The sequence below is a fragment of the Procambarus clarkii genome, chromosome 51, assembly GCF_040958095.1.
Source record: "Procambarus clarkii isolate CNS0578487 chromosome 51, FALCON_Pclarkii_2.0, whole genome shotgun sequence".
NCBI lineage: Eukaryota > Metazoa > Arthropoda > Malacostraca > Decapoda > Cambaridae > Procambarus > Procambarus clarkii.
In genome coordinates, this window is record NC_091200.1 from 15,471,904 (window position 1) to 15,616,082 (window position 144,179).

The 144,179-nt window shown below is 45.0% G+C and overlaps 4 protein-coding genes across 4 annotated transcripts; 3 read left to right on the forward strand and 1 right to left on the reverse strand.

The window, feature by feature from the left end:
- Positions 1-25,088: 25,088 nt before the first annotated feature.
- On the reverse strand, positions 25,089-25,748 carry LOC138351789 (uncharacterized). Its single transcript, XM_069303794.1, has one exon. The coding sequence runs from the start codon at positions 25,746-25,748 to the stop codon at positions 25,089-25,091; it is 660 nt and encodes a 219-aa protein (XP_069159895.1).
- A 2,725-nt stretch (positions 25,749-28,473) lies between these two features.
- On the forward strand, positions 28,474-80,940 carry LOC123774547 (uncharacterized). The gene is made up of 9 exons (XM_045768892.2): positions 28,474-28,705; positions 48,866-49,070; positions 49,494-49,677; positions 62,033-62,237; positions 76,637-76,888; positions 77,060-77,807; positions 77,923-78,168; positions 78,497-78,730; positions 78,994-80,940. Exons 2-9 carry the CDS (start codon positions 48,876-48,878, stop codon positions 79,228-79,230), a joined length of 2,301 nt encoding a protein of 766 aa, XP_045624848.1. The 5' UTR covers positions 28,474-28,705; positions 48,866-48,875; the 3' UTR covers positions 79,231-80,940.
- Positions 80,941-84,450: 3,510 nt separating this feature from the next.
- LOC123774472 (uncharacterized) lies at positions 84,451-84,972 on the forward strand. The gene has a single exon (XM_045768806.2). It carries the CDS (start codon positions 84,451-84,453, stop codon positions 84,970-84,972), a length of 522 nt encoding a protein of 173 aa, XP_045624762.2.
- Positions 84,973-125,069: 40,097 nt separating this feature from the next.
- LOC123774484 (uncharacterized) lies at positions 125,070-141,854 on the forward strand. The gene is made up of 5 exons (XM_045768818.2): positions 125,070-125,144; positions 134,549-134,666; positions 136,846-137,007; positions 137,959-138,049; positions 139,688-141,854. Exons 2-5 carry the CDS (start codon positions 134,549-134,551, stop codon positions 139,716-139,718), a joined length of 402 nt encoding a protein of 133 aa, XP_045624774.1. The 5' UTR covers positions 125,070-125,144; the 3' UTR covers positions 139,719-141,854.
- Positions 141,855-144,179: the final 2,325 nt, after the last annotated feature.

Genomic DNA, 144,179 nt, shown 5'->3' on the forward strand with positions numbered 1-144,179 from the left:
AACTTTGTAAAATCTCTTTATGTATGTACCTTTACCTAAATAAATATTATTATTATTATTATTATTATTATTATTATTATTATTATTATTATTATTATTGTATAAATATCACCAACAAATTCACTTCAGATGCCAATACAATCATCGACAATTTTCTCTCTCGCGGTCTCAACAAAATTACCAACCAACAAATTTTCCCAAGACGTCTAAAATCGTCAATAAACTCGACCTGTTTAATAATCCTGTTTAGTAACATCACTGTAAATACACACCGTAACGGGACCCTATGATTTCCTTGTTACAACTTGTAATAAAGTTGTTACATCTTATTGAAACGTTTATATGACGTGTTAGAAATTCGTTACAACTTGTTATATTAGTTGTTACAATTGTTAGAAGGTGCATAAACCTTTTTCTAACGTTGAAGCAACGTCGTAGTTTCGACCTTTGTTTGAATAAAACTATATACGATGTTGTGCATTTTACTTTATGGGATTATAAAAACTAAATTTCCTGAATATAAAAAAACATGGATGATAGAAGGGTAGTGATGATTGACAGACTTGCAGAAAAAAAATAAAAAAAAGTAAAATAGAATGTTTAATTCATCTTTTACCTACTTAAGGTAACGTTTTGGTACATCTCTAATGGTAGCAGAAAACCAGCCATGAGCTGAGAAAATATACAGGTTGCTGGAACAACCACTTACAAAGAACGTCGTATTTCGCTCGTATGCGTTACCTAAGGCCAAAAACTGTCGTTCTTGAAAATGGAAGCGACTGGCGAAAGTGACTTACTGTCCCGTTTTCTGTTTTGGGTCCTCTGGTAGGTTAGGAGAGGACACTTTAAAGTGACCGTTTTCTTGACGTTGGGAAATCTTAGGAGGATGAGCCGGAACTTAATGTTTATTCTGAGAGCTCTAGGAAGAAGGGTCACCACATTCTCAACCTCTCAGTCTTAAGCGAACACACTACAAAGCACTATGCATGAGTAGCTTAGGAGGGTCGCTTGAGTTCTTTCAGTTAGCATTTCGTATCAGGTATATTGTGGCAAGATAAAGAGAGCGGGCTACTGACACACAGATTGCAGAAATGCACATGTGTGTCAACCACATTGTCTCTATCCTGTGACAAAGATGTGACTTCTTTTACATTTTGTGACCCCTTCTTTGACCCCTGTTAAAGGAGGTCACTGTCGTTATGTTCTAAAATACGTCTATGCCAAACCCCCAATTTAACCAGAATGATCTGTTCTCTCCTTATTAATCACTGGTACTTTGTATTCCTGTGATTATAGAGATCTGTAACCTTATTATATTGGTTTGTCGTCCTGCTTAGTACAAGGATTTTGTTTGTTCTTGCAAGTGATCTTTCAAGGGCTGTTCTGATGCCTAGTGAACTGGACTTCAGTACTTGTGTTTGTTGTCTGAAAGTTATGAAAAGAAGATGGCTGGTTTCAGCATCTTTTCTCCGTCAGCAGTTGGCTTGTGTGAATATTGTTGTCGTTAATGCTTAAAACCCCTGACACTAAGTATAGCATTATGATACGTCAACTTATTGGTTGAAGATTTAAGTCCTGTTGCGTGACTTCTATACGTGCAATGCGTGGATATATCCCTGTTGCGTGACGCGTATACGTGCAATGCGTGGATATATCCTTATTGCGTGACGCATATACGTGCAATGCGAGGATATCCTAAGATGATGCGTATGCATGGCTCTGTCTAGCATTTGTTTGACTTTACCAGAAAGTAGAGGAGAATAACGAGGCCACGACGTGCATAGTCGTCACGAGTGCTATCTTCTTGAGGTTATCTTGAGATGATTTCGGGGCTTTAGTGTCCCCGCGGCCCGGTCCTCGACCAGGCCTCTACCCCCAGGAAGCAGCCCGTGACAGCTGACTAACACCCAGGTACCTATTTTACTGCTAGGTAACAGGGGCATAGGGTGAAAGAAACTCTGCCCATTTACTTGGGTGCTGGCAAGGTCTCTGAGCCTGAGCCGCAGTAATTCACATTACAAACACATAAATCACATTAACGTGATATATATATATATATATATATATATATATATATATATATATATATATATATATATATATATATATATACATATATATATATATATATATATATATATATATATATATATATATATATATATGGCGATGCCTGGGTCGCAGGTTCGCGCCCACCTCACAGCCCTGGTGGAGTTTCTCATTATTATTATTATTATTAATGTGAAATAATATTCAGGAAAATACATTCGTGTGAAGCGTGCTCCTGAATCAGCCCGCAGGCCCCGACACGACTGCTAAACCATGAATTTTCGCCTCGCAATAATAGTTATTCGAAAATTATTTTTATTCCAACTAAAAAAAAATTATTCATGTGGTCTCTAGTTGGCAGGAGCGCCATGCGTCACCTTTTGTGTGGCCATCGTGTAACCTGGAATTTTCCTCATGAACCCTGTGTGTGTGTGTGAGTGTGTGTGTGTGTGTGTGTGTGTGTGTGTGTACTCACCTAGTTGTGTTTGCGGGGGTTGAGCTCTGGCTCTTTGGTCCCGCCTCTCAAATTTATATATATCTTGTTATCCACAGAACCTTTTCTGTGTGTGTGTGTGTGAGTGTGTGTGTGTGTGTGTGTGTGTGTGTGTGTGTGTGTGTGTGTGTGTGTGTGTGTGTGTGTGTGTGTGTATGTGTGGTGTGTGTGTGTGTGTGTGTGTGTGTGTGTGTGTGTGTGTGTGTGAGTGTGTGTGTGTGTGTGTGTGTGTGTGTGTGTGTGTGTGTGTGTGTGTGTGTGAGTGTGTGTGTGTGTGTGTGTGTGTGTGTGTGTGTGTGTATGTGTGGTGTGTGTGTGTGTGTGTGTGTGTGTGTGTGTGTGTGTGTGTGTGTGTGTGTGTGTGTGTGTGTGTGTGTGTGTGTGTTGCGGGGGTTGAGCTCTGGCTCTTTGGTCCCGCCTCTCAACCGTCAATCAACAGGTGTACAGGTTCCTGAGCCTATTGGGCTCTATCATATCTACACTTGAAACTGTGTATGGAGTCAGCCTCCACCACATTGCTTCCTAATGCATTCCATTTGTCAACCACTCTCACACTAAAAAAGTTCTTTCTAATATCTCTGTGGCTCATTTGGGCACTCAGTTTCCACCTGTGTCCCCTAGTGCGTGTGCCTCTTGTGTTAAATAGCCTGTCTTTATCAACCCTGTCGATTCCCTTGAGAATCTTGAATGTGGTGATCATGTCCCCCCTAACTCTTCTGTCTTCCAACGAAGTGAGGTTCAATTCCCGTAGTCTCTCCTCGTAGCTCATACCTCTCAGCTCGGGTACTAGTCTGGTGGGAAACCTTTGAACCTTTTCCAGTTTAGTCTTATGCTTGACTAGATATGGACTCCATGCTGGAGCCGCATACTCCAGGATTGGTCTGACATATGTGGTATATAATGTTCTGAAAGATTCCTTACACAAGTTTCTAAAGGCCGTTCTTATGTTAGCCAACCTGGCATATGCTGCTGATGTTATCCTCTTGATATGTGCTTCAGGGGACAGGTCTGGCGTGATATCAACCCCCAGGTCTTTCTCTCTCTCTGACTCTTGAAGTATTTCATCTCCCAAGTGATACCTTGTATCTGGTCTCCTGCTTCCTACTCCTATCTCCATTACATTACATTTGCTTGGCTTAAACTCTAACATCCATTTGTTCGACCATTCCTGCAGCTTGTCCAGGTCTTCTTGAAGCCTCAAGCTGTCCTCCTCTGTCTTAATCCTTCTCATAATTGTGTGTGTGTGTGTGTGTGTGTGTGTGTGTGTGTGTGTGTGTGTGTGTGTGTGTGTGTGTGTGTGTGTGTGTGTGTGTGTACTCACCTAGTTGTGCTTGGGGAGTGGGGGGGGGGGTTGAGGCCTGGTTCTTTGGTCCCGCCTCTCAACCGTCAATCAACAGGTGTACAGATTCCTGAGCCTACTGGGCTTTATCAAATCTACATTTGAAACTGTGTATGGAGTCAGCCTTCACCACATCATTGCCTAATGCATTCCATTTGTTAACTACTCTGACACTGAAAAATTCTTTCTAACGTCTCTGTGGCTCATCTGGGTACTCAGCTTCCACCTGTGTCCCCTTGTTCGTGTTCCACCCGTGCTGAAGAGTTTGTCTTTGTCCACCCCTGTCAATTCCCCTGAGAATTTTGTAGGTGGTTATCATGTCTCCCCTTACATTTCTGTTTTCCTGGGACGGAAGGTTCAGCTCCTTCAGACTTTCCTCGTAGCTCATACCTCTTAGTTCCGGGACGAGTTTGTTGGCATACCGCTGAATCTTCTCTAACTTTGTCTTGTGTTTAACTAGGTATGGACTCCAGGCTGGAGCTACATATTCCAGGATTGGTCTGACATAAGTGGTATACAGGTCCTGAACGATTCCTTACACAAGTTTCTGTATCTGCATCAGGAGCGTCAGGATGTGTGTCAGGACGCTCCTGATGTGTGCGTATGTGTGTGTGTGTGTGTGTGAGTGCGTGTGTGTGTGTGTGCGTGCAATGTTGGGGTCATGTTCTCACAATGATAATTTTCGACTCAAGCACATGTGCAAGTGGAAAAAAATAGGAATAAAAAAAGAAAGTATTGAGAGAATTTCAATTAGCATATTGACCCAGTATGCTAATGTCGCTCTGATGGGTTATCACCAGTGGCCAGTTATGCCATGTCATGTTCAGATGAATTCTCACTGCAGGGCTGACCTGGAAGGCTGATCTGGACCTGTGTCCTCCAGGGCTGACCTGGACCTGTGACCTGGAAGGCTGATCTGGACCTGTGTCCTCCAGGGCTGACCTGGACCTGTGACCTGGAAGGCTGATCTGGACCTGTGTCCTCCAGGGCTGACCTGGCAAGCAAGCCAGATTCCAAGCCCATAAGCATTTCTTTCTCTGAAAGTAACGTTGCATTGTGTATTCCTTGAATATACATCGCGTATATCTATAGAAAAATACACGAATGCCACACGGCGACTGCTACGGCCTTAGGAAATAGATGAAGTGCACACATACCTTAACCCAGTACAGTATTGGATTTAGCTTCCAGTGCCCTGGTTAGGGTACTGGGGATGCAGTGGCCGCTCAGGCAAGAACAGACGTTGTTCTCTACATAATTTCCAGCCCTCTCTTTCCCCTTGCAGCCCTCTCTATCCCCTTCCAGCCCTCTCTTTCCCCTTCCAGCCGTCTCATTCCTTCCAGCCTTCTTTCCCTGTACTCACCCTCTTCCCCATTCCAGGACTTCTTTTTCCATCCATATTTCTTTCCCCATTTTTCTTTCCCAACCTCTTACCTGTTCCAGCTAGTAAGAGGTTTGGGAAGGTTATTTGTTAATTCTCTTCTTCTTTTCAGTCCCTTTTCCCCGTTCCAGGCTTATCTCCCGTTCCAGACCTATTCTCCCTGGCAGCCCTCTTCTTCCCCCCTCCCTCCTCCCCCCCATGCCGGCCATCTTTCCTTTTCCAGACCTCTTCTTCCTCCTCCTTCACTTGTCTTTCCTTCATTGCCCTCCGGCCTGTCCCCACCGTCATCTGGAGTGAGGTCGATGTTTGACGGCTGAGGCTCCAGCGGCTGGCTAGCCTGCAGGCGATCTCCACCGGACAGGCAAAATGAGGAGGAGGAAGAGAAGGTCAGTTCTTGTTGGTAAGGTCATAACGGGAGTGTCCTACCACCTCCCACCCCTTCCTCCCTCTCTCTCTCTCCTGACCTCTAACAGCTGCACAGTTTAGCCAGCTTGCCACGGAACCTACGAGGCGTGTGTGAATGACGCGAGAGAAAACTGGCACTACTGCTTTTTTCTATTTTTGTTACCCCTCCCAGGTGGAGAATTTGGGACTGCGGCGTCCGAGCAAATTTTTGGGGCTTAATTTATGAGCGTGGGAATGTTTGTTGGGAGGAGGGGCTAGGATGGGGGGATGGTGGGGGATGTTGAGGGGGATGGAAGCTGCTGACGTGGGAGGGGACGATGGAGGGGGTGAGTGGGGGGTCTGGGAGGTGTTGGAGAAGACGGGGGAGGAAGTCGGTACGTAGCTTTGGTCTCTAAGGGAATGTTAATGCCAGAGACAACAGAAATTCGTCACTGTTTATACAGAGAGACAGTTAGAGCAACAGCAGTGATGTGACAGCCAGCCCGCAAAGTTGAAATGAATATGTGTTTACGGGCGAATAAATATGTATTTAAAGATGTGTACCATCACGAGAGTAATGCTATAACATACACGCTGGGATTCAATAACATCCAAGAAATGTGGAAGAGTGTTGCTGGAGACCAGGAGAACACTCTACAGGAGGAGGAGACATTCTTGAGGAATAAACTGGAGTAACATGAGCGGCCTGATGATAATACCTATGAGGAAGGAAGCAAAGAGAAGTAGAGAGAGTGGAGAGATGAGATTGAAGAGAGCAACAAGACAAGGACCACAGCGATCTGTACTGGTGGTATAACTTATGATGACCAGACCACACACTAGAAGTTGAAGGGACGACGACGTTTCGGTCCGTCCTGGACCATTCTCAATAGACTTGAGAATGGTCCAGGACGGACCGAAACGTCGTCGTCCCTTCAACTTCTAGTGTGTGGTCTGGTCAACATACTTCAGCCACGTTATTGTGACTCATCGCCTGTATAACTTATGAGTTACCGAACACTTATGTCAATGTTTGTCGACGATAAAAAAAACTTATAGAACAAATTAGAATAGAAAAATAACGATAAATGCTACAAGTAGTTTGGACAAACGTGAGAGATGATCTGATAAATGGCTGCTCGAGTTTAATTCAAGCAAATGCAAGGTAAGGACATTTGGAACGGAGATGAAGAAGACACGCAAAAATTACACAATAATGGCACTGCAAATACAAATCGTAAGTGAAAAAAGGCATGGTAAATATTATCACAAATCTATCCCAAGGGTCACGTATTAACATAACATTAGCGGAGGATGTAAAGTTGACGGACATTTTTGTTTAGCTTTCAGGAACCATGACAAAGAAGCTTTTAAAACATTTTGCTCTACCTTTGCTAGAGTTAGTTAGTTTAGTTCATTTATTATGCACCCCATACCCATCTTGTGGGCGGTAGTGGAAAGGGTTACAGAGGCACATAATGGGCTCAGGGACTCAACCCCACAATTCATTTAGCTAAGCAAGTTACAATCTTGATGAGCTAGTTACAAAATTCAATATAAGTCATCACATCAACAATGGGTTCGACAATGGGTCCTTTGCTAGACAAGTACTGGAATGTTTAGCCACAGTGTGGAATCCCCGCTTGAAAGAACACAATGTTTTTTAGAGACTGAATGTTGCCTAACCGTTTGGTTCCGGAACTATGAGGACTGAGCTTCAAGGAAAAGCTGAAAGAATTAGAACTCATCACTCAGAAAAAAATAACGGAGAATGAAATGACATGATCACTACATACACCATAATTAAAGCTACTGAAAAAGTGGAGGGACTCGAGATGTTTATCATACACTATAAACTATAAACTATAAAACTATAAAACTATAAACTCAGGTAATCCATAAGAATGTAACACCTCACTTCTTCAGTGTTAGTGAGTGACCAAGTTTAATGACCTTACCCCCCCATGGAGGGGAAGACATAGCCTAAGCTACTCAATCCTTTTTGAGATATATTTTAAGGTCTCAATAAACGTACTTAAACTTGAATTGAACCTTAACCCCAGGGCTGCTCAACTGTTAATAGATGACATTCTCTCACGGTGTTCAAGAAAAGCATTGTTCTGAAAAAAAAAATAATTGTTTATTCTGACATTGTTAATTAGCCTCCAGGAAGCACACAATTTCAAATCAAAAGTCCAAATCAACAGTTTGAGTAGCAGCCAGGAGTGTACAGAGGCGTACTGAACTGGGCAATTTAGTAAATAACAGACTGGAGGCGAAGAGATACATCAAGTGTGAGAGTTCAGACTGGCGGAAGGGAAACAAGCAGAGTCCCCAAAGGACCTGTCCCAGAACTCATACAATTTATCATGTGTCGGTGACCTAATAAAGTTGATGTCAACTAAATAATAACAGAAACTGGAATATTTCTGGAATATTTCTGGAAACTGGAATATTTCTTCGAGACAAACGAAGACTGCGGGATTCTTCAAGAAGACCTAGATAGGCTAAGAGTAGGATCCGAAAAATGCTTACAGGAATTTAGTAACAGTACCATTAAGAGACAGAAAATGGGAATAGGAGACAAGGGACTGGAACAGTTCGGTCCTCGCTGAATGGGAACCACATCCCTGAATGAACAAGAGAGAAAATCTAGGACATACAACACCAAGTCTTAACCCGGAGGCACATATAAATACATTCCAAACTAACAAACATCAGGACAGCCTTCCTCAGTATGGAGGAAGTATTTTCAACACTACACACCACCAACACGAGACCAGTCCTAGGGTATGCAGCCCCCCATTAAGTCGCTCTCTCTCCTCAAGATGCACAAAATGAAACTTGAAAAGGTGTAAAAGATTGCAGCTATGCACGCCTAAAATCACATGGGTGGGATGAGGCACGAAAAGGACTGAATGAGTATATAAGACTTAACGAAAAAGGTGAATATAAAGAGATGTGACAAGACACATAAAATACTTAGCCTTAATTTCCAATGTTAATTCCCCTATGTTAACAATGAATGCCAACAGAAGCACAGGGCTTTAACGGCAGCTGTACACTTAAGAGGACTCATCGACATGTGAGAAAATGTTCTAAAGGCATAAAAGTACTTGGAAAATGGAACAAACTAGACGAGGAGATAGTAGAAGGCCTTAATTTCAAATGTCAGTAGATCTTATAGGGTACACGAAGGCCAGGAGACGTTGCATTGACTGACGCATAGGTTGAAGCTGGGTCAGACACGCACGCACGCTCTCACGCACGCTCTCACGCACGCACGCACACACACACACACACACACACACACACACACACACACACACACACACACACACACACACACACACACACACAATTAGGTGAGTACACACACACACATACGGGACTACGGGAATTAAACCTCACGTAACTGGGAGACAGAAGAGTTAGAGGGGAACATGATCACCACATACAAGATTCTCAGAGGAATTGATAGGGTAGATAAAGACAGACTATTTACCACAAGGGGCACATGCATTAGGGGACACAGGAGAAAAATTGAGTACCCAAATGAGCCATAGAGACATTAGAAAGAATTTTGTCAGTGTCAGATTAGCAGACAAATGGAATGCATTAGGACGTGATGTGGTGGAGGCTGACTCCATACACAGCTTCAAGTGTACATATGATAGAGCCCAGTAGGCTCAGGAACCTGTACATTAGTTGATAGACAGTTGAGAGGCGGGACCAAAGACCCAGAGTTCAACCCCCGCAAGCACAACTAGACGAGTACACACACACACAGGGTAATAACGCTCACATCTCTTATCATATATGAATAATGTGGAGAAGAAACCTGCCCTAAGGTGGCTCGAACCCGTTTCTCCGTCCCAGTCGACCTGACCTACCGTAACGTCAGCAATGTACGTGACGGAGATCTTAGTGTAAATGCACAAGTGATATACACAGTGAATGCATCGACTTGTCTAAGCATGGGCAAGCTCCACTTGTCTTGCGACTAAAGAGATTCTGATTCTCTTCAGGGCAGACTCTCTCAATTCTTCTCCCTGATCGTATCTGGTCCCTGTATGGGACTACGCTGCTTCCTGCCAAACTCATGAGCTAATGTTATCAGACCGCTACACACACTTGTACGCTATCCAAAGGTGTCAGTCCCTCTGGGTTATCTACCTGCAGCCCGCCCTCGGAACACTGCGAAAGATGGCTTCAAGTTCATCACGCTGAATTCGTACTTGATAATCTCTAGATCACGATTTCCAACTATTATATAATGATGAAATCAGGCACCCCCCACATCTGCCTCTCTCTGTGTGATGCTGTGTGCGCTTTGTTGCCAGTCTTCCTATTTCTGTCTGTCTGTCTGTCTGTCTGTCTGTCTGTCTGTCTGTCTGTCTGTCTGTCTGTCTGTCTGTCTGTCTGACTGTCAATGTGTGTTTGTCACTCTGTGCGCTTGTCTCTGTCTGCCTATCTGTCTGCCTTTGTCAATCTACCAGTCTGTCTGCCTGTCTCTACCTGTCTGTTCTTTCTCTGTCTCTCTACCAGCTAGTCTATCTCGTTTTGTATGTTTCTCTCTCTTTTTTTTTTTTTTTTTTTTTTTTTATGTGTGTGTGTGTGTGTGTGTGTGTGTGTGTGTGTGTGTGTGTGTGTGTGTGTGTGTGTGTGTGTGTGTGTGTGTGTGTGTGGGTACTCATGCTGTCAAAGGTAACCACATACTATTAATAATCAGGGTTTATTAATGAATATTAATGTTAGTTTGCTCGAAACGAACAACTAATGCACTCAAGGTATAACTCTAAATTATACACATCTAAAATAATTTCCCTAAGCTGTAGCACTATGACGCAAATGTCTTTTCTTTTTGTTCCTGGGCTTGTAAGTGTTTTTTTCTAATTGTCTCCAATATACAGAAAACTGGTGGGGGGGGGGGGAGGAAGGAGTTAACCTGCTGGGCCCAGGTCTCTCCCTCACTACCCCTCTCTCCTTCCCTCTCTCTTTTCCCCTTTCTCATCTGTTTCTCTTTCCCCACCCTTCTCTTGTCATCTGCTCTCTCTGCTCCTGGTTTGGGTTAGGTTTTGCAAGGTGGCGGACGCCATCAAAATGTTTAATATGATACCAACCCAGATATTTGGCCCATCAATTAATTAATCCATAAAAAAGAACTTGTACCTATGAAGAGATTTCGTGAATGTACGATTGAGAGGTTAACCTGGTTATCTGGTTGATGGGGTTCTGGGAGTTCTTCTACTCCCTCCAAGCCCGGATCGAAGCCAGGCTTGACTTGTGAGAGTTTGGCAGTGTTTCTGGTTCATTATTAAGAGTCCCCAATAAAGAATCCTAACAGAGAGCGCTCGAGGTCAATGTGTGTTGGAACTGTATACCGTCAGTTTAGCTCTGCTCTACTGACTGCTCTACAGAAGAAGGCGCCTGGATATTCCGGAAGCGTATGTAATACATTTAAACGACCTTCTCCTTAGCTCATTACAGCAGTGAAGCGTGTCAGTGACTGGGGGTTAGAACAACTCAAAAACCGTGCATTTACGTTCCTTGCCACCGAAGTGCTACTCGACAAAGACAGTGAAATTACGTGTTGCGACTCACAAGGTACACCCTGGCCACTGGACGCTCATGCCTGTAATGCCTAGAAAATAATCAGCGAAATTCAAATTAATATTTTTCCCTGGAAAAAACACCGAATTTGACATAGTCTTCAGACACCGTCGTCTGAAGACTATCAGACGACGAGTCACAATAATGTGGGACTGAATCCTCTCTTTGTTATCTTGAGGTTATCTTGAGATGATTTCGGGGCTTTTAGTGTCCCCGCGGCCCGGTCCTCGACCAGGCCTCCACCCCCAGGAAGCAGCCCGTGACAGCTGACTAACACCCAGGTACCTATTTTACTGCTAGGTAACAGGAGCATAGGGTGAAAGAAACTCTGCCCATTGTTTCTCGCCAGCGCCTGGGATCGAACCCAGGACCACAGGATCACAAGACCAGCGTGCTGTCCGCTCGGCCGACCGGCTCCAGCTCCGACCGGCTCCGACCGACCAACCGGGTATTCCCTATCCCTGAACAACAATAGTATATTGTACTTCACTTTGTTCTTTGGATATAATCTATCCATAGCCTTCTTGAGTTCGTTGTCTACACGTGTTATCCGCTTTATTCCGATGCTTAACGAATAGCAGAGATGTAAGGATGCTGGTCGACAGGAACTGCATAAGAGATAAGAATGCAAGTTAGAATCCTTGTAGAATACTTTAGTTTACAGTCTCCTTTCTCCTGGCCAGGTATACACACGAGCGAACACTGGTATCCCCTGCTATGTGTAGCGACCAGTGGGGTGAACCCTGGTGGTAAACATTCCACGAAAAGGGAGAATTTCTGTCTCTTTTGCCGTCAAAACAACGCAGGATAAACAAACGCAGGGAAAGTCGGCCACGTCCCGATTCTAAATTATTTTCGTGATACTTAACTGACGTCCAATTATTTGGCATGTTACTTGTTTTCATGTATTACCAGATCTGGGATGTGATACCAGAATGTCTCTCAGTGCCTGGGATGTGCTACCAGGATGTCTCTCAGTGCCTGGGATGTGCTACCAGGATGTCTCTCAGTGCCTGGGATGTGCTACCAGGATGTCTCTCAGTGCCTGGGATGAGCTACCAGGATGTGTCTCAGTGCCTGGGATGAGCTATCAGGATGTCTCTCAGTGCCTGGGATGAGCTATCAGGATGTCTCTCAGTGCCTGGGATGAGCTACCAGGATGTCTCTCAGTGCCTGGGATGAGCTACCAGGATGTCTCTCAGTGCCTGGGATGAGCTACCAGGATGTCTCTCAGTGCCTGGGATGAACTATCAGGATGTCTCTCAGTGCCTGGGATGAGCTATCAGGATGTGTCTCAGTGCCTGGGATGAGCTACCAGGATGTCTCTCAGTGCCTGGGATGAGCTACCAGGATGTCTCTCAGTGCCTGGGATGAGCTACCAGGATGTCTCTCAGTGCCTGAGATGAACCGGGGAGTCCCAGGAAGGGGGAGGAGGGAGGTACATCACCTGTAACCTGACGTTAATCACCTGGCTCCCGGTGTACATTGACGCCACGTAAGTGGTCTGACTCCTGCGCTCAGCAGGGGTCATGACCTCTTCGTCTTCTGTTTCGTGAGTTGCATCTCTCTCTCTCTCTCTTTCTCTCTCTCTCTCTGTAGATAAACACAAAGTTGATTGAGTGATACAGATAAAAAAAAGTGTAGCCATGTGGAATATAGTAATGAATTATGATAGCAGGCGGGCTGTCCGCCTTGCTGACACGATGTGTATGTGTGTGTGTGTGTGGTAGCTAAAATAAGCTTGCTTCCTTTTACCCGGGGATTTGGTGAAGTTCGACACTTGTATTAAAACATATATGGATGTTTAAAGATGAATATTGAGTAGCATTCATATAAATCCATACACCGATGCTTGTGTATGTCCTTTGCTGTTCCTATTTGTACAGTCATTGTATTTTTCAAAGAGGATTCCCTGACTTACATTTAATGCTGAAATTATTTATTGTCTTGCATGGTGTCCTCAAGTAGATCTAAGTTCTTGGGCCACCAGCTGCGGGAGTAGAGTTTCTCATATTGGTGTAATCTTTCTAGCAGGTTGGGTCTTCTAACACTTAAATCGTGTCCCGACACTCTGGTGGCGTGCTGTTGTAGTTCTGGTGTTCAGTGGTTGTATGTTTGTTCATGACTTCGTGGCCTTCCTGGATTGTCTGGTCATAAGGTGGACGGTGTTTTGCTGCTCTTCTTAGCGCCCTGATTGGCACCGCTCGGAGCTTTTAAGTTAGTTTTCTTGATGGTATATAGTGAAACTGGAGGGTGTTCGACATATGACCAGTTTAGAGTCTTGTAAATGTGTAGCTAAATGTTCACGTCAAGGTTGCGGAATATTCTCAGTTGTTCAACGTTTAATTTTGTTTTTTTTTTGTGTGTTTTGTATTTTATGCGGCCTACAAAGTTAATTCAAGGAATTAGAAACTTTCCTTATGAAGACCGAGACTAAAAAATCTTACTTCACATTCTCTTTAACTTACAGACAAATAGTAAAGGGTGACATGACTGAAGTATGGAAATGGATGAAAAGAGATAACAAAGTGCGGTTTCAGAAAAGTATCTAAATATATCAACATCAAATACCACACGAAACAATTTATTTAAATTGGATACGTTTAAATTCAGGAAACACCCTGGGTAAATACTGGTTTGAATATAGGTTTGAAGGGTTATGGACCAATTTACCGGGTACTATAATAGGCGTGAGGTCGTTGGTTTGTTTCAAGTGTAGGTTAGACATCGATATGAATGAGTTTGCGTGGATAAAGGGAAGAGCTGCCTCGCCTGGGATACTGCGCCTTCTGCAGTCTCCTAAATACTTATATTAGTTTATGTTCTCTATCACCCTCCCTTATCACCCCTCTCCCTTTACCCCTCCCCTCCTTCCCTTTACCTACCCCTCCCTATCTACACGAACACTTCTCTGTTTAAATGAACAAATCCACAAGGGCCGTGACGAGGATTCGAACCTGCGTCCGGGAGCATCCTAGACACTGCCTTAATCGACTGAGCTACGACAGGGTTAAAAGGGTTGAAACCGAAGTTCTATTGAACTTACTGGATCTCGTAGCCTCTCCGAGGCACAAACCAGGCTTTTACACAACCCCTCCCCTCCTGCACCCAAGCTATGTCATCTCTGTTTTCTCCATATCTACTCCAACTCCATCCTTCCCTTCCTACCACCACTCCTCTCTCCCTACCACCATTCCTTCCTCCCTACCACCACTCGTCCCTCCTAACAACCATCCCTCCTTCTCACTCCCTTTCAAGTAGTGTTTAACCCGTTAACACGGCATGAAATGGTTTTCCACCTTGTCTTAAGACCGGACCGTTTACAGGAGCGAGACGCGTGTGGTCTGAGGCGTTTGTTGACTCTAAGGAGCATCGTGGGAGCGCGTCCGCCGGGGCCCCCCAAGGATCCACGGCCCCGGTGTTTTTTCTCTTGAAATGTTGATTACGCCCTTCCACGGGGTAGGAGGAAATGTAGATGTTTATCTCTCAGAATGTTTGGTAATATGTTTATTGTTTGTGATGTGTGTGTATGTATGTATTAACACGATGTACTGAACGGGGTGAGAATAGCTCGAGCTACCTCATCCCTTTGTGTGTATTTTACATCAATAAGCTTATTTCAATTTCAATTCCACGGGGTCCCGGACGACGGTGACGCGAAGAGCTCATTTTCGTGTTTCCACATTTAATAAAAGTGTGTCGAAAGATTTTTTAGGAAGGTTAAATAGGCGGAGTTCGTACAAGAAGCATTGTTTTATGTGTATTTTTTTTGGCTCCGGTTAATAAAGGGCGAAAGGAGGATGTAGAAGAAGAGAAACTAGTTGGATGTTATCCATCAAGCTAAAATATTTCTCTCCTCTTTCTTTCTCTTTCCTCAAGAGACGTCACTCTCCTTTATGGCCGAGGAGAAAACTTATTTCCCCAGTCATCAAGGATTAATTTACTTATTTAGGGTTTCTGAGTGGCCATTCTTTCCTGGAGCGTCATCCCCTCAGAACAGCTTTTCTTCAACATAAAACAATTTGGCTCAGAGTCACGAACCGGTTCTCTCACTCCCTCCATCCCTTCCCTCCCCCCCTCTCACTCCCTCCCTCTCTATTTATTCCCTTCTTCTACATTCCTAATTTCTTTCTTCTTTCTCTAGCTAATTATAATCTTCCTCCCCTCCCTTCCCTCATTACTCTCTCACTTTCTCCCTAACTACTGCCTCCCTCTCACTCCTCCCTCCCTCTCTATCTCTCTCTCTCTCTCTCTCCCTCCTCCCTCCCTCCCTGCTCCTACCTTTCCACTCTCGCCGATTGGACAACATTTAAAACAATCTCACATTGAGGAAGTCATTATCAGATGAGGACAAAAATCCGTCTGCCGAAAATAAATCTTGTCCAAAAAGGTGCATGGAACAAAATAGGGAATGCGGAGAGGGCTAAGGTACAAGGGTGTGTGTGTGGTGTAATTAGGTGTTGGCTGGGTTAATGGCTGCTGGTTGGAATAGGGTTTTGCGGGTGTAATTGGCTCATTAAGAGCTTGGGTATAGTCGAGGGCAATCAGGTCCCTCAATACATAATTCTAAGATAAATTGAAAATCATGAAAAACCCTCTTCAATAAACGCAACCCAAAAATGTTCTTCTGTTCAACACATAAGAACAACTGAACAAGGTGAAGAAGCATCGTAGTGTGCATACATACGACTTCTTTCAAACCATATCATCTATAGTGTCACGGTAGTACAGTCGGCTTCGTTCCCGACTCACAATCGAGATTTCCGGGTTCGAATCGTAGGCGGGACAGAAATGGTTGGGTGAGTTTCCTATCACCTAATGCACCTGTTCACCTAGCAGTGAATAGGTACCCAGGAATTAGTCAGCTTGTTGTGGAGTTGCGTCCTAGGGAGTGGTCAGTAGTTCCACCTTGGAAGAAACCGTGATACAAGCCTAACATGTATATATAAATATATATATATATATATATATATATATATATATATATATATATATATATGTGTGTGTGTGTATATCACGAAAATAAACACGTGATAAAGAATGTGACAATGTCAGACCACGGAGGAAAATGAAACAGGAATTTCCTTAAGTACTTTCGTATATTAAATACATCTTCAGAAGGAACATTCCTTCATTCCTTCTGAAGATGTATTTAATATACGAAAGTACTTAAGGAAATTCCTGTTTCATTTTCCTCCGTGGTCTGACATTGTCATATATATATATATATATATATATATATATATATATATATATATATATATATATATATATATATATATATATATATATATATATATATATATATATATATATATATATACACTGGCTGCCTGTCCCTCAATACACGAATCATATTATTTTTATATCCTAAAATACATGCGCTAAACAGTTACACACAGTCTCTCTCTCTTCTCTCTCTCTTCAGTCATCTTGCAAAGTCCCTCCTGCTATCATAACATCGTGTCAGCACGGCGGACAGCCTGCCCGCTATCATAACATCGTGTCAGCACGGCGGACAGCCTGCCCGCTATCATAACATGGTGTCAGGAAGGCGGACAGTCCCCCCCCCCACCCTGCTATCACAACGCACACAATATTCCACATGTCAAACACTTCCCTTCACCTATTCCTCCCCAGAATTAGCAAACTACAATATGGGCTGAGTAAAGAGGTAAGGCAGAGTTATGTTTGGTATAGAGGGTGGTTAGGATAAGGGGGGGATTGGATTCAATAAGGGAGAGTTACGTAAGGTAATTATAGGATTGGAAAGGGTATTTAGGGAATTAAGTTGGATTGAGTAGGATAACCTCTGGGGAAGATGGCGACGCCCTTTTTAACGGCAAAAAAAGTACAAACAAGAAAGGAACATATATAATAAATTAATTAAAAAAACAACAGTTTTTGATGTTGTTAACATTGCAGATGAGAATCCATCTGTTAGATGGCGCTTCAGGAGTCCAGTGATGCTTCTAAGTGTTTCACAGCTCTACTCGGGAACCCTGAGACTCCCACTCATGACCTAGAGCTCCTGCAACGTGACCTAGAGCTCCTGCAACATGACGTAGAGCTCACAGGCTGACCACGGTAGCAACAATTAGCGAACCACCGGGGTTGAGCACCTTGATAACGAGGTCATGGTCGAGCAGACGAGCTCCACGCTTCGCTAATTGTTGTTGGGTCTTATTGCTACACGCTTAATGGTCTCCTTGTGTTATGGTCTGATGGTGTGGTCTCTCTCTCTCTCTCTCTCTCTCTCTCCCTCCTTCCTCTCTCTCTCTCTCTCTCTCTCTCTCTCTCTCTCTCTCTCTCTCTCTCTCTCTCTCTCTCTCTCTCTCTCTCTCTCTCCTTCCTCTCTCTCTCTCTCTCTCTCTCCTTCCTCTCTCTCTCTCTCTCTCTCTCTCTCTCTCTCTCTCTCTCTCTCTCTCTCTCTCTCTCTCTCTCTCTCTCTCTTTCTCTCACCCCCCCTCTCTCTCTCTCTCTCTCTCTCTCTCTCTCTCTCTCTCTCTCTCTCTCTCTCTCTCTCTCTCTCTCCCCTTTCTTTCTCTTTCTTCTTTCTTTCTCTCTCTTCTTTCTTTCTCTCCTCTCCCCCCTCTCTCTTCTACTTCTCATTTCATCTCACCTTTTTCATTCTTCTCTCTCTCTCTTCTGCTTCTCATTTCATCTCTCTCTCTTCTGTTTCTCAGTTTATTTCTTCTGTGTTTCTCATTTTCTCTCTCTTTCCTTCGTCTTGAATTTTGCACATGACCCCAAGATTAACAGCGATAAAGGGTTACGATAACAGCCGGCAGGATAACGGCAGGATGAAGGATAAAGGCAGGATGACAGGCGCTACACGACTGGCTGTCCAACAGGTGTGCATACTAACTATTCTAATGGTAAAAAAAAAACACGGAAACACCTTCTAAGAGGCCCAACGAAGCCTTGAAGACGATGTCTTATCCCGTGGAAGGTACGCCATCTCATGCGCTTGGCGCTCAACGTGAAAATATCTTTTGCATGGCATTTGCAAGACTGTATGTATAGTGTGTGTGTGTGTGTGTGTGTGTATGTGTGTGTATACGTGTGTGTGTGTGTGTGTGTGTGTGTGTGTGTGTACTCACCTAGTTGTGTTTGTGGGGGTTGAGCTCTGGCTCTTTGGTCCCGCCTCTCAACCGTCAATCAACAGGTGTGCAGATTCATGAGCCTATCGGGCTCTGTCATATCTACACTTGAAACTGTGTATGGAGTCAGCCTCCACCACATCACTTCCTAATGCATTCCATTTGTCAACCACTCTGACACTAAAAAAGTTCTTTCTAATATCTCTGTGGCTCATTTGGGCACTCAGTTTCCACCTGTGTCCCCTTGTGCGTGTTCCCCTTGTATTAAATAGACTGTCTTTATCTACCCTATCAATCCCCTTCAGAATCTTGAATGTGGTGATCATGTCCCCCCTAACTCTTCTGTCTTCCAGCGAAGTGAGGTTTAATTCCCGTAGTCTCTCCTCGTAGCTCATACCTCTCAGCTCGGGTACTAGTCTGGTGGCAAACCTTTGAACCTTTTCCAGTTTAGTCTTATCCTTGACTAGATATGGACTCCATGCTGGGGCTGCATACTCCAGGATTGGCCTGACATATGTGGTATACAAAGTTCAAAGATTTACCCTCCCTGCATGTGTGTGTGTGTGTGTGTGTGTGTGTGTGTGTGTGTGTGTGTGTGTGTGTGTGTGTTTCTCTACCTTATACGGCGGCTCAATATTGAAGTTGGCAATTCACTGCCGGAGCCCAAGTGCCTGAGAGAAGGAGGTTTTACCCTTAGGGGGAGGTTGACAGGTTACGGAATATATAAGAGAGAGGTTTACCCTTAGGGGTTGATTACGGAGCATATAAGAGCCAGGTTTACCTCAGGAACCGACCATATATAGTGTCAGGTTTACCCCAGAGGCCGCGCGAGAACGGAACGTAAGATCCAGGTTGGTGTGAATGGTGGTAGAGGAATGTGGACGATGCTGTTTGTTGATTAACTGATGACCGTTACCGATGGTACACAAAGCTGGCCTACAGTCAGGTGTTTTAGTGGTGACTACGGGGGGGGGGGGGGGGGGTGTTGTAGTGACTAGGGGGGGGGGGGTGTTGTGGTGACTAGGGGGGTGTTATAGTGACTAAAGGGGGGGGGGGTTATAGTGACTAGGGGGGAGGGTGTTGTGGTGACTAGGGGGGTGTTATAGTGACTAGGGGGGGTGTTGTGGTGACTAGGGGGGTGTTATAGTGACTAGGGGGGTGTTATAGTGACTAGGGGGTGTTATAGTGACTACGGGGGGGTGTTGTGGTGACTAGGGGGGTGTTGTGGTGACTAGGGGGGTGTTATAGTGACTAGGGGGGTGTTATAGTGACTAGGGGGGGTGTTATAGTGACTATGGGGGTGTTATAGTGACTAGGGGGGTGTTATAGTGACTAGGGGGGTGTTATAGTGACTAGGGGGGGTGTTATAGTGACTAGGGGGGTGTTATAGTGACTAGGGGGGTGTTATAGTGACTAGGGGGGTGTTATAGTGACTAGGGGGTGTTATAGTGACTAGGGGGTGTGTTATAGTGACTAGGGGGTGTGTTATAGTGACTAGGGGGTGTTATAGTGACTAGGGGGGTGTTATAGTGACTAGGGGGGTGTTATAGTGACTAGGGGGGTGTTATAGTGACTAGGGGGTGTTATAGTGACTAGGGGGGTGTTATAGTGACTAGGGGGTGTTATAGTGACTAGGGGGTGTTATAGTGACTAGGGGGTGTTATAGTGACTAGGGGGGTGTTATAGTGACTAGGGGGGTGTTATAGTGACTAGGGGGTGTTATAGTGACTAGGGGGTGTTATAGTGACTAGGGGGGTGTTATAGTGACTAGGGGGTGTTATAGTGACTAGGGGGTGTTATAGTGACTAGGGGGGTGTTATAGTGACTAGGGGGTGTTATAGTGACTAGGGGGGTGTTATAGTGACTAGGGGGTGTTATAGTGACTAGGGGGTGTTATAGTGACTAGGGGGGTGTTATAGTGACTAGGGGGGTGTTATAGTGACTAGGGGGGTGTTATAGTGACTAGGGGGTGTTATAGTGACTAGGGGGGTGTTATAGTGACTAGGGGGTGTTATAGTGACTAGGGGGGTGTTATAGTGACTAGGGGGGTGTTATAGTGACTAGGGGGGTGTTATAGTGACTAGGGGGGTGTTATAGTGACTAGGGGGTGTTATAGTGACTAGGGGGGTGTTATAGTGACTAGGGGGGTGTTATAGTGACTAGGGGGTGTTATAGTGACTAGGGGGGTGTTATAGTGACTAGGGGGGTGTTATAGTGACTAGGGGGGTGTTATAGTGACTAGGGGGTGTTATAGTGACTAGGGGGTGTTATAGTGACTAGGGGGTGTTATAGTGACTAGGGGAGTGTTATAGTGACTAGGGGGTGTTATAGTGACTAGGGGGTGTTATAGTGACTAGGGGAGTGTTATAGTGACTAGGGGGTGTTATAGTGACTATGGGGGTGTTATAGTGACTATGGGGGTGTTATAGTGACTAGGGGGTGTGTTATAGTGACTAGGGGGTGTTATAGTGACTAGGGGGGTGTTATAGTGACTAGGGGGTGTTATAGTGACTAGGGGGTGTTATAGTGACTAGGGGGTGTTATAGTGACTAGGGGGTGTTATAGTGACTAGGGGGGGGTGTTATAGTGACTAGTGTTGTTGGTGGTGTTTTGGTGAGGGTGATAGAATACACGACCCCAAGTAATGATGAAAGGCATCCACAGAACTAAAGGGATATTATATTAAAACAGTAATTTACAAACTAAAGGAAATGACGAAAGCAAAAAAATTGAAAGTCAATGACTAACTTGAAGAAAATTAGAGTAAAAAAAAACAAATGAAGGATTCACACCAAGAAATATTAGAATGCTGAAGGAAGGGACGCCACAGACCTCAACTCTCAAGACACAATTGAGAAATCTAAGAAAACAGCTCATGGTTCAATAAGGAGCGTGGTAAGGACAAAAAATATAAGGAAAAAGACACTAAAAAGGGACACAGGTACAGGGAAAATAGGAAACAGCTACAAGACGCAACAGTCTCGGAAACTAAATGAAAATTACACATTCAAGCAAAATAAATAAATAAATAAATAAATAAATAAATAAATAAATAAATAAATAAATAAATAAATAAACAAATAAATAAACAAATAAATAAATAAATAAATAAATAAACAAATAAATAAATAAATAAATAAATAAACAAATAAATAAATAAATAAATAAATAAATAAATAAATAAATAAATAAATAAATAAATAAACAAATAAATAAATAAATAAATAAATAAATAAATAAACAAATAAATAAATAAATAAATAAATAAATAAATAAATAAATAATAACAATAAAAACTGTTGCACAATCCCATCAGCAGGAAGGCATTGACTAAACACTCCTCCCCCCACCTTACCCGAAAAAAAGTGAATGACACAGAGAATGACAACGAAGTGTGTGATTTAATCAAGGAAAGACTGGACGCAGGTTTTAACACTAAACGGTACTGACCACACACTACGTGGACAAAATTACTGTTAAATGCGAGGCAGAGTCTGGAACAATTACAGGAACTGCCTATGAGACAAAGCCACGAGAACCTGTGCAAATAACAGAGTTTCCCGTAGGCCCTAAAGGCGACCAATGAAGGAGGTCAACAGACCAGTGGCAATGATCTACAACATCTTTATAGCCAACGGGGATAATCCCAAGGGAACGGAAGACAGCGAAAGTAGTTAACTATAATGAAGAACAGACGTAGTTAAGAGTCCCAAAACTTCTGAACAGACGCAGTTAAGAGTCCCAAAACTTCAGAACAGACGCAGTTAAGAGTCCCAAAACTTCAGAACAGACGCAATTAAGAGTCCCAAAACTTCAGAACAGACGCAGTTAAAAGTCCCTAAACTTCAGAACAGAAGCAGTTAAGAGTCCCAAAACTTCAGAACAGACGCAGTTAAGAGTTCCAAAACTTCAGAACAGACGCAGTTAAAAGTCCCTAAACTTCAGAACAGAAGCAGTTAAGAGTCCCAAAACTTCTGAACAGACGCAGTTAAGACTCCCAAAACTTCAGAACAGACGCTGTTAATTAAGAGTTCATAAACTTCAGAACAGACGCAGTTAAGAGTCCCTAAACTTCAGAACAGACGCAGTTAAGAGTCCCAAAACTTCAGAAAAGACGCAGTTAAGAGTCCCTAAAAACTTAGGAACAGACGTAGTTAAGCTTAAAAAAAGTTTTCTAAGTAAAAATACGACAAGAAAAAGGGTTCGCTTTCAGGAGAAAGCGCCAAGCCACCACGAGTATATAACATTTGGAAGGAATCAGGATAAGCATTTGGGATGGGACGGGGGAAATGGTGCCCCCAACCACTTGGACGGTCGGGGATTGAACACCGACCTGCATGAAGCGAGACCGTCGCTTTGCCGTCCAGCCGAAGTGGTTGGGCAAACAGGAGTTGGCGCTCGATCCTGCAAAATATTACTAGATCCTGAGTACATTTAGGTGAATGAACACATACACGCACGCACACACACACACACACACACACACACACACACACACACACACACACACACACACACACACACACACACACACACACACACACACACACACACACACACACACACACACACACACACACACACACGGTGCGGGAAATGCACCTTACGACACTGGAAGACAGAAGAGTAAGGGGGACATGATCACAACCTACAAAATCCTCAGGGGAATCGACCGGGTAAACAAGGATGAACTATTCAACACTGGCGGGACGCGAAGAAGGGGACACAGGTGGAAACTGAGTACCCACATGAGCCATAGAGACGTTAGAAGGAACTTTTTCAGTGTCAGAGTAGTTAACGGATGGAATGCATTAGGCAGTGATGTGGTGGAGGCTGACTCCATACACAGTTTCAAGTGTAGATATGATAGAGCCCAGTAGGCTCAGGAATCTGTACACCAGTTGATTGACGGTTGAGAGGCAGGACCAAAGAGCCAACGCTCAACCCCCGCAAGCACAACTAGGCGAGTACACACACACATAAACACTCTCTATATATTACCTATATGATCAGGAGCACTACAGTTACTTCACAGTTAGTTGGTGACGGGCGGCACGCGCACCCCAGTTAGCTAACACACAGTCACACTCTCAGCGCCCCACATAACCGGCAAATTCGTCACTCATTACAGTCAGATCGTAAACTGTTGTCCATTTGTCATGTTGCTGATAGTGATTGAGTTGGTGATGACCCAGTGCTTGACTGTGTTTACCTAACAGTGCTTACGGGGACCGAGATCTAGCTCGAGGGTCCCGCCTCCAGGCTATTTATCCTGGAGTTGTTACGCCAGATTTTCTAATGTTTTGTCACGTTTGGTTTTATAGTTACATGTCGAGGCGGCTTTCACGACATCTGCTTCAGGGGACGTCTCACTCCTGTTCGTCCAAGACATCTTTCGCTACGCGCCCTATCTTCGTGTCGTCCTCAAACTTGCATAAATTACTGGCCTCCCCCAATAGCAATGTCATTGATGTAAACAATGAAAAACCGAGTGGGACGAATACAGAGCCCCTGCGGCACCACCACTATAGTGACACTCATCAACTCCGACTCCACTAAATTGATGACGGAGTGGCGCCCCATGTTTTGAGTCGGTCATGCCCTGATCCAGTTCAGTATGGTTCCTCTGGTGCCATGATCTTCAACCTACCATAGTAGCCTCTCATTCCAAACGGCGTCAAAAATATACAGTATCATATATATGCTCAAACTTGCTATTAAAAGATGACAAATTGTGATTATTGAAGGTCAGATCAAATTGGAAAACTTGAAATCAGAAAAAGTTGATCAGAGAAAAATTTTCAAAGTATAAGTGTAGATCTATTTACACTTAAACGTGAAGATGAGCTTAACAAAGCTTTAAGTAGTCTTATAGTCAATACATTTCTGAAAAACTTTAATAATTTACTTATTTCTAGTTATTTCTTATTTACTTGTTTATGTTATGATTAAATATTTTACGTTAGTAAATATGTAAATATCTACGTTATTTACATATTTCGACACAAAGACAGGAGAGTGAGGCAGGCAGACAGTACCTATGACTATCCCATCCTTGCCAGCAGGACAGTATATATGACTATCCCATCCTTGCCAGCAGGACAGTATATATGACTATCCCATCCTTGCCAGCAGGACAGTATCTGTGACTATCCCATCCTTGCCAGCAGGACAGTACCTATGACTATCCCATCCTTGCCAGCAGGACAGTACCTATGACTATCCCATCCTTGCCAGCAGGACAGTACCTATGACTATCCCATCCTTGCCAGTAGAACAGTACCTATGACTATCCCATCCTTGCCAGTAGAACAGTACCTATGACTATCCCATCCTTGCCAGCAGGACAGTACCTATGACTATCCCATCCTTGCCAGCAGGACAGTACCTATGACTATCCCATCCTTGCCAGCAGGACAGTACCTATGACTATCCCATCCTTGCCAGTAGAACAGTACCTATGACTATTCCATCCTAGCCAGCAGGACAGTACCTATGACTATCTGTGTCACAAGGACATGGACTATTATTGTTACTGTTGTAGCTAGGATAAGAGCTATTTTAATCCCACCATTAATCTTTACTGATTTTGCTAGTGTCATCCACTTGGTTCCAGTCATGTACTCAGCTATATTCTTCCACTCAGCCAGTCGTCCACTCACCTACAGTCATGGACTCAGCCACGGTCATCCACTCACATACAGTCATGCACTCAGCCACGGTCATCTACTCACATACAGTCATGCACTCAGCCACGGTCATCCACTCACCTACAGTCATGGACTCAGCCACGGTCATCCACTCACCTACAGTCATGGACTCAGCCACGGTCATCCACTCACATACAGTCATGGACTCAGCCACGGTCATCCACTCACATACAGTCATGGACTCAGCCACGGTCATCCACTCACATACAGTCATGGACTCAGCCACGGTCATCCACTCACATACAGTCATGGACTCAGCCACGGTCATCCACTCACATACAGTCATGGACTCAGCCACGGTCATCCACTCACATACAGTCATGCACTCAGCCACGGTCATCCACTCACATACAGTCATGCACTCAGCCACGGTCATCCACTCACATACAGTCATGGACTCAGCCACGGTCATCCACTCACATACAGTCATGGACTCAGCCACGGTCATCCACTCACATACAGTCATGCACTCAGCCACGGTCATCCACTCACATACAGTCATGGACTCAGCCACGGTCATCCACTCACATACAGTCATGGACTCAGCCACGGTCATCCACTCACATACAGTCATGGACTCAGCCACGGTCATCCACTCACATACAGTCATGCACTCAGCCACGGTCATCCACTCACATACAGTCATGCACTCAGCTAAAATTCTGCACTTGAGCATTCTAAACCGGTCCTGCCTAGCTGACCGACAACCGGAAGTAACCCAGCCCGCTAACTGTCCTTGGCCCTGTGTTACCTTCTGTGTCACCCTAGTGCTGTGTCACCCTGGTGATGTGTCACCCTGGTGTTGTGTCACCCGGTGATGTGTCACCCTGGTGCTGTGTCACCCTGGTGCTGTGTCACCCTGGCTCTGTATCCCCCTCGTACTCTGTCACCCTGGTGCTGTGTCACCCTGGTGCTGTGTCACCCTGGTGATGTGTCACCCTGGTGTTGTCACCCTGGTGCTGTGTCACCCTGGTGTTGTGTCACCCTGGCACTGTGTCACCCTGGTGTTGTCACCCTGGTGCTGTGTCACCCTGGTGTTGTCACCCTGGTGATGTGTCACCCTGGTGATATGTCAACCTGGTGATGTGTCACCCTGGTGCTGTGTCACCCTGGTGTTGTGTCACCCTGGTGCTGTGTCACCCTGGAGCTGTGTCGCCCTGGTGCTGTGTCACCCTGGTGTTGTGTCACCCTGGTGTTGTGTCACCCTGGTGTTGTGTCACCCTGGTACTGTGTCACCCTGGTGCTGTGTCACCCTGGTGCTGTGTCACCCTGGTGTTGTGTCACCCTGGTGCTGTGTCACCCTGGTGATGTGTCACCCTGGTGCTGTGTCACCCTGGTACTGTGTCACCCTGGTGTTGTCACCCTGGTGCTGTGTCACCCTGGTGCTGTGTCACCCTGGTGCTGTGTCACCCTGGTACTGTGTCACCCTGGTGTTGTGTCACCCTGGTGCTGTGTCACCCTGGCTCTGTATCCCCCTCGTACTCTGTCACCCTGGTGCTGTGTCACCCTGGTGCTGTGTCACCCTGGTGATGTGTCACCCTGGTGTTGTCACCCTGGTGCTGTGTCACCCTGGTGTTGTGTCACCCTGGTACTGTGTCACCCTGGTGTTGTCACCCTGGTGCTGTGTCACCCTGGTGTTGTCACCCTGGTGATGTGTCACCCTGGTGATATGTCAACCTGGTGATGTGTCACCCTGGTGCTGTGTCACCCTGGTGTTGTGTCACCCTGGTGCTGTGTCACCCTGGTGCTGTGTCGCCCTGGTGCTGTGTCACCCTGGTGTTGTGTCACCCTGGTGTTGTGTCACCCTGGTGTTGTGTCACCCTGGTACTGTGTCACCCTGGTGCTGTGTCACCCTGGTGCTGTGTCACCCTGGTGTTGTGTCACCTTGGTGCTGTGTCACCCTGGTGATGTGTCACCCTGGTAATGTGTCACCCTGGTGTTGTGTCACCCTGGTGCTGTGTCACCCTGGTGCTGTGTCACCCTGGTGCTGTGTCACCCTGGTGCTGTGTCACCCTGGTGCTGTGTCACCCTGGTGTTGTGTCACCCTGGTGCTGTGTCACCCTGGTGCTGTGTCACCCTGGTGCTGTGTTACCCTGGTGCTGTGTCACCCTGGTGCTGTGTCACCCTGGTGTTGTGTCACCCTGGTGCTGTGTCACCCTGGTGCTGTGTCACCCTGGTGTTGTGTCACCCTGGTGTTGTGTCTCCCTGGTGCTGTGTCACCCTGGTGTTGTGTCACCCTGGTGCTGTGTCACCCTGGTGTTGTGTCACCCTGGTGCTGTGTCACCCTGGTGTTGTGTCACCCTGGTGCTGTGTCACCCCAGTACTAACCAACCCTGGTACTCTGTCACCCTGATACTCTATCACCCTTGTACTGTCACCCTAATAATGTGTTACCCTAGTACTAACCAACGCTGGTACACTGTCACCCTGGTACTGTCACCCCGGTACTCTGTCACCCTGGTACTGTCACCCTGGTACTGTCACCCTGGTACTGTCACCCCGGTATTCTGTCACCCTGGTACTGTCACCCTGGTACTGTCACCCTGGTACTGTCACCCTGGTACTGTCACCCTTGTACTGTCACCCTGGTACTGTCACCCTGGTACTGTGGCTCCGTGATTGACTTGATAGTATTGTGGCTCCCTGACTTTGGGCAATGTTTAAATGTGTTGTAGTAATATTTCTGCATTTATATATGCTTTTTAGATTAACAATCAGAAGAAGAAAGAATGATGTGCAAAATGTGACACGTTCAGGAGCCAAGAGTGACAAGTGACGGTGCTGGCGACATGCTCCCCCCACCACAGCCAGACGTCGACTGCCGGGGCCCAGCGCCAAGCAGCGCCATTGGTCCTTCTGCGTGATATTCGTGTGCCAAGTTTGGATATCTTCTTCCATTATGAACCCATTTTCTTCTTTAAGTTTCACGTTGCATTAGTCAACCATGTTCAGTCTGTTCTAAGCGGCTGGTGGATTGATATACATTTAGTGGGAAAGTTGGGACGAAAAGGATGTATAATGTGTCGGTGGTGGGAGTATCCGGCAACCGTCTAGGCCAACCTACAACCGCTATCTTCCTCCTTGGGGTGAATGGCCCGTGCGTGACACCAAGTTACGATACCGTGGGAGCTGGTAAGGTCTAGATCACTGTCAGTGTCGAGGGCGGAGGCGCCCTTACGACTCGCTGCCATTCCTTCATGATCAAGTTCAAGTGACGCCGAGCCCAGTGGAAGAAGGGCGTGGAAGTTGCCGAGACGCTATGGGGTGGAGACGGTGTGTTGTGCCCTTGTGGTAGCTGGTCACGCGGGAGGAGGAGGGGTTTGTGGCCAAGGTGTGAGTTCGTTCGTCAGGGCCTGGAGGAGGCGGTGGGGGCGGCGCCGAAGACATTATGAGGCACAGGCGAGAGGCAGAAACCTTCAGTTGAGTGTGCAGTGCCGTGGTGGACGGATCAAGGAGGCAACAGCAGCCAGGCAGGCACACTCGCCACTCACTGTGCTTCCCTTGTGACGTATTGGGACTTGTTCTTCCACCACTCTCACACCGGCACCTCCCGCGTCAGTGCCGCGAACAGTATCTCGTGTGTGAGAGAGACAGTGACCAAGAGTGCCGGTGACCAGTGACTAGCTTGTAGAGGTAAGAAGCGAGTGCCATTCCTTTGGATTACAAATTTGTTAGAGCGACTTCCACCGAGTAACACAGCTCCAAAACGTCGGGTACCGCCTTCCTATCGCTGGGAGACTTCAATGCGATCGCCAGTAGTGACCTTGGCCGGCATGTCGGCGGGGTTCCTCGCTCCCAGTCGACGCAATACTTACACCTAAACAAATCTTTGTACCAACCACGCCAGTCTACACTACACTTTCCAGCCTCGTCCTTTTCCCCTAGTCAAATTATAGTTTAATTATGTGCTCTTGGGAAGAAAACCTAAAACAATTGCTAGAGGCAAAAGTACACATAAACCCTCTGAACCTATGACTCACATCTTGTGCCTTGGGCGAGAGATCGTAAGATGCCACTTACGCTTACCCTGCGCTCGTAAACAACAGTCTGGAGATGTTTGTATTGGGACAAACGGTTCTTGCCTAATAAGTCGCAATAGGATTGCAGGAGATAACCGGCCTGCAGAACAGGTTTGGGCGACGGGCAGTTAGGTGTCTGGGGCACTGGGCAACAGTGGTCAGGGAAGGGCAGACATGAGCACAGTCAGGTCGACGACGAGGGAGTCTTAGGAGAGTGGGCATGCGTGACGTATCGTGGAAGGCAGGGGCTAACACCTGGTTCCGTGTACTAAACGAGGTCATCCGCGTTACCCGAGGAGGGGCCACTGAAGCGACACGACGGAATAGCTTACTCTGGGAATATTAATCAGTCTCCCAAGTGCAAAAATCCGTTTTCCGTCTCGGGTTTACGTCAGTTTGTTAAGATATTTCCTTACTTTTGAGTTTGTCTATTGCTCGTTGCTCTTCTCCTCGTCCCCAATAGAGAAGAATAACGGCAGCAGGGGAATTGATGAAGAGTAATAAAGAAATTATGACATTAAGTATCGGTAGCTGAGGAAACTTGAGAGGTGAAAGGCTGTGTGGTGGAAAACTAAAAACCCTAAACTTGACTATATATATTCTCACTTAAGGCGCAAATCGGCCCATCTCTAAATATCCCCTGAATGAACGAACCAGTTACGAACCAGTGTCCCCCGCGACTACCCGTTACTGGCTACCGCCGTGCTCGGGCCCCACCACAGGTACGCCACCCTCCCATCCCCCAAAGAAGCGCTAATTCCCTTCCTCGAGGTAAAGTTCTCCACGCCAGATAACGGCGCGGGGAAGAAGCCTGTCCACCTGCTGGTGGTGAGGGTTCTAGGTCCCGTTTCTAGGGCCTCATAGGCGCAAAGTGTCCACCACCTGCAGGGGCCGAGCCCTCGTCCGCTCCCCGGGGTACTCGTATACCCAGGCCTCCATCCCTCGCCCAACTGAGAAACCAGTAAACTTGTTTGACATTTGCTTAATGTATTTTGCATTGTACTTTCAAACAAAAATGTTAATACGTTGAAAACAGCATTTTTTTGTTATTTCGAAATATTATATTAGATAATATATAATCTACAATGTTATAAAACGCTTCTCCACACACATATATTATTGTTCTGATTTAAAAAAAAACTACATTTATCCTGCCACAGTATTTCTAGTTTAAATAAATGAATAACGATATGTATGTCTGTATATGTAGCAACAGAGCCCTATGTACAATCCATGTACTGTCTCACGCATATTTTGCACTGTTAAAATAATAAAAGTAAATATAATCCTCTGAGAAAACAAGGACGGCCCCCAGATTTAACCTATTGTAGACCAAATATAAGTTTACTTAACTAATTTCAATAATAAAATATAGACTTGTATATATATACGTTCAACAGTCTTAATTATTGACATATAGCCCTGTGTAGTTACAAATATTATCAACTTGAAAGATGGCTTCCAATACTCAAGTAATTATTAATGCAATGAAATAAGACATTAACTTGTAACTCAACATCATTCTTATTAATTTATTTTATAAACACCCAACCATCGTTCAAACACGCTGGTTGTTAAGGGGGAGGCAACGTTGTCTTGCATTACCTAACAACGCAAGGTTTGATGCCTGTCAAGGCTTAATAACCCCCGAATATCAAGGTCTTTGTAGGCATATGGTATCAATTACCCCGAGTATCAGGGGGCACTGAGGGCTTATGGCATCAGTAACCCCTAAAATAAAGGGCTCTTGAGGGCTTATGATATCAGCGGTCGAGGCTCTCAAGGCACAGGGTAGCATGGGCTACTATGTCGGTCGCTGTGCCCATGGCGAGACCAATACTGCAATGATCCGGGGATTTGGACGCAGGGAAATTCGCGTAAAAGACTTACTCATCTGAAAGCCAACATTCTAATGTATTCCTATTTTTCATTTATACAATTTAGATTTTATTTCATACATTTATCGCCCGAGCAGAAGTAGAGAAAAGAGTATCAGCAGTAGCTACATGTTTTCATCCCCACATAATAACCGCCCGAGGCGTGAGGAGACCGGATGTTTCTTTATTATATGAAAGATCAACTCAAAGTGATCATAAAGAAGTCTTCAGCGCTGAGCTAAATGACATCGTGGGGCTCCATCCGGCCGTCGAGTGCTAGAGTGTAGCAATCATGTCTCCTGTCAGCGGCAGACAGCCGCTCGATGGAACATATATGAACCGACTCTTTTTTAAGTATCATCTGGAATGAAAAGTAGCATTTAAGGGACAATAAGTCCTATCTTTATCCCTTCCTGTATAGTACTTTTAGCAAGGAGGGATAATATTCCGAAGAAAATTGGTGTAAATTACCAGATATATGTAGTGTTAGCCATGGGGGTTGGAGACAGCAGGAGGGTTGCTCTCTGTCTCTCATTATGTCTGCCTGCCTGTCCTTCCCTCTGTCTGTTTCTCTTATCTGTCTATTTAAAGCTTAGAGAAATATCACTGATATTCCTAAATCAGTACAACAAGCAAGGAACTGTTATTCTGTATCAATTCCTTTTAAGCCTGGCCCTAGAAACTGACCTATTTAATTGGCTTATTAGTATTCTTTGGTATTGGATAAAGCTGGAGTCAACTGGGAGCTCACAGACCTTCACATATTCGGCTGACATTATAAAAGAATCTATATTCAGCGTATATATGTTGTAAAATCCAAAACTAGAGAGGAATCCTCTTTCATAACTCTCTTCCTCATCCTGTAGTCAGAGAAATAATTCGAGGTGGGTAGAATAAAACGCTGTATACCCAAGCCCGGAGCAAACATGGCCTATGAACAAGGTTTTGCAACCACTGCTGTCGGTGAGGTGAGATGTGCCTCACTTCTGTAAGTTTCTTAAGGGGGGGACCTTAACGGCTAAGATGAGAGAGTATTGCTCTTTATTATTAACCAAGAAACAAACTTCATCGCCACGATGAATAAATATAATCTTTATTTTATGAATAGACAGATTTTTCACCACCACTGAGTACTAAGATCTTTCAACTCATATGTATGATTTTACCGGCTGTATCGTTTTGTTTATACATACTAGGGGGGGGGGGGGTAGTGGAGCTGTTAGACTCTATCCGCCTATCTCCCATCTAACCATCTATCTATCCATCCCTCTATTTATATATTCTTCAATTTATTTCTCCCCCTACCCATTAATTTATCTAAACAAATGTATCCATTCATCCTTCCATCTTTCTATGTATTCACCTATGTATCCACCTATTTATTCATTTATTTATCCATCTATCAATTAATCCGCCTATCTGTAAATCTATCTACCCATATGTCTATCCACCAATCTTTTCATTTATTTATCCATCTATCTATTAATCCATCTACTTATCCATCTATCTATTTATCCATTTATTTATTTATACATCTATTTATTTATCCATTTATCCATCTATCTATTTATAATCTATCTATTTATCCATCTATCTATTAATCCATCTATCTATTTATCCATCTATCTATTTATCCATCTATCTATTTATTCATCTATCTATTTATCCATCTATCTATTTATCCATCTATTTATTTAACCATAGTTATGGTTTTCATCATGGAATTGATGAAGGCAATCACGTCCCCCTAGAGCAAGGCTTGCCATTCAGTTGCTCCTGGCTCTGAGTGGAGGGTTGATCAATTCTTTTTGTCCCATATAAAAGTTGCGCTAGTTGATTCTTCTTCTTCCCGCTCCGTCGGGATTACCAGCGAGTTGAAGACCATCTGCTGGTTTGATGAGTTAAGATATTCCAGGAGACTGCAATCAAGTATGATTGTAGGTACGTCAGTAATCATTGAATCAAGTGAGGGGCCTGTGATATGAGTAGGGAAAGAACAAACGATTTATTAAACAGAGTTCTGAGAGTTAATGAAAATAACTTTGTACGAGATACTGGTTGAGGTTTGCATAACAAAAGGGGGGGGGGATACCTGGCTGTGCCTGGGATCACACTTGTGTACCAAACTGTGTGTGAGTGTGTGAGGTCGCCAACACGGACAAGAAAGCTTCCCTTTGATGTTAGCAAACATTATGTTAATGGATTGGTTTCTCATGACCCCAACACGCTGTTTGACAAGGCAGCTGTGTATTGTAATTTCTCCTGCCTCTTTCATTTCCCACGATGATAACTTATCTGGGTATTTCCGGCCTTTTTATCGTAGTATTTTCTGATATTTCATCAGGATTGTTTCATTGGTGGTCATCTTGTATATTTAGTTTCACAATTGCTAACGTATTAGAGTTTGTCCCTAGTGTATTTTTTGTCATGAGTGTGCAATAACACACACACACACACACACACACACACACACACACACACACACACACACACACACACACACACACACACACACAAAACATCTCGGGGCCTCGCGGCTGAGTGGACAGCGCTCTTGGGTCGCAGTCCTAAGGACCCGGTGGGTTTGATCCCCCGACAGAGGCAAAAACAAATGGGCAGAGTTTCTTTCGCGCTGCTGCTCTTGTTCACGTAGCAAGTAAATAGGTACCTGGGAGTTAGACAGCTGCTACGGGATGCTTCCTGGGGGGTGTGTGCGTGTATTAGAGAGAAATAGACATAGAAGACATAATAGAGGAAAAATAAATTAGTTAGAAAGGCGGGGATCCAAGAGCCAATAGCTCGATTCTGAAGATACAAATAGTAAATACACACTCACCACACACATAATGATGGAAGTCATTAGGGTTGAAGTCACTGCAGGGCGGCAGACGCCAAACATTGTATAAGAGTAGATACGAGAGAACCAAAGGTTTTTAGGGAACACCACAACACCTAGTTAAATACTGAGAGATTGATTGATTGGTGAAGATTAAGCCACCTAAAAGGTAGCACGGGCATGAATATCCCGTAAGTGGTGGCCCTTTTGAGCCATTACCAGTATCAAGAGCTGATACTGGAGATCTGTGGAGGCGCGACTGCACCCTGCGTGACGGGAGATGTCTCCCGTGCTATACTGAGAGGTGGAACTACAGTTAGGCAAATACACTCCCACACAGATGTCAGGCCAACACCTCCCACGTGCCCCGCCTTCCTCCCACACACTCCTTTCATCCCTCCACTCCTAACTCCCACCTTCTGACCACCATGTCTCCCCCCCCCCACGCCACCACCACCATTCCACTCCCACCCACCACCATCCCGTTAACCACAAACTTGCGGTTTCGAAGCAAATGTGCATTGTCCTCCCCAAAGCGCACACACGCGCCCTCATTGCTTCCGTGTCCCCACCACCACCTCCACCACTATCACCTCCACCACCATCTATGCCACAACCACTATTACCACCACCATCACCACCACTACCTTCTCCACTGCTACCACTATCACTAAAACCATCATCTCCACCAACAACAGGAATCGGAAAGAGAAAAAAGTTGGGAATGGATATATTTCCAACATTAACACCAGTAGCACACATCAACGGCGTAACATCAGCAGCATAAGAGAAGCTAATTAGCATTACAAAGTCATTTAAACCCTTAAATGTGGACTCTTTCAAGCTAATCTGTACTGCCCATGGCAGACCAACACCAGACCTGAAATCCGAACAAACCAAAACACTGAAAAATTATAGAGGTTTGCAACAAGATAGAACACTGAGGGCTGAGGAAACTAAATCTCTCAAACCAAGAGAAGAGAAGAAACAGATGGGATATGATCCCAGCATACAAAATTGAGAGGCAGAGTAAGACAAAAGAGCATACATACGCGAAAGTTGGAAATACAAATGAGTTGAAGAAATCTAGAGAAATACTTGTACCCTGTACGGGCGGTCAACAAGTGGAATATGCACTGAGAGAAGTTTTGGAAGCCACCTCCATCCATAACTTTAAGGCCAGATTCGACAAACAAATTCAAACGCCGGGAAAGATAAATTATAGCCTAAAAAAAGTACAAGGCCTTGTCCTCTCAATCTACTTCGAATAGAAACGGAACACAAATATGTCCGTTTTTTATACATCAGAGTGATAGGTTAGGAGGGCTGCCTGGGTTTGACCGTTTCTGGTTGGAGAGAGGGAATTACCATGGAAAAGCTCCAAGCCATCACTTGGGATATGGGTCAGGATAAGGATTTGGGATGGGACGGGGAGGAAGGAATGGTGCCCAACCACTTGGACGGTCGAGGATTGAACGCCGACCTGCATGAAGCGAGATCGTCGCTCTACCGCCCAGCCCTAATCAAGAGAACGGGTTAAATAAACGTCACTCTTTCGTAGTCACTGATAAGTGTAGCCACCGCCACCACCACTACCACCACCAGCACCACCCCCAACACCACCACCCCCAACACCACCCCCAACACCACCCCCACCAACACCAGCACCACCCCCAACACCACCACCACCACCACCAGCACCACCACCCCCAACACCACCCCCAACACCACCCCCACCAACACCAGCACCACCCCCCACACCACCGCCACTACCACCCCCAACACCACCACCCCGAACACCACCACCACCAACACCAGCACCACCTCCAACACCACCGCCACCACCACCACCCCCAACACCACCACCCCGAACACCACCACCACCACCACCAGCACCACCCCCCACACCACCGCCACTACCACCCCGAACACCACCACCACCAATAATGACCCGCCAACCCTCACCGCTAGACACTTACCACCAGTGGTGGTGTTGCTGCTTTACTGCTTCCGGGAGTCCCCACGACGACTCCACGACGACTCCACGACGACTCCACGACGACTCCACGACGACTCCACGACGACTGCAAGCACTTCTTCCCGGCGATCCTTCCCCAGCTCCCAGATGACCCGTCCAGAGCTCCCAGAGGCTCCTTCCTGAGCTCCCAGAGGATCTTACTTGAGCTGTCAAAGGAGGATCCTTTCTGGGCTACACCTAGACTTCTCTCATGTTTTCATCTTTTCCTTTTCACACCAGAGAGAGATATCCTTCAGGGTGCTGTTTTTGTAATCGAGAGGTTTTGTGATTTGAGGACGATATCTTGGTTTATTTCTGTAGGAGATGGTTTTAAGTACGATATCTTGGTTTATTTGTCACTGAGAGATGTTTTCTTATTCAACTTAGTCATAGGGAACTTGCCTATTATCTATAATTTGCATATGTGTTGATTATATCCACAGAAAAGGCTAACAATTTTGATATGGAACTAACACGTTTCAATGAGTAATACTAACTACGTATGCAAATATTGCGGCCTTCCCGAGCCGGTCGGCCGAGCGAACAGCACACTGGACTTGTGATCCTGTGGTCCTGGGTTCGATCCCAGGCGCCGGCGAGAAACAATGGGCAGAGTTTCTTTCACCCTATGCCCCTGTTACCTAGCAGTAAAATAGGTACCTGGGTGTTAGTCAGCTGTCACGGGCTGCTTCCTGGGGGTGGAGGCCTGGTCGAGGACCGGGCCGCGGGGACACTAAAAAGCCCCGAAATCATCTCAAGATAACCTCAAGATCCCCGCCTTGCAGAAGTGGATGGCAAAGGCGTCTTGAGAAATCATGCTACCTGCTACACAGCCTTCTCTCTCTCTCCATGCCTATCTACTACCATTAAGCTACCACCACATTCAGCACCACTATTGCTACAACTATCAACTTAACTTAAAATGTTAACTATACCCACTACCAGCTCTACTACCACTGAACAACTATCTCCATCACGATGACTAGACCACACACTAGAATGTGAAGGGACGACGACGTTTCGGTCCGTCCTGGACCATTCTCAAGTCGATTGTGATGAGGAAGAGAGAGAGAGAGAGAGAGAAGATTAAGCCACCCAAAAGGTAGCTTGGGCATGAATAGCCCATAAGTGGTGGCCCTTTTGAGCCATTTCCAGTATCAATAGATGATACTGGAGATCTGTGGAGGTGCGACTACACCCTGCGTGACGGGAGATGTCTCCTGTGGTGATGAGAAAGTAGAGACAGGCAATAAATAAGCACGAGAGATGAGGAGCAAAGTAAGGTGTAGTAGAGGGGCTAGTAGTAGGAACTGCTATCTCCATCACCACCACTACCATTACCACCACCCTCACCGAGACACCAACCATCCCCACCACCATCACCATGCCGACTTTCGTCATGCAAGCCCCTTGACAATCACTGTCAGCAGACTTTAAGATTATGGTTCTTGAAGAAAAAAAAGGAATCAGACTAATCCCCATCTGCTACAGATGAATATACTATACAAGCAAACGTGATATTAGACAACTTTACATATTTCACAGACGGATCAGTAGACCAGCAGAGACAAGAAACTGGAGCTGCAGATAAAATAGGAAATTATGTTGTTAGTTGAAGACTCTCAAACGGATGTTTAACTTTACAGAGATTCTAGCCATATTGAATTGAATTGAAAACCTTGCAAAAAGAACACTTATGTGATCCATTTGACCGCACATGTTATAGTATTAATGCAAACTCTCAAAATCGAGGTCGTCTGATACTTATCAACTGGGTGCCAAATCATGTAAGGAATATTAGAGAATGACATTGCAGATGAAGTTGCAAAACTTGCAACTTAGATAAGAAATGTAAACATTTACATACCACAGTCTGGCATAGATTATGCAAATAATCAGAGATAGAGCAATGCAGAAGATGTACAGTGACCTCAACACAGCAATTGCAACATCAGAATCTGTGGGCTAGTACAAGAATTAAACCAACTACGAAACGATTTTGATGAAAGTGAGCAGTAGAAAAACAGGTCTGCACATACATCGCATCAGGCTAGGATACCCATACGCATGGGAGATAGGCTTACAGGTTCAAGAAAATGTGAGGAAAAGTCAGCACTGTGGAGAAATAGCCGACAGACCACTGGAACATTATCTAACACAGGTGCAGAGTTACAAACCAAATAAGATTTAAACTGAGATTTAAGAGAGCAGATGTTAAACACACTGGACATAACTTTACTGAAGCGAATATACGAGTCATAAATACTCATACACCGCCCAGGTAATACAGAAATGAGAAACGAGGAACACTTAATTGGGCAGCCAGAGGCTTGAAACCTGCACAGTACAATACAATACAATCCCTACAATAACAAAATAATAAAAACTACCACCACCCCCGTACGGTACCTGTTCTCCTATCACTGACATGAAGGATGCTAGAGGCGGGGCGGGCCGGATATATGGCAGCCACAAGGATAAGAACGGGTAGCTAGAGGCGGAAACCCAATCACCTCCATTACATTTTCGTAATGAATCACCATCGGGGTTCACTGCTCCGGGTTATTGCTTCAGGCGCGCTCGTGCGCGGACTTGCAGCTTCGAGTCTGCTGACGCGAATTCGCACAACTTATGCTCGTTCAAGCTGCAGTGTTCAGGAAAAGCTTAAGCATAATCAGTCGGCAGCCTATGTGCAAAACCATAACATATGCTAATATTTAGTTGTATGCGAGATAGTACGAATTTGTTAATATACTATTAATAATATTAACACATGCACAGTTGGGAGCGGCCGCAGTATGCCTGGAGGAAGTGAGACACTCTGAAGTGAGAAGTATGAGGAAGATGTAGAGAGAAAGAGACAATCTATAGCATTAGAAAGGGTTAGGAAGAAGTTGAGAACGAGAGACTACAAAACTAGGGAAGTTGAGAAAGAAGTAGAGAATAAGACCCTCTACAACATAAGTGAAGAATTAGAAAGACGTAGAGAGAGAGAGAGAGAGAGAGAGAGAGAGAGAGAGAGAGAGAGAGAGAGAGAGAGAGAGAGAGAGAGAGAGAGAGAGAGAGAGAGAGAATAAGAGATTCTCTAAGGCGAGAGAGATCATCAGGAAAGTCAATGCTGCTTGAGAAAGCCTTTTAGATTCCTTCCTGTTCTCCAAGATGACAAGAGCTATTAAAAAAATAGTCTGTTTCCACAACACTTATTAGCTCTTCATACTTCCTGTCTCCCTCCCCCCCATGGCTCCCCCATCTCCCCCCCCCCTCCTCAATATCCTCCCCAAACGTATCTTGACCGACCAAACCGCTAAATACCGTTCTACCAAATTACCTCGTTCAGTTAGTGCACAGATGGTCAACAGTCATTTGCCCAACCAACACATCATTTGAGACATCCTTCTTACTTTAGTCAAGTCAAGCGTATACGACAAATACCTAAATATTGTTCTACCAAATTACCTAACTACGGACAACCAAATGATCTAAAATTGCGCACAATCATTCGCCGTCAGAAGCCAAAACATATATATATATATATATATATATATATATATATATATATATATATATATATATATATATATATATATATACATTAACACTGACTTCCTGTATGCCCGTCTAGCTTGGTACCGTACTGTCAAATGACCTTCCCCATTACTGTACTGCATTTGGGGGTTAATTGGTACATAATAGCAAATTACCGTACTATCACACCACCTGGTTCCCTCCACGTTCGTTTGATGTTTAACTTATTCCTCCATCTCCCAGTACACGCGACCGACATAGTCCCGTCTGTACACGACTGACTACTCTCTATCAAACAGTCCCGTTCCATCAGTGCAGGATTTCCGGTTCTAAAGAGCTAAATACCGAATTACCAGATGACCTTGTTCCACGAAGGACGGTCCGAGTACATCCTTGGGCCGCCGCTGGTTCGCACTAACTGTTCTCTGTCCTTTTGCTCTAGTCTCAAGGTCGGCATTCCGGCGTCGTCCGCCTGTCAGTGACCCTTCCGTCCTCTTCCTGGCAGTTGTGGTGGGGTGGGGGAGGGGGGGGGGGGAGAAGGCAGGAAATGGTAGGTTTGAGGCAGAGAGGGAGGGGGTACGGGGGTGGGGGAGGGGGGAGAGGGGGTAGGTGAGGAAAAGAAGGAAGGGGGGGGGGGGTGACGGAGAGAGGGAGGGATAATAAAGTTCCCAAACGTTACAAAATACAAAGTACTATCAAAAGTAACAGCTCGTACAAATATCCACATTTTCTTTGCTATGGATAGGTTAGGTTTGGTAGGTGGCTTGGGTGCGTGCGTGTGTGTGCTTGGTTAGGTTAGCACACTGTATTGTGTACGTTGTGGCACATGAGGATCCTCCTTCATCATATTTTCTGACCATCTGGCAGTTTGTCTGTCTATCTATCTGTCTATCTGTCTATCTGTCTATCTGTCTATCTGTCTATCTGTCTATCTCTCCTCCAGAACGGAAGCAAACACCCGTTTTACTGTCTTGTTGGAGTGGTTATAGCACGTAGGATACCCCCCGATTTATAGGGTAAAGAAATGGACGTACAGTAATAATAGTCGACTTGAACAGGTAAATCCGCTTCTTATGAGTCATGACACCATGAACTCAAGACGGGCGGTGAACTGAGAAGATATGTGGGATGGGCAGGGGATGGTAGGATAGGAATGGACAAGGATGGTGAAAAAGTGATGGAGGAGCATTGTGGAAGAGGGATTTCTTACGACTATGTAGCATTGGAAGGGGTCAGGTATAAGGATTTGGGGATAAGACGGGGGGGGGGGGGGGGAGGAATGGTGCCCAACCACTTGCACGGTCGGGGATTGAACGCCGACCTGAATGAAGCGAGACCGTCCCTCTACCGTCCAGCCCAAGTGGTTTGGGCGTTCAGTGGCGGGAGTTGAAACTATTCTATCAAGCAAAATTCTTGACAGATTCTCTTTACCTGCCTGTCTGTCTATGTCCGTATCTACATCTTTGTCTGTCTCTGTCTCATCTTTTACATCTTTATTTCCTTGAATCATTCCGAAAGAAACACATATATCCGTGGAACAATGCAAAAGTCCAAAGTCCATGTCATATATATATATATATATATATATATATATATATATATATATATATATATATATATATATATATATATATATATATATATATATATATATATATATATATATATTTTAACTGTGACGCCTCGACTAATTGTTTTGAGTTGTAAATACGACCAAGACCAGCCTGAGTGAGTTGTAAATACGACCAAGACCAGCCTGAGTGAGTTGTAAATACGACCAAGACCAGCCTGAGTGAGTTGTAAATACGACCAAGACCAGCCTGAGTGAGTTGTAAATACGACCAAGACCAGCCTGAGTGAGTTGTAAATACGACCAAGACCAGCCTGAGTGAGTTGTAAATACGACCAAGACCAGCCTGAGTGAGTTGTAAATACGACCAAGACCAGCCTGAGTGAGTTGTAAATACGACCAAGACCAGCCTGAGTGAGTTGTAAATACGACCAAGACCAGCCTGAGTGAGTTGTAAATACGACCAAGACCAGCCTGAGTGAGTTGTAAATACGACCAAGACCAGCCTGAGTGAGTTGTAAATACGACCAAGACCAGCCTGAGTGAGTTGTAAATACGACCAAGACCAGCCTGAGTGAGTTGTAAATACGACCAAGACCAGCCTTAGTGAGTTGTAAATACGACCAAGACCAGCCTGAGTGAGTTGTAAATACGACCAAGACCAGCCTGAGTGACGCCACTCGCCCTCTCTATTGTATAACAAATCACAAGTCTTGTTCCTCTACGTTATCTTAAATTACTTGTTGGTGCTGATTCATTATCATGTAAGATCTTGCTGCGTAAATGGAGCAGAATTGCAGTTATTAATTTTGTTTTTGCTGTTGCTCAAATCTCTTAGAGTTACTACTACTAATACAACTACTAATCCGTAGGTTATTTAATTTCATTAAAAATATGTTCGCTGCGATTTCATTGTTCATGTTGCCTATTATGCTCCGTAAAATTGAATGTGTTGTCCGTGCGTAATTCTCTTCTGAGTGTCATTCAAGGAAGAAGACGGAGGTGAAATTGTATTAAGAGTCGCCTGTTGAATGAAGACAGGCGAATAGACAGAAAGAATGAATGAATAGACAGACGAATGAAGATAGAATTAACCAGATATATGTACACCCGTCATGACATAGGTGGATCACTAGAGAGAGAGATATGAGGAAAAAGTTCTGCCATACAGCGCATGGAATGAATAGAAAGGCGCTGGGGTATGTGGGGAAAGAGAACAGGCAAATGATCCAACGGTCCAGTCCACTGGACCGTTGGGATCGAACGCCGACCTTCATGAAATGAGGTAGTTACGGTGGCTAACGGCAGTTTGGTATTTGTTTCTCACTCTCGTCGGCAAGTACTGACACGCCCGCCAGTACTGTCCTCCTGCCCTCTCTGGCCGCCATCTTGGAGGTTACCTTGAGGTTACCTTAAGGTAATTTCGGGGCTTAGCGTCCCCGTCGCCTGGTCGTCGACCAGGCCTCCTCGTTGCTGGACTGGTCAACCAGGCTGTTGGACGTGGCTGCTCGCAGCAGCCTGACGTATGAGTCACAGCCTGGTTGATCAGGCATCCTTTGGAGGTGCTTGCCATGATCTCTCTTCCTACCAGGGAGGGAGCCGGTCGGCCGAGCGGACAGCACGCTGGACTTGTGATCCTGTGGTCCCGGGTTCGATCCCGGGCGCCGGCGAGAAACAATGGGCAGAGTTTCTTTCACCCTATGCCTCTGTTACCTAGCAGTAAAATAGGTACCAGGGAGTTAGTCAGCTGTCACGGGCTGCTTCCTGTGAGTGGAGGCCTGGTCGAGGACCGGGCCGCGGGGACACTAAAGCCCCGAAATCATCTCAAGATAACCTCAAGATACCAGTTCTATTACTCTGTAGCACCGTAACTCTGTCTGCATTCCGGTAGACTTGCACCATACTCGGACTGCTGTAGTGTGGTCTGTATGCTTGTAGCGAGCACCTTGCATGTGATTATTGCATATTTTAGGGTGACTACTTTTGGATTTTAGATTGTTCATGGAGTAGGATCTCGAGCAGAGACGATACATCAACGTTCCGAGGGTTAAACATATACAGTATTTACTACAGGCCAGACATGTGTGTGTTTGTAATGATCAATTAACTAATCTTCACTCATTGTTTTTACTGCCTCTCCCCACCCCCCTTCCCCCTACCTTTATTGTCACTAATCTTCCACCACCACAACCATCACCACCACCACCCTCAGACCCACTGCTACAACAACCACCACCCCCACACCCACCACCACAACCACCCCCACACCCACCACCACAACCACCCCCATCTTCCCAGCACAACCACAGCCGACACCACCACCACCCCCACACCCACCACCACAACCCCTACACCCACTGCTACAACAACCACCACCCCCACACACCCACCACCACAACCACCCCCATCTTCCCAGCACAACCACAGCCAACACCACCACCACCCCCACACCCACCACCACAACCACCCCCATCTTCCCAGCACCACCACAGCCAACACCACCACCACCCCCACACCCACCACCACAACCACCCCCATCTTCCCAGCACCACCAGAGCCAACACCACCACCACCCCCACACCCACCACCACAACCACCCCCATCTTCCCAGCACCACCACAGCCAACACCACCACCACCCCCACACCCACCACCACAACCACCCCCATCTTCCCAGCACCACCACAGCCAACACCACCACCACCCCCACACCCACCACCACAACCACCCCCATCTTCCCAGCACAACCACAGCCGACACCACCACCACCCCCACACCCACCACCACAACCACCCCCATCTTCCCAGCTCAACCACAGCCGACACCACCACCACCCACGCCAATCATTGTCCCCACCACTAAGGAAATATAAACGTAACGCTATTACAGATTTCACACTGATTACAGAAATTGCGTACTTGCGTCGACATTGCACGGGTCGCAATGGAAGCTGTAAAGTATTGCCTACTGTCAGCCCGGGGACTGCCAAACGGGCTATTAGACTCGAGTTAGATTGCCAAAGTGTGTCTGCAGGCGCCTGAGTAGAAGAGTAAAAGCAGGAGTTGTGTTTCGAGTTGTATTGCATCGTGTTTCTTTTGGGGAGGAGATGCAGGACTTGCGTAGCTCAAGGACGGGGCGATGTGCTCGTACGCTTGTCATTGGGGTCGATTTCCAGTCACGGAGAGATAGGGGGGATGGAATTCAGTTCCCCCTTAACTGTCTGTTTCTCGCTCTGTTGCCAAAACATTGACACGTGATCACCAATCATCATTGCAAAATACACACACACACACACATACACACATATACACACACACACACACACACACACACACACACACACACACACACACACACACACACACACACACACACACACACACACATACGCATACACAGGGATGTTAGAAATAACTTTTTCAGTGTCAAAGTAGTTTACAATTAGAATGCATTAGGCAGTGATGTGGTGGAGGCTGACTCCATACACAGTTTCAAGTGTAGATATGATAGAGCCCAGAAGGCTCAGGAACCTGTACACCAGTTGATTGGCAGTTGAAAGGTATTAACAAAGAGCCAAAGCTCAACCCCCTGCAAGCACTGATATGTGTCTGGAGTAGACGAAATCACGTTGCATTTGCTGCTGAGAAAACAATGCCGGTGTCAGGAAGGTTTTAGTGATGATCAACAATGAAGTGAACATCTGGGAGTGAAGTGTGGTGCTTCATTGACCACGATGAAACACGCCATAAAAACTAAAACCAAAGCACCCACAAAATTTTCAGACGTAAGACACACCTCATAAATACTCAACAGCAGCGGTTGCAAAACTTTACATGAAATTCGCGTTCACTCACACTTAAAACTATGAAATGCTTTCTTAGATAGCTTTACCTGCACCCTTTCTCCAGCTCCTAGATAAAGCCAAGATCAATACAATACAATTCATCTGTCTCGGCCTGGTTGTACCTTCAGCAGATTTCAACCCGTGAGAGATGTCGACAACCTCGGTGTTATGTCTAACTTTCGCAAGGTTTTCCACATGATTCAGTTTCGTGGTCACCCAGACGATGGTTATTACACCAGAGGACGATCAGTGGGCAACAGCCCACATGTGACGTCACATCTTCCCTGCAGGCTTACGGATGTTATCCAACACCAAATAAAATAAGCACCAAGAAATGAATTCAATATGAGCTGATGTTGGATAATAAGTACTATTCAAGAGTGTACATTACACGATTTATCCTGCAGATCCCTGTTATACTTGAAGGAGAGAGAGAGAGAGAGAGAGAGAGAGAGAGAGAGAGAGAGAGAGAGAGAGAGAGAGAGAGAGAGAGAGAGAGAGAGAGAGACGGGTTGAATAAATAATGAAAGAAGGGAGAAAGAGTGTTGATAAGAAATGTGGAAAAGGGGGGAAGGAGATAGAGGAAAAGAGGAAGTAAGGAAGAGAAGTGTCCGGGTGTGGGAGGAATGTCTGAGGTGTAATTCCGGAAGCACTATTTCCTCTACCGGAAGCTCCGTGTCTCCCCTGAACCCCCCCCCCTCCCTCCCTCCCTCTACACCATCTGTCCCTCGTCCTCATCCTTATTCTGCCCCACCTTGTCCTCCTCATCGTCATGCTCATCACCTCATAATAGTGGCGGTGAGGAGGAGGCGGACAAACAGGAAGGGACACCCTCTGGTGCTCAATACCAGTCACCAGTTCCCTTCTCTCTCTCTCTCTACGGACTCTTGATGCTATCATCCCACCTCAGACGCCAATTGTCTTGACATCTGTAATTGATGTTAATTGATGACTTTGATGTGGAGTTTCCTCAATTGTTGGTAAGAATGTTATTTCCTGGATCCTCCGCCTGTCTCAGCTTCTCCCAGTCCTTTGAACTTGGGGTTCTGTTGATGATTGTAGTTCTCAGGTTCATCGATCTTAGGGCTCAGCTGGTGTGTGTGTGTGTGTGTGTGTGTGTGTGTGTGTGTGTGTGTGTGTGTACTCACCTAATTGTGCTTGCGGGGGTTGAGCTCTGGCTCTTTGGTCCCGCCTCTCAACCGTCAATCAACTGGTGTACAGATTCCTGAGCCTATTGGGAATCTGTGTGTGTGTGTGTGTGTGTGTGTGTGTGTTTTAAAGGTTATTTGCGCACACTTTCCGTATTCCCTTGAGGGTTCTAGCTTAGGTTTCCACGTCAATTACTTTTTTAGCCAATTTAATTCGTTTGGTATGTCTGTAAGGTATATTTCTACGGATAATTAAATGATGTAATTACACCGCACATTAATGTGATCAGTAAACACCTGTTTGTATTAACATTATTACAAGCTTCTCAAACGCACGCTACACGCACGCACGCACACACACAAACACACACACACACACATACACACACACACTCACACACACACGCACATGTGTAAGTGCTTGCACTGCTCCGATCCCCTACCTCACGCCCTCTGCAAATTATACTGTTTATTGTAGTAACCGTTTTTGCCGCTCCTGTCACTCCTGTCACTCTTGCCGCTCCTGTCACTCCTGCCACTCCGGCCATTTCTGCCGCTACTCCACCTTCTGCCGCCCACACCAACAGCTGATAGTGTCCAGATACACCAACAGCTGATAGTGTCCAGATACACCAACAGCTGAGAGTGTCCTGATACACCAACAGCTGATAGTGTCCTGATACACCAACAGCTGATAGTGTCCAGATACACCAACAGCTGATAGTGTCCTGATACACCAACAGCTGATAGTGTCCAGATACACCAACAGCTGATAGTGTCCAGATACACCAACAGCTGGATAATGCTCAATGACTGGCTTGTGTTTACAACGTCCACGATCACTCTCAGTCCGCGGTGACTCCTCGCTAACGTCCCAGACAACTATTCAGACACAATCTACATGTAGACAGATATTTAAACATGCATTCACAAACACACAACAAGAAATGACACACACCCAGAAATACACACAGAACGCAAACATTCACGTATGTACACGGAACGCAACCTCTTAAATACACATACAGAACGAGTAATCAAACGCTCTGATATAGACACAAGACGCAAACATACACTCTGGTAGAGACACAAGACGCAAACATACACTCTGGTAGAGACACAAGACGCAAACATACACTCTGGTAGAGACACAAGACGCAAACATACACTCTGGTAGAGACACAAGACGCAAACATACACTCTGGTAGAGACACAAGACGCAAACATACACTCTGGTAGAGACACAAGACGCAAACATACACTCTGGTAGAGACACAAGACGCAAACATACACTCTGGTAGAGACACAAGACGCAAACATACACTCTGGTAGAGACACAAGACGCAAACATACACTCTGGTAGAGACACAAGACGCAAACATACACTCTGGTAGAGACACAAGACGCAAACATACACTCTGGTAGAGACACAACACGCAAACATACACTCTGGTAGAGACACAAGACGCAAACATACACTCTGGTAGAGACACAACACGCAAACATACACTCTGATATAGGCCCAACACGCAAACATACACTCAGGACACAAACGTGCAGTCACGCGAGCGCTCACAGGCGACCGCACTCATTACTCACAAACCCAGCAGTAAGCCACAGGTATGAGCCAGCTGTGCAACTCTGCCACTCACTCTTCCTAGCTTCCTCTCACCCTCCCTGGCCCCCCTCACACCCTTCCTAGCTCCCTTCCACTCTCCCTGGCTCCCCCTCACACTCTTCCTAGCTCCCTTCTACTCTCCCAGGCTCCCCCTCACACTCTTCATAGTTCTCCCAATCTCTCTATAGCACTGAAAACTTTACCCTTCTCTTCTTTCAAATGTTAACTCCACTTAGTTCTAAAAGTTGAACTCAAAACGATTCAGTGAACCTCAGGACTCTCATTAAGAAATATCTGCCTTCCCAATTTAACCCTATTTGTTGTTGTGGTGCGAGCCATGGCTGCCCTGCCTATTCCCTTGAGTAATGTGTGTGGAAATCTTTCCTGTTTCTTTCCTCTTTCAGTGAGGTGAAGTTTAACACCTGTAGCCTTTCCACGTAGCTCATACCTCTCAGCTCTAGGTCTATAGACTGGTGGTATACCTCTGAACTTTTTCCAGCTTCGTTTTGTGTTTTAGGATCCTCGTGCTGGAGCCACATTTCCCAGAATTGAACTGACATGAACGGTAGACAAGATTCTGAACGACTCCTTGTTCAAATATCTAAAGGCGTTCTTATATTAGCCAACCTTTCGTATGTATCTGTTGATATTATTTTGATGTGGGCTTCTAGCGACAGGTTTGGGGTAATATTAAACTAAAATCTTTTTCTCTGTACGAATCTAATATAATTTCCTCTCATATATATTACCTTGTGTTCGGTCTCCAATTCCCTGAACCGAAAATCATTACATTGCACTTGCTATAGTTAAACTCTAGTAGCTACTTGAGGGATCATTTTTTATTTTGTCCAGGTCCTCTTATAATTTTCATGCAGTCTTCCATTGTGTGTGTGTGTGTGTGTGTGTGTGTGTGTGTGTGTGTGTGTGTGTGTGTGTGTGTGTGTGTGTGTGTGTGTGTGTGTGTGTGATTGGGTGTCGCTTCGAATAACATTTGGAAGCCGGTGATGATAACAGTCAAAATGACGAAGGAGTGATAATTTGGCGATAATAACAGCGATGATAGTGGTGACGGTGATAGTGACGGTGATAAGCAGCAGTGAAGGTGACGGTACGTCACGCTTTAGTCTCTCTCTAACCAAGCTAACATTAGCCAACGTCATCCCCCCCCCATATGACACACCCATCCTTCCTCCTGTTGTCAATGCCGGCTCTTCAAACCTTTTGACCACACTGTATCATCCAGGAAGCACACGCCTTATTATTATCTCATTTATCTACGTATATAAACAGCTTTAGCATCGACTGCCCGAGATATTTATTGCTACGTTCTTCCTTTCCAGGTCTTTGTGTATGTTTGTGGTGGTCAAGATGCTGCCCTTCCGCGTGCTGCCGTACCTGTTGCTTCTTGCAGCGCTGTTCGACTCGGCCCTCACCCAGGAGGAGACTACTTTGACACCTTCCCCCGATAATTCCCCTCGGCCACCTTCCTTCGACATCGACTTCGAGTCCACGAACCCCGCCTTGACGGGCTGCCCCCCAAGCCAGGTGAGTTCCTGGACTCTGGACGCGTCCTGTCAACCTCTCTGTCGATCTCTGGTCATGTTTCTTCCTCCTCTTATTCTTTTGTTTTGATTGTAAAATTCTTGTCTATTGCTATGTCTATTGCTACTGCGACTACTGCTATTGCTGTTATTATTGCTACTACTGCCTCTGATATTGATAAATGTTTTATACAACTACAATAAACTTCTACTGCTGCTACTTCTACCAGAAATTGTAATAATACAGTTCAACCACCACCATATCTTAAGCCCTCCAACATCAATCCCTTAAAATCACAACGCATACCGTCTGTCTATCTTCTATCTATCTGTCTACAGCTACGTTGATCTAGCTCCACTTCCCTCCATCCCCGCCTTCTGCAGTCTCTGCGTATCGCCGCTCTAATTCCACTTCCATCTCCTGCAGGTGTCGTTCGAGCTGGTGACGGGTTACGTGTATTCTGCGCCCGCCGACATGCTCGACTCGCAGCCCGGCACGCTCATGCTAACGGACTGCATTGACATGTGCAAGAGGAACAGCTCCTGCATGGCTGTCAACTACGAGACCGGCCTGTGCGTCCTCTTCTCCTCCAACGCCGACATGTATCCCGGTAAGTTGTCATGTCGGCCTCTCCTTACCTCTCCCAACTGGGGTCCCTCGATTGTTTCAAACGTGGGTTGGACATGCATATGAGTGGGATTGAGTGGTTATAAATAGGAGCTGCCTCGTATGGGCCAATAGGCCTTCTGCAGTTACCTTGTTCTTATGTTCTTAACTGCTCCCATTCTCTTTTTGATCAGGAAATCAAACAATCTCCCATTTTTCTCTATTCCACTTTTCCTACCGCAAGATGTAAATCTTCCAGTTTACTTCTAGTTTACGTATTATACTTTACGTGGATTTATCAAGGGTTTTCATTCAGCAGTAAACTATTTTTTTCCAATGGGGAGCTTATCATAGTAGAATATAAGCACAGAGTTGAAGAGAGGCACATTTATAATCTATTGTTAACGTATACACTGTTACACTGAATAATGTGAACAGCTAAGTTGTCCCAAATCTTTTCTACCGGGTTAAAGACAAAGTATATACGTTCGTATGGAGTTATATAAGTTTGCTCGTGAATTCAAGACACCGTTGAACGGTAAGTTCGTGTGGTGTTAAAGTGTTCTTCTCGGCCGAGATTGTTGTGTTTTTGGTAATCTTCAGTAGCTCTCTGGTGAGATAAGATAACGAGGAAGCGGTAGGCCTATATAACTATATAGCACAAGGACGGAAAATTAGGACAGACGAGGAGCTGGGACAGGGGCGAGGGGGATAGGAACAGGACAGGAAGAGGGCAGAGACGGTGCCCAACTCCTTTGGACTGTTGGGGATCGAAACCCAAACCCGACATGAAGCAAGGTCGAAATATCATTTGGACTGATCAGCCAACACTGTACTGACCAGTCCAAATGGTGTTTCGTAGGATGTATTCTCAGTTTTGATCCTTGCTGGTTGGCGTAGAATATATTCCTCTTGGTCAATATTCTTTTCCATTCAAATATTCCATGAAATGTTCCAATGAATTACGAAGGAGGAATATAACTTCGTTCTTTTTAATATACTGGATACGTCGATGTTAACCAATCGAAGACACGATTGGCCATCTTTGAACAATCCAAAGACAGAATTGGGTATCCTTGACTAATCAAAGACACAAAAGTTATGATACAGAGGTTCGGCACAGCTAAGCTTACAAGGGGTCGGTCAAGGAATTAGTTCGATACGTTTTCCCTTATGTAATATTTTCATATTATATATTTGCCTTTCTTTTACTTCCAGTAGTCTTATTCTATTTGTCCATTAGCATATTCCTTTTCTTGCTATTCGATAATGCACGAACTTGCCTTCTTGTGTGATGCCGCGTGTGTGGTAATATTTACACGTACCCTCTCCGCCCTATAAATAATTATATACAAAAAAATTAAATATAGCTGTTCCCAACTTTTTTTGGGGAAAACGGGGTTTATTTTCTAATACCCAGAAAGTCCCCAAGGGCGTCGCAACACGCTGGCTGAGATCCACTGGCGCTAAATGTTTCTAGAATGTATTTCCTCGCGTCTAATCATTTGTGTTTACTTCCGGGAGGCCATTAAATGCATTGAGCAGCTGTTTATTTGGAAGATATTAGTATCTATTCCTGCAGGTGTGTAAACTGAAATTAGCATGACTAGACCAAACGCCAGGAAGGCGAGGGAAGACAGAGGAGCCCTCGTCAACAACGGGTGTCATCGTACAACTGCATGTCATAGTTGAGACTTGCTGTTGTACCGGTTCAGATGTTGACGGGCCTGTAATTTCCCCATACTGTAAATATTAGTTAGCATCCAAAGGGGGAGGTATAGAGACTCGTAGTTTCCAAAAGAGGGGTCAGTAGATCATATACTAGAACCAATGGATCAAATTATGGGAACTGAACGAATCTTTGGATCCAAGAGCCAGAGCCATCAACTAAAGATATAAACACCAGCCCATCCTCCAGTCCAAGATATAAGCCAAAAACTGATACGCAAATTTTAATGTTAAAATTTGACTTATACGTTTTGAACCCAACCCATCTCATTTGATTATGAGCTGAAGCAAAAAAATAAACCCAGCAGACTTAGTAGTTGCAGTTTATGCGACTAAGACGGCCTGTGTAACCAGCCCAACCATAAACATTGGCTAAAGGCTCGTTAATGCAGCATCTAATCCAATGTTTACCAATGGAAAACACTTTTGAAATTATTTTTACTTACACCTGATTACGTTCGAACTTACTCGAACAATGTTTCGCTCTTTTTCTGTGTTCGAAGCATCATTCAAACACCGCAAAATCAAATACAAATGCCAACAGAACCAGGTCTCCTAACCTAACCTATTTTAGGCCAAAATATAAAAAATTATAATAATAATATATATTAATATTAATTTATATTCGAGAATATATCATTTTAGGCTACACAGTACGCTGAAATTGGCGAACCCGTCTTTCGGGTCGACCGCAAGACGAGACGAGTGACCTGAAAACCTTCAGGTGGTGAGGGCCATCGCTTGGACGAGCTGCCAATCTTGAGAATAGGTTGCTAGGGACGGCCGCAGCAGCTTGAACGAGCACAGCCTAAAGCTGTTTCGGTGTAAACGAACCCGTTAACCACAATTGAAAATCTCTCAATGGACCTCATCCCGCGCACGTAAGAGGTCTGGAAACAAAACAACGACAGAAAACAAGCAATTGTCTTAATAAAGATGACGGGACATTCCTCGCCTCCTCCTTAACTGTAAACAACTGTCAACACTACGGACGGGCTGTGAATGCAGCTAACATATTCGTCTTTCCTAAATGGGCTGCATGTTGGAGCCTCCTGCTAACAGATGGCTTCCGTTACACGTTGGGAGTAGCCCCTCTCGCTGTTCTCTTCTGTAAATACACGTTCATTGTTGTCGCTTGACGTGCTTTTTCGTAATTCCCGTTAGCAGGTAACTCTTCCTACAGTGTCTCTCTCTCTAGTGCTTTTGTCGCTTTTTCAGTCCTCCTCCTCCTGGATGGTTTTCGTCATCCTCTTGTTCTTGTTCATCATTCTTCTTCGCCTCTTCCTCCTGCTTATACGCAGTTATATGTATTTATATTCCCCCTCCTTTATCTTTTATTTATTTCCCCTTTCTCTTTAGCTTCTATTTATTTTCCTTCTTCTCTTTATCTTGTAACTATTTTCCTCTTACCCTGTATCTTCCTCTTTCTATTCCTTTATCTCCTTTCATCCTCGTTCTCATCTTTCTCCTTCCTATTCTTTTTATATTTTCTTCTACTCTTCTCTTCCTCCTTCTCAACCGCTTCTTCTTTCTTCTTCTCCTCCTTCTCTTGCTATTCTTAACTATCCTACTCTCCCTCTTCTTCCATCTCCTCCTATCCGGTTCCACACCCTGGAAGCCACCAGCCACAAACACACCCAAGAGCTGGGTGATGTACACACGGCAATGAGACTGGTCGGGTCGGCTTTAACAGGCTTTCCTTTTAAAACGTCATATTCGGCATGATCTCGGCTGCCTGGTACTGAGAGCTTTTGCTCCTTGAAATGTAGTGCCGAAGGCTGGATGTAGAATGGGTGGTGATAGGGAAGGGGAGGAGGTTGAGGTAGGCGTTTGTAGGCTTTTGTGGAGGTTGACTGGAGGTCGGGTGGAGCATGTGGAGCTGCGTGGCAGCCTTTGCAATTATGTGGAGGTGTGCAGAGGCGTGTTGAAGTACTGTTGTTGTTAGTGAAGCCAGACGTGGTCACACACGCACTCCTTTGACCGTCTCAACTCTTGCATCTCATCCCCTCCTCTTCAGCTTCCGTCTTCTCCCGGTCGTGTCTCCGCTTAATACCACCTCTCAGGGGGGCCTGGAAGGGAATATTAAGGGAGGCAGCAACCGGCCCCTGAACCCCTACCTCACCCTTGAGTAGCCACAGGAGACTCATTCTTGAGTGCTCTCAACTGAACACTGAACATCTTCCCCTCTTGAGCTGAACGTTAAAATTCTCTGATAACGAGCACGGGTTGACGCTGTAATAATGGAGCCTGAGCACTGGACCCGGGGGACCAATCAGGAGCATCTTCCGAGCGTGGACGACGCGGGCTGACTCTGCCAGTGATGCGGAGTTCAGTGTGCTCTTGAGTGCCACTCTGGGACAGGGTAGGAGGCTACAGCCGGAGTAGAGGAGTAATATGTGTTGGCGGAGCTCTGGGTGGAAGGGATCAGAGAAGCTGAAGGTATCAAGGTGTTGAGCTAATAGGGAATAGAGTATAATACTTAACAGAAACCTCCTTCCCCCATCTGTCTGTTTGTCTGTCTGTCTGTCTGTCTGTCTGTCTGTCTGTCTGTCTGTCTGTCTGTCTGTCTGTCTGTCTGTCTGTATGTCTGTCTCTCTCTCTCACTCTCTCACTCTCTCTCTCTCTCTCTCTCTCTCTCTCTCTCTCTCTCTCTCTCTCTCTCTCTCTCTCTCTCTCTCTCTCTCTTAACTCATATAAAATCGGATACTAAATCAATGGAATTTCTCAATAAATTTAAGTTACATTGATTTACCCAAGAGGAGGAGGAGGAGGAGAAAGAGGAAGAGGAGGAGGAGGAGGAGAAAGAGGAAGAGGAGGAGGAGGAGGAGGAGGAGGAGGAGGAGGAGGAGGAGGAATGCAAACGAGAAACAGGAATGCAAATAATAATAAGAACACAAAAAAACACTAACTTTGAGGGCCTCCGTAAAACCTCTTTTGGAATATGCTGACCATTTATAAACATTTGAAGACTGAGTCACTGTACTTAAACAGAGAAAGAAACTTCCACGCCCGAATACAAGACGACTAAATATATTTGACAAATACTTCGGGTCAAATTACGATCATCCTTTCGAAAAGCCCTGAAGGAAAACAATGAATAGCTCATTCCATTTAATTAACGATAGCCGTGATATAAAACCTGGAGAAGCAAAGAAAAAAGGCGGAACTTTTGTGATTAGTTATGCACGAAATACGAAAAACAAAATCAAAACCTAATTTGTAGAAAAAAAATAATTTGTCTACAAATTAGTGATTTACAAAAGTCAAAGAAAAAAAAAAGAAAATAGAAAATCAGTGTGAGGTTCAACTTCAAGGTTCACGACCTTGACTTTGGTGGAGAATTTCTCGACACTGAACTTGAAAAGACCATTAAGAATCCGAGTTGTTGCCATCCAGTGGCGCTCATCTTGGTGAGCTGCGTTGTCTGTCGCTACATGTGACAGCTTCTTAATGGCAGCTTCTTAAACAGGCAGCTTCTGCGTACTTTGTGTGGCATTCAAGATGTGACTGACTTAGATGGGGATTCTGGTCATTGAGAAAAGGTGTGTATATATATATATATATATATATATATATATATATATATATATATATATATATATATATATATATATATATATATATATATATATATATATATATATTGAGCATAGGGCTAGCAAAAGACACCATGTAAGAGACCAAGTAATGGAGATGAGTATAGGAAACTTTGTGTATATCACAGGAGGAAGCACTAATGACAGCTGCTGGATATGATGAACTCCTAATACAGAACTAAACAAAACCATGAACAATTAGGATAAACATTGGGTCCATTCGCCCGAAAATATCGAAAAAGTGTCAGTGTCAGTGTACAGTTGTCTAAGAGGTAGCCACGGTGGTCGCCGTCTGTATTAGTGGTTTCCCACGCTGGCTGCTCATGATACTCTACCATTATACTTCCAACAAGAAACCTTTAAAGCAGACTTGATTAATATCAACGTCTGGTTATATAGCTTAAGTAAAATAGCAGCAACCGAAACCATGTTAAAAGTAAAAACAAAAATCAATAAAGAAATAGTTGAGGTTGCCATACAATAGTGAAGAGTTGCCATACAAAACACTAACCCTCACGACATAAACAGCCGAGGATAAATCCGTGGCGCCGTATGTCTGTATTGATGGCACCTGATTCCAGGCGGGTAATGCCTATACTCATCTCAAAACTCAAATTACGTAGATATTAGAGCATCGCGAATCGGACGACAGATGGCAGGCAAGGCTAGGGTTGGTAAAGCAGGTAATGGCGGTGACAGTGTCATCAAGGACCATTTCGCATGTGCAATAACCGACAATTCGCGTAATCTTTTTTTTTTTTAATCCATGGCTCTTATTTCACGAGCGATGAACTAGGATTCCGACAGCGAGGATACGGCAATTACACTCTGTCATCTCTTTGTCTTGTGGCTCTTTATATATATATATATATATATATATATATATATATATATATATATATATATATATATATATATATATATATGTCGTACCTAGTAGCCAGAACGCACTTCTATGCCTACTATGCAAGGCCTGATTTGCCTAATAAGCCAAGTTTTCATGAATTAATTGTTTTTCGACTACCTAACCTACCTAACCTAACCTAACCTATAAAGATAGGTTAGGTTAGGTTAGGTAGGGTTGGTTAGGTTCGGTCATATCTCTACGTTAATTTTAACTCCAATAAAAAAAAATTGACCTCATACGTAATGAAATGGGTAGCTTTATCATTTCATAAGAAAAAAATTTGAGAAAATATATTAATTCAGGAAAATTTGGCTTATTAGGCAAATCGGGCCTTGAATAGTAGGCTGAGAAGTGCGTTCTGGCTACTAGGTACGACATATATATATATATATATATATATATATATATATATATATATATATATATATATATATATATATATATATATATATATATATATATATATATATATATATGGCTTATCAGACAGTGAGTCGGCGGACAGGTGGCTCCATCAGCGCTAATGTTGTTGTTTCAGATTTAGCAACTCAGGACGAAGTGTCCACGTAGCACGGGCTATGGTGAGCCCGTAAAAAGCGCTAAGGCTGGAGCCAAATATATCAGCGAACAATAACCCCCCCTTATTCCTGCCGTGAAGGCGGCTTGCCAACGGATAACTGTTCATCCTGGAAAAACGACTGGACGTTTACAATTACTGAATGAACACAATTATTAAAAAAAATATTTATAAAATATATCCCTTAATAAACGTCCAAAAAAATCAAATACAAAACCTGTTGGATATGGATAATGTACAATAAAAAAGTGAGAAATGAATGGTTGAATATTTTTTTTACGAGCGGGTGATTTCAACGCTACAGTAGAGACGAGTCCAAGAGATGCGTCAGTAGCCATCCGGAAGATGGGAACTCTCCACAGCGCGGCGAGAGGAACCCTCCACAGCCTGGTGAGAGGAACCCTCCACAGCCTGGCGAGTGGAACCCTCCACAGCCCGGTGAGAGGAACCCTCCACAGCCCGGGGAGAGGAACCCTCCACAGCCTGGCGAGAGGAACCCTCCACAGCCCGGGGAGAGGAACCCTTTACAGCCCGGGGAGAGGAACCCTCCACAGCCCGCGAGAGGAACCCTCCACAGCCCGGGGAGAGGAACCCTCCACAGCCCGGGGAGAGGAACCCTCCACAGCCCGGGGAGAGGAACCCTCCACAGCCCGGGGAGAGGAACCCTCCACAGCCCGCGAGAGGAACCCTCCACAGCCCGCGAGAGGAACCCTCCACAGCCCGCGAGAGGAACCCTCCACAGCCCGGGGAGAGGAACCCTCCACAGCCCGGGGAGAGGAACCCTCCGCAGCCCGGGGAGAGGAACCCTCCACAGCCCGGGGAGAGGAACCCTCCACAGCCGTAACAGTGAAACGTTCCAGAGCAGTGAGAGGGTAAGACTTCCATAGCAGAGACAGAAGGGTAAACCCTCCACAGCAGTGACAGTGAAACCCTCCACAGCAGTGACAGTGAAACCCTCCACAGCAGTGACAGTAAAACCCTGCACAGCAGTGACAGTGAAACCCTCCACAGCAGTGACAGTAAAACCCTCCGCAGCAGTGACAGTAAAACCCTCCACAGCAGTGACAGGAACGACAGGAAAACCTTCCACGGGAGGCCGGTCGCGTTTTTACAGTGACATCAACACAAGATTTCAAGTTGCCAAAGACTATAACAGACGCGATAGTAACCGTAACGAGGATGTGGCAGCCAATTACACAATCGTGTTTTCTGATTAAGTTTTCCGCCCTTGTGACAAGAAGCCCGGAAGTGTAAGAAAGAGTACATAATCTACTCCCAGTCAAGTCGCTCTCCGGGTGTTAACACCAGCCATCACAGGCAAACACGGGGCGGTGAGGCGGGTGAGTGACAGGTGGGACCTGAGCGACGGGTGAGTGACAGATGGGACCAAAGAGACGGGTATCACTCAGCAGCTGCGGGTGAGGTACTTTTCAAAACATATCTTCAGTTCCCAGAGTCGTGAGCCTCTGGGAACTCTTCCAACATAGTACCCGAACTTCGTATTCCCCCTGGAAATAAGTCCATCTCTGAGTCCATCTTGGTTCCAAAGGGTATCCCCCGCTTTTTCTCAGAGGCCGCCTTGGCATGCGATAGTCTCCGGCATCTTAGAATTCCCCCGCTTCCCACCCCCTTGCGTTCCTCAGACTCACCCTTCCCCCAAACTTTCTCTCAGACGTTTCCTAGGTCCCTCAGTCTCCCTCGGTCCCACAAAGTCCCCCACCCCGGTTCCTTCTGAGAATCCCCGCCACCCCTTCCCCCTCGGTCCCTCAGAGTCCGCCTACCTTGTGGTGATTCCGAAGATCAATGTCCCCGTAGCTCGGTCTCAGATAAGGCTTTCTGGTTGGTGGTCTGGTTAACCAGGCTGTTGGACGCGGCTGCTAGCAGCCTGAATATGCTGCTGCATCTTCAGCACCTTCAAAATTATCTTCAGTTCTTAAGCAGTTTAGTCACACCCACTTCTTTCTTTTAAGTTACCTGCGAGCTTCATTCATTTAAAAAAAAAAAATAATAATAATAATAATAATAATAATAATAATAATAATAATAATAATAATAATAATAATAATAATAATAATAATAATAATAATAATAAATAACCCTTATGAACATAAACAATTAATTTGTCGTGGGTGACTTCAACGCTACAGTAAGTACACATCCGTGTCTCAAGCCGCCTGGGAAGGCTGTTGTTAACAGTTAATAATACAGAGTCATATGTAACTAGGAAAATCAGTAGGAGCCATGAGGAGGATTCGAACCCCGCACACTTGGTACTCCCCAAGCACACGCCTTAGACCACTCCACCACCATGACATGGTCAAAAAGGCAATGCAACCTGGGATTCATTTGAATCCTCTAACCCCGGCTGAGCTATTCCTAGTCTCCGCTAGCCACCGCCATCCCTGTCCGAGCCCATGCCAATCCCGGCCTAGCCACCCCAAGCCCCAGTCGAGCTGTCCGAGCCATCATTAACCCTGGCCGAGCACTGCTCGACCTCTTGGTGGACGGTTTCCAGGCTTGATGACCGCGACTTCTTCCTCCGCGCTCAGCAGTAACTGTCAATGTTGTGGAGGCGGCGACGGCGTGTTAGGGGAAGGATGATGATATAGCTATTACTACTAAGTATTCTTGACAACTGTAATTGTTCTTGGTGTTAAGTGCGTTCTTCGGTATTGTGTTCTTGGTATTTTGGTCTCGTTATTAGGCTTTATTGACGCTAAGTAGTCTTTTGTACTTAACAGGACAAAAGTCTGATTCTTGTTAAACAATATTAGTTATGAGTAAATCTCTTGTTGTATGTCTATACCTTTTCTGTAATTAAGGCTAGGAAGGGAAGGTGATGGATGAGGGGGTCACGTATGAATGTGTTAGTTGGAGGGTACATTAGTGCGTGCGTGCGTGCGTGTTGGCGTGCGGCATTCTTCGCAAGGTTACCCAAGGCTTAGTTACACTGCGGATGGAAGTTCGTGGAGGGGGGGGGGGGAGGGGGGTGAATGGGAAGAAGGGGAGATTGAGAAGGCATGCGTGATGAAGCCTGCATGGGGCAATAACTTTGTGCTTACCTCTTCCTCCCCTCCTTCTACTCCTCCTTCTCTTTGTTCCTTCCCCCTCCTCTCCTTCTCTTTCCCTTCGTTCCTCTCCCCCTTCCCTTTCCTGTGCCACGACACCTCACCTGAATGTCTTCCTGTGTCCTCCATCACTTATGGTGCATGAAGAGTACAGAACTGCTTCCGAGGTGCAGGATAGTCATTACTGGCATCCCTTCACCCCCCTCTCTGTCTCTCTCCCTCTCTTCCCCTCTCCCTCTCCCTCCCTCCCTGCCTCTCACTCTCTCCCTCTCAGTACTAATGGTGTTCTGGTTGTGAATTTTATGCGTGAGGGAAGAATTCGTGTTGTATTCTGGCTCATTGACGTCGTCATGGTGAGAAGATTTTGTGACTGATCAAAGGGCTGAAGTTTATGCAAATCCGGTATTATCAGTTCAATCTTTTATTTTTTATTTTTCTGTCTCTATCGATCCAGCTGTTTTTCTTTCTGGTCAACTTACATGGAATTTTCACCCCAACTTAGTATTTTTTTACAACAATTTTCAAACGTCATTGTTAAGCCGAAGAGAATACAGAGTAGGAAGAGATTCTTAAGAATTTTAACCCTGATTTCCTGTATCCATCCATATGATGATTTTCCTCCCAAAGACAACTGTCTGTCAGGCTAAATATAAGACTGGAATAGAATACAAAAATTGCGCATCGTTTATATCGTACTCACAGCTATATTGTTAAGCCCCTTCTAAGTTACTGAAAAGAGTTGTGCCGCTGGTGTCTTGGCTCCACCTCCTGATGAGGGCAGACGGCCCAGTAATCCTGACTCAATCACGCTCATGAATTTGGAACGGGTGTAATCGACTGTGCTGAACGACATCTGTGCGTACAACAGTTGCTTGACGCACTACGCCACGCTCCAGCTCGGTCATGACCGGGCGTTACCGCAAATGCTCACCGCTACTAAGATTTTACGAGCCATGAAATTCTCGAGTCCATTTGCCGTAACTTACCTGCCTTTAGTTTAGTTACACATGAAGCGTCGTTGGTGATTGGCTTAGATTTTGATGCAATTCGTACAGGTCTTGCGTTGGGCTGACTGGCCCTCCAAGCACTGAAGTAGAATAGAAAAGCTCGTTGCTCTGCGCAAAGCACCTTAAGGCACTCTGAGGGTTGTGTTATTTGTTTTAATTAGGCCATATTTTAAGGCTTTTTTTTAATATTTTCATCACTTTTTGTGATTTGAAATGAAAATGATTGAGTTAGGAAACATTTTGACATTAACATTGGCTGAACATTTATAAAAACAACAAACATATGTCCTTAACAACTGCACCATGAAATTTTTGCCAAAACAGGTGCGCAGTGCAGGGGTTAACATCAATTGAATTGCAAACGTAAAAGGGAAGAAATTGGCGGTTGTGAATTCCGTTTAAGTGTGGAAATAAATAGTATTACCAGAACACATCAACGATATCTATCTGTCTGGTTCGTCTGACTCTCTCTGGACGGTCGTGGAACTTAGGTACTAACAATAGAAGATATACACGACATTAACAGGTGTAAGGTTCCTAGTAAACCTTATGCGAGTCTAAGATGCCTACAATTCCTTGGCACAGTTGTTGGTTTACAAAATACTGTTCCTGAACTATTTTAATCTACTTATTTTTTGTATATTTTTCACTAAACTGTTATATGTTTTACCTTTCTAGAAATCACATAATTGTGTTAGATGCCTCAAGCCAGTTTGCTTTCAAAAAATGCACTTAATTGTATGTTTATTTAACCAAAGTTTGTGAAATGGTAATATGCCCATTTTACTTTCTAAATAATTATATAAGAACTAATTTAAAAGCTGGATAGCTTAAACAGACACGCATATCTATACAACATTATAAATTATACATTAACTGCTAAAAGCAGATATATCTCAATATGTGTAAACCGATCATTCCGAAAATCCCCTTTTGAAGCACAATTATAAATACAAAAACAGTTTCTAACGTAAATTTAGAGACAAACACACTAACAAAAACATTTTCTCTCACCACAATAAACACCCAAATGTGCATTCCAACAAGGAATACATTTTCAATTGTGTCTAAGGTTACACACTCTCTCACACCCACTACTGTAACCCACCACCCACTACTGTAACCCACCACCCACTACTGTAACCCACTACTGTAACCCACCACCCACTACTGTAACCCACCACCCACTACTGTAACCCACTACTGTAACCCACCACCCACTAACATACCCCTCGCTCACACACACTACTGTGACTCACCATCTACTACTGTAACCCACCATCTACTACTGTAACCCACCACCCACTACTGTAACCCACCACCCACTACTGTAACCCACCACCCACTACTGTAACCCACCACCCACTACTGTAACCCACCACCCACTACTGTAACCCACCACCCACTACTGTAACCCACCACCCACTACTGTAACCCACCACCCACTAACATACCCTTCCCTCTCCATGCCCACAGGTTCCCTCACCTCCTCTCAGTTCCCGGTGTTCACGCTCTACGTCCAGAAGAACTGCCTGGCCAACTCCCCGTCCTGCGACCGCGCCTGGAGCTTCGAGAGAGTCATGGGATTCGAAATGGAAGGTTTCTCCAAGAAGAGCCAGCGCGTCACCAGCCGCCAGGAATGTCAGGTCCTCTGCCTGACAGAGCAAGAATTTTCCTGCAGGTGAGTGTACGGAAGGTTATGTAGCTGCCGAGTGACGGTAGATATCAGTGGGTGTCAAGGCTTTGTTGTCATAAACCACCTTTTATGGAGCTGTTTATGTTTCTGACGCTGTCAGGGTTTGTTGCCATCTCTGTTGTGTATTGGGGGTTCTTCCTTCTGCAAGCGTGAATATCGAATTTCTTCCTTTTAGTGTTTTTTAGTGTTTGTTGACTAAATTTCTTCCAGTGACGAAATTAAAAAAAATGAGTGCAAATTCTTCCACTCGACCTGAGTAGCAAACACCACCACTCGATCAGTGTAACAAAAACACACCACCAATCGACCAAGAACACCGACCTGTAATTTCCTTTTCTTGTTGCGCTCGATAAACTGCTCCAGGTGGCACTATCTTCCTTGTTGTTATTATTATTATTATTATTATCGAGTGGTAGAGTACGCGGCTTGGCAATGCCTTGGTCGTAAGTTCGAGCCCACCTCACAGCCCTAGTGGATTTTCTCATTGATATATATATCATGTTAGTGTGATTTCTCTGTAATTATTATTATTATTATTATTTGTTATATTCCTAATGTCAGTTACTTGGTTGCTGAACGGCACGTTCTCTTGATTTCTCACTCCGTTCAAGACCCCACCTTCTAACCTAACCAAAAACTTAACAACCCAAACAACCCACCCAACCTATCAAGTCCGAGGTAACGTAATCGTGAATATTTGTGATTCATTCTTTAGTAAGTTGCATGCCATTACGTACAAAACGCGACCTATTAGCTAAGACGAAGGGTTGTGTGGAAAGCAAGAGCGATACATGTTGTGAACGGTCAGCTGCCGGAGCAGTGCGGGTGTGTTTGACATTAAATAAATAGTTTTGGAGTTACTTGCCATTTATTTACAAGAGAGTTGGTCAGCCAGAGGCTTAGGGCCCGCGCAGGAATATCCATGCAATATTCCTTGCACCTTAGATCATATAGAGTTAGACACCTCTCTGTGTGTAGATGATGCGCGCTCGCAAATACAGTAGAGAATTTAATGTGGTTTCGTCAATATTAATCTTGATCATGGCAAGTTTGCCGTTGCACAAGATTTCATCACGTTCGGGTTCCATTTTTTACTATTTGGTGCCATCTGATGCGAGGCAAGAATGAGTTGTCAAAATATTCAATTCCGGATAATAGCAGTACTCTGGTGGTGGTGTCGGACACCTTGATGTAGTGACCTTAATGACACTGGTGGTGGTGTCGGACACCTTGATGTATTGACCTTACTGGCACTGGTGGTGGTGTCTGACACCTTGATGTAGTGACCTTATTGACACTGGTGGTGGTGTCTGACACCTTGATGTAGTGACCTTATTGACACTGGTGGTGGTGTCTGACACCTTGATGTATTGACCTTACTGGCACTGGTGGTGGTGTCGGACACATTGATGTATTGACCTTACTGGCACTGGTGGTGGTGTGTGACACCTTGATGTAGTGACCTTATTAACACTGGTGGTGGTGGTGTGTGACACCTTGATGTAGTGACCTTATTAACACTGGTGGTGGTGGTGTGTGACACCTTGATGTAGTGACCTTATTAACACTGGTGGTGGTGGTGTGTGACACCTTGATGTAGTGACCTTATTAACACTGGTGGTGGTGGTGTCTGACACCTTGATGTAGTGACCTTATTAACACTGGTGGTGGTGGTGTGTGACACCTTGATGTAGTGACCTTATTAACACTGGTGGTGGTGGTGTGTGACACCTTGATGTAGTGACATTATTAACACTGGTGGTGGTGGTGTGTGACACCTTGATGTAGTGACATTATTAACACTGGTGGTGGTGGTGTGTGACACCTTGATGTAGTGACCTTACTGACACTGGTGGTGGTGGTGTGTGACACCTTGATGTAGTGACCTTACTGACACTGGTGGTGGTGGTGTGTGACACCTTGATGTAGTGACCTTACTGACACTGGTGGTGGTGGTGTGTGACACCTTGATGTAGTGACATTATTAACACTGGTGGTGGTGGTGTGTGACACCTTGATGTAGTGACCTTACTGACACTGGTGGTGGTGGTGTGTGACACCTTGATGTAGTGACCTTACTGACACTGGTGGTGGTGGTGTGTGACACCTTGATGTAGTGACCTTACTGACACTGGTGGTGGTGGTGTGTGACACCTTGATGTAGTGACCTTACTGACACTGGTGGTGGTGGTGTGTGACACCTTGATGTAGTGACCTTACTGACACTGGTGGTGGTGGTGTGTGACACCTTGATGTAGTGACCTTACTGACACTGGTGGTGGTGGTGTGTGACACCTTGATGTAGTGACCTGCCACATATTGCTTCACCGTCAAGAGTAGAAACCACTCCCCTCAAATTTTTACTAAACTTCGTAAAACTAAGACAAATCATATAAATATCTGAAGATAATACCACTAATTACAACAGTAAATAATATATATGCATTAAGATCTCTCCGCTTGATGTCCTATTGAAAAAAATAGTGTAAGGTAGACACCCACAGAATCAGAAAAAGATCTTCCACAAACACACGTAGCCGGTATCGTGCGAGTTTACATAGCTGAAGGAGCAGCTGCTTTACTGAACAAATCCCACAAAGGCCGTGACGAGGGTTCGAACCTACGTCTTAGAGGATTGACCAAGAGAATCAACACAAAAGGTCACCAGAGTCATTTATTGTTTTGCTTTGGCGGTGATGTATGTTGGTCTCTCGTGGCTCTCTAGTCAGAGCCTCGGCTCATCTCCGTCACGAGAATGTGCTGAAAATACAGTTTTTCAAATCTTCGCGTCTCTTCCTGAGTAATATAGTGACAGATGTGGAGCAACAGACGTGGTCTTCTGAGGAACTCTCCGAGACGTTCATAGGAACTGGAGGCTCGTGGCATTTTAATTGCACATTTCAATATACAAATATTACAGGAGCGCGTGTATCCCCTTGGTGGGGATCTGAAGCGTCACACAATAGTGTGTTTCAATATCACAGTGAGGCATCATACATTAGGGGGTTCCCATTATTACTCTGGGGTATCATACATTAGGGGGCTCCCAATATCACACTGAGGTATCATACACTAGGGGCTCCCATTGTCACTATGGATCAGTTCACACTTAGGGGCTCTTATTATCACCCTCGGGCAACACACTAGGGGGGCTACCACTATCACTGTGTGAGGCAGCTCACACTACAAGCTCCCACCATCATTCTTGCACGACATACACACTAGGAGGAGGGGGGGAAGGGGCGGGCTTCCAACATTCTGTTGGTGATGGTGGAACCTTACCAACATAATAATCTCATTGCTAACTACGTCACAATCTAACTGGTCGCATCCTGGCCTCACTGAAGCCGGTGGTGAGCGAGAGCCCAGTCAATCCCTCGACAACGGAGGTTAAATTGCTAAGCAACTGTCTTCACAGGACGCGGTGTGGCATTAGACATCTTGAGCCACTTTGCTCCGCGAATTACATCTGATTTATGACGTATAACCTAAAATTGAATTATAAGTAAGGAGGGGAAGAGGGGGAGGGAACTACCTGATATAAGTCTTATATAATGCAATTGCTGTAATGAAAAGCTGGCCAGAGTGCCTTGTTATGATGAGTGGGGGGAGGGGGGATGGGGGGGGGGTCTCTGGCAGCTAGGACTGAGGCAGTTACCACAGCTGGGATTGAGACAGGACTGAGGCTAGGACTGAGGCTAGGACTGAGGCTGGCACAGCTGGTACTCAGCAATATGCCTTATAACTCGATGGACGACCAAAGCAGAAAATCCTATATATGGCCTGAAGATCCCAAAGTACAAGATGCCGCCAAGACTGGACTCACGACAAGATCCAAAAGAACAAACAAAAAGGTCTGAAACTTTACAACTTTCGACTGCACAAAAACACAAATTCTTGAGCTAGAAAAAAATAGGAGGAAAATGAAGTCCATCTTGAACGGCCTGGACCTTAAAACAAAACAAAAAAAAATAACAAAAAACAAGTCAATGGAGTATCATGATGGTGGAGGAGGTCCTTATAAGGCTGTGTTCTTAATTACTCCATTCCCCACTTGCACTATTCAAGATATAATGATGGGACTGGCGGGTGACTGACATGAGATGTGATCGCCCCGAGGAGGAGGTAATTATATGTTACTGCCCTCTTTAAATTGTGTCTTGGGGGGTACTTAAATTAGTGATCGTGTAATGGAGTCTTTGCCACATGCCACGTAATCGTCTTTTGCAAATTGAGGGAAACAGAAGGAAAAAAAAAGAGAGAGATGATGTCGATAACAACTCCTGGCTCGCAGTGTCATTAAGAACACCAGTTATACTCCTAGGTGACCACAGATTTAGTTGGAGAGAGAGAGAGAGAGAGAGAGAGAGAGAGAGAGAGAGAGAGAGAGAGAGAGAGAGAGAGAGAGAGAGAGAGAGAGAGAGAGAGAGAGAGAGAGAGAGAGAGAGAGAGAGAGAGAGAGACTGAGAATGACAGCGAGAACAATTACTCGATGAGAACTGCAGCATTTAACATTTCTTGGCTAATAATAATATGCCTGAACTGACTCTTAATTATAAAATAATTATTACGTGTTAAAAAAAACGATTAACGATCAAGCACTAATATGCAATTTACAATTAAATATACATTTGTATAATTATTTGTAAAATTATTTAATTATGCTCTTAGTTTGATGATGCTCGTAATTGTTTTAAATCCCTTTTTTTGGCAATACATTCCATAATTTTCAATTCTAAATTCCCTTCGAGAAAAAAAAGCCCCACGAAAGACTTACTTTGCTATAATCCTCTGAACAAAATCGGGCTCTGAAGATAATTGTTTTCTTTTAAGCGTCAGCACATGGAAAGATCACGTTCTGTAACCAGACTTGATCGTAAGCACACTCTGGCGAACGTGCGTCTGACAGAGCGAAGGCAGAGTTGTAGTGACTGGAGTTGAACTGCCAGGCGGAGCGTGGAATCCTAACCCCATGTATGGTATCCAAGTCTAGCGATGTATACTCGACCGAGCAGGCATTTGTTTTTCCTTCATTACGCACTATTTATTTCCACGTGGTTTTAATCCTGATTTCTTTCTCATAACTTTGCATTTGTCTCAGTTAAAGTCCAGTAGCCTATGTTCAGAACACCTCTGGAGATCTTAGTTATCTTGGCATCGTAGCACAGTCCCTTTCTGTTTTGATTAGTTTTTATTTATCTCGCGTCGTCGGCAAACAACGATTTGAAGGAGTCAACTTTCTGTTAGGTCAATGTTAGTAAAATTATGGAGCCTAGCACACACCCTTGCGGCACGCTGCTCGTTTTCTCTCTTCACTCTGATGTCTGTCCTCTAAATGTGACTCTTTATATCCATCCTCAGAGGTACTCTCTCTCACTTATCTCAAATTTTAACCAGAAACACCTGGTTTCTTTTTTGAGTAGGAGTCTCAAATGAGTGACAATGTCAAATGATCTCCGGCAGTCAGGGAAGAAGCAGTTTACCCAACCCAATCTCTCTTTCATTTCCCATCTTCTCTGGAATCTCTGATAACTTTGTAAATTAGAATGTCTTTGTAAATGAGTTCATGCTGATGTTCGGATTAATACTTCAGTTGTTCGAGGTGTTCCACAAGCCTCCTTTGGGTCAATGTTTCTAGTGATACTGGTATGTTGTTTACTGGCTCTTTATCTTTCCTGTCCTGGCCTCAATGACACCATATTAGCCTTTTTCCAACAGTCGTGAGGGAACATCGTGAGGGAAGCAGGGAGGGAGGGACAGAGGGAAGGAAGAAAGGAAGGAGGGATTGATGAACGTAGGAGTAGAGAGCCAACAACATGTCTGCTGGCAGCTGCCGTGACGACTAGGTGATTCACAAGGGATAAGAGCTAGGAGCAAGGGATAAGAGCTAGGAGCTAGATGGAAGGTGGAATCGCAATGAAGAATTAGAATGATGGAGACAACAATGGGATTGTAGTGAGATAAATAAAATTAGGAAACTGAAGGGCGGAAACTGAAGGGGGGGGGGGGGGAACTAATTTTGTAATGCTGTATTGTGAGGGGGTTGCAGAGCTTGGCAAATATGGTTGGGTTCAGGGCGGTGATAGGAGAAGCGTTCACCTCCGCTTCGGTGAAGGAAGAGGAGGGCAGCTGTCCAGGGGGGACGCGACGCTTTGTGCTGCTCTCTTGTACCATGACAACCACACAATACCTTCCACACACACACACACACACACACACACACACACACACACACACACACACACACACACACACATACACTACATTAAACACCCGAACCTACCGCCACTTGTAACTGCCATTACTACTGCCTGTTTCTGTTAACCTCCGCCACCACCATCTACCACAACACCTTGCACCACCACCTACCACAACACCCTGCACCACCACCAACTACCACAACACTATACATCACCACCATCACCACCTACCACAACACCCTGCACCACCACCACATTCCACAACACCATACACCACCATCATCTGCCATTCACCTTGCCCTGTAGCTCAGTAGTTATCTATTTGTGACTATGGTACAGTGTGGTCTATTCCTTTACGCCCCGCTGTCTAGCCCTGTTGTAACTCTAGTGTTATAAGGGAACTATTCTGACGTTCGAATTCTTCGTCGAATCTGGCCTTACAGCAGTGGATAGAGGTGGCTTCCACAGCTGCTTCTCTCAGTGGATTCCACTTGCTGACCCACCCGTACAGGATACGGGTATTTCCTTACATTTCTTTGACTCATTTGCTGTTACGTTCGCAAGAGTTATCGCGCTTCCTTTCACGTATGGCTGTAGGCAAATTGTTCCGTACCCAGCGTTGAGTGGTGGTTGACGGCGGTAGGAGTCTCGTACCCAGCGTTCTGACGGTAAGACCATCAACCTCGTCCCCCTCTATAATGCCCGAATCCTCAGGGTATCACATTCCGGCTGCAGGCGCGGACGCGACCACTTCGCAAATGACCGTCGTAGCCTTCAGGGTGCAGATGGTGACAGAAGCAGGCAGGGGTCCTGGCCCAAGTTCCCTACAGGAGCATATAAGTGCCCAACATAAGAGGCTTCCGGAACTACGTTAAGAGCAGGATGAGGATGATGATGGGGGAGGGGGTCATTAGCAACGTCTTACCATCGTTATGATGGTAAGACGCCCTCATCTTCCCCAGCAGTGACAACCGCCCTCCTCCAGTCACTGTCGGAGATGCGCAAGTCTCACGATCTTCAATCTTCCTTCCTGCACGTTTTCCCCTTTTTTTGCCTGCCTGGGGCGGGTGCAGCGTCTCCCGTCCGGGTGTTTTGTGTGGAGGAGAAGACGCTCCCGAGAGGACGAAGGGAAGAGGATTGTGATATTCCCTGGGCGAAAAAGAATGTAATTGCATCCATAAATTACTTGAAGCTTCTTCAGTTACCCGAAGGCAAAGAATGACGTGGCGGAATTATTCCACGCGTTCGACGCGCATATCCTTGGGGCATCATGTGCTTCTGGAATGGTAAAAGGTTTTGGTTTTTTTACCAAGCTTTTCTGCTTGGCAAAACAGAACTGAGACAAATATACGCTACAGCTCTAATTAGTTGATTATAGTCAAGAACAAATATGTAGGTCAAAGCGACGTAGTCCAGTGTAATCAGTGCGGACCACAACTAATTATACTGGACTACGTTCCGACTGGTACTGGAACGACCCGCGACAGCACCTCGCCTCTGTAATTATATGAACGACAATGAGACCGGGAAAAAAACCTTTGGCGTGCTGTCACCACCTGCTCGGCATCCCTCTTCCCCCCTCCCCCTCCTCCCCCCAGTGGGTTAAGGGGATTCTGGGGGTAGTAGAACATCTTGCTGTGGGCCAGAGCATCGGTATGTGGCATTTAGAGGATTCAGAGAGCCTTCCGACACGAATTCGATCATTTGATAAAGTGCTCGGCTATCAAGTTACATATGTTGAAACCATACTCTACATATGGTACTGATGTGTGCCCAGGTGTTCTCAGTCTGTCTAGGACTGGTGTTTTGAATATGTGGGACTCGTGTTCTTGGGCTGTGGAAAATTAGGGACTGGAGGTTGTAGTCTGTGGTCTTAGGCTGTTGGGTTTGTGTTCTTAAGGCTGTGAAACTGGATGTTGGGGGCATGTGTTCGAGGATCGTGTGACTTGTGCTCTCTGATGGAGTGATATCCTTGAGAATGGAACAGCTAGCATGAGGCTATTGATGGCTGAGCGTCTTGTGTTGCGATTGCCATCTTTTGGTTGCCCACGAAGATGGGTCAGGAAGGAAATACTGAGAACAGTGGCCTTATTTATACCTAGCGGTAAGGCCACTGACGTCTTGCTGATGATAAAGGCTCTGACGAACTGACCAGTCAAACCAGAACAAATCAAGACTAGAGGCACGTCCTATCGCACCTTATCCATCTTTATCTTATATTCAGATAAATGATTGTGGGGCAGCCATATCCCACAGAGTGGTGCACACTCCAGTGCTGGGAGAGGACTTGTGCTTCTCTCTAGATTCAACATGTGGCTCTTCATGCTTATTGAAAAGTCAAACTTTATTCCCAATATGTCAACTCATACACTCACTCTCTCTCTCTCTGACTTATAAAGAAAACTTACAAAAGCAGTTTTTTGATTCTCTGTTAATCCATGACACGGATTTTGAGCGCAGTGCTACAGAAGGGCATACCTTAACGTTCTCAATATTATTTTATTTTAATTATTATAATTATTATTATTATTATTATTATTATTATTATTATTATTATTATTATTATTATTATTATTACAGGAATATAATATCATGGAATTATTGTGGCTATGAGGTGACATCGTCCCAACAGTGAGGTGATGTTTTTGAAAACTTCCGGCATGACTGGCTCCAAGATGGGCGTGGGAGGTAGTGGGGGGGGGGGGGAGGCAGGGGGGCGTGTGAACGTGTGGGCTTCGTTGTGGGCGTGTGGATGCCTGGGTATGTGGATGAGAGGGTGTGGGCTTGTGAATGAGTTGGGTAGTTAATGCAAGGGTGTGGGGCGTGTGGATAAGGTGGTGTGGGGCGTGTGGATAAGGTGGTGTGGGGCGTGTGGATAAGGTGGTGTGGGGCGTGTGGATAAGGTGGTGTGGGGCGTGTGGATAAGGTGGTGTGGGGTGTGTGGATAAGGTGTGAGCGTGTGGATAAGGTGATGTAGGGCGTGTGGATGACTTTAAAGTTAACTTGTTCATTCCACATGGCCAGTACAAGACAGGTGTAACTTCATATATTTCCTCGATTCATTTATGTTTCAAGCTTCCTATTAAGTCCTCTTGCCGTACCTTTCTCGCCACTTAAAGCTGTCCTTATCCACCTTATATATGTCCTTGTGTATCTTGTATGTAGTGATCATTTCACCTCTGTTTCTTCTCTCCTTTTAGGTTATGTGATCGCGTTCCCCTTAACTAATCCTCAGAGTTTTAACCTCTTAGTTTCTGGCACTAATCTCGTGGTAAATTGATGTATATGTCAATTTTGGTTTTAATGCTGCACAAGGGGCGGGTTCCAGTCCGGTGCGGCATATTCCAATATTGGTCTTAAAACGTTGTGTAGCTTGCATTGTGAGTCCTGATTTTGGTTTCTAAAGGACGTTTGAGAGACGTTGTGGTGGTAGTTTGAGAGACGTGGTGGTGGTAGTGGCTGTGATGGTAGCTGTTGTAGTGGTGGTGGCTGTGGTGGTGTATGTCACAACGCCTGATGTGGTAGTAGTGGTGGTGGTGGTGGTGGTGGTGGTGGTGATATTGGTGGAGGTGGTGGTGGCGGAAAATTTATACCGCTAAGCTCCCACGGTTCCTTACGGGATATAACTCTTAAATACACGCACTCTCTCATGCACACACACACACACACACACACACACACACACACACACACACACACACACACACACACACACACACACACACACACACACACAGCGCGCTTGGTGGCTGAGTGGACAGCACTTAGGACTCATAATCCTGGGGACCAGGGTTCGATTCCCAGAGATAGCGGAAACAAATAGGCAGAGTTACTTTCACCCTGATGCGCTCCTTTTACCTAGCAGTAAATAGGTACCTGGGAGTTAAACAGCTGTTACGGCCTGCTTCTTGGGAATGTGGGTGTGTGGGAAAGAAAAAAATTGATCGTTGATTGACAGTTGAGAGGCGGGGCCGAAAGAGCAGAGCTCAACCCCCGCAAACACAACTAGTTGAATACAACTAGGTGAATACACACACACACATACACACACACACACACACACACACACACACACACACACACACACACACACACACACACACACACACACAAATCCAATAATTCCCCCCCTTCCTCTCCAGTTATGCAGCGGTACTGAGAGGTAGTATAGACGTGGGGGTGGAGGGAAGGTCGATCAGTCAAGTCAGCCAACAGTGACGAGCCCATTTTTTAGTTTCTCGGGAAAGGAAAATCGCGTTATTTGGCGGCGTAACTCATCATATGGATGAGCATACTGCCCTTGCAGCATTTACACTACGTCCCAATAGGGAGGAGGGTGAGGGGAATCCCTACTGGGTTGTTCATCCTGAGACCTGCACCTAGACGCAGCTGGGACTTGCTTAATTAACTGCCTCGTGTGAACAGGTCGTCAGAGCAGATGATTAAGGTGTACAAGCCGTAAGACTTGCGTTATCTTGCGGGTGCAGTGTGGGAAATCTTTTTAGAAAACAGCAGCTGTGTTTGACAACTTTTTCCTAGTTCTAATACACGGCGAGTCCCTGAGTGTGTCTCACACCGTGAGTCCCTCAGTGTGTCTCACACGACGAGTCCCTGAGTGTGTCTCACACCGTGAGTCCCTCAGTGTGTCTCACACGACGAGTCCCTCAGTGTGTCTCACACGACGAGTCCCTCAGTGTGTCTCACACGACGAGTCCCTCAGTGTGTCTCACACGACGAGTCCCTCAGTGTGTCTCACACGACGAGTCCCTCAGTGTGTCTCACACGACGAGTCCCTCAGTGTGTCTCACACGACGAGTCCCTCAGTGTGACTCACACGACGAGTCCCTCAGTGTGTCTCACACGGTGAGTCTCTCAGTGTGTCTCACACGACGAGTCCCTCAGTGTGACTCACACGTCAACAAGAGTAATAACCACGTTCAACAGAGCTCCGTGTCCGTCTCGCGTCATCGTCTTGCGGAAGTCGTCAACAGTTACTGACGATTGTTCCTGGTAACCTGGTTACCACCCGGGGTCACGCTCCCTCCTTCATGCCTCCCCCCTCTCTTTCCTCTATCCAACACCCCCTTCACTTCCCCCTCCCTTCCGCACCCCTCTTTTTCCCCTGCTTGTCAGATCTCCTGATCTTCCCCCAACCCCTTTCCCCCCACCACCACTGCACACTGTTCCACCCCGACCGTCCCATCCTCAACTCTCACATGATGTGGAAGGAATAACATTCCCCTCCCTATCTGCCTCGCTTCCCCTTCCTCTTCCCCCCTTCCCACCACCACCTCCCTCTTGCAGCAGTTGCGTGAGGTATGTAACGGAGCCGCTGGCTGCGATAGGATGGATCAGGTCGCCGGTGGGTGTCTTCACTCAAACCCACCGGCAGGCACACCCTCCAAATCTGCCCCCCCCCCCACAACTACCGCCACCATTGCCACCACAACTACCACCACCACTACCTACGTTTCCTCAAAGAATCAGCACAGCGCCCTGCGGGAATCATGCACAGCTCGATACTTCACCCCCCCCCCCTCCTTCCACCTCTCACATCAACCATCAGCTCCAACAACTCCTTCGGTAGCTCCATCATCAACATCCTTCAGCCTCATCCTCCACACTGTGACAGCCGTCATCCTCCACCGAGTCCCCCCAGAGTCTCCATCCAGCACCTCGAGGGAGAACTCGGTGGTGTCGTCGGCGTCTGAACGCCCATCAGTAACCGGCACTTTGGGCTGGGAACCGGAGTTTAGGGCCGGAAACCGAAGATTTGTTTGAGTGCCCCGAGCGACACCGTAAGTGATGATGGTAGGAGACTCCTGTCGAGGCGAGACAGTGCTTTGCTGGCGTCAGATGCTTGAGAAATTATTCAAAACAAACAAACAAGGAACTTATATATATATATATATATATATATATATATATATATATATATATATATATATATATATATATATATATATATATATATATATATATATATATAAGTTCCTTGTTTATATATAAATATATATATATATATATATATATATATATATATATATATATATATATATATATATATATATATATATATATATATATCTTAGGTTTCTCTCAATAAAATATATACAGTGGTGTGGTGGAGGCTGACTCCATACACAATTTCAAATGTAGATATGATAGAGCCCAGTAGGCTCAGAAATCTATACACCAGTTGATTGATAGCTAAGAGACGGGACCGCTATACACTAACACACAGTTCCTTACAGAAACCATTGGGTACATGGTATAGTTCCAGTGACTGGCTCCAGTGACTTACAGTACGCCTCCTGGCTGGTGGATGACAGTACACCTGACTGATGGATGTCAGTACACCTGACTGGTGGGTGACACACACACATATGACTGGGTGATCGGCAGCCACTGAAGCCATTTCACACAAGCGAGACGTTCATAAACTTGACATGTTGATCATGTATAACTGGGTGTCCAATTCTGCTGCTATTAGTTTTACTGGTGGCTGAGCAGACAGCTGTGGGATTAAGAAGCGGGATCCGGGTTAGGGGCCACGAAAGGTCAAAGCAATGAGTGACAGCAATGCTTTTCGAGGCGTGATCAAGATTGACGAGAGAGAGAGAGAGAGAGAGAGAGAGAGAGAGAGAGAGAGAGAGAGAGAGAGAGAGAGAGAGAGAGAGAGAGAGAGAGAGAGAGAGAGAGAGAGAGAGAGAGAGAGAGAGAGAGAGAGAGAGAGAGAGAGAGAGAGAGTGCTTGTTTCAAAAGCAGTTTTTCGCCAGCTTGGAATTTGCTCTTTTCTTTATGAATACACTCTAACCGCAATGGCCCTCATTTCAGGACTCATGGAAGCAGCTATTCAGTGATTTTTAAAGCTATTTAGGAGAAATCTTGAATCTTCTTTTTTTCTGGGATTTTTTCGTTTTAATAAATGTCTCTTCAGTCACTGGTTGTGTTGGCGAATCTGGATTATAAGCGGATTTAGATTTCATCGTTCGGTTAATGCCAGCTTTGTGTGAGGATACGTGACTATGTTAAAGGATCCTATGTCCGTCAGTTTACGATGAAGTTGTGAATTAAAAAGAGTTATTTTTAGGTTGATATATTTTTTTTAAATGCAGAAAGTTTTTGTTGGAGCTGTTTCCTTTGTGAGCAAAAGATCCTCACGTGATTCACTAGTAACTCTCAAGTCATCACGTGCAGACCTAAACAGTGCGGCATACCAACGCTACCGATGAAAACAACACACTGGTTCACTCGCCCATTGTAAATAAAGCTTAAAGAACGAGTCTCTACGACTAGTCATGCTTCACCTACCACCAACTGGCTCAACAACAACAGCTGTTCTTGTTAAACCCATTTAATTGGGTTCATTGGAAATACTATATAAACATGATTAATGGGCAAAGTCCATATTTTACATTTGTTATTCATACTGAAGGACTGACAGTCGTGATCAATCAGACAGTCCGTATCTCGGAGCTTAAGAAGCAAATAAGACTGTTCCAACTTTATACTCATAGCATCTAAGAATCTGCCAACGTTACACATCACGATGGAACAAATGTGTTGACTAAAACGCGGTGACAAAGTAAGTGAAATATTTCCAATAGACCAAAGGAGTCTAACTAAAGATTCCAGGAAGTTCCCCGATGGTCCTATTCATCGGTGTCTGAAAATTGTGATTCTCATGCCAGTCAAGTAATAGACTACAATTTAACGGACTTTCTTCTCGATAAATATTCTGATGTCTAATGATGCTGGAGCACTGATACTTCTTTTTTCTTGTCTTCGTTAAATAATTCTAGCGAGATACAAAGGAGCGAGATACAAAACAAAACTGAACCTATCATGGAGATAAAGGGATGCTGAATAGGCGTGCAAAGAGAACGCGATGAGGGCGGAGGCTGGAGTTGCACAAGGGAAGAATTTTGTTTCACTGATATTTTTTTAATTAGTTCAACCACTTCCGTCACACCTCATATATGGAAGAGTATCAATATGGTGAGGCGTTATACTCCTGTTTCATGAGAGTCTCGAGATAGTTCGAGACAGCGTGAGGCTTACATGAGGTCATTTATAATCCATTTTTTTGTTTTGCTGATTTGAAAAATAATGTCAAGCGGAAGGCAGTGGATGGGTTACCGAGCCAGGGTCTCACCATCACACTTCGTCCCTATCCCACAGGTCTGCTAGCTATAACAACGCTACAGGCGACTGTTCCATCTCGGACATGGACAGGCACACGGCTGTCGGAACCGGCTCTTTCCGAGCAGCGGAGAACAGCGACTTCCTGGAGAACAACTGCGTCGATGACCCCGTCAGACTGTGCGAGTTCCAGAAGATGGAGGGCCGCATCCTGAAGACGGTCGACTCTGTGTACCAAGAGGTTGCCGGACTGGAAGACTGCAAGCGACTATGCCTCACCGCCTCCTTCAGGTAGGTGTCTCAGGGTGGCAGATCATGACTTCATGAATCATGTTGTTCAGGATACTGAAATCTATATAAGCAAATTATTTTGTATTAATGTTGTCTTATATCACCTATTAAACCCATGCTGCATGAACTTCGGGATCTTGCAACACAATTTTAATCTTGCACGACCCGTAGGTGCCACTCCTTCGACTACGGTGACACCGGAGACAGCGTGTGCCGTCTCTCTCACCACGCCGCCGCCACCCTCACCCACATCGAGGAACCCTACCTCGAGATCCCCGGCTCCTCCACATACGAACTCTCCTCCTGCTACAACGTAACGATTGACTGCCGCTCCGGAGACATGATCGTTAAGATCAAAACCTCGAAGATCTTCAATGGCAAAATCTACGCCAAGGGCTCCCCCAACACCTGCGTCAATGACGTCAAGGGTACCCTGGAGTTCGACCTCCTGATGCCCTACAACAATATTGACTGCAGTGTGGAACGTGACGCTGCCGCCAAGTACAGCAACGACGTCATCCTTCAGCACCACGACCTGATTGTGACCTCGGCTGACCTGGGCCTCAGCGTCCACTGTCAATACGATCTGAGCAACAAAAGTGTGAGCAACCGCGTCGACCTGACCGTCGAAGGAGACATCAAGCCCGCTCTGGAACAAGGCAGCACCGTCGACTCTCCCAACGTCATCATGCGAGTTGCCAACCGCAACGGCGATGACATCTCCGATGCATCCGTGGGAGACCTGCTCCAGCTCATCTTCGAGATCCCCGACAAGAACTCTCCTTACGAGATCTTTGTGCATAACTTGTATGCAATGGACGGCAGCAACACGAACAACATCACTCTCCTTGACAGCCGCGGCTGCCCCACCGAGATCTCCATCATGAGGCAACTTGTCAAGATCGACTACACAGGCAAGGTAATCACTCGATTTTTTTTACTCTATCAAAATCTGATATCTATAATGTTCCCTTATATACGAGTATATAAATTTCTGTAACAGCTTAGCAAGTCTAACTGTTCCTTCCATGCAGATTTTGGGTGCTTCCTTCGACGCCTTCAAGTTCCCTACGAGCGATGTGGTTCAGTTCCGTGCTCTGGTGACGCCCTGTCTACCTACCTGTGAGCCCGTCGTCTGTGACATCCTCGACTTTGGTGGACAGATGAAGAAGGTTGACAGCTATGGCAGGAAGAAGAGGGAGGTGTCGGAGTCTATCTTCTTTGACTTTGGTGCTTCAATGTTTAACCCACAGGCCATTTCTGAGACATCTGTTCAAAGGGTAAGACTTTGTGAGCTAATGTATTCAAAAGCTTTATATCCATCCATACACATTCATATATATATATATATATATATATATATATATATATATATATATATATATATATATATATATATATATATATATATATATGCGAACATTCAGGCTTGTTCGCATATATATATATATATATATATATATATATATATATATATATATATATATATATATATATATATATATATATATATATATATATATGTATAACATACACTTGAAATAACCCCACGTTTATTACGTTCCCTCCGTAAGCTTGATCTTATTTTACCTGATTCCTGGTCCACAGATCGTAAAGCGCAGCCCATATATGCTGGACGTTCAAGCCCTCAGCTTTGTCGACAACTTCCCCGATGCCTCTGTCAGCCACCGCATCAGGAGAGAAGCGCCCGAGCAGCAAATCCCCGAGGAGATGCTTGTTGTCCAGTCTATCAAGATCTCCGACAAGTTCGGTTTCCGTGGCCCTCAGGCCCAGAGCCGTGACAAGTCCGTCAACAACCTCTTTAAGGAGACCAAAACCGGGGTGCGTTGGCTCTATGCATGGCATAAGTTATTATTTGCATTATAAAATAATTTTGTTCAGGTCTTATCACTATTTTATAGCTTTTGTCATTAATCAATGATCCTTATAATTTAGATTTTTGTATATATAATTGTATTTATACTCATAGCTTAAATTGCTATTACTGGTTATTTAAATCAGCATGAACATGGATAGAAGTGATGTGTCTAGTCTTTGTGAGTGGGTGAGTAGCGTCCTGACGTGTTCTCTTGCCCCCATCCCAGGTGGAGGGAGACGCCGAGATCGTGCTCCAGGAGGACGTATCTGGAGTATGCATCAACATGGTGGGTCTAGTGCTGGCCTGCTCGGTGTTCCTGGTGGCGCAGCTGGTGATCATCGTGGCGTGGACGGCCGTGTGGCACCGCCGCCGCAGGAGCAAGCTTGAGGAGCCTCTCAGCCCGGCCACCACCACAGAGTCACTCCGTCAGCTCTACGACTCTGGCTACCCACGCAGGATCTAGCTCCTCCCCGCTCGAGCCGCCGGCGTGCTCACAGGAGCCTTTCGCCCCGTCCTCAACGCCTCGCTGAGAAGAAAAGTTGGTGAGACGGGCGCAAGAGACACTCGCAAATTGGAAACTCGACCTCCGCGTGTCCTCCAATCCCGTCACCATCCTGCTCATGTCCGCCAAGATTCGCTTTATCCTATTGAGATCCTGTAGGCATGTAGCTGGATGGAGTCAGCACGGGAGAGGAGGGCGAAACCTTCTGGCCCTAGGAACTGTGTGCAACATTACCGCCAGCGTGTAACACGAGGCAACCAATGGGAATATTACGATGGAACCTGGCAGATCCCTGACAAGGTTTTGGGGCTCGTTGGTCTTGATATCATCGAGACGAGACACAGTGGGCAACGTTGCCGCAAAGATACACGCTGGGCCGCCAAGAACCTCCCTGCCCAAACCAGGTGGCCGAGCGGCTTCCATTACTAATACAAGACACTAGTGAAGACGCTGGCTTGACTTGACAAGTCACGAAATGCTTCACCTGCTATTTCTGGAACCTACCTCCACAAGAGGGGCATTTACGATAAATCACAAGATTATCTAACATTGGGCATTTGGAATTTGATCTCTAAATTAGAGGCATCCCACTGAAAAACTCAAAACTCAAAGGCTATTACCAAGGGCATTATACCTGGTGTATCATAGGACACACTTGTAATAACTTAGTGATAAGGTTGTTTTTATATAACATTTAATTGTGTGACGGCAGTGTCTTTGTGACGTGACATATTGTGATAAGTGACGCAATTTTACCAGAAAAGAAAAACCCGGACTGAACCAGAACTTTTAGTGACTCGATCTTTGGGATATATTTACTAGAACTTTCGGCTGCTCTTTACCCAAAGCTGGAACCATCAAACAATTTCAAACAATCGAAGTCTGGTGAAGGATGGCCATGCTAGCGACGGGCAACAGTCCCACCTGACGTCAGCATCATTCAGCCAACGTCAGGCCACGCTAGCGACGGGCAACAGTCCCACCTGACGTCAGCATCATTCAGCGAACGTCAGGGCCCCAATTCATATTTTCATTATTATCCTCGGGCTCCCCTTGGCCAGGCTTCCTTTGCCGTTAATATTGTTGTTGTTGATGTGATGGGAAGGGTGAGTCTTGCTGGAGACGCTGCTTGCAGGCGACTGGTGGTGGTGGCGGTGCTTTGGGGACTCCCGGGGTAGGTCGGGAGAGGTGCGGTCACCCGTTCAAAGCCTGGCGTTGTGGTTAAATCAAAGAGTATTCGTGATAAGATTCCCGCTCGTAATTTACAATACTTTGAATTTTTGTTCCAGCTTTTAATATTCTCTGTAAATTATATAGAGATGTGTCTCTTTCACGCCCATGTGAACGCTCAACTCGCCATACTGAATCGAAATCTCTCGCGTGCAAAATATATATGTGATCAAATATGAACTTTGATTTGACTAACTGGCGCCCGAGCGAATGGGCCGGACCCCTCTCGCCTCATCCCGTGCTTATTGGTGCAGGTACCAGGGATATTCACCCGTTCAACTAGAACGAGAAAAACAGGCACAAGACAAGCAACATCTTTCCCCCCTATTCAAATATACGCAGTTAGGATTTCTAGTTGGGACCTTTAAGCTGAAGTTGCTAACTATATATGTGTGTGTGAACCAATGCTGTGTATATATATGTAGCAGTAGAGACTTGGATAGAGGGGTGGGGGAGGGGGAGGGGGAGGGGGAGGGGGAGGGGGAGGGGGAGGGGAGGGGGAGGGGAGGGCCTAGTGTAGATATCACTGTTTTAATGCCACAGCGACGACACTTTGGGGACAAACCACTTGTTCATCGCCTGGCACTCTGTGGACCGAGGTACAATGGCTACGACAAGTTACCGTTATGTAACAGAGGTTCGAAGCTCTCTGGTGTGTGCGTTTGTGTAACAATCCCTTTGCAAGTTGTCTAGTATTTGCTCAAGTTAGGTGCAAGGCAGCAGCTGCTGCTGCTGCTGTAAGAACCCCGTTTGGGTTCGTATCCTTGAAGGTGTGTGGTACTAGCTGGCCGGATTTCTCGTATGTTTGGAGAGCAAAATGACCTGTAGACCCGTGTCTGTTGCCTTACATGTATGGAGAGAGCTGACCTGTACCGCCAATACTTTCTCAGTGCATAGAGATTACAGGCTTGCAGCCCCCCCCCCCTGCATGTCCTCCCTGCCTGTACAAATGTTGTAGAATAATATTACTAACGTTTATAACTCCCTACTAACCTGCAGTGACTGGGGTGCCGCTCTCGACATTTCCCTCTTCTTCGAAAATGATCTGAAAAAAGATAAAAATAATGACATGAGCAGTAGTTACGTTATTACAAATACATAGTGAGAAAAGTTTTTAATTTCCAATTATCAGCCATGATTTTATACATTATAATGAATTTATTTATGCTTGAATAACAAAGTTTATAGAGAGGATGATGTCAAGAGCCTTAACCAAAGTCATTAGCCTTTTTAACCTTTGCTTAATGGTAAACTGACCTCGCTTATTAACCGTTATTGCTTGAGTGCTTATAATGCCTGTACGCTTAATTGCATCCCTCCATTAACAACTGGTGCTTGAGTGCTATTTGGAAGGGATTGAGTGCTAAATACTGGTACTTGACCTCTTACTTGAGTGCTAGTAACTGGTGCTTCAAGGCCAATGGTTGATACTTGAGTGGTAACAATATTTCCTTGAGCGCTAACAGCGGGTGCTGGACTACTAACATGAGCCTGAAGTCCTAACAATTGATGCTTAGAAGCTAAAAAATATAGAGTTTAAGTGTTAATTAATAAGGCTTTCTTGCTAACAATCAGAATTTCCTTACTAACAATTAGTATTTGCTTGCTAACAATCAACATTTCCTTACTAACAATTAGTATTTGCTTGCTAACAATCAACATTTCCTTACTAACAATTAGTATTTGCTTGCTAACAATCAACATTTCCTTACTAACAATTAGTATTTGCTTGCTAACAATCAACATTTCCTTACTAACAATTAGTATTTGCTTGCTAACAATCAACATTTCCTTACTAACAATTAGTATTTGCTTGCTAACAATCAACATTTCCTTACTAACAATTAGTATTTGCTTACTAACATAAAGCATTTTATTCTTACCAATTAGTATTTGTTTGTTGACAATTAGTATTTGTTTGCTAACAGTTTATTTCTAAAAATCAGTATTTGCGGATTAATCATTAGAGAATTAATAAAAAATGTGTATTATATATATATGATTAATATTCAATAATCAGTTCCTGCTTACTTAATAACTACTTAGGTTTCCTTACTAACAAATACTCTGATCTTGAAAACAAATTTGTTTGCAAATAAACGCATGCTTATTAATGGATACAAAAACAATTGTTTGCATTGTAAAAAGCGCTTGCTTATATACCATGCATATACATAGTCTTTTTATGCTTGATCGCTTGCTTGCTTGCTTGCCAATAAGCAGACAACGCTTACTCGCTAACGGCTAAGAGTTGTTTGATTGCTTGCTTTGTTTTTGCCATCCTTCGCTATGCTTGCATTCCTCACACTGTTCAATCGTGTCCGTTCTGCCTTGCACCCTAAATCCGGATTCACAAAACGCTTCCAACAAAAATAAATCCGCCCGTGTCTGAGTATCTCTGAGTCTGAATTATCCACAGGATAACCTGTGGTTCGAATTCAGTTCGAACCACCACACGAAACCACTATGAAAAGTCCACAAAAGCAGCTTCAAGAGAGGATTTTGTGAATTCGGAATCGCAAATGTAAACAAAAGGATTTGTAGAGAAACTCCCTAATATACGAACCCTTGGCTCATCCAGCTACCTTGAGGCTACCTTGAGGTGCTTCCGGGGCTTAGTGTCCCCGCGGCCCGGTCGTCGACCAGGCCTCCTGGTTGCTGGACTGATCAACCAGGCTGTTAGACGCGGCTGCTCGCAGCCTGACGTATGAGTCACAGCCTGGTTGATCAGGTATCCTTTGGAGGTGCTTATCCAGCGCCTATAGATTAATTTTGGTTCGTTTATGGGTGATTTCCGAGGACTTATAATATGGATTCCTTGAGTTAGGGTAAGTTAGGGTAAGTTTGGATTCAAAGTATGTTTTTTTTTCCTTTTTTCTCCTTTTTTTGTTGATACTATAGTGCATTGGATTTATAGGTCCCAACAAGCGACTCTACTGTAGTGTTATGATCATAACTATTGGTAATGTGGAGAGAAATGTTGTTATTAGCAGAACTTTACTGTTAAATAATTTATACAACTATTTATCTATTTATTTTATTTATTTATTTATACATTAATTTATTACTACCTTTTATATTTGCTTAGGTTAATATATTTTCCACCGTAGTACCAAGTTTGGAATTCATAAACAATTTTTTTTTTAAATTATGATTACTCCCTGTGCTGTTTTTTTCACATATATATCTATCCCAGCAAACACCAAACGTACCCACAACGTCATTTTTCCGTTGTATCGACGTCATAACGTTATAGTTACATTGTGTGTTTGCTGGGTGCTAGATATATATATACATATATATATATAAATATATGTGTTAGTATGTATAACAAGTTGCCAAGCATTTCAGACTAGTATTACACTTTGTTATCTCCGTTATTTACGAGAGACTGCCCCGGGGATTAGGGGAGGGGGGGGAGGGGAGGGGAAAGGAGGGATTTGGGATTAGGAGAAACTAAAATTGGGGCTAATCTTCTTGCGCATGTGTGTGTGCTTGGAGCTGTGCATGCGCATGTGTGTGCGGTCGTGCGTGCGTGTGCCTGTATGAGTAGAGTGCTTTCATTAGTGCATTCCTACTTCCTTAGCTTGTATGGCTGGTGTATAGGACTGAAAGAAGGTGTCTGCGTTCACACGCACGTGTGTGTGTGTGTGTGTGTATCTGGCGACCCGTAGACGATACGTTAGTTCCCCCTGTATGTTACATGCTCCTGTAATACCATTGTTATTAGCATTGTCAAGTTGCGCCATCCTTACTATGCCCCAGTCCTTCAGCTACGCAGGCTAGGATGGACGCAGGTTAGGATGGACGCAGGCTAGGACAGACGTTCGTCTACTGTTGTTTGTACCAAAGTTGTGAAAATAAAAAATAAAAAATATATTTCGTGTTTATGCATTCATTCCTGGCCTCCATGAGTGTGTGGTGACAGTGCCTGGCCTCCATGAGAGTGTGATGACAGTGCCTGGCCTCCATGAGAGTGTGGTGACAGTGCCTGGCCTCCATGAGAGTGTGGTGACAGTGCCTGGCCTCCATGAGAGTGTGATGACAGTGCTTGGCCTCAATGAGAGTGTGGTGACAGTGCTTGGCCTCCATGAGAGTGTGGTGACAGTGCTTGGCCTCCATGAGAGTGTGGTGACAGTGCTTGGCCTCCATGAGAGTGTGGTGACAGTGCCTGGCCTCCACGAGAGTGTGGTGACAGTGCTTGGCCTCCATGAGAGTGTGGTGACAGTGCCTGGCCTCCACGAGAGTGTGGTGACAGTGCCTGGCCTCCACGAGAGTGTGGTGACAGTGCCTGGCCTCCATGAGAGTGTGGTGACAGTGCCTGGCCTCCACGAGAGTGTGGTGACAGTGCCTGGCCTCCACGAGAGTGTGGTGACAGTGCCTGGCCTCCATGAGAGTGTGGGGACAGTGCCTGGCCTCCATGACAGTGCCTGGTCTCACACCCGTCACGGTACGTGGGGCAGTGACCACTAACACGCCGAAAAGTAGCCAAATCCTGTCCTGTAACTGTCAGAAAACGAAGCTTTTCCCACAGAACAGTCGCTTAGTAGACGGTAGCGAACGGTCATAAATCTACCATTCTTTAAAAATTCTTATTATTCTTTCCCTATTACGACTACTCATAGCCCAGTCGACAGAGCTTCGGCCTCACAGGCGTGGGGTCAACGGTTCGAGACTCCTACAGCCCAGGTGAGGGAGGGAGGGAATTATCAGGGGAAAGCGTCAAGCCCAGGTGAATGGAATATCTTTGAAGCTACAATTGGATAAAATTCTTCAGAGTTCTTCTCCTCTCCTCATCCTACTCGTAAACTGAATTAACTCTACTCTCTTCTTCAGTTTAATATTATTACTTTGTTGAACATGCCCAAACCATCTCGTCACAATCTTGCGGTTACTGTTTTTTGCACTTCATGTCTCCAGATGACATTTTCATTCCATAATCTATCTTTTCTCTTCACACCACGAGAGAGAGAGAGAGAGAGAGAGAGAGAGAGAGAGAGAGAGAGAGAGAGAGAGAGAGAGAGAGAGAGAGAGAGAGAGAGAGAGAGAGAGAGAGAGCTTAGCACTTCAGAACGGTGCTACAGTCGGCCCGGCTTAGCACTTCAGAGAAAGAGAAAGACTTAAGAGAACACATAACTACACAATCTAACACCAGAGGTTAACATCAATAAAATTACGTCGACAGCACATGCCAAAGTGGCCAAAGTGCCTCCGGAGGGGTTTCAGGAACGTGGGTGAAGGAGTATTCCGTATTTGCCCCCACTGTGTGGCTCTTGAGGGTGCTGCACTGGTCTGGAACCCTATCTCTTCTTGAGGTTATCTTGAGATGATTTCGGGGCATTTTAGTGTCCCCGCGGCCCGGTCCTCGACCAGGCCTCCACCCCCAGGAAGCAGCCCGTGACAGCTGACTAACACCCAATTACCTATTTTACTGCTAGGTAACAGGGGCATAGGGTGAAAGAAACTCTGCCTATTGTTTCTCGCCGGCGCCTGGGATCGAACCCAGGACCACAGGATCACAAGTCCAGCGTGCTGTCCGCTCGGTCGACCAGCTGCCTATAACAAACACAACGACAAAAGGAAATATCCAAAGATATGTAATAATTCTTGTCCCTGAGCTATAGAGATCTAGTCCGAGGGAACTGGATCTCCCCACTCAGCTGGACAGAAGGAACAGAGTAGACATGATAACGACGTACAAGATTCCGAAGGGAATTTATAGAGAGGGAAGAAAAAAATTCCCGATTATTTGTGCACACTTCCATCTTTTGTATACATTTTAGTTACGCTGAAAAATGAATGAGGAATGTTGAAATGTGTATAGAATATTCACGTAAAATCATATATAACATTTTTTTGTGTGTATTTCTATTGTGAGGTTATTTTCAAAGAGATTTTCTTGTTATAATCCACAACAGTAACTCTGAAAACATCAAATGATTGTAACTGTTCTGGGCGCCGCTGAGCAGGCCCCTGAAGGGCCGGAACAGGTGCGAGCTGGCGACCTTTCCACCATATCTCAACACTGACGACACGAGGCCAACAGGTCACCGGTGGCCCACTTGAAGCTCTTGACCACTCAGTGTCCCGTGTGTGTGTGTGTGTGTGTGTGTGTGTGTGTGTGTGTGTGTGTGTGTGTGTGTGTGTGTGTGTGTGTGTGTGAACACTCAGATATATTACATTATATTACAAGCAAATGTAATGTAATGAAGATAGGGGTAGGAAGCAGGAGACCAGATACAAGGTATCATTTGGGAGATGAAATTCTTTAAGAGTCAGAGAGAGAGAAAGACCTGGGGGTTGATATCACGCCAGACCTGTCCCCTGAAGCTCATATCAAGAGGATAACATCAGCGGCATATGCCAGGTTGGCTAACATAAGAACGGCCTTTAGAAACTTGTATAAGGAATCTTTCAGAACATTATATACCACATATGTCAGACCAATCCTGGAGTATGCGGCTCCAGCATGGAGTCCATATCTAGTCAAGCAAAAGACTAAACTGGAAAAGGTTCAAAGGTTTGCCACCAGACTAGTACCCGAGCTGAGAGATATGAGCTACGAGGAGAGACTACGGGAATTAAACCTCACTTCGTTGGAATTAAACCTCACATCCCCCCTAACAGAAGAGTTAGGGGGGGATATGATCACCACATTCAAGATTCTCAAGGGAATCGACAGGGTAGATAAAGACAGGCTATTTAACACAAGGGGCACACGCACTAGGGGACACAGGTGGAAACCGAGTGCCCAAATGAGCCACAGAGATATTAGAAAGAACTTTTTTAGTGTCAGAGTGGTTGACAAATGGAATGCATTAGGAAGTGATGTGGTGGAGGCTGACTCCATACACAGTTTCAAGTGTAGGTATGATAGAGCCCAATAGGCTCAGGAACCTGTACACCTGTTGATTGACGGTTGAGAGGCGGGACCAAAGAGCCAGAGCTCAACCCCCGCAAGCCCAATTAGGTGAGTACCTAAATGCACTTGCATGGTCAAGGAATCAGCTCCTAAGCCCCACCTTTCAAACTATTGGAAGTTTAATACAATGACTCGGTTTCCTCATGAGTTATATCATATTTGCACATAACATTGAGTATGGAGTTAGCTTCAACAACCTCAAATAATCCACTGTTTTACAGTGCCTACGCTAACTGTATCTACCATTATTACAAAACTAATCTTCACCTCCCATACCATCACCAAACACTGCAAATATCATATCATAAACTACTAATACTATCACCACCACCACCACTACCACCACCACCACCACCAAAACCACTACCACCACCGTAACGTCCACCATCACCACCACCACTACCCCCCCCCCTCACCACTACCACCACCACCAGGTGGACAAAAATAACTTCATAAGATTGAGAGAAAGCAGGACAAGATGACACAAGAGCAAGATGGAAAACCAAATAACCCGAAAGGACTTAAGAATGTACTCGTACTCTATGCTGTAAGTTGAGCGACCAATTCTAAAAGAAGAAGAAGAAGTAGTGGAAGCCACCTCCCTCCACAACTTTAAGGCCAGCTTCGACAAAGAATTTGAAGCTCAGAATAGTTAAATTGAAACTCAGCATCAGGTATAAAAGGCTCGTAGACTCACTAGCCTCAAAGAGCTGTAGAGGCCAATAAAGAGCCACTCCCTCGGAAAACACTGCTAGGTAAGCACTCCCAACCCCCCGTTTCCTACCCTAACAGAGAACCGGACTGACCTTCGACCTGGCACGCCAGCGCAAGGTAAAACAGCTACATAAATGGCGCGCCCCGTGACCTCTGAAGGGGGTTCAACGAGTCCAGATATGCGCATAGTGATCACTGGGGTCGAGCCTGGCAATTGGGGGAATATAAAGATAGTCATTGTCTTTAGCGCGTACCGTAAAACAGCGCCCTTCTTGCTGCCGGCGTTCGTTCGTTCGTTCGCTTCTGGCGGACCTTTTGTGTGGTAACTGTGACAGGAGACGGCAGACCGGCGCCATCTTGCCCTCACTGGTAAGTTTGTTCCATGGCTCGTGTCAAGGTCTTTTGCCGCCGGTAGAAATAATTAATTATTACCCAGTGTATTGTTGACTAATTCACACACTAGAAAATGAAGGGTCGACGACGACGTTTCAATCCGTCCTGGACCATTCTCAAGTCGATTGTGAGAATCAATCGACTTGAGAATGGTCCAGGACGGACCGAAACGTCGTCGTCCCTTCATTTTCTAGTGTGTGGATTGGTCAACATACTTCAGCCACGTTACTGTGACTCATCGCCTGCATACCAAAAGTAATAAAAATATGATGAGTTTTTATTATTATATATTTCTCAGACTCTAGTTTGTCTAGACACTGATTAATTACTATCATCTTTATTACTGTTATTATTATTATTATTATTATTATTATTATATTGTGTATGATAATCTTCCTCTCTCACCTCCTTCCAACTTTCTTAAGATTTTCTTTCCTCTAGTTACCCGTCTCTTCCCCTCCATTGCTAATTTCCACAGCCAGGTACAGGTAGGGGGGAGAAAGGTCGCCGATACAGCCAGGTACAGGTAAGGGGGGGGGGGGGGAAGGTCGCCGTTACAGGGGTGAGTTTTTAACCTTCCTTGCCCAACAGGTTCGTTCCTTCTTAAGTTTTTGTCATCTCTTTTGCGTGAGTTAGTATTGTTGACTCACGTCCTGATGGTAGAGTGCCTAGTCCGTCTCTCTCTCTCTCTCTCTCTCTCTCTCTCTCTCTCTCTCTCTCTCTCTCTCTCTCTCTCTCTCTCTCTCTCTCTCTCTCTCTCTCTCTCTTTCTCTCTCTCAAATTAGCGCCTATAATAATGTTAAAGATGAACATAAATTATTTTTTCAAACCACAATACAAGGCGAGTGAGATGCGCCTGCGAGCGGGGCCACCAGCAGCCACCTCCCTAAGATGGGCAAGTCTGGGTAATTGTTTACCCAATTGTTTCATTGCCCATCAGCCGGAAACTTGCCTTTCCTGGGTAGATTCGTGGAAACGGTTTCCCTGTTCTTAATGTGTTTTAAATTTGAGTCTATTTGTCATGCTGAATCTCACAGGAGAGGAGACATCTGAAGGGCTGTTCAATAATCACTGTAGTTCAATAATAGTGATAATAAATCAATAAAGAAGGCTATGTAAATATTAGATGTTGGTTCACTTATGATGACATTATATAAGGCAGGAGACATCAATTCAATTAAAGTCACCAACATTGCACTGAGTGATGCATTGTTGATTCTGAAGCTTTTCTGACCGAAGAGTTAAGTGTGGTTCAGGGCGGGTAGAACAGTGCCGATGTTAACAGTCTTAAAGGCTGCAGTAAAATATATCAGAAGTTATATTATGAACATTTTAGGCATTGCTTCTGTTTGGTTTCTTCCCAATCTTGCTTACTCTTCAGTCAACTTGTCCTCTTACAAAGAACGTCTCATTTCGATCGTATGCGTTACCGAAGGCCAAAAATTGTCGTACTAGAAAATGAAAGCGGCTGGCGAAAGTGACGTACTGTCCCGTTTTCTGTTTTGGGTCCTCTGGTAGGTTAGGAGAGGACACTTTAAATTAACCGTTTTCTTGACGGTGGGAAACCTTAGGAGGATCTGGCTACTCCAGTACAGTTTGAGGGACCATTTATTTTTCCTGCTGTAAATATAAGGATTGGAGAGTGTGGAACTTATCTTCTATCCTGAACTCATCTGTCCAGATAAGATCAATAGTGGCTGTAATTAACCTTGTTGACCAGACCACACATTAGAAGGTGAAGGGACGACGACGTTTCGGTCCATCCTGGACCATTCTCAAGTCAATTGTGATGAGGAAAGATTAATTGATTGATGAAGATTATGCCACCCAAAAGGTGCCACGGGCATGAATAGCTCGTAAGTGGAGGCCCTTTGGAGCCATTTCCAGTATCAATAGATGATACTGGAGATCTGTGGCGGTGCGACTGCACCCTGCGTGACGGAAGATGTCTCCCGTGGTGATGAGGAAGATTGATTGATTGATGAAGATTAAGCCACCCGAAAGGTGGCACGGGCATGAATAGCCCGTAAGGGGTGGCCCTTTTGAGCCATTACCAGTATCAAGAGCTGATACTGGAGATCTGTGGAGGTGCGACTGCACCCTGCGTGACGGGAGATGTCTCCCGTGTGATGAGGAAGTTGATGCAGGGAATAAATAGGCAAGAGAGAGACGTGAGGAGTAAGGCAAAAGGTACGAGCGGTAAGGTGTAGTAGAGGGGATAGTAGTAGGAATAATTAACCTTTCCTGTACACAGTAACGATATAGTTCATCAGGTCTACAGTCAATAGGTTTGGCCACATACTCTCATATACTCATTCTCTGTATCTATCCTCGCTCTCCGCTTTACCTCTCTCTCTCACCACAGTTAAATGATCATCTATCAAACCTATGCATCACTCCCCACCATCACCGCCGTCCGCCTGCCAGCGCTGCCCCTCTTCGCAGGTGTGACTGTAATGGATGGGTCCTTTCCGCTCTGGTTCTTGGTCTTACGGATAGACGATCAATGCTAACAGTCCACCTGACTGCTGTGAAGTTCAGCGGACGGCGGGGTAGGGGGTGAGTGTGGCTCCAGGACGGTCTGTCCACCAGTGGCTGACGCAACGGGCTGACGTGAGCCTGGCCAAGAAAGCTGTGGGATCCTCCGGTTCTCCAGTGGGAGAGATGTGGGTTGGGTTCCAGTTCTACAGAGCAGAGGGTGATACCGTCATACCAGGATTCCCCCGTAGCATAGTCCTGAAACCCGTCTCCTTTTCCCCGGACTAAGCTGATAACTTAAAGCCGTCACACAGCTGTGACTTAGTCCTTGTAATCACCATCGTTGCACTCGTCACGCGGCTGTTACAATCGATAGACAGCTGCTAAAATCGCCATACAGTCGTCACAGGTGTACTGTCGTCAAACACCCGTTACTCAGCTGTCGCAGCCGTCACTCTGCCCACACAATCGTCAGACGGTCATTACATAGCCGTTACTGGCATTGATATAGTCCACACAGTTACCATACTGCCCTTCCAGTCATCACAGTCGATACAACGGGAAAGAATCATCCCTATTGGATAGTCAAGGACCAAGTACAAGGACCAAGGACTTCAAGGTACAAGATCACAGTCAGTTAATCGCACCGTTTATGTCGCTTTTGGAGAGTCCTTCCGTGTCATTTAATCAGGAAATGAACAGTGAAGAGGATCATCAGGGTGAAAGAAACTCTGCTCATTTGTTTCCACCATCGCATGGAATCGACAATAATCTAAATTTCGAGTCTCGAAGTCGAATCCTGCGGGATTTTTTTTCTTTCATTCAAACTGTATTGCTAATTCTGAATAAGCAATCTAAGACACAGTCATTGGTAATTAGGTTGGTGGTGCACTACGTGAGTGTGGGGAGGTGAGGGGCGTCAGCTGTGCTCATCACACAACACCCTCGAGACTCATCAAGCACGAACACGGATCATTCAAGTGTGTAAACAATGATGACCTTGCAACGCTGCTGATAAATCTTTATTGGTTGCATTGCTTGTGTATGTCGTGGGAAGTGTGTGTGTGTGTGTGTGTGTGTGTGTGTGTGTGTGTGTGTGTGTGTGTGTGTGTGAGTGTGTGTGTGTGTGTGTGTGTGTGTGTGTGAGTGTGTGTGTGTGTGTGTGTGTGTGTGTGTGTGTGTGTGTGTGTGTGTGTGTACTCACTTAGTTGTGCTTGCGGGGGTTGAGCTTTGGCTCTTTGGTCCCGCCTCTCAACCGTCAATCAACAGGTGTACAGATTCCTGAAGCTACAGGGCTCTATCATATCTATATTTGAAACTGTGTATGGAGTCAGCCTCCACCACATCACTGCCTAATGCATTCCACCTGTTAACTACTCTGGCACTGAAAAAGTTCTTTCTAACGTCCCTGTGGCTCATTTGGGTACCCAGTTTTCACCTGTGTCCCCTTGTTCGCGTACCACCCGTGTTAAACAGTTTATCTTTATCTACCCTGTCAATTCCTCTGAGAATTTTGTAGGTAGTGATCATGTCTCCCCTTACTTTTCTGTCTTCTAGTATCGTGAGGTGCATTTCTTGCAGCCTTTCTTCGTAACACATGCCTCTTAGTTCTGAGACTAGTTTAGTGGCATACCTCTGAACTTTTTCAGCTTCGTCTTGTGCTTGACAAGGTACGGGCTCCATGCTGGGGCCGCATACTCCAGGATTGGTCTTACGTATGTGGTATACAAAATTCTGAATGATTCCTTACACAGGTTCCTGAAGGCTGTTCTGATGTTAGCCAGCCTCGCATATGCCGCAGACGTAATTCTTTTTATGTGGGCTTCAGGGGACAAGTTTGGTGTGATATAAATTCCTAGATCTTTCTCTCTGTCCGTTTCATTAAGTACTTCATCTCCTATTCTGTATCCTGTGTCTGGCCTCCTGTTTCCACCACCTATTTTCATTACCTTTCATTTACTCGGGTTGAACTTTGGTAACCATTTGATGGGCCATTCATTCAGTCTGTCTAGGTCATCTTGTAGCCTCATACTATCTTCCTCTGTTTTAATCCTCCTCATAATTTTTGCATCATCAGCAAACAATGAGAGAAACGATTCTATACCCTCTGGGAGATCATTTACATATATCAGAAACAGTATAGGTCCAAGGACTGAACCCTGCGGGACTCCACTGGTGACGTCTCGACAATCTGAGACCTCATCCCTCACAGTGACTCGCTGTCTTCTGTTGCTTAGGTACTCCCTTATCCAATGGAGTACCTTCCCTTTCACTCCTGCCTGCATCTCCAGCTTTTGCACTAGCCTTTTGTGTGGTACTGTGTCAAAGGCTTTCTGGCAATCCAAAATATGCAGTCTGCCCACCCCTCTCTTTCTTGCCTGATTTTTGTTGCCAGGTCGTATAATTCAATTAATCCTGTGAGGCAGGACTTGCTATCCCTGAACCCACGTTGATGCTGTGTTACAATGTTCTTTCGTTCCAGATATTCCACTAGCTCTTTTCGCACAATATTCTCCACCAGCTTGCATGGTATGCAAGTTAGGGACACTGGCCTGTAGTTCAGTACCAAGTATACCACTTATGGTATACCACAATCCTGGAGTATGCAGTTCCAGCCTGGTGTCCATACCTATTTAAACACAAGACAAAGTTAGAAAAGTTTCAGAGGTATGCAACCAGACTAGACTCAGAACTGAGAGGTATGTGTTACGAGGAAAGGCTAAGGAAGCTAAACCTCACGTCCTTGAAAGACAGAAGAGTAAGGGAAGACATGATAACCACCTACAAAAATCTCAGGGGAATTGACAGGGTGGACAAAGACAAACTCTTTAGCACGGGTGGAACACAAACAAGGGGACACAGGTGGAAACTTAGTACCCAGATGAACCACAGAGAATTGGAAAGAATTTTTTCAGTGTCAGAGTAGTTAACAGATGGAATGCATTAGGAAGTGAAGTGGTGGCGGCTGACTCCATACACAGTTTCAAATGTAGATATGATAGAGCCCAGTAGGCTCAGGAATCTGTACACCAGTTGAGTGACGGTTGAGAGGCGGGACCAAAGAGCCAAAGCTCAACCCCCGCAAGCAAAACTAGGTGAGTACACACACACGCACCACCACACTACCACACACACATGCCCCACCACACTACCACACACACACACACACGCACCACCACACTACCACACACACACACACATGCCCCACCACACTACCACACACACACACGCACCACCACACTACCACACACACACACACATGCCCCACCACACTACCACACACACACACACGCACCACCACACTACCACACACACACACGCCCCACCACACACACGCACCACCGCCTCGCGGACCAAGTTCCGGACACAGGTTGTCGGCGACCCGTCTCACGCCAGGAGTAGCGTGAGCCCCCGGGACGCGTCCACCAGCAGGCCTGGTTAGTGGTGCTTGTAGCGTGCTTGTAAGCACTGCTCTTGTTTGGCTCTCCGCTCCTACGGTGGCGGCTCTCACGCTACCCGGATCACTCACGCTATGAAGCGTACACCCACATAATTATTATACGCCATCCGGATCGCACACACTATCCGGCTCACACAGCTACCCAGCCCACATACTTCAACACTCACTACCCAGCCTACATACTAAAGCAAGAAGCATAGTATCCGGCCCACACACTTGTGCCTACAAGCGTTAACTAGTGCACACTTTCCCACACCCTTCCGTGTTTTGCAAGACCCCCCTTGTAACTAGTCCACACACTCTTTCCCCACATTCCTGCCTGTCTCGCAGCAGCCCTTAACTCGTCTACCCACGTATTCCCACTCCCCTCCGTCCCCACCCAATCCTCCCTACGCCCCCACACCCTTTCCATCACGTCCCACACCCTTCTCCCCCACCCCCTCCCCCACAACCTACACCAATCTCCAAGCAACAGCCTGGTGGACCAAACTCTCACAAGTCAAGTCTGGCCTCGGGCCGGGTTTGGGGAGTAGAAGAACTCCCAGAACCCCATCAACCAGGTATCAACCAGGTAACACTCCCCTCTCTCACTACGACTTAGATCCCCACTCCTCTACCTCCACCATACCAGTAGACCTAATTGAATTACCCAGGATTAGGCAAAATTTTAATTAGTTTGTCTCAGTAATGATGTTAATAATAAGCCTTCTGCTTTACTGCAGAACACCCAAAAGAAATACAAAAGAGTCAGCGAAGATAGAGACATAAGGGAGTACTCTCGGTACTCTCAAGGGTTTAATCTTGAGAGTACTGCTTACAAGTCGTGCTGGGCTCCGTCACAGTCCGTGTTTACATGGGAAAGACTGGCCAGGACTGAATCAGTTCCTTCATCTTTGCATACGAGTGCAACTCACGAGGAACGTCTTAAGGAAACTGTGGACGATTACTAGGTGCAACAACTGGCTGTTGTGATTCAGTCAACGCAAATTGAAGATGATAGTTCAGATAAGGAAGCTAGATATAATGCATCATTTAGAGGGGTGAAAATTACCTTTTGGAGTCAGACAAATAATAGAACATGGGATCAGATCAGTGACGGATGCGAGGCTAGCAAATGTAAGGATGACGTTCACGAAACTGAATATTATAATAAGCAAAATTCTGAATATTACGTACGTTAGAACTAGTCCTTGAGTGTGCAGCGACAGCAGCGAACTGTCGCAAAAAATGTTTGTTTGTTTGTTAACTGATTACGAAGTATATTCTCTAAAATATTTACTTTGAAAAGTAAGAAATAAATTGTCTTTTCTATGATAAACCTCTTCGATATATATATATATATATATATATATATATATATATATATATATATATATATATATATATATATATATATATATATATATATCGTTAACTCTCAAGTTAATATAATGAATAAAACTAAAAAAAATAAAGCAATTTTCAACAATAGCGGAAACAGCAACAGGAAATAGTCTGTATAACTCTTACGATGGCGATCTTTTTTTCCTGAGGAAGTGGTCGGTGAGGCTCGTGTGAGTGTGAGTGTGAGTGTGAGTGTATTTACCCTAACTGTACTCACCCAAACTGTGTGTGTGAGTGTGTGCGGTAAGGAGTTCCCAACCCAATGGGTCCTATCATGCTTGCAAGTATTGGATTTGTGTCCGCTAATTCATCCCTGTGTGTGTTCTGTTCCAGCACAACCCCCTCACATTGTACAGGGTCTTGCGTGTGTGTGTGTGTGTGTGTGTGTGTGTGTGTGTGTGTGTGTGTGTGTGTGTGTGTGTGTGTGTGTGTGTGTGTGTGTATTCACCTAGTTGTTCTTGCAGGGGTTGAGCTCTGCTCTTTCGGCCTGCCTCTCATTTGTTTCAGCCTGGTCCGGGAATCGAACCCGGGCCTCAGAATTACGAGTTCTGTGCGCTGTCCGCTCAGCTACTAGACCCCTACACACACTGTGTGTGTGTGTGTGTGTGTGTGTGTGTGTGTGTGTGTGTGTGTGTGTGTGTGTGTGTGTGTATTCACCTAGTTGTTCTTGCAGGGGTTGAGCTCTGCTCTTTCGGCCTGCCTCTCATTTGTTTCAGCCTGGTCCGGGAATCGAACCCGGGCCACAGAATTACGAGTTCTGTGCGCTGTCCGCTCAGCTACTAGACCCCTACACACACTGTGTGTGTGTGTGTGTGTGTGTGTGTGTGTGTGTGTGTGTGTGTGTGTGTGTGTGTGTGTGTGTGTGTGTGTGTGTGTGTGTGTGTGTAGACAGAAATGAGATGCTCTCGTGTTTGGCGAGTGATTATCAATATATGTAGTCACCTAGTACTCAGAAGTCACTTCGTCGCCCCACGAGACAGCCCGTCCTCGCAAACAAAGGCCCAAAGTCCATTCCATGCACCCGCCAAACCCCCCTGCTTATGAATGAAAAACGGTTTACACACGACTCACAACTGCTGACGTTCGAACACTTCCGGCACAACTGCTTCGAAAGCTGACGACTTCTGTTCGAACAGAACGAGCTGTAAATGCTTCACCCACGTACTACAAATACAAATAATCGCCAACGGAACCTAACCTAACCTAACCGAACCTAACCTAACCTAACCTAACCTAACCTAACCTAACCTAACCAATACCTAAATATGCACAGTAGTGCATAATATATAATAATATTAATTTATATTTAAGAACATTCCTGTTTTGAATGAACCGAATGTTAAAAATGTTGAATGCATCTTTGGGGTCGACCGCTGGATGGAATGGACTTGATCTGAGAACGGGTAGTTGTGTGAGGACGGGTTGTACGGCACGTACCTTGGAGTGTCACGAGCGTCGTAACACAATACCTGTTACCTACTTCTCCTACTGTGGATGTTTGAGGTCCGGCTCGTCAAAGCGAGAAATGGTGTTTTCATTGACTTAACGAAGTGTGTCCACTCCGTGAGAAAATTATTGCCAGTGCAGTTAATAGCGTGCAGGCGATGAGTCACAATAACGTGGCTGAAGTAAGTTGACCAATCCACACACTAGAAAGTGAAGGGACGACGACGTTTCGGTCCGACCTGAACCATTTTCAAATCCTTGACTTGAGGACCTTTCTCAAGTCGACACAATCGACTTGAGAATGATCCAGGACGGACCGAAACGTCGTCGTCCCTTCACTTTTTATGTGTGATCTGGTCAACAGTTAATATCGTGTTCTCTACCTCAGTCACCCAGACCCGTGACTACACTGTACCTTGCTTCAGATCTATTTAGACCCCGTGAGTACTCTCAGCCTTCAAGGCTACCATAGATGATGATCGTGTTCTGAATACCATTTAAGAACTGGACGGTAGAGGGGGATCTTCCTGTGAGCCAACTCTAGACACAAACCGTGTTCTGGTAACCTTATTTAGACCTGATAACTGTCTCTAGACCTGGCACAAGTCTGTAATCTGGTAGCCGTCTCGAGACTTGGAGAGTGGGGCGGGGAGGGAAGGAGGAGAAGGTGGCTCTGGCAGCCACAGTAGCAGCTAGAGAACTATAGAGACCCAGATCAGCTCTGTCACATGTGGGAGAGGGAATGTGTTGCTCGCTAAATCACGCCCTCTGGTATATAAATCCATTGGTTCCTTTCGTAGAAAACAGCAAGCGATTAATAAGATGAATATTTGATATATTTGTCATACCAGACCAAACTCTGGGTCGGTGTGTGTGTGTGTGTGTGTGTGTGTGTGTGTGTGTGTGTGTGTGTGTGTGTGTGTGTGTGTGTGTGTGTGTGTGTGTGTGTGTGTGTGTTGCTGGTCACATAGGTCCCGCTCGGCCCATAAGAATAGGTAATCACAAGAATTAAGCGAACTGCAGAATGCCTATTGGTCCTTGCAATACACATTCAGTTTATTATCAGTCAAAACCTATCTCTTTCTCACATAGCACACACACACACACACACACACACACACACACACACACACACACACACACACACACACACACACACACACACACACACAGCACACACACAGCTACGATGACAGACTACGGGAATTAACCCTCACGTCGCTGAAAGACAGAAGAGTTAGAGGGAGACATGATCTCCACATACAAGATTCTCGAAGGAATTGATTCCTTAGCACATTCAGTTACTTGACCTGTCTCATTTTTAGTGGACCTGTCTTCTCCCTAATCTCTGATATATCAGATAAATCTTTTTGTTTTTTATTTCCCTTTGATTTATAAATTGTTGTATTAAATACATTTCCCTGATCACTTATATTTACCTGCTTTTATTCTTGACATCCTTGAGTTCCGTGGTTATCCATTTATGATTCAATAATATGCTATCTAATAAATTTTACATGTTACATTTCGCATCTGGGCTTCAAATAGCAGCTTCACAAATGAGTTATAATTCTCATCAGTCTCATTATCCGGTGCGTCAGTTCATCACTGCGGCCGTGATCTCATGCGCAATCTTGTTGCTCGCGCCGCTATCATAAACACGGCATTTATAAGTTCCAGGTGGAGTTCGATGAGAAATATTTGTCCAGAATCATAGATGCTTCCCAAATGCCGCTCCGGAGAGTCATCGCTGTCTCCCACTGGGGGCCGTCATCATCGCTAACAACTCCATCTTGTTGTCTAGATAAAGTAGGGCTGCGACAAACGTCACCGTTGCGTGTCGAATGGTCGATTGGTAACAGCTTCTGCGTTACTGAGGTGGGGTAACGGGGGAGTCCGGGTAGCAGGTGTAGCATGATGGGTCTGGAGGCTGTACACACGGACTCGTCACACCTTGGTGACGTGTAATAGCCAGGGAGATGACCAGGTAGCATCTCCACCCACCTCCCACACACACACACCTGTTGCAAGAGATGATCAGGTGGCATCACTCACCCCCACACACACCTGTTCCAAGTCCACCTGATCAGGTAGCTTCTGGTCATTTAACTAAGGTTAATATCTTTCTCCTTGGGTAATTGTTTCCTGTTGTCATGTTTGGTGGGTGTTGATATGTTCATCCGTGCGTTCATTGCTGCCGTGGGAACGTTCAGTTGAAATGAGAACGCGTTCATTCCACAAGTCATCATCAAGTGAGAGGCATTACAACGTTCTTTATCAGCAACAAGAACGGATACCACAACACAACATCAAGACTAACAGTTGAATCAGAGGCAGCAGTAGCAGCAGCAGTAGCAGCAGCAGCAGTATCAGCAGCAGCAGTAGCAGCAGCAGTAGTAGCAGCAGCAGTAGCAGCAGCAGTAGTAGCAGCAGCAGTAGCAGCAGCAGTAGCAGCAGCAGCAGTAGCAGCAGCAGCAGTAGTAGCAGCAGCAGTAGCAGCAGCAGCAGTAGTAGCAGCAGTAGCAGCAGTAGTAGCAGCAGTAGCAGCAGTGCAGCAGCAGTAGCAGCAGCAGTAGCAGCAGCAGTAGCAGCAGCAGTAGCAGCAGCAGCAGCAACAGTAGCAGTAGCAGCAACAGCAATAACATCACCAGTAGAAGCAACAATATGGCATTGTTGCTTTTCAAAAACGTTGAAAACTCAGCCAGGCGCTCGGAGACCACCTCAGGTTATTAAACGCAGAGAACGCAGCAAGGGTTCGGAGACCACCTCAGGTCATAAAACGCATAGAACGCAGTAAGACACCGTAAGGAAACAAGGAGGAGAAAGCACACAGTCACAGGAAAGACTCACCTTCCTGGCTCTATACAGAGTCCCACGGCACTCTACGGTAACCTCGTTATGGTGTCTTTACAAGTCCAAATTACAATGAAAAATGGTCTCAAGTTGCCACGCTCCCACACTTAATGCAAACCACTACCATTATTCCAACTTAAGGTGTCGGCAGGCTCCATTTGAGCCCCTTGTATGTAAAATATGCGAGGGGGGAGCCTCCCCCTGTATATTTGATGGGTACCGTTCCTATGATGGGGGTTAATTTGGTCTCCTTAGGCGAGGTTAATTAAGGTCTCCTGCTGATTTGGGCGAGCACATGTGCACTCCTGAGCCGGCAAATGCAAGCAACTGCGCTCAACTTCGAGCACTAGCGATCAACTGTGAGCCCCAGCTCTCATCTGCGCATACCTGCTCTCAACTAGGTATACGCATCAGTGTGTCAGGGGTACAACTACAGAGATAAATGCAATTACTAGTGGAACGAGTGTGGCGATGGTTCTCATTGTAGAACAACAATGGAGGCGATGGTTCTCACTGCAAAGTAATTGTGGTAATGAACGTGCGCTGTATATGAGTCCGACGTGCGCGAGGTCTTCGGAGGACGTGCGCGAAGTCTTTCTTTAGGGCCGTCAAAGGAAAGAGGAACAGTCCCGCCTGACCAAGAGGACTCTCGCTGGAGGTGTTAGTTCCCGCGTGAAGCCTCGAACTCTCAGACTTAATGAACCACAATGAGGAGAGGCAATGAGGGAGGGTTACTACACTCTTGTGCGTAACATGAGGGGAAGAGAAGAGGGGGAATGTATGTAGGGGGCTGATGAGGGTGTGTGTGTGTGGATGGATGGTTGGGAGGGGGGAGGGGGTGCTGGGTTGGGGTGGTGATGCCTCATTTCTCGCAAATGAGTAAAGTAATGACTCTTGTAATGGGAACAGCTTAGCGTTGTTAGAGCGTTCAGTCATGACCAACCGTGATGACCATACACACACGCACACGCACACACACACACACACACACACACACACACACACACACACACACACAGGCCGATAAAAACTAATACAGCGATGATCCGATAAGTGGTTGCTGCCCTTCAACCCCGGATAAATGGGAAGTAATAATACAAACTTAATGGGAACAGACCCCCCTCCCCCCCCCCCCTCGAGGACAGTACACTCAACGCTTCAAAACAATACTAAGCTCTAAACAATCAGTTTAACCTTCCAAACGCAAGTGAAAACTTAGAACAAGCACTTAAAGCTTCCTAATCACCAATTTTACTTCCAACTTCAATAATTAAGCTTTTACCAATCATTTTCACGATCGTAAACACACGTCATCGTCTGCGAAGATAATGTAACTGGTCCAGGACCTCTTAATGTACCTCTCAAGTAGAAGGGGGAGGGAGGGAGGGAATTATCAGGGGAAAAGCGCCAAGCCATTACGACTATATAGCACTGGGAAGGGATCAGGATAAGGATTTGGGATGAGACGGTGGATTACAGTTAACCTTTGCAGCAGCAATGGCAAAAGCAACAACAACTACAGCCACATCAACAACTACAACAACTTCTACAGCTATATCAACAACAACAACAACTACATCAACAACAACAATTGTATTCAAATTCTAAGGAAGGCCAGGGACCTCTGAGGTCGACTTGCCACCCCCGGATTTACGGAAGGTCGATTCTGAGCGGGGAAAAAGAGAAGGGTAAAAAAAAAAACGAATGGCGTGGCTGGTGTGAGAGAGAGGAGTAAGGGACAGGAGGAGAGGGCACAACGGATAGTGAGGAAAGGGGGAGGATAGAACCTATCCGATATTATTAAAACTAGAGCCAAAATTTTAGAGAATTAAACTACGAGAACAGGTTAAGGGAACTGATTCTCACAACCAAAGTGGATAGAGGGAACAGAGAGAGAGAGAGGGAGGGGGAAGATATGATTACTAAATTAAAAAATAAATATGGGGGAATAGGCAAGGTGGACAAAGTCAAACTCTTTAAATTGAGTAGGAGTATGTTAAGAGGATTGAAAGTAGGAGGTTAAGAGAATGAGGCTAAGTCGGAGAATGGAAAGCCGGAATGAAATTGACTTCAGGTAAGCATCCCTTGGACAGCCTATCCCTTTCCTCTTATTTCTTGTTCTCCTTCTCCTCTTCCCCTCTTCTCCTTCTGTCTCCTCGTTCTCTTCCTTCTACCTCTCCTCCTCGTACTTTACTCCCTCCCCCCGCCCCTTATGCCCCCCCCCCAACAGTCATTACCGAACCAAGTGGCTTGTTCACCGGCATGAATTGCTCAACCTTCCTGCCCTCTTGGTGACCTCAAGGGCAGAAAAACTCCCGTCGGACGAGGGGGCTTCTGCTCTCTATGTGGGACGCCCGGCTGGTCACCCGAAACGAGGCCAGTTCACACGGGTGTGTAGTTAAGGGTTGTGCCTACATAACTGTAGCGTGTTGTCTACACTTCCACCTACAGACGGAAGCGGAAAGTCTTGGGTTCTGGTTTAAGGCAGAAACGTTCAGGCTAGGGTTCTAACTTAAGGCAGAAACGTTCAGGCTAGGGTTCTAGATTAAGGCAGAAACGTTCAGTCTTGAGTTCTAGCATAAGGCAGAAACGTTCAGTCTTGGGTTCTAGCATAAGGCAGAAACGTTCAGGCTAGGGTTCTAGATTAAGGCAGAAACGTTCAGTCTAGGGTTCAAACTTAAGGCAGAAACGTTCAGTCTTGAGTTCTAGCGTAAGGCAGAAACGTTCAGTCTTGGGTTCTAGCATAAGGCAGAAACGTTCAGTCTAGGGTTCAAACTTAAGGCAGAAACGTTCAGTCTTGAGTTCTAGCGTAAGGCAGAAACGTTCAGTCTTGGGTTCTAACTTAAGGCAGAAACGTTCAGTCTTTGATTCTAACCTAACTTTTAAGGCAGAAATGTTTAGTCTAGTCTTTTAGCCATGGAAGGTATATATATTACTTTACCAGCTTCCACCTTTATCCTTTTCTACTTTATCTCAATTTAAAGAGTATGCCTTTGTCCACCTTGCCTATTCTCTATATCTATTTTACATTATGTAATCATATCCCCCACTCTCTGTTCCCTCTCTCCTCTTTGGTTGTGAGAATCAGTTCCCTTAACCTGTTCTCGTAGCTTTGTTCTCTAAAATGCTGGCATTATATTCTTGATACTAACCTCTTCACTCTGTAAAGTTAGTTGTGCATTAGATAACTTATTATCCTGCATATTCCAATCTTGGTCTCATACTGGCTGTCTAGATTCTCACGAAAGAACACATATTTAGATGTTTAAATGCTATTCTAATGTATGCTAGACTCCCATATGTACTGCCGATGTTAGTCTGTTTATATGTGCCTGTGTTAATGTTAGTATTGCATGCACTCTCAAAATGTTTCCTCTTTGTGATTCCTGCAAATGACTTTCAATTGCTGAGTAAATCCACTGAGGTATACAATATCATTTCTTTTCGTTACCTTACACTCTTCGCAGTTGAACTCTGACAGCCATTTGTCAGCCCACTTCTGGGGATTGTCAAGGTCTTCTTTTGTATTAATTAACTTCATCGGTGTGTGTGTGTGTGTGTGTGTGTGTGTGTGTGTGTGTGTGTGTGTGTGTGTGTGTGTGTGTGTGTGTGTGTGTGTGTGTGTGTGTGTGGAATGAGTCTCCGATAGCCGAAGCTGTTGCGCTGGTGCGAATGTTCGCATGTCTGTCTCAAGCACCAGTGACTCCACGTGTCTGTAGCTCCGTGCATATGTGACTCCACGTGTCTGTGACTCCCTGCATGTATAACGTTATGTGTCTGTGGATACCAGTTCACATGTTCTGACCCAGAGTTCCCGTTACCTGACCCAACAACCTCCTTGGTCAACACGGCCTCACTCAAAGAGTTAACATTGCTGCACCCTGAGCTCACCATTTCTTTACTGGCAGTAACCAGCACAATTACTATCCGCAAATACACCTCTTGGTATAACATGGCTGTATTTACATGACTACAAGGTGATTGTATCAATTTAGCAGACTATATTTCGGAGTATTACACGTCAGTCTGCTTAGATCGGTTGTTCTTAGATCAGCAGCTCGTCCTCCTAAGATTTCCTAACGTTAAGAAAATGGCTAATTTATAGTGTCCTCTCCTAACCTACCAGAGGACCCAAAACAGAAAACGGGACAGTACGTCACTTTCGCCAGCCGCTTCCATTTTCTAGTACGACAACTTTTTGGCCTTAGGTAACGCATACGAGCGAAATGCGACGTTCTTTGTAGGAGGACAAGATGGATCGGGGCCCGTACTCTAGACAGCTGCTAGCCCACAATTTCTACAACCACCAGCACTGTCATTCAACCGCCCACCGCCACCACTATTTTCACTGTTATCATCACCACCACAAACTCGCCACCACCGCCGGTATCAACACTAGGTACCCACGGACCACCCCGACTACCACTGGTGTCACGGGTTAAGGGTCAGCCCGCAACACTTACCAGAAGCGGTGGCACCGCTACAGAGCCCTGAGGGCAGGTCTACTGATCGTGCCTGAAGTAGCACCCTGATGCCAGTCTTACTGGTCATTCTTGACGTAGCCTCTGGTGCCAGCCCTACAGCCCCTGGTGCCAGCCCTATAGCCCCTGGTGCCAGCCCTACAGCCCCTGGTGCCAGCCCTACAGCCCCTGGTGCCAGCCCTACAGCCCCTGGTGCCAGCCCTACAGCCCCTGGTGCCAGCCCTACAGCCCCTGGTGCCAGCCCTACAGCCCCTGGTGCCAGCCCTACAGCCCCTGGTGCCAGCCCTACAGCCCTACTGGCTCCACCACTGGATGTGATCGACAGTGGATTTCATTTTCTTTCGATCTCGGTTTATGGGACTTTAATCTCAGCTTCTGCGTTGTCGATCTTATCTCTTCGGCTTTCGATGACAGCTGTTGGATCTTCGATCTCGGTATTTGGGTATGGAGCGTCGACTCGACTCGTGGTTCTGCGATCTCGAGTTATGGGTCCACGATCTCCCTTCGCAAGTCTTTGATCTTTGATCTGGTCTTACCCTCATAATTTCGCCCCTGTAGGATTAGTTCTGCAGGATAGTGAAGGAATTCTCGATTACTACATCTTTCCCTTCAGCTTAATCTTTTCCTAATCCTGTTCCAAACTCTTATCCTCGTATCCTTTCCAATTGTTGTATAGTGGTTTTAATGGCATGGCTCTCTCTCTCTCTCTCTCTCTCTCTCCTTTCTCTCTCCTCTCTCTCTCTCTCTCCTCTCACCTTACTTTGACGAAGGTTCACTTCTCTCTCCTCTTCATGTATACGAGACTCTCGAGTCTTCTCCTTGAGACTCAACAAATGGTTTTTGCTAACTCCAGTTCAGTCTCTACCTCAACACAGTTCCTCACCGTTCACTGAGGGAGACAGTGTCACTATTAAGCTAACCGGAAGGTCCTTATTTACTTGTTAATTGCTAATTTCTTCCTTTGCTTCTTTTTATCTTCATTTTATTTTTCCTCTTCCTGTTTTGCATTAATTTTCTCAGTTGTATATTTTACATTTGTACAATGGCTTTACCAGCTGTGTGTGTGTGTGTTTGTGTGTGTGTGAGCGTGCGTGCATGCGTGCGTGTGTGTGCGTATCCAAATATGCTATCTTGACGTTGGTCAACTTGGCGCACGCCGCTGACGTTGTTCAGCTAATATACGCCCCCGGCGTCAGGTTTGTGGGTTATGTGTACTCTCGGGTCATTCTCCTCCTCGGACCTGGTGAGACGGCACTCAGTCTCCCTACTCCGGACGTTCACACATCCCACACCCCTTCACATTCATCCAATACCATTTATCCCCCCTTACACACACCGCTGCCCGCCAACTACGTCCCCCTTACACCACCCTCTGTGTTGTCAACATTCACCGCTGATTCCCTCGAATACAGTGACTTCATTCTGTCTCCCAACCCTCATAGCCTTGCATTTTTCTCGTTAAATGTCTAGTAGCCATTTATTTTTTAATTACCATTGGGGGTATATAGGTCTTCTTGTGTCATATTACAGTATTCTTTTTTTCTAACTATAACCATTAAATCGGCAATATTGTTTTTACTAATTAATGAATCTATATCTTTTGTCAATTCGTTAATATATATATATATATATATATATATATATATATATATATATATATATATATATTTATATATATATATATATATATATATATATATATATATATATATATATATATATATATATAAATATATATATATATATAGGACCTAGTTCAGGTTTTTGGGGCACCCTGGATCATTACGTACCTTCAGTATGAAGCCTCATCCCTAACTGTGCCCCTTTGCCTCTTTTCACATAGTTATTATTTTTTTCAGCCTAGTACTATATCAACACCTTGCTCGAGTATGTAAAGGTCTGAACCTATGTACAGAAGGTGTTGAATACCTTCTCACAGTCCCGAAAACGACAAGCAAGTTTGGTAGCTGTGGTGTATGTGTATGTGTGTGTGTATGTGTGTGTGTGTGTGTGTGTGTATGTGTGTGTGTGTGTGTGTGTGTGTGTGTGTGTGTGTGTGTGTGTGTGTGTGTATGTGTGTGTGTTTATGTGTGTGTGTGTGTATGTGTGTGTGTGTGTGTGTGTGTGTATGTGTGTGTGTGTGTGTGTGTGTATGTGTGTGTGTGTGTGTGTGTATGTGTGTGTGTGTGTATGTGTGTGTGTGTGTGTGTGTGTGTGTGTGTGTGTGTGTGTGTGTGTGTGTGTGTGTGTGTGTGTGTGTGTGTGTTTATGTGTGTGTGTGTGTGTGTGTGTGTGTGTGTGTGTGTGTGTGTGTGTGTGTGTGTGTGTGGGTGGGTGAGGGACGAGGTTTCCGGCAGCTAACGGTGTGGGCGGCGGGGGGTAGGGAAAGGGGGGGGTGGGTGTTGTGGCCGACCTGTCGTTAATGTGGTGGTGTTGGGGGGTATGGATGTGCTGTGGTGGGTGTAGTGGTGGTGTTGGGGGGTGTGGATGTGCTGTGGTGGGTGTAGTGGTGGTGTTGGGGGGTGTGGATGTGCTGTGGTGGGTGTAGTGGTGGTGTTGGGGGGTGTGGATGTGCTGTGGTGGGTGTAGTGGTGGTGTTGGGGGGTGTGGATGTGCTGTGGTGGGTGTAGTGGTGGTGTTGGGGGGTGTGGATGTGCTGTGGTGGGTGTAGTGGTGGTGTTGGGGGGTGTGGATGTGCTGTGGTGGGTGTAGTGGTGGTGTTGGGGGGTGTGGATGTGCTGTGGTGGGTGTAGTGGTGGTGTTGGGGGGTGTGGATGTGCTGTGGTGGGTGTAGTGGTGGTGTTGGGGGGTGTGGCTGCAGTGTGGTTAATTGTCATATTTTTTTTTGTCTAAAAGTTATGGTATCAATTAGGTCCAAGGAACTGTGTAGTTAAGGTGTGGACTTGGGATGATATACAGTGTACGTGTGTAAAGTTGTGTGTTTTTGTGTTCATGTAATTGTGCTTACGCAGATTGAACTTCAGTTCTTTGGCCGCACGTTTCACACCAAGTTGGTATAAAAGGTTTTAGATGACTCAAACCGTGGCTGATCTACGTATAAGAAAAATGGCTCTCAAAGTAGATATTTTAAACAGGAATGGAATGGGACAGAAAGAGAAATGGATATGGAAAAGTGGGAAGGAAGGGATACAAATATTGATAAAACAGATTTATGTAAGAATGATTGGGAGAAGGGGGGGAAAATGCACTCAGAAATTAAACAATTAAATCAATATACTAAAAATCAATGGCCTGACTCAATGAATATCAAGGTAAGGTAATTATGAGCAGAAAGCACTAAGCTATTACGATTATATAGCATTTGGAAGGAATGGCGATAATGTTGTTGTGTTAAATTCAGCAACTCGGAACAAAAACTTCTAAGTAGCACGGGCTATGGTGAGCCCGTAGTGGGCTAACCTGGCACAGGAGCGGGGCTGTAACTGAATATGGAGATAAGGAGCTGGGATGGGACGTAGGAAAAGAATGGTACCCAACCACTTGGATGATCGGGGATTGAACGCTGACCTGCCTGAAGCGAGACCGTCGCTCTACCGTCCTGCCCAAGTGGTTGGGCAAACGGGGAAGTGTAAGGAATGAGGAAGAGTGAGAGGTGAGGTGAGTGTGAGGCCAAGAAAGTGGCGGCTGCCTGACCTAATGAGGTGGTTCACGCCCATGATAACAGCAAAGGATTTCCCTGAGAACATTCTTACCCCGGGACATGAGAATAGAAATATTAAAGGACGGATGAACTAACTGAGGGAGTATGGACATGGTATAGTGAAGTTGTAAGATTAAGAGAGGTATTTTTATACTTGGTCCATTTTTACAGGTTGTCATGATCATCCTGTAGTCTCTTGCAGTCTTTTATTGAATTAATTACATTCATAATTTATCGATCTTTGAGAGAAAGAAATCTGTCTCCTTTGGAATATAGTTTACATATATCAGCAACAAGATAGGCCCTATATCTGGCAATTATATATTGCCTGGCCCTATATAATTGCCAGTACTAGTACTGGCAATTACGTTCAACAGAAAATACTGACCCTATTTATAAGAAAGGAGTTAGGCAGGATGAACTAGATTACAGACTTGAGTCACGACAAAAAAAGAATCCGCTTTTTTCTATCGTATTTAGCCAAGAGGGTGAAAGTAAATACTAATGTTTACCCTTAGCTCTATCACATTTTCTTCGGTGTAACATGACCTTACTGCGCAAACTAAAGAAAACGAAACATTTCTCGGGTAAACATTAACTAACTCAAAAATTACTTGGTAATAGATGTTTACGGTTAAAGCGATTTTCTTGTTCTCTTTCTTTCGGTAACGGTGCTACATATGTCCCTTCTAGGCATGGCGCTTACGTTAGATAACTACTTACATGTTAGATGCATATTCTCTGTAGTAACGGGAACATGGGTGAAGGTTGAGTCTTAAATGAATGAGTTTAAATTCTGTTAATAATGTGTTAAAAATATCAACACATAATAACACACGAAACAATGGATATAAATTGGATAAGTTTAGTTTTAAGAAAGACATGGGTAAATACTGGTTTTGAAATAGTGTGTTTAAAACAAGTTACTGGGCAGCATAATAGAAGTGGTATCACTTGATTGTTTTAAACGTAGGTTAGACATGTATATGAATGAGTTAGTGTGGATATAAATAAAAGCTGCTTCGAATGGGCCAATAGGCCTTTTGCAGTGTCCTGTAATTCTTATACTTTTAGATAAAATAGTCAGGCATAAGGGAGGAGTGGCAGTTTCTGCGAGAGAAAATTTAAGTTGCAGTATCATACATGTGTTTAAAACTGGGATATTGCTGAATCAATTGGAAGAGAACTAGAAGGAAATGACAGGCTTGTAATTGGGGTAGTTTATAGGGCGTGTGACCAAGGCAGAATAAAGGATTTTTTTATTATTATTATTTTCTACCACAGACGTGGCCACACATTTACAATGCTAACCAGCATATATACATTTTCTTCTGTCCTCCATGGACAGGGTTAGAGATGTGTTAAACATATAGTTCAAGGGTTTATTGAACAATCAACCACAGAAGGTGATTCGGTGCTTTTTAAATGCTAAGCTAACCTACAAACGTAAATACATAGATACACAGATTTACGTATGCCCTACATAAAGTGTTCGATGTGTCTTTTACATAGTGTCATTAATGTGCATTTACAAAGGTGAAATGTAATTCTGATCAGCTTCCATATGGATTGAATATTAATTAAGCCTGAAATATCAAGGGGATTTAGGTGTAGTAACGTGTGTATTATTGGCGACTTAAATTTTGACCAAATTAACTTCACAGAGATGAAATTCATAGGAAATGCAGAGGCTGAGGATTTTATGGTATTAATCGAAGATTGCCTTCTTAAGCAGTGTATCACAGAGCCAACAAGGGAAGATAATAAACTGGATTTAGTTTCAGAAAACAGGGACGTACTGGTGGATAACATTATGAGATATGTCATAATATGCACATTGTAGATACTGGAAAGACAGGTTTCACACATACTGGAGTGAGAGAGAGATGGTTGCAAGTGGAAAATAAATCTAGTGAAAAGTCAGGGTACCATAAGAATAATTAGAGAACACAGTATTAACATCAGAAGTCCACGACTCTTCTATCTCCTCTCAATTAATATAAGAAATATTGACTGAACAAGATTGGACGTTTCCAAGAGGCATCTAGACAAGTTTCTGCTGAAATTCCTGGATCAATCTGAAATCCAGTAATTTCTAAAACTAAGCCGATTTTTAAGAAGGGAAAAAAGATCAGTTGTATCGAACTATTGGCCAGTTAATTTGATTTTGATGATGGGGAAAATTGCTTTAATCTATAATTAACAATTATATTTGCTTCCTTTTTGCGAAACCTAGTATGATGAAGGTTTTGTAGCATGGGTCCACTAGGGGCCGATCTTCCTTGACTAATATTTTTTTTTTCAGGAACATGTCCACCACACCCTCTGTGTCTCACCCCCTCACCACCACTCTCCACCACACCCTCTGTGTCCCCCCCCCCTCACCACCACTCTCCACCACACCCTCTGTGTCTCCCTCCCTCACCACCACTCTCCACCACACCCTCTGTGTCTCCCTCCCTCACCACCACTCTCCACCACACCCTCTGTGTCTCCCTCCCTCACCACCACTCTCCACCACACCCTCTGTGCCTCCCTCCCTCACCACCACTCTCCACCATACCCTCTGTGTCTCCCTCCCTCACCACCACTCTCCACCACACCCTCTGTGCCTCCCTCCCTCACCACCACTCTCCACCATACCCTCTGTGTCCCCCCTCCCTCACCACCACTCTCCACCACACCCTCTGTGTCCCCCCTCCCTCACCACCACTCTCCACCACACCCTCTGTGTCTCCCTCCCTCACCACCACTCTCCACCATACCCTCCGGCACCACCAGCGAGAGGCGATACGCCATTACCAACACGTCGCCACCACCAACATCATATTTTTCACTACAAAATGACAAATATATCCGGCCGTGACACATTCTACTTTAACAGGCAACAAGAGACAGACATCCGGCTCTTGCGCTGCCCCAAGGCCGAGCCTCGTGAGCTCCTAGGAATGTATTCAAGTAATTCTAATTATTTTTGTTGCGGTCGGAATAGAAACTAGTCTTAATGACTGGCCACAGTGTAGTGATTATAATAAAAATAATATTTATAATAATAATATATTGTCGTCCACACTTCCGTGGAAATAGACATTTCATTTACCTGGGCTCGAACCCTGGACCTCAGGTGTGTGACACACACACACCCGTGATTCGAGTCTCCTGGAGCTCAGGTAAATGGAATAATAATACCAATAATACCTGCAGGATGACGGGGGTATACCTGAAGGATGACTGTAGCATACCTGGAGGATGAGTGAAGTATACCTGGAGTATACCTGTATACAGACTGGGGTATGCCTGTCCATTTAGTTAACCTGACAGCATTCACCTGAGAAGGGACTCTTACAGCAGCGTGACGTCACTGGGAGGCTGTCTCATCACCTGAGTGCCAGATCGTCAAGTCGTCTCCATGTGCCACTTCGTAAAAAAATACATACAACTGTTGAGCCAAAGCTGAGACGTACGACCCCAAGCAACCCACCTATCATATCATCGAAGCCGACGCTCAGAAAAATATCAGTATTACTGTACTTTAAAAACAAAAATGGGTTGACAAATAAGTCGCATTAACGGATTGGCCGGGTTCGTTGAAAATACGATGTATTAGGTAAGAGGACAGGTTGGTTTAGTGGACCCGAGAGGGGTGATGAGGGAGTATTGTCTCTCCATCTATCTCCTTCTCCCTCCCTCCCTCCCTCACTCCCAGGTTAGGTATCGCAGATGTCTCTTAATTGCCACAGAGTGAGAATATTGAAAGTGGTTTTGTGGGAGGAGGAGGAAGATATGGAGGACAATCAAGAGGAGAGAGCAGGGAGAAGAGGAGAAGAGGAGGTGATGAAAAAAAAAGGTAGAGGAGAGGAACATGTAGATTAGAGGCTGTGAGGGGGGGGTGGGGGTAGAGAGAGAGAGAGAGAGAGAGAGAGAGAGAGAGAGAGAGAGAGAGAAAATTATAAGGAAAGGAAAGGAAGGAGAGGGAGTGTGGAAAGTCTGTAAGGAAGAAGGGAAGGAGGGTGGGAAAGGGGAGCGAGAGAAGGAAGGGCGTGGGGGAAGAATACGGGGAGAGGGAGAGGTGGAAGGAGTGAGAGGGAGGGAATGAGGCCAAGAAACAAAGAGAGGAGATGGTGGTGGTGAGGGACAGAAAATAGAGTTGGGAGGTGAATGGAAAAGAGGGGAGAGAAAAGAGATAATATAATTTTGAAGGAGAAGATAACCAGGAAGGTATGAGATAAAGGATGCAAGGAAAAGTGGAATGGATGTCGCGAGTACAGGTGAGAGGCCTTGTTCAGAGGCAGTTGGCACGGGTGGTGGTTGGTGGTGGTTGTGGTGCTGAGTGGTGGTTGTGCTGGTGGTGGTGGTGGTGGTGGTGATGTTTATGGTAATTGTGGTGCTGGTTGGCGTGCTGTAGGGTGGTGGCACGAGGAAGCATCTCTCAAAGCCATCCAGGAGCACTTCCCCGAGCATTCTTGCCCTTACACTACACTCCACAAGGCATTAAGGCAGCGTCTGGGATGCTCTCGGACGTAGGTTCGAATCCTCGTCACGGCCCCTTGTGGTTTTGTGCATTCTTGCCCTTGTTTCAGGATGCAACACGTTCCGTACACGACTGTGTGCCGGTCACGAAGACCGGCACACATCAAGGGGGACACTCAAGTCACACAGGTCACACATCAAGGGGGACACTCAAGTCACACAGGTCACACATCAAGGGGGACACTCAAGTCACACAGGTCACACATCAAGGGGTCACTCAAGTCACACAGGTCACACATCAAGGGGTCACTCAAGTCACACAGGTCACTCAGCCAGGTGAAGTGACCCACGAGGAAACAGGTCCACTGAAGCCTCCTTACTGCCTATGTTCAGATGGTGGCCGGGGCAGTGTGCTGGCTGTGCTGTCTTGATCTTGCAGAATGTAGAATGCAACTCAGTGTTAATTGGCTGTTGGGCAATTCAATTTATTTATTATGCACCCCATACCCCATCCCGTGGGCGAGGGTGGAAAGGGTTACAGAGGCACATAATCGGTTCAGGAACTGTTCCCTATAGTTGGTTTAGCTAAGCAAGCGCCTGAATCTTGTGAAGCTAGTTACACAATTGTTACTGTTACACACACACACACACACACACACACACACACACACACACACACACACACACACACACACACACACACACATATATATATATATATATATATATATATATATATATATATATATATATATATATATATATATATATATCTATAAAGCCAACAAACTTTGTAAAATCTCTTTGTGTATGTACCTTACCTAAATAAAAATTATTATTATTATTATTATTATTATTATTATTATTATTATTATTATTATATATTTGGTGAAGACTGCAAGAGAGAGTGGGAGAGGGAAGTGGGAGAGCTGATTAAGACCACGCCCGTGATGACTCCGAAATATTGACGTGTTGAGTTTATTTCCAGTGTGTGTTTGTTTTCCTTTTCAGCAATGTGTTTGTTGAAGGCTGGGGGGGGGGGGAGGGTGAGGTCATGACACACATCACCACCAACACACTCATCACCATCACCAGTTGTGATCCTCACCACCACCACCACCAGTATCCATCACTATTTCAACAACAGCCACTACCACCACCACCAGTTACTACCACCACCACCAGTTACTACCAGAACTACTACCAAAGGCAGTCACCACACTTCCACCTCCACTTATAACTATCACCACCACAAGTCATCACCACCGACTCTTTCAACTATCAGTCATGCCCGAACAAAAATGACATTTGACGCCACATTCTTCTATACATGGATATGTATATATATATATATATATATATATATATATATATATATATATATATATATATATATATATATATATATATATATATATATATATATATATATATATGTACATGTGTATGTAACATTAACAATTGTGTAGCTTCACAAGATTGTCACTTGCTGAGCTAAACGAACTCTGGGCTTCAGTTCCTGAACCCACTATGTGCCTCTGTAACCCTGTCCACCACCGCCCACGGGATAAGTATGGGTTGCATAATAAAGAAATGCAAGTAAAAAAAATCCCTATTTGCTGCCTCCCGTTAAGACGTCCTTGTGTCCACCGAGTATCGCACTTCCCAAACACCATAACAAAACCCAACTCGAGGAAACTCAATCATCGCATCATGCGCGCGAGCCAATGGACGAGGCCTCGGTGACAGGATGGCTGGCTATGATTAGTTGAGAGCTGACAAATTTGACCAATAGGAATGGCGCTGAATGACGTAATGCTAGAGGCTGTTCACCGGATATGTGAACTACGAGATTACTTGTTCTTCTTCAAACGTCGTCAGAAAAACATGCTCAACTTAGCGGTCAGTCCGTAAGCTCGAGGTTGTTAGCCGATGATGGTTATCTTGAGGTTATCTTCAGATGATTTCGGGGCTTTTAGTGTCCCAGCGGCCCGGTCCTCGACCAGGCCTCCACCCCCAGGAAGCAGCCCGTGACAGCTGACTAACACCCAGGTACCTATTTTACTGCTAGGTAACAGGGGCATAGGATGCAAGAAACTCTGCCCATTGTTTCTCGCCGGAGCCCGGGATCGAACCCGGGACCACAGGATCACAAGTCCAACGTGTTGTCCGCTCGGCCGACCGGCTCCACGTCTGCTACTATGGTACGCAAATCTGCCTTAGAAAATTATAGAATAAAAATATTTGTGGGCAATTTGGCTGACACCAACCCAGAAAATGTATTTAGTTTGCATTATGGAAATCGAGCTTCTTCAACAGCTTATGTTATGCGGTAGTAAGAAAGCGACTTGTGAATACATCAGTGAGGGAGGTGCAGGCGATCAGTCACAATAACGTGGCTGAAGAATGTTGACCAGACCACACACTAGAAGGTGAAGGGACGACGACGTTTCGGTCCGTCCTGGATCATTCTCAAGTCGATTGTGAGACTTAAGAAGGTCTATGAGCAGGCGGACAAGCTTAGCGATCCCAGTGACTCATCAAAGGTTGAGTTGAGCCCTGAGTGACAGTTAGACTACCAGAAACTGGCAATATCTCAAGGCAGGAGAAACATCCTGATAACCCTTTATTAAGGCAAGAAAAACCCTCATAAGATCTTAGAATATTCCGTCTACAGTACAAGACCATCACAGAGCACTAGCGTATCTCTGTGGGAGTACATCTTCACCTTAACAGCCTTACAAAACTACGTCAACGTCGGAGGAGCGCCCAGGAAGACATCACCAGGGTGGAGAGGGCGTCACCCAGAGCGGATTGACGAACTCGGACTCAACCACATCAAAAATTCCCCCTACGCCTCCTACGGGCTGGATCAAGAGTGGAATACACACTACTAATTTTAAGATTCCTGTCCAGAGTCTTATGTAACGATGTTAGACAAAATTAAAACCATGACGAAGCATGCAGAGAGAATCCAACCTGAAGGTGTACAGCCAGACTCTCCAACAAGAAAGCCAGGGGCCAGATTCACGAAAGCACTTACGCAAGCATTTACGAACGTGTAGATCTTTCCTCAATCTTTGACGGCTTTAGTTACATTTATTAAACAGTTTACAAGCAAGAAAACTTCCCATTCAACTGTTGTTATAGTTATAAACAGCCTCCTAGTGCTTCGGAGCTCATTAACTGTTTAATAATTGGAAACAAAGTCCCCAAAGATTGAGAAAAGATGTACAGGTTCGTAAGTGTTTGCGTAAGTGCTTTCGTGAATCTGGCCCCAGGGAGATGGGTTACAACACCCGCTCTCTGCATGAACACGCCGATTTCGACGCTCTTGTCACGCAAAATACGCACCGTTTTTGCGTGACAAGATCGAACTCATCGTTCCAACCATGGAACGTATTTTTTGCAACAGGCTGGCCACCGAAGCGTACTGATTCTTCAACAATTGTTAACTCCTGTAAATGTATGTAGTGTTAAAACAATATAGATTCCCCGCATTAGTTTACATAACTGTACAGAAAACGTACAGTTCCGCTTGCAAACTTGAAAGTAACTCAAATGACGTGTAAATAATAATAATAATAATAATAATAATAATAATAATAATAATAATAATAATAATAATAATAATAATAATAATAATAATAATAATAATAAAACTTTTTTACCTCTGGTTTCGTTTTCTGTTCCATCGTCCGCGAAGAGAAAATATCAATTATTCAAATTATAAAAAATAGTAATGTTGTGAAATAAATATGTTTTTTGGGTGATAATATTTTATATCGACTTATACAGATATTTCCGGAGGGCGATAATTGGATATTGATACAAGAGTATAAAAGGGAGGAATTATTTTTCATTTCCACGATCTGGACTGAGCGCAAATGTATATTGTCTTTGGATATATTGGAGGCTTGTTAGCGCGCGGCAATAATAATTTTGTTAATAGACAATAATGTATCCGATAAAGGTATACAAAATATATATTTATAACTCTGAGTCTCTCTCTCTCTCTCTCTCTCTCTCTCTCTCTCTCTCTCTCTCTCTCTCTCTCTCTCATAAGACCATACCACATACATCAGAAAATAACTGAAAGGGATGAACACGCAAGCTGTAATTGACAGGACTTGTAAACATTTCAGTGAAAACACTTGTCTGTGTTATTATTTACTATAACAGCCTTCATACAGCTTCCCTTATCACGATAAACAACATTTCCGCCTCCTCAGACAAACTAAAGTGAATTAATGTATTATATGAATATAATTGGGATTCTGGAGACTGTGCACTCCGAAACATATGCTACATTGGACACATTACTAACACTCAGAGTAGGCTCTCAGACTTTATTTGCGGGAAGAAGGAATTAAACAGCACTTTGCGGTACACCACAATACCATCCTGAACCGTCAAGACTTCTTCACACGCACCTGTGTCAAAAGGAGGCTGTGTACACACATTTTAGGCCATCTATATCTGTGAGCTTATCCATCAAAATTCAAATATAATACCGAACATCTAGCTATTTGATGGTCTTTCTTTGACCCAGAAGAAACTTACCGTTAGACAACTATCATCTGACTCTACAGTTCGATTGATTGATTGATGAAGATTAAGCCACCCAAAAGGTGGCACTGGCATGAATAGCCCGTAAGTGGTGTAGCCCTTTTGAGCCATTACCAGTATCAAGAGCTGATACTGGAGATCTGTGGAGGTGCGACTGCACCCTGCGTGACGGGAGATGTCTCCCCCGTCCTCTACAGTTGATGATGATGATGAAGATTAAGCCACCCAAAAGGTGGCACGGGCATGAATAGCCCGTAAGTGGTGGCCCTTTTAAGCCATTTCCAGTATCAAGAGCTAATACTGGAGATCTGTGGAGGTGCGAATGCACCCTGCGTGACGCCTCTACAGTTCATCGCTGTCTGTTCTTCAGCACGACTCAGTATGATGGGTGAGGTGAACTGATGCCTGTGTATGTATGCTCTAGCATGTAATTTTAGTCTACTCGTGTTGACCAGACCACACACTAGAAATTGAAGGGACGACGACGTTTCGGTCCGTCCTGGACCATTCTCAAGTCGATTGTCACAATCGACTTGAGAATGGTCCAGGACGGACCGAAACGTCGTCGTCCCTTCAATTTCTAGTGTGTGGTCTAGTCAACATACTTCAGCCACGTTATTGTGACTCATCGCCTGCGTCTACTCGTGTTGTCTTTGCCATGGTTATATTCTTAAAGATATTACGTTGTTGACGAAGGCGGTTGTAATAAAATGGAAGGTTGTGTAATTTGGTGTTTCTTCACCTCTAGATGGTAGAAGGAATTTATGTAAAATGAAAAATATAAATAAGAAAATTAGCAATTTTTTGTGTGTGTTTATTCACATAGTTGTATTCACCTAGTTGTGCTTGCGGGGGTTGAGCTCTCCTCTTTCGGCCCACCTCTCAACTGTCAATCAATCAACTGTTACTAACTACTAACTTAATTTTTTTCCACACCTACACACACACCCAGGAAGCAGCCCGTAACAGCTGTCTAACTCCCAGGTACCTATTTACTGCTAGGTAACAGGGGCATCAGAGGGTGAAAGAAACTCTGCCCATTTGTCTCTGCCTAATCTGGTTATCAAACCCAGGCCACAGGATTACGAGTCGCGCGCGATGTCCACTCAGCTACCAGACCCCAGAGTGTGTTTGTGTGTGTGTGTGTGTGTGTGTGTGTGTGTGTGTATGCATGTACTGTTTAAATTTGCTGTTATTGATTTAATATTCCGTGTAAGATTTTGTCCCACCATCGTTATTTTCAGCTTGGCCAGAGGCGGCAACTGATTACTGTCGTCCTTGTAAGCTCACCCTCTCTCACACTTTTACGCCACACGCTTCGCCCGATGCTACCTTGTCACACATGCTGTTTCCCCTGTAAACTCTCCGGATCATATTTACTGCCTGGTTCTCATCCTACCAAATTTGTTTTCCCACACCAGCTCACTAGCTTGCTAGTTTGCACGCTATTACGCCGATTCCTACGCTAACACGCTAGTTCCAAGGCTAGCAAGCTGGTACCCTCCACTAGCAAAGCTGGTACCCTCCACTAGCAAGCTGGTACCCTCCACTAGCAAGCTGGTCTCCTCCACTAGCAAGCTGGTCCCCTCCACTAGCAAGCTGGTCCCCTCCACTAGCAAAGCTGGTACCCTCCACTAGCAAGCTGGTCCCCTCCACTAGCAAGCTGGTTCCCTCCACTAGCAAGCTGGTCCCCTACACTAGTAAGCTGGTCCCCTCCACTAGCAAGCTGGTCCCTACACTAGCAAGCTGGTCCCCTCCACTAGCAAGCTGGTCCCCTACACTAGCAAAGATGGTCCCCTCCACTAGCAAGCTGGTACCCTCCACTAGCAAGCTGGTCCCCTACACTAGCAAGCTGGTACCCTCCACTAGCAAGCTGGTTCCCTCCCAAGTACGCCGACGTGACAGCGATGTTCTGTGGACATCTCCGATGATGATCTTTACGTGTGAAGAAATTATATGTTCATTGACGAAGCCTTGTTGTGAGTGCACACTGCCAAGCGCCTTGGAAGAGATGTTGTTTTTCCTATATACCGAGTTCGCGGGGGCTGACGGTCCCAAAGTGAGCCTGAGGCGACATAGACGATATTCGTCTCTTTCAAGGCGCTTCTCTTGGTGTCGGGAGAGTTCTTCGTGAGCTAGTTGGCGGTCTTCTTGCTCTTGTAGTAGATTCTAAAACCTATCTTCTGGTGGGTATCGGTAAGAGTCACGTTCCTATCAATAAGGAAGGATAGGAACTTCAATCCGCGGAAAAGAAGTTCCCGTAGAATAATGGAATTAGCGAGGCAGGTACTGTAGTGTCATCTGTTTTATCATCAGATGTAGCATGGCGGTTCCCCCTTTAATTTTTTATTATACCGTTTTAACGATATACTCCGTTAAAGTATCTGTTATTGACTTGATGTGGGTTCCGCCTCACCCTGGTTCCAACTGGAGCTGTGTGTTTGAGAGCACGGCTGACGCAGACGTCGCCAACACTTCGCTTGTACCTGTGGCTGCTTTTGGCCAATGTTGATAGGATCAAAGACACGCATCTCTTAGCGTCAGGCCATATCAGACTGTAAAAATGAACCGCAGGGAGTTAAATTTTCACACACACACACGCCTTCAAGTAAAGCAGAACATCAAGAATATTGTTAAGATTCGTGCTAGAATAACTGATCTAAACCTTTTAGTTATATTCAGTTACAAATGTCTACGTGAAAAACTGCCCCCAAACATACATACATACATATATATATATATATATATATATATATATATATATATATATATATATATATATATATATATATATATATACACACACAAACACACACCCATATAGGCGGGTGGTGATTGGCAGCAGAGAAAAGAATGCCACATAACTGTGCCAAAAAGTCTTGTGTGTGGACCTACATGTCCATCTGAGTGATCTGTTTAGTCCTTTCGGTGACACTTGCGCCAAGTTAAAATTACCCCTAAAATCACTATGTACGAATTACGTAATTTGTAAATAAACGAGTAATTACTAACACCACAAACCTTTCGTGTCCTCCTTTCTCACTTGCATTGTGATCAGTCCTTTACTGCCGATCATATTAGTTTGTCATACTACTATGCCGACTCCCACTGCCAACTTAAACCCTTAACTAGGTTGTTTCCAATTGGCAGGCCTAAAAGTCTGTAATTAGAGGGTATAGCTCATTACATCTGGTGTTTGGCTCCCTCTGGGTTGAAACGGACACATGAAGGTATAAGGTTTCGTACCCTAGAATTGAGCCACTTGCTCTGATGAACTCCCTTTGCCTTGATAACTTCGAGTAGTGGACATGGATGTGCAATATCCAATATTTACTCGAATTGTGATATTTCCCACAAGGCAGGAAAGGAAAATCCATAAAGGGATACATATGCCGCTGCCGAGTTGAAAACGAAGGATAAACATATTGTTGAAACATAAAAAACAAACGTATTGTACGTAGGCAAAACAAAATACTACTCATGATTTCACCCGTCAAAAGCTACTGACGAATACAAGCCTGGGTGTGCCTGGGTGACTGTCAAGACTCACACACCTCGACACCAGCTTCCACCTATCATCACCCACGGATCAGCCCATCCTCATAAACAAAGACCCCTAAGTTCATTCCATTCACCCGCCAAACCCCCCCCCCCCCCTGTTTATGCAATCTGTCCTCGACTCAAGTCCATTACATTCAGCGGTCGACCCCACAGACGCAGTCATCAATTTTTACATGCTGTTCATTCAAAACGGGAATTTTCTCAAATATAAATTATATTATAATATATTAGCATATTGTGTATATATAGGCATAGGTTAGGTTAGGTTAGGTGTTTAGGTTCTGTTGGCGATTATTTGTATTTGCAGTACGTGGGTGAAGCATTTACAGCGTTGTGGTTCGAATAAAATTCGTCAGTGAAGCACTTGTTCCGGAAGTGTTCGAACGAAATCAGTTGTGAGTCGTGTGCAAACCGTTTTTTCATTCATAAACAGGGGGGTTGGCGGGTGCATGGAATCACTTTTAGGTCTTTGTTTTTAGAACGGGCTGGTAATACGTGGGTGAAGCATATCTAGAGGTGCGATTCGAACAGACGACGTGACCGAAGAATTGTTCGATAAAAGTTCGAACGCTATCGTTTATGGGTAAAGTGCTTTTTCATTCATAATCAGGATATTTGGTGTCTCGATTAACAGAGCTTGCTACAGCTTAAGGATGCATTCCAACAAAAATTTCCGCACTTGGTATCACTAACAAGATGGAGGGTGAAAGACAGTTGGTTACCCATCTTAGATTTAACGGTCTCGGAAGCTAACGGTTCTTTCGTATTTCAGTCTATACTCAGGTAATTAATATAGGAAGAGAGAATTAGTAATGCATAATTAATGCTTGTCGTGGATACCCTGACACGTATTCACTTAGATGTGCTTGTGAGAGTTGAGGTTCGGCTTTTTGGTCCCGCCTCTCATTCGTCAATCTACTGGTGTACAGACTTTACGTACGTACTCGCGAAGCGTTGTCGACCTCAATGTCCATCGTTAAGCGCACCTCGAGCTCAAGGAAGATTAACGAGGAGCTCGATAGAGTGAGGCAGGTCCTCGTCAACAACGGATACACTAACTGTTACTTCGGAGTTATTAAAAGGACCGTAAACCGTCATACTACCTTTAAAGAGGTGGACACTACAGAACAAATCCACAGGGCCGTGACGAGGATTCGAACCTACGTCCGGGAGCATCCCAGACGCTGCCTTAATCGACTGAGCTACTACATGGTCAAAAAGAGTTGAAAACCGAAGTTCTACTGATCTTATTGGATCCTGCAGCCTCTCTGAGGCACAAACCAGGGTTTTACACAACTTCCCCCTGCACTCGAGCTATGTCAAAAGGCCGTTCTCCCTCTTCGCCACCCAACCACTTGGGCTGGACGGTAGAGCGACGGTCTCGCTTCATGCAGATCGGCGTTCAATCCCCGACTGGCCAAGTGGTTGAGGCACCATTCCTTCCCCCGTCCCATCCCAAATCCTTATCCTGATCTCTTCCCAGTGCTATATAGTCGTAATGGCTTGGCGCTTTCCCTTGATAACTCCTTCGTTCTCCCTCTTCGCCCTTACTTCATTACAATTCAGACGATTAAGGCAGCGTCTGGGATGCTCCCGGACGCAGGTTCGAATCCTCGTCACGGCCCTAGTGGATTTGTTCATTTGATGCATCACGCTATTGTGACTTGTGTGTGTAATGGACACTGCAGAATATGTCTCATCTCTTCTACCGGAACGTTCCTCAACGGCTCACAAGTTGGAGTAAAGAGTCTGGAAGACGCAGAAACGTGGGTCATGCTAACACTGACCAACAGACACAGCTCAACATATGCAACAAGAGAAGGAAGACAGCCATCTCACTCGTCAAGAACTCTCCCGACACAAAACGGAACGACTTGAAAGAGACGAATGTAGTCTACGGCTTTACACGCCCACTTGGGGACTGTCAGCCCCAACTTTTTCAACATATAGGCAAAACAACAACATCTCTTTCAAGGCGCCTGACAGTACATGAACAAAAAAGCTTTATAAAAAAATTCACAGTTCTTCACACAACCATATTAATGACAAATGCAAATAATACAAATACAATGAAAGATTAGGCATAGCCTGAGCACTACACAGCAAACACCCGTCCAACTATAAACAGCCAGTTTACACTTAGGTACATCCTACCATCCTCCAGCCTAAGCTCACACCACCCACTGTACAGTGCCAAATATGCCAATATGTATTCACTTTCCCTCTGCCCCTGATGACGTCCCTTCAGCAAAATTCATCTTTTTACATCACTCATCAAGCCCAATAACAGTGTAAAATGAACTGTTGGGGATTTAATTTTTAAACTTCGCTTTCAAGCGAAGAAGAACTTTAGGAATATAGTAAAGAATCGTCCTAGAATCATTGATCTAACCCTTACAGTTATGTTTATTAATACACGTCTTCAAGAAAGAGTTTTTCAAAAATATATAAGAATAAGAATATCATTCATCCTGTACAAGGACTCTCGAGGACTCTCTTTACTCCTATATGACTACACTACATATATGGTTACATACAGCCTCGGTCGATATATATATATATATATATATATATATATATATATATATATATATATGTCGTACCTAGTAGCCAGAACGCACTTCTCAGCCTACTATGCAAGGCCCGATTTGCCTAATAAGCCAAGTTTTCATGAATTAATATATTTTCTCTAATTTTTTTCTTATGAAATGATAAAGCAACCCATTTCATTATGTAAGAGGTCAATTTTTTTTTAATGAAGTTAAAATTAACGTAGATATATGACCGAACCTAACCAACCCTACCTAACCTAACCTAACCTATCTCTATAGGTTAGGTTAGGTTAGGTAGCCGAAAAAGTTAGGTTAGGTTAGGTTAGGTAGGTTAGGTAGTCGAAAAGCAATTAATTCATGAAAACTTGGCTTATTAGGCAAATCGGGCCTTGCATAGTAGGCTCAGAAGTGAGTTCTGGCTACTAGGTACGACATATATATATATATATATATATATATATATATATATATATATATATATATATATATATATATATATATATATATTTCTGGCTCTCTTTAGTGCCTTTCTACTATTATCTATTTATAATTTCAAGTTTTTTACAGTTCTTTTGTTCTTTCCTTAGCTTCCATGCATTGCCATTAAATTAAGGGCATTATTTGCGTTTCTCGTCCATCTTCTTTTTGAGAGTGATGACCTGCTCTCATCAACACGTATTCTGGCTATGAATTCCACCATTCCTCTTTGTTGTCTTCCCTACCAATTCTCTCTCCCACTGAACTTCTCTCAGACAGGCGAGCAATCACTCTACTGGCCACTGCCACTGTCTGTCTGTCATCTCTCACCTTGCTCGACCCGTCTCTTGGTCTAACCTGCCTGTCTACGATAATGTAGGGGTTACTAGCTCCGAGAGACAGCTCATACTGCAGCTTCTCGAAGTCTGTCTCATTTTGGGCCAACACCGGGACTAGGGTTGCTGGCGGGTCCTCTTTCTTTATTCTTGTGAAGGCTTATTCCTCTTCCCTTATTCTTCAAGAAGAATTTCTCAGCTGTATCTATCTCAACTTTGTTCTTCATCTCTCATCATCCTAGTAAAGGTCATTAATTATCCAGTCTGTATCTCAGTTACTGATATCCTCTAATATTAGAATCTTAGACCTCAGCTCCCTTATCTCTGCGGTGGTCTTTTCCATTACCTTTATACAGAGTTTTATTCTGTTTACCTTCATTACGTCTTCCATTGTTTGATGGAGAATTGAAAATCATCGACGACACTACTAGCTTCATAGCACCCCAATGTTGCTCCTCCTAGAATGTATTCATCCTGATCGACCTCCTCTGATAACTGTATGTTCTTAAAGCTCCAATGTTGGTGAAGTAACAGAGCTACACTGTCTCTACCTCTGTTCACCCTCTCTTGTTCTGTTAACTGATATCCTCATTGGACAATCTCATCGTCTATAACACTGGTTAGTCATGCAGGGGTGTGGCTGGTGCTTGTGGTGGTGAGGGTAGTGGTGGTGAGGGTAGTGTCGGTGGGGGTGTGGGCGGTGTTGGGGTTCGGAGGAAGGGGTGGTGGTGGAGAGGGTGCGGGTGTGAGTTCGAAGGGCCTGCGCGCGTGCTGACTGACTATATAAGAGTGGTGGCAGCGTGGCCAGACCTCAAACCATCATCTCCGTGGGTCAGCGACACTCAGCATCTGCCGTCATCTCCTCTCCTCCACACTACACAACCACACACGTAAGTGTTCCGAGCTTTTGGGATTCGAGGGGAAGGAGGAGGAGGGGAATTTAAGGTAGGCTCCCCGATGTATACATTAAATTATCTGTAAAAGTTTTAGGCAATATTTAAAGAACGAATCTGTGTTTTTGGCTCACTCCAAGAGGGGTTCAGGGAGCTGAGGATGTTTGGGAGCTCAGAGAGTTGATAAAATTCACGGAGTTTCGAGAACTCAGGGAGCTAATTTCGAACGTTCAGGAGGCTGAGTGCGTTCAAAGAGCTGAGTGAGTTTACACAGTTGAGGGAATCCAGAGTGACGAAGACCCTTTGAGTTCTGACGAAGTATAAGCTGAGAAAGAGATCGAACCCGGGTCCTTGGACTGCAACTCCCAAGCGTTGTTCGTTTGTGAGACCGTGTACTCACCTATTTGTGCTTGGAGAATCGAGCTTAAGTTCTTGAATCCTTGCTTTTTAGCCGCAAGATGTCTAATGTAATGACTCCAGGTTAATTTCTCTATCATACCTACTTTTGACATTATGAATGACATTTGCTTCTACTCCCTGCTAATTCAACTCATCCCATTTTCCACTATTACGCTAAAAGAAAATGATCTAAAATCTCTAATTACTCATTTCTCAATCGTCATCCATGTCCACTTGTCCTATTGATACTATATGTGAACATATTTTTTTCCCCACTGAAATTCACGTCAAGAATTTTACATGTCTCTATCATATCTTCTCTTTCACCCTCCTCATCTCCTTTCTAGCTACGTCAGGTCTAGTTCTTTCGATCTTTCTTCACGCCCAATCCCTCGCAATTTTAAGTCGAGCCTTCTTGCAAACCTTTGATAAAATTTCCTGTTATGTATTTTGTTATTTGGTTTCCACGATGGCGTCGTGTACTCTAGTATTGTTTCATGTTGGCAGTGTGCAGTGATCTAAATGCCTCCTTATTCAAATTCCTGAAGTATGTTGTGACTTTTGCCAATGTAGAGCATGCTGCTGATGTTAACCTGTTTACATGTGTCTCCAGGCTTGGTGTTATGTCCATTCTCAGATCTTTTTCTCTCGTTGTTATACAAGGATGCAGTTTTCCTTCAATGTGTACTGTCCTATTAGTCTCCCGACACGTGTGTTTCTATTCGCATCACTTTACACTTACTGGCGTTGAAATCCATTAGCCTTTCCTCAGACTATACAACTTGCCTAAGTTGTCTTGGATATCTTAGAATATCTTCAGCTGTTTCAAATATTTTCATTAATTTTACATTGTCAAGAAACATCGACGTATAGGACTCAAGGTAAAGAAGTCATGAACACAAATGAGAAACAGTAAGGGTTTCGGTATCGATACTTGAGGTACTCAGCTTGTAACAGTTCACCAGTCTGATTTCTCGCCCCTTCATCGTGATTCTCTGACTCCTATCTCTTAGGTATTCTCCTGCTCATGCCAGCACAGTGTTCTGATTCATACGTGCCGCTCAAGTTTCTATATTAGTCTTTTGTCTGGAATTGTCTTAAGATTTTCATTCCAGAAAAATGTAAGTATGTGTGTGTGTGTATTTACTTTAATTTTGAATCGAGAATCGAGCCATTAGCTCTTGGACCCCGCCTTTCTAACTAATCTATTTTTCCCCTCTTATGTCTTCTACGTATATTTCTCTCTAACACACCCACACACATCCCCAGAAAGCAGCTCATAGCAGCTGTCTAACTCCCAGGTACCTATTTACTGCTAGGTGAACAGGTACATCAGTGTGAAAGAAACTCTGCGCATTTGTTTCTGCCTCGGGCAGGAAACGAACCCGGACACTTAGGACTACGACCCCCAAGCGCTGTCCATTCAGCTGCGAGGTCCCTGTGTGTGTGTGTGTGTGTGTGTGTGTGTGTGTGTGTGTGTGTGTGTGTGTACTCACCTAGTTGTACTCACCAAGTTGTGCTTACGGGGGTTGAGCTCTGGCTCTTTGGTCCCACCTCTCAACTGTCAATCAACTGGTGTACAGATTCCTGAGCCTACTGGGCTCTATCATATCTATATTTGAAACTGTGTATGGAGTCAGCCTCCACCACATCACTGCCTAATGCCTTCCACCTGTTAACTACTCTGACACTGAAAAAGTTCTTTCTAGCGTCGCAGAGGCTCATCTGAGTTCTCAAGTTTCCACCTGTGTTCCTTTTTCGCGTTCTACCCGTGTTAAAAAGTTTATCTACCCTATCACTTCCTCTGAGAATTCTGTAGGTAGTGATCATGTCTCCCCTAACTCTTCTGTCTTCCAGTGTCGTGAAATTCAGTTCCAGTAATCTTTCTTCGTAGCTCATTCCTCTCAGCTCAGGGTATGCCTGTTGGCATACCTCCGAACCTGTTCTAACTTTGTTTTGTGCTTGACTAATGTGAACTCCATCCTGGAGCCGCATACTACAGTATTGGTCTGACGTATGAGGTGTACAAGGTTCTGACTGATTCCTTACACAAGTTTCTGAAGCGAGTTCTTATGTTTGCCAGGCTTGCATACGCCGCTGATGTTATCCTTTTGACGTGCATGTGTGCGTACTCACCTATATGTAATCACTTATTTGTGCCTGCAGGATCCTAGCCGCAGGTTGTCTATTGCAATGACTCCTAAAATATTTCCCTATCCTTCCTCTTTTTAAAGTTTTGAAAGGAGCTTGCCTCTACAGCTTGCTCCTTTAGGTCATTCCATTTACCCACTACCCTCACGCTAAAGGAAAACTTTCTAACATCTCTATGACACATCTGAATCTCAAAAGGCGATCCGTGCACTCTTGTATTATTGATATTCAGTGTAAACACTTCCTCTTTTTCCACCCCTGTCAATTCCTCTGAGTATGTCTGACCTTAGGGGGCAACTGCCCCTCTCCCTCCCCTCTCTCTCTCCTTTTTAGCGTCGTCAGGTTTAGTTTCATGAGTCTTTCTTCATACCTCATCCCTCGCAATTCCGGGACGACCCTACAACATCCGCCACCACAATCCCACAACACCCACACCTCTCAAAAACAGCCCTCACCCTTCAACACCCACCACCCCATAACACCCACTACCAGAACACCCTCAACCACAACCACACCCACCACAACACCCCCAGCTCCATAACACCCCCAGCACCACGACAACCCCCTCCACCACAACACCAACCACAACACAACACCCACAAAGGCCAAAAACAACCCCCTCCCCCCCTAGGACCACTCCGTCAGCCCGCCTTTATCCAGCGTCCAATTTGAAGTTATTTTACCAAATAATTAACGTACCATCCTAAACTAGCCCATCTAATTTATCGAGGTGAGGATATCCTTTTGGTCCGAGATAGCGTCCAATCTGAGGTTCTTTAGTTCACCTAAAGTTCCTCACAATTTGGACGCTGGTGTTCAGATAGCATCCTAATTGAGTTATCCCTCGAGAGACTAAACGCGGCCGCGTGAAACAACACAGTTTCTCTTGGGGGGAGAAGAGTGAACGCGGCCGTCAGACACATGACGCGATCTCTGATTTCATTGTCAACACGGCCAGCTCTTCTCTCTCGTTTGCTCCACACACTCTCGGCGACACACACACAAGCTTAATTGACGCTAAAGTGTTATAATTGTTTGTTGTTTTATGGCAAACACACTCCCACACTCTTGGACACACACGTACACCCACACACACACACACACATACACACAAACACACACACACACACACACACACACACACACACACACACACACACACACACACACACACACACACACACACACACACACACACATTATATTATTATACACTAGAAAAAAGAAGGGAGAGGGGGGATAAGATAGGAACATATAAAATACTCAGGGGAATTGACAAAGTGGAAATAGATGAAATGTTCACACGTAATAGTAACAGAACGAGGGGACATGGGTGGAAGCTAAAAACTCAGATGAGTCACAGAAATGTTAGGAAGTTTTCCTTTAGCTTGAGAATAGTGGAAAAATGGAATGCACTTAAGGAAGCGCATTCCTTAAGATTGTGGAAGCAAATTCTATTCATAATTTTAACACCAGGTATGATAGGGAAAAGGGACAGGAGTCATTGCTGTAAACAACCGATGGCTCAAAAGTCGGGGTCTAAGAGTCAATGCTCGATCCTGCAGGCACAAATAGGTGAGTACACACACACACACCAGGTTCGAAAGGCGGGGTCCAAGAGCTAAACAGCTCGATTCCGCAGGCACATTTATCTACACCAAATTCATGCTATTCTTCCTCTCCTTCTCTTACACTTGTAGTCCGAATTGCTTGTTTTAAAATCAATTATAATACAATCCACACAGCAACAGGTCATTTGAACAAATCCACAAGGGCCGTGACGAGGATTCGAACCTGCGTCCAAGAGCATCCCAGACGCTGCCTTAATCGACTGAGCTACAACATGGCCCTTGTGGATTTGTTAATTTGATGATTGTGATTTGTGATTTGATCTATTGTGATTTCTGTGTGTCATTTGATTTCGACGCTATGTGCAGGGACGTGCTAATGGGGAGCCGGTCGGCCGAGCGGACAGCACACTGGACTTGTGATCCTGTGGTCCCGGGTTCGATTCCGAGCGCCGGCGAGAAACAATGGGCAGAGTTTCTTTCACCCTATGCCCCTGTTACCTAGCAGTAAAATAGGTACCTGGGTGTTAGTCAGCTGTCACGGGCTGCTTCCTGGGGGTGGAGGCCTGGTCGAGGACCGGGCCGCGGGGACACTAAAAAAGCCCCGAAATCCTCTCAAGATAACCTCAAGGGAGAGTGAACATGCACATATTGCAATAAACTCTCCCAAGCACATTTAATCAATATGTCTTTAGCAACGCCTCGACATTTTGGCTGTCCGTATGATCAGCTGGTTGACAGCGAGCCCGCCAACGTCACCTGTCACAGAGGCAGGAGCGACCCGGAAATTGTGAAGACGCCTTGTGGGCCGTCACTTGTGACAGGTGCACCGTGGCCCCGTGTTTCTCTCTCTCTGGCTGCCTGTCTCATTGAATGGCTGCGTGGATGGTTATCTGCAAAGATAGTTATCTGCGTGGATGGTTACACGACTATCTGATCAACTATATGTGCCTGTCTGCGTGGCTGTATTGAGATATCAACCTCGCTTTCTACTTGATAAACACACACATTCAACATTCGCTACAAGTGTTCAACATTCGTGTCTAGAAAGGCTGTATCATGCCCTAAGCAACAACCATCTTCACGATATACTGACACGCAACTGCTAGAATCCATGCAAGCATCTCCCGTTCCTCACGAATCCCAGCCCAGGAACAGGTGAGAGGGAAAGCTGGAAGAGGAGCTAGAAAATCCCCATCACTTCCCCTTCCAAAAAACAGCAACAGACCATCTCTCTCCCACTTCTCAAGTGCCATTGTTGCAAATGGGGGCTGCAAGGTGGTGGTGGTCGAGGAGCACCTGACCCGCAAGATAAATCTCTCGGTTAATGGTTAATAGGACGCTGGGTTCTGCTAATTGTGTCGCCGTGGGAAAATGGGTAAGGGGGGGATTGAGGGGGGGTTAGTAGGGGGGTAGGGGATGAGATCTAAGCATCTGAGGTGTTGTTTCTTGTGTATTCATAACCTTCACATCGTTCTCTGGCACTGTGGGTTTTGCTCTGGAAGCTGTGAGTTGAAGTGGCTTCCAATACCTCTGCTTCCTCAACCTCTGCTTCCTCATCCTCTGCTTCCTCATCCTCTGCTTCCTTATCCTCTGCTTCCTCATCCTCTGCGTGCTCATCCTCTGCCTCAACAGCAATCCATGTGTTAACCTCATTAAACACGAGTATTTTCTTTAATTTTTCTGACTCATTTGGGTTTCCAAGTTCCCGGCATGTCAATGTGTTGTGTTTGTGCTCATCTGGGAGAGACTATCCACTGTGTCAATTCCTCTTAGTATCTTGCATGTTGTAATCATATCAACTATGGTCCTATCTATCTTCTAGTTAAATTGTTAACTAGAAATTGAGTTATATAGAAATAGCGTCAAATTGAGTTCTCTTTGACTGTTCTTCTCGCTGCTGATGCATATTCTGCATTATATGAGCCTTTGAGGACGCGCGTGTGTGTGTGTGAGTGTGAGTGTGAGTGTGAGTGTGTGTGTGTGTGTGTGTGTGTGTGTGTGTGTGTGTGTGTGTGTGTGTGTGTGAGTGTGTGTGTGTGTGTGTGTGTGTGTGTGTGTGTGTGTGTGTGTGTGTGTGTGTGTGAGTGTGTGTGTGTGTGTGTATGTGTGTGTATGTGTCTATATGTCTCTTTACATTTGTCTTTATCTTCTGTCTTTATCTTCTGTTTGTGTTTCTTTCTCTGTCCCTTTCTGTTTCCCCTGTGTCTGTCTGTCTCATTATGTCTCTTCATTATCTCTCACTGTATCTATTTCTGTTTTTATAAGTTGTTTTTTCGTGTAAGGTATTTTAAGCCACGTGAAAATTTCAAAGTGAAGATTGAGACTGAATGATAAATAAGGAGAGAAAAAAAAATAAGGAATTTTTGCAGTAGCAGTTGAGGAGAAATGGGGGAAGGGAAAAGATGGAGAAGAGAAGGGGAGGAGGAGGAGGAGAGTGTAAGGGGAGAAAAGAAGGGGAAAGGGGGAGTGTCTGAGAGCAATGCAGTTTCGACCAATGAATATCTTTGTCTCTGGTAATTTGCCCATCTCTCTCTCTCTCTCTCTCTCTCTCTCTCTCTCTCTCTCTCTCTCTCTCTCTCTCTACTACTTTAAAAAAATATTTGCATGTTATTTTTCCTCTGGACACATTGTTCAAGGGGGTAAGACTGCCTTGGCTGCCTCGATGACGGTAAAGTGATACATTTTGCAATGTGGCCTCAGGCGAACACCACCGAGAAGTGTCGAGATGGAAGGAAAATTTTTGTACCAGTTTGTTTAATTCCATTTCACCTTTCCATGTATACATATACACCTGTCCATGTATATATGTAGCCACATGTTTGGATGCCCGGCGGTGCCTGGGTCTCCTTTCCCCCCTCCCCCCTCTAGTATATCTTCATCGTCTTCCTTTTCTTCCACCTTCTCTCCCACTCTCTCCTTTCCTTTCCACCTACGTCTTCCTCTCCTACCTTTCCCCCTATTCCCTCTCTCCTTACCTCCCTCTCATGTGTTTTCCAATCTTAGACTGACAAACACACATTCTCGTTTATAGCAATAGATTACAATATATATTTAAACATAAGAAACACTAACTAAACATGCCTAACACAACACACAACACACACACACACACACACACACACACACACACACACACACACACACACACACACAGGGCGTAAACTAAACATATAAAATCAGAAACAGAAAACGGCTCCACTTCGATCTGTAAGTGAAGTGAGAAAATAAGAATGAGAACAAGAAACTCTCATTAAGAGTCTTATAGTAAATACAAAAATTCTGATCAAATATTGGTTTCGTACGACACAAAAAGTGAGACCCAATATAGCAGCAGGTGATAATTAAAAATGATAATGGTTATCATAAGCGAGGAGAGTGGTGTGTGTGTGTGTGTGTGTGTGTGTGTGTGTGTGCGCGCGCACCTAGGTAGACATATATATGTGATTGCAAGGCTGATTGCAAACTTCTAAATGCCCGCCTTTCGAGCATTTTAGAATTTTAAGGCAATGACTTGAGTCCTCTCCATATTTTTCCTTCTTATATATACATTTGTAAATATGTAATTAACTTAAAAAATATATGGTTTTAACTTTAATCACTTCGTGAAACCAGAACCACTTCTCTCTCTAACATATGAGACGTTGTTTCTGAGTTCTCTCTGACTTATTGTGTCTATGGTTTCCATCTTTGGCACTCGTTCTGCTCTTTCTGCCTTGAGCAATCCCCATTAGAATTTTTAATGTGATAATCATGTCCCCTCTCACAAAATATTCCTCCTTTTCCCGAGTGTGATTTTAATCTTATCCAAACCGATAATCCTCTTCTGTTCCTCTTTTATTACTTATCTTCTTATTTACTTATCCTATTCCTCATTTTTGTTATCCCCTCCTACCTCCCTTACCCATTTATCCTTATGAAAATACCTTATCCTCTTATCTTTCTCTCCTATCTCATATCCTCTTCCCGTCTTCTCCTATCCCCTTATCCTCTCCTATTGTTCTATCACTTGTCCTCTATTCTCCTTGTTTCCTCCGTCGCTCCTCATCCTGGTGAGGGCCAGAGCCGGTGGGAGTGCCAGGTGGGAGAGTGCCAGGTGGGAGTGCCAGGTGGGAGTGCCAGGTGGGAGAGTGCCACTCACTATGACACTCAGTGACACCCACACACACACTCTCTACCCCCCTTCCCTCCGTCAGGTTTGGAAGGGGAGGTAGAGAGGTTTGGTAGGTTTGTATTTAGGTTTGACAGCTAGTGGTGGCATTCCTTGATGGCACTACCCCCCCTCTTCCCGGCAAGCATCTTTGACAGCCCCTCTCCTATATTTTCTTGTCATCTTCTCCACTGTCCTATCTCATTCCCTTAATCTTCTCTGAATACTTCTCCTGCTTTCTTCCTCTATCTGCCTTTCAAGGAGTGAGAAAGGGAAGGGGGAGGGGCAGGGAGGGAAGAGGGGAGGAGAGGGAGAGAGGGGGACTTTGGAGATGAGAGAGAAGAAAAGACAGGAAGTTAGAGAGGGGGGATAGAGAGGGGGAGGGAAGGTGGAGAGGGGGTGCATAGGGGAAGAGAAAGAGGAGGAGTAGGGGAGAAGGGGAGAAAGGTGGAGAGGGGAGGAGAGAGAGGAAGACACGGGAAGAAATAGAAGAACGAGAGGGGGGGGGGAAGAGAAGGAATTTGGGAAAGAGGGGGGAAGGGGGATGAAGGGAGAGAAGAGAGAGGGAGAAGGGAGAGGGGAAGAGAGAGATCTAATATCGAGAGTATATAGATTTCTCGGCGTAATATACACCGAGAAATCACATTATCTTGTTATATCAATGAACAAATCCACATGAGCCTTAATGACAGTTCGAATCTATGCGCTGGGTGTTCGGCTGGAAACCCCAGTTCATCTTCAGTGGAAGCCTCGGGATACTTGCGGGTGCAGTAGTACCCCAGGTTGCAATTATTTTCCCATGTCGTGGAACAGTCGACTAGAGCGTGCAACTGGGAACACCCAACACATAAGTTCGAACCCTCACCATGACTCCTGTGGATTTGTTCGGTGAGAAAGTGTTGGTTAGCTGGCTTAGGCCGAGGGCTAGGTGGAGAGTGTGGCTAGCTAATAATCTAAGCCAAGGGCTCAAATCCTCTTTAGAACCAGGCTGTTCATCCACCTAATTGTGCTTGGCTTATGTAACCAATTAATCCGCTTCCTGTTATACCAGGCGCATTGTGGACACTCAGCTCACCCCGTCCGAGTCAGCGAAGAGTTAACACATAACGCCTGACCTTTGACCTGTGTTACAGATGACCCGCGGCGCGTGCCCCACCCTGGTCCTGCTGGCCGCCCTGCTGACCCTGGCCGCCTCACAGGGCTTCTACTCTCAGCGCTATGGCAAGAGGAGCGACACCAGAGAGGTTGCAGGTGAGTAACCTGGATTATTACGCTAGCTCGGATAGGCCTGGCTTATTGTGGTATGGGGGAGGAAGGTGGTGGAATGTGGCACTCTATGGCAGCAGTGGAACACAAGAGACAGTCTTTAGGTTACAGCGGGTTGTTGCTTCAGGTGAAAGTACCGGGCCACAGCCTATAATGTATTGTATACAGTCACAGAAGTACACTTGATGCTGCCTATTAGAGGAGGGAAATTAGCTTTAAGAGAAAGAGAGAGAGAGAGAGAGAGAGAGAGAGAGAGAGAGAGAGAGAGAGAGAGAGAGAGAGAGAAGGGTCGTTTCTGCTACACTGTGACACTAGGTACCACACGCTGGAAGCAGTATAGTAACCCCCCCCCCCTCACCGCCAAGACAAAACAGTACAAAGATTTATGCATTATCCACCTTTTCTTTCCCTACCCTTTTCCCCCTTAGTACGTTAACTCACTCCCCCTCCTCCCCTCGTCACTTTTTTCTTCCTCACTCTAGGCACACTGCCCGACCTTCTCCCTCCTTTCTCCTAATTCCTAACCTACCAGAGGGTAAATCCCCACAACCTCCTCCCCTCCAACACCCTCATCCTACGACTTCCCCGCCTTCCACCCCAAGCTCCCCACCCAACACCCCTCACCCCAACCCCCCCCCCTCCCCACAGTACACCACAACACAGGTCTATTGATCCACTTATTAGACGCATCACCTGTATCACCCAATCCACCACCTCCACCCCCAACAAGGCACTTAATGCTTAGTTACAAGTGGTTTGTGGGTGGGTTCAGGGGGTGATCCCCCCCCCCCCTGTCTCCTCTTCCACACCCCATTTGTGGCGCAGGGGAGGGGAGGGGGGTGTTGGGGGTCGATATGTACACAAAATTAGTTAAGATGAAAAAGCTTTCGACTACAAGATTGTGACCCGGAGTCGTCTGAGACCTGTGGCCGGTGAATAGTGTTAATTAAGTAGATTGAATATTGTTTTTCGATGAGAGGAATAAGAGAGGGAGTCAGAGGGATGAGGGAGTGAGGGAAGGAGGGAAAGGGGGAAGAGGGGAGGAGAACAGAGGTGGGGAGATGAATGCTATACATGTGCGTCTAGATCCATATCTTGCGTGGAATAATTGAATACATGTGGGTGCCTTTAGCTTTTTTTCCTGCGCGTGTTTAAAACCCTTAACGTTTGAGATCAGCGTAGAACTGCCCTTTGAAGTTGATTCCTGAAGTGGCAGCCACTACGTCTCTCACAGCATCACACTTGATCACCACCTGAATTTTATCCTAGTTTAAAGAAGTTGTCTCTGTCCACTTTGATTATTGTCATCGGTATCTTTCACGTTGGGATCATATCCTCTGTGTTCCTCTTCCTTTCTAGGACTGTTGTATTATATTAACCTGAACTTTTTAAGTTAATTTTGTTACCATCACGAGATGAGGCATTCATCCTGCGTGTTCTTGTAAATTTGTACATGTACAATATTGGACAAAATGTATGTGCGTATGTACGTATGTACAATATGACACACAGTATGACTTATCCACACACACATACATACACACAATCACCCCCGCCCAATCATGCACACACACACACACACACACACACACACACACACACACACACACACACACACACACACACACACACACACACACACATTGCAGGAACAATATTTTAAAATCTGTCTCTAATGAACGCAAGAGAAGGTTCTCTCCCCCGATAGACCGTTGGACGCTTTTAATATGGCTAAGTATACCCCCCAGAACGGCTGCTGTGGCCCTCTGAGGGCATATTAAGGATTGGCTCAGGGCATGGCCTTGGCCTCCTCCTCCTCCTTTGCCTGCCTTTTCCTCTCTTGCTCCTCTTCTACCTCCTCTTGTATTCTTCTCCTACATCTCCCATTCTTTAATATTTTTCCTTCGACCTGATATTATTCGGAGTAGGGGGACAGGGAAAGGAAACTTTCCTTGAGGGAAAAGGATTCACGATCTTCAGTATTTTGTTATTTTACTCTGTCTTTCTGCTTTTCTACCATCTAATCCGTCAGAGAGGAGGTATAGGAGCACTAGTGACAGTAGTTTAATGTTCCAGCACCATACAGCAATACCGGCGTTGCTGGTCGCAATGTCGCCCCGCTGTGTCCGGTGCCCATCTTGGAGTCGAGTCGTGTTTCTTTCAGTTCGATCGGGCCTCTACGTTAACCGGAACGGACGATCTACCCTTCCTCAAGGCCTGCCGGAGATCAAGATCCGGTCCTCCAGGTTCATCGGTGGCTCCCGCTACGGCAAGAGGTCTGGCTCCCCTCCCGAGTCTGAATTCTCCTCTGCTATCACTCCCGAAGGTGAGTATACAAAAGATAAAATTCAGAAGAATGTATTTATGTTCACACTATTTTGGAGAGTCTGTTGACAAGCCTGAGAGCGCTGGGGGTATGAGGGATGGGTTGACGGAAATGATCCTCAAGTCTGAGGAAACGAGAGGTACTTGAGGAACGAGAAATATAGACGTAATGCACAAGGAAACACTATGTTGCAAAGGTGGGAAGAGAAAGAGAGGAGCCAGTCAGAGGGACATGCATGTACTGGTATTGAGGACATAGAGTTTACCAGAGCATGAGACAGTGAGGGGGAAACTGCATTAATAATTGCAAAGACAGGAAAGACAGAGTACGGGAAGGTCCAGAGTCCTTGCAACAGACGGTCGACAATCAAGGGAGGAAGACAAAAGAAAGAACAGTTAAAATAATCTGAATTTTGTGTAGGTGATACTAGACGATACTAGATGACCAGATAACAGAAACAGCGTAGCAACTCCGACAATTACGGCGAAGTGGAAAGTTAGCCTTGGGGGTAAGAGACAGTCAGCGGGTGCTTCGAGACTATTATCTCCCCATGGAGCAAGTTAATTTGTTATTGTTTTCAGTATTTGCTTTACCATTACTCAACATTTAATATAAACAGATTTATTAAGATGATAACTAATAAACATGGCTTCAAATCTCCATCCACCCACCCACACGTGCGGAGGGTGGGCGTCCTCGACGATCCACACGTGTGGATGGTGGGCGTCCTCGACGATCCACACGTGTGGATAGTGGGCGTCCTCGACGATCCACACGTGTGGATGGTGGGCGTCCTCGTCGATCCACACGTGTGGATGGTGGGCGTCCTCGACGATCCATACGTGTGGAGGGTGGGCGTCCTCGACGATCCACAGGTGTGAAGGGATCGACGACGACCCACCCGGGTGGGTCGAGATGAACTAATTACTACATGATCCTCCTTGACCACAGCTGATGACACCGACATGACCGCCACTCTCCTCCTGGGGGACTCTGTTCTGTGCTTCCTCGTCGACGTCCCGGACATCTACCGCTGCCTGAAGTGAGTGGTGGTGAAGGCTCTTCTGCTTCTTCTCTTTAATCTTAATGCTTTTTCCTGCTCCTCTGCCTTCTCTTCCTCCTCCTCCTCCTTCTCTTCAGCATGCTCAGCCCTAGAAGTACCGACAGAACTTGGGAAGGAGTGCATTTTTGTATGCACGCGATATATGTTATATAGGTTGACGCTAAGAGATGCGTTTCATTCAGCCTGTCAGCATTTTCAAAGATAGAGACGAAGTGGATACAAGTTAGCTACAGCAGCAGAATATATACCCAAGAAGGATGTGATTATGTTAGGTTGTTACTAAACTTAATTTTTTTCAATGGACCTTCGGTGGTAGAAGAAATACAAATTGGTAGACTGTACCACTGTACATATTAAATGCAGGTATGACGAGAGGTGAAATTTTGCCCAGTCGAGAGGACGGTGTAATCTTGCTTTGCATTCTCATTGGTCGTCTTGGGCTGTTGGTGTGGTGTAAATTGGTAGTTATCCCTTGGTTCTGTGGATGGTAGGATGCACCTAAGTGAAGCCTTGTTGTTGATAATTGGATGAGAGTGCTTTATGTTAAGTACTTTCTATGTCTAATTCTATGTCTAATTTTCTATGTCCAATTTTTTGTATTGTCACTGTATCTGTCAGTTATTTCAGTGTTGCTGGTCTGGATGTATCTGGTGGTGTTGGTAGTGTGTTGAAATGATGTGAGCTTTGATAGAGCTCTCTTATTAGTGCTGTATGAAGCACTTTGAAAAGAAGTTGTCATCTTGCCTATATATTGAGATCGTTGGGGCTGACGGTTCCCAAGTGGGAATGTAAAGCCATGAACGACATTCATCTCTTCCAAGACGTTCCATTTGGTTTCAGGAGAGTTCTACTTCTCAATGGTGGGAGGGAGTCTTCTGTCGAATATGTCTTTACTTGTTGTAGAGTCTTATAGTTGGGACAGGTACTTCCTCTTCAGTTAGTTGCATCGGTGGTGCTTCACCTTCCTCTTGATAACCTCTTCCACATAACCATTAGAGTATGCATTGTTGACAGGCTTCGAGCAGTTGCCTAAGTGTGTATTCTGGAATCTCTAGAGGAGTGCAAACTGGATCTCGATAATCTTTGTCTATCATCATTCTCAGTGTCTCATCCACGTGCCCACTGATGAGCAGCGACTCAACGTCAAGAGATCTCACACCCGATGGCTGCGACCTTCCCACTTAGTCGACAAATTCCTTCAGAGACTTAGAGGAATGCATGCACTGAAGGCTTTTTGCATTTGCTGATAACAATTTTCTTGTTCACAAAAAGGCTCTTAGCTGCTGCTTTGACATGTTAATTTATGATAATTGTAGCAATTTGCATAAGTTTTTATAAATTTAGAAGTCTAATTTTAATTAAAAAAAATTCCATGATTGGCTTTCTACTTATGCGAATACCTTTCACCTGCGCAAATCCGTGACTTTTATACCAATTTCTCCCCATGTGTGTAAACTTCTGTCACCTGCAAAATCCCTCCTTCCAATACCATTCGCTTGCAACAATGCAAATCCCTAACACATGTGCGAATCCATTTCATTTGCATGAATCACTCATCAACGCGAATTCTTCTCACCTACACGAATTCTTCTAACTTGTGCACTCCTTTTCTTCCAGGAAACCTGCGTCCGAGGAGGCGAACAATTGAAGTTCCTGAAGATTGATGTGTCCTTGGAGTTTGGGGGGGTGGGGGGAGTCAAGAGGCTAAGACCGGCGACACGGACAAGCCACTCACACCAGAAGCACAGCCCAGCAGCGTAAACCTGTGACGCAGACAAGCAGAACTTGCCAGCAGTTCATACTAGCAGCACAGACCAGTAGAACATCTCAACAGTAAACAAATGAAAAGAGTCCATTAGCACAAATTCGCACCCCGGGGTATTAAAATAGACCAACAGCACGAAGCACCGAAGAATTGGTGCTAGCACGAAGCACCAATTCGGATAGACTTATCCAACATTTAAAACAACTAAGAATTTTAATGGGGAAGCTGAAGACATCTCCCATTCACCTGACGTCATTCCCAGAGCTGCCACCTAGCTGTGGTATATGTGGTATCCGCCAGGAGAAGCCTTTCATCCACCTTCAAGACTTCTCACATATGTCACTCAAGCTTCTCCCTTCCCATATGACACTCGACCCACAATACCATTTCAATGTTATATCATATGACGTTTTCTAGGCAGTGCTGTATTTCCTACCTCCGACATGTCGACATTCCCAACTTTCCCTATATTCCCTATATTGCTCCCCAGCCATGTTCCTTTCCTCCCTGCCACCCAACTCCCTGCCACTCATCATCCTGCCACCTGTTACCCAACATCAAGGCCCCCTAGTATTATTTGATACCCTTTGCATTACTAATACTGCATCTGCTGTCAGCTCACCCCAATAATATATCACCCTTCTCAATTCATTTGACAACAGAATCCTACTACCTCCCGAGTTCCGCTATCCGTACATCAAACACAGTCTACCGCACGTCTCTATCTTTCTCCTTACGTGACACTCCCAAACCATCACCCCCCAAGCCCTTCTGACACCCGACACGTCCACCCTTCTTGACCAACCAGTGCCGCTTGAAACACCAACGCCTCTTGACACACACACACACACACACATACTCCCTGACAAACCCACGCCCCGTGACACTCGCTTATTGACACTCGCCCCACCGCACTACCACACCTCCTTGACACATCCACGCTTCCTGTCATAAAACTACTTAGCACATTGAATTATGAACCCCCGTGTCCCCAGTATTTGAAAATATGTACATTAACAATGGAATTGACAAAAATCCCAAATCTATTGTATATATTTGTTTACGTACTAGTCCTTGAAGCCTACAGACAGTCAATTGTCAGACGTAAACTTAGTATTTAACTCTTAATAAGAAATTCACTACTTTATCCTTCTATATGCTGGTCATGATTTGTGGTTTACACAAGCTGGGAGTTTACATAAGTATTAAGGGGAACAATGTTCTCAAACGCTTAAAACTAGTCAATACTGTTGGAACGTCGTTCAGAACCGCTGGAATGGATCATAACTGCTGGGGAAATATTGTAATTGCTTGAGGAATCGCCAGAGCGGCAAGAAAGCCTCACAAAAGTCAATAGACCTGGATAAATACTTGTTTAAGAGGTGCTTGTTAATTTATAAAAACAAATTAATGTGTAAGGTAAAAGATTATGAACTCTAGATTAGTTTCAAGCTAAGGATAAAATTGAATATGCATAAATTTGGTTTGATATAAATAACAACTGCCTCTCATGGGCCAAAGAGGCTTTTTGCAGTTTCCCCTTAGCCTTGTGTTCTTATGGTCTGTCTGCTGGAATTTTGTGACAACTGATGGACAAATGTTAAAACTGGAAAATTTCATCATTTCTGGAAACTTAAAACTAGATTTGCTGTCAATCAAAGAAGAACTGTGTCTCTGTATCTTCCCTAATTCTTACTCGAACCATCCCATCCCATAACAGATTATCAGCATGTATAGTTTTTCAGTATACATGACACTTATATCCAGAGGAACCAAAAAAACGGAGTCAAAACCGTACAGTGGGAAGAGAAGCGTATATAGCATGTATAAATTCATGTATACATTCATATATGTATACATATACGGATACATGCACGCAACAATGTGTCCATTACACGAGGCTGGCATGTGATGAACTTAGTGGTGTTGTTGCTAGGCTTCTCCGCTCTCTGTACCACAATGCCACAAAAAATGTCACCAATGTGTGTCAGCGATTTTCAATAAAAGAAATACACTATGGGTGTGGTTCTTTCTAATATATCCTTCTTATGTGACTGTGACCTTAGAATGCACAAGATTGACTCTTAAATGTAATAGTTTTGGCCCTTGAATTCAACAACTGAGATCTGTGAATTGTTTTGCAATAACATGTTTCCTTAAATTCAATAACTATGACCCTTAAATGCAACAACTTGACCCACTGATTATAGTAACTTGGCCCCCATAGCACAATAGCTTTGACCATTGAATACAATAGATCAGGTCATTGAATTCAGGGCATTAGAATTCAAAACTTGGGCTTTTGAGTACACACATTTGGGTCACTATAAAATAATCTTAAGAAAATTGGACGTTATCCGTGATTGTTAAACTTTCGTATTCCAGCAGATTCCGGGATGGTGGGTGGGGGGTGGGGTGGTTATGTTGGGTTAGGTTAGGCTAGGTTAGATTAAGCTAAGTCTGGTTAGGCAAGGTTTGTTCAAGTCTGGATAGGTTGGGTTAGGTTATGGTAAGTTTAGTTCGGTTAGGTTAGGCTTGCTAGGTTTGGCAAGGTTAAGCAATATCAGGATACGTTGGGCTCTCTTAAATTTGGTTAGGTTAGGTCAGGATATGTTTGGTTAGGATAGGCTAGATTAAGATAAGTTCGGTTTGGTTAGGATAAGTATAGTTAGGTGAAACTAGGATATGTTAAGTTACGTTTGGATAGGTGAGGTAATCTTGAGATGATTTCGAGGCTTAGTGTCCCCGTGGCCCGGTCCTCGACCAGGCATCCACCCAGGAAGCAGCCCGTAGCAGCTGTCTAACTCCCGGGTACCTATTTACTGCTAGGTAACAGGGGCATCAGGGTGAAATAAACATTTTGCCCATTTGTCTCCGCCTCTACCGAGGATCGAACCCGGAACCTCAGGACTACGAATCCGAAGCGCTGTCCACCCAGCTGTCAGGCGCCTATGTTAGGTTAGGATAAGTTAGGTTCGACTAATAACATGGATCACAGATAGGCCTACGGGGTAAATAGAAGCATCGCCTATCACATTTCTAACTAATTTCAGCTATACACCGAATCTGCTTCACGCTCGATCTTATTTAATCAAAACCATAGGCCTAATAAATTCAAGTACTCCTCTGTTCTTCTTCTTCACTTTCAAATATGTTATACCTCACTACTTCACTCCTTCATATATATCTCTAATAAAGATTACATTCAATTACAAATAAAATGACAAGAAAATAAAATAAAATTAATACACATGCCAGAATTTGCAGGAAGATGTACTGGCATAAAATATTATGATGTTAAAATCTTATCCAAATTATAGATAGAGCGTTTTTAACATTGCAAGCAACTGAATTGTTAGATATCTGATTCTGTACAGGAAGTCCTGCTATCCTCGTAGCCTCGTAGGGGGGCCTCATAGCCTGGTGGATAGCGCGCAGGACTCGTAATTCTGTGGCGCGGGTTCGATTCCCGCACGAGGCAGAAACAAATGGGCAAAGTTTCTTTCACCCTGAATGCCCCTGTTACCTAGCAGTAAATAGGTACCTGTTAGTCAGCTGTCACGGGCTGCTTCCTGGGGGTGGAGGCCTGGTCAAGGACCGGGCCGCGGGGACACTAAAGCCCCGAAATCAACTCAAGATAACAAGAATCCTGTTTCATAACAGCGTGCAATGTAAAGTTGATGTTGCCAATACCATATCGGGGCATACGACCTCCATAAGAGTTGCTAATGGTTCTTGGCAGTACTGTAGATGATCTTGTGTGTATCTGCGGTGTTTCACCAGCAACAGCAACTGTTCTTATGTGTACGAAGATGTTTGCTGAAATATCTCAGGTAGCTAATTTAAATCCCAACGTCATTGTGGTAGGAGGTTTCTGACGACGATTTTTTCAGGATAAGATGCCTAATTTATTTTATTGAAGGCGTTCACTGGATCTTAAAATTTACGTAATCCTCCTATCTATGAGGATTTTAATATTAGCTTGGTCTTTTTTTATGGGATGAGGTAGGAAGGTCTCATATTAATAATTGTGTTGATCTAAGTCTGTGGGTATAAGACCACATACAGTTCATCCTCCTGTTAAATTAGTACTTATAGTAACGATGAGGACCATAGTACATATATGACATAATGGACAATAAGAAAGTAGAAATAGTTACAATAAGAATAGGTCATGCTACGTCACGGCCTTTGTGGATTAGTTCATTTGATGTGGATTCATTTGATCCACATTTGATTGTGGATCTTATTTACGCAATTGTGATTTCTGTGTGATATGCATTAAGTTTTTTCCTGGGAGGCACCTAGTTTGGTTAGCACAAAGGGAGCTAACTGGGAGCCTAG

Coding starts and splice junctions, on each gene's coding strand:
- LOC123774484 (XM_045768818.2), top strand. CDS start 134,549: ATGACCCGCGGCGCGTGCCCCACCCTGGTCCTGCTGGCCGCCCTGCTG. Junction 137,008..137,958: donor CTCTGCTATCACTCCCGAAG/GTGAGTATACAA, acceptor CCTTGACCACAG/CTGATGACACCGACATGACC. Junction 138,050..139,687: donor GACATCTACCGCTGCCTGAA/GTGAGTGGTGGT, acceptor CTTTTCTTCCAG/GAAACCTGCGTCCGAGGAGG.
- LOC123774472 (XM_045768806.2), top strand. CDS start 84,451: ATGACAGTGCCTGGCCTCCATGAGAGTGTGGTGACAGTGCCTGGCCTC.
- LOC138351789 (XM_069303794.1), bottom strand. CDS start 25,748: ATGCTCAAGTGCAGAATTTTAGCTGAGTGCATGACTGTATGTGAGTGG.
- LOC123774547 (XM_045768892.2), top strand. CDS start 48,876: ATGTTTGTGGTGGTCAAGATGCTGCCCTTCCGCGTGCTGCCGTACCTG. Junction 77,808..77,922: donor AGATCGACTACACAGGCAAG/GTAATCACTCGA, acceptor CCTTCCATGCAG/ATTTTGGGTGCTTCCTTCGA. Junction 78,169..78,496: donor CTGAGACATCTGTTCAAAGG/GTAAGACTTTGT, acceptor CCTGGTCCACAG/ATCGTAAAGCGCAGCCCATA.